The sequence below is a fragment of the Colletes gigas genome, unplaced genomic scaffold (assembly GCF_013123115.1).
Source record: "Colletes gigas isolate AHSC1104 unplaced genomic scaffold, ASM1312311v1 Colletes_gigas_Sc00002, whole genome shotgun sequence".
Classification (NCBI taxonomy): domain Eukaryota; kingdom Metazoa; phylum Arthropoda; class Insecta; order Hymenoptera; family Colletidae; genus Colletes; species Colletes gigas.
The window spans coordinates 11,381,705-11,525,883 of NW_025106631.1; the positions used below are offsets into that span (position 1 = coordinate 11,381,705).

At 35.5% G+C, this 144,179-nt stretch overlaps 2 protein-coding genes across 2 annotated transcripts; both read right to left on the reverse strand.

Moving 5' to 3' along the window:
- Positions 1–7,117: 7,117 nt before the first annotated feature.
- LOC122400864 (kinesin-like protein KIF20B) lies at positions 7,118–87,554 on the reverse strand. Its single transcript, XM_043402592.1, has 4 exons — positions 83,628–87,554; positions 79,481–79,627; positions 78,152–78,302; positions 7,118–7,449 (listed from the first exon to the last, which is right to left on the reverse strand). The coding sequence occupies exons 1-4, from the start codon at positions 87,552–87,554 to the stop codon at positions 7,118–7,120; spliced, it is 4,557 nt and encodes a 1,518-aa protein (XP_043258527.1).
- Positions 87,555–128,770: 41,216 nt separating this feature from the next.
- LOC122400879 (gastrula zinc finger protein xFG20-1-like) lies at positions 128,771–130,985 on the reverse strand. Its single transcript, XM_043402617.1, has 3 exons — positions 130,965–130,985; positions 129,621–129,749; positions 128,771–129,549 (listed from the first exon to the last, which is right to left on the reverse strand). Exons 1-3 carry the CDS (start codon positions 130,983–130,985, stop codon positions 128,797–128,799), a joined length of 903 nt encoding a protein of 300 aa, XP_043258552.1. The 3' UTR covers positions 128,771–128,796.
- Positions 130,986–144,179: the final 13,194 nt, after the last annotated feature.

Here is a 144,179-nt window from a genome sequence, read left to right on the forward strand (position 1 = left end):
TGAATGAACATAATTCATGTCAATGAAAATACAGTCGGGGACAAAAGTGAGTGAACAGATAGTGGAAATAGTTGTCAATGAAGATTAATTAAAATAGTCCTATTATTACATAAGTAAACTTTATTTATTGCTAGATGGTCACATTTACGTGCATTTGTTTCGAAGAAATCAATCAATGTCTATTAAGCATTTACGAGAGCAAGAGTGTAGTCAAACAATATTAAAATGGTGAAAACGAAGAAAATTTAAACTTAATAAATAGTATGCCACGGTGCAAAAGGTGGTAACACAAAATATTAATTTTTCTATATTACATGTTTTAGAAGATATCCACTTGCTTTTGTTCTTTCGCAATTGTTTGCATTAGTCATTAAACGCAATTTACTTGTATAGAAATGAAAATATTTCTTTCAATTCTTTAACAAATAATCTACCAGACAGATACGTAGTAATTAAAGTTTACTTATATAACAATAGTACTATTTTGAGTAATCTTCATTGATAACTATTTCTACTGCCTGACCACTTACTTTTGTTCCTGACTATACATAAAATCAGCTTTATTTGATTCTGGTTGAAACTATCCATAAGTGCTTGGACCTTCGTTTACTGAACAGTTGGGCTATCCTAATTGTGCTGCGTTCCCTTCCATCGATTTGGACAAACGAGCTTCCACTGTAAATATATTATAAAATCAGTATTGCTGAATTATTTTTTATATTTCTTGTTATACAGGATGTTTACGCTAATTACTAGTCAGCGATTTTTTCGAAAGCTAGACAAAAATGGTACAAGAAAAAGTTATATAGTTTTTTATGATCAGTGTATATCAATTTTGCATATTTACATTATTTTACGAAAAATGAAGGCGACCTTCAATTTTTCAAATGGAATGCTATATATTATTTTATAACATTATATTTATTAGAATTCTGTATTAGTAAGATTACAAAAAATGTTCAATTCTACGGATTACATTTTCAATTGCTGCCGCTATTCAAACTTCTTTTATTCCCAATCTTCTATAGTACATGAATGAACTCGTCATAACATATATTTTCATATGACATAAAAAAATATATGGCATTCCATTTAAAAAAATTGAATGCTACCTTCATTTCTTGCAAAATAATGTAAATATGCAAAATTGATATACACTATCCTATTGATCATAAAAAGCTGTAAAACTTTGTCCTCTTACACTTTTTTCTAATCACAACAGTTTTCGAAAAAATCGCCATCTAGTAATAGAGTGAACATCCTATACGTATCACATTATATTAAATGTTTTCGTTGAATGCACATATTTCGTTGGTTGATCGTTAATCGATGCAACGATTAAATGGCACATAAAAGAACGTGCCAAGAATCCTCTGGACAACTGTTGTCGCGTGTACGAGAGGCAATTCGGTAAGTACCAAGACCCTCGCTAAACGATAGCTTCTGACGGGTGCGTAGACAGCATTATCAAAGGCTCATCATTCTTAGAGTAAGCATAATTATAGTTCCTCCGGCAGACGGTCTGGTTACAATTCGTCCCTCGTTTCTTTCTCGATGCACTGCACGCACGGACTCCCGTTTAAAACGGCAAGTACTTTCGGATGTGAGGGGGTGTCCGGGGGAACGGTTTGCTACGGGGGAGAGAGCTAGGAATTTAGCAACGAAGTTGTTGTTCAGGCGCGCACTCCGCGAAGACTATGTGCACAGATGAATGGATGAATGGATGGTTGGATGCAGGCACGAGGAAATCAACCCTCAGAACGAGCATATAGAACTGTACAATTGACGACTCTTTAAAAGAATGTCCATGCGAGCCTGGATTCGCACCCCCTCCGACACCATTTCCATCTCTCTGTCAACGAGAAGACAAAAAACACTGAATCTTCATTCTACCGTATTCCGACACGCTAGCCTGCACCCTCTCCTCCGCGTTCTCTCACCCTTTCGCTTGCACTTCCTCCTCTCCTTTACCCGTACACTCTTTTCTTCCATCTGTCTTCTTCAGTAGCTGGCAAACTCTGTTCCTTTGCTTTCCCTAAAGCAGCTCGCAATTCGCGATCGCAATTTTCAATTTCTGCCGACTTTTCAATTAGACTAAGAGGTGCCGCTTCTCGTCGCGCCTATGCCGGCTTCTTCACGGCGAGTGTAACCCATCATCACCACCCCCTTAAAAAAAAATGCCTGTGCCCCTTCTCGTCTACCAACACAACGCATCGTGAGTATTGCACAGCCAAGAATCCTCTTCCCGCTTGCTAAGCGGACCAGAACTGCATCGATGTAGCTGCCGCAACCTGACTGAGACGACAGTCTCTCTCATCGTTAGTGGAATTGGTTCGTTGGAAGAAACTTTTGCGCTGGGATTGAAAATTTTTATAATATTGGTTTTGGTTCTTAAAACAGTTACGAACTGTTGAGGTTTTTATGACATACATTTCTTGAACATTTTATGGTTGAACGTAGGTATTGACACAGAATAGAGAAAACAATATATCATCGTCTTTTTTAACAATTGCTGATCGTCATTTGGAAATAGGGAAGGAGTTACAAGCAAAGAATTAATAAAAAGTAACGGCTAGAAAAGCGAAAGAAACTAAAAAAAGAAAAGTGATATTAAATTTACTCAAGATGAACAAATCTTGTATTGAAATTGAAAAAATCATACAAAGAAGTCGTTTTACTCTCCACTCTGTCTTAAAACGGTTTAAAAATGATGCAAATATTAAAAATCATACTAGTAGTGGTCGTCTATCTAACGAAAATTCAGGAGAAAAGAAAAATTAAGCATATAGTGAAAAATGATATAAAAATCAATTCGTCTGAAATTGCATATGATAAAAGATAAATGTCACAAAGAAATAAGTGCTAAAATTGTAGGTAAAACTTTGAATGATATTGGTCATTCTGCATGTATTGCGTAAAGTAATTTATTTCAACAAAAAAAAAGGAAGGATATTCGTAAAAGAATTTATTCCGAAAGATTTAGTATTATCAACAATATTATGGATCAGTATATGTATGTATGTAAATATCTTTTAAAAACTCCTGAAAATTAAATAATTAATAATAGATAAACAAATACTTATTCTTTATTATTCAAGTAGATAAGTAACAACTTTTTATAAAGATAAATTAAATTTGTCGATTTACAAAAAAATTTGTAATTAATGTATAGAATTATAATTCTCCATGAATTGTTTATAAATTTGTATAAAGGAATTATAAACTTCGTAAACATTAGAAAACAGTTGTATAGGTAGAAGATAATTTATTTATAAAAAGTTGTTAATAATTATTTACAAGTTATTTACCTTATAAAGAGTTTCAAAACTATTTTATCCGAATAACTATTTAGTTGAAGAGTTATTGGAGACTATTGAATAACATGTAAAGATGACTTTTATATTAGTAGTAAAATGGTTATGTTGATGTGAATCCGAAAAAAGTACTTTATTTAAAACATTGTTGAATAAAGTACAACCTGATTAAAAAATAACAATTGTAATGAATAACTTTCCAAGTACAAGAAGTTTCCAACACCATGAATGTCCCCAAGACTTGGATTTACAATAAAAATAAATAAATGAAAAATTGTATTTTGAATACTTACTTCTTATATTTATATTTTAAAAGTAACATTATTTCACGTATATTAATTCAAATGAATCTTATATCTAGATTTGTTACTTTTAATAAAATAGTACATAATTTATACTTAAAAAACAAAATTTTTTCTCCATATTGACGTCGTTTGGGACTAGCATGACAGTGTTAAAGTAACAAATAACTAAGCGTTTGTTTTCAAGAAATTTAACCCCCAGCCCCGACACAAGAGCGACAGACAATGTGATAGACAGAAAGAGCATATCTTCCCGGTCTCTTCGGAAGGGTCAAACACGAGGGTCTCAAGCTTTCAAGATCCTCGACCGTTCGTCACAGATTTTCGGTTCTTTCGGTCAGGGTCACGGTTAAAATGTCTCAGATTTTCTTTCAACTCACCATTTCTTTCATCTTACACTACAGTCACAGATTCCTGACTGAAATGTATCGGTCAGGAATTTCTTTGAAGAGTTACTTCCCAGATCTTCGCTCAGTTTCGATCAGAGGTTATTGAGAGACATATAAATTGAAATCAATATTACATAAAAGCTACTTTCCCAATAACAGTTATAACATTAATTTTGTCTTTAAAATTGTTTCAATAAGAACCATTACATAACAGTTTGAAACAATTATTTTCCGAACCTTTCAAACTTTACTTTTGCGACTTCGCTCCTCGTGTGAACAAAAAAACGCTGAAGACCATTTTGAAAATAGGATTTATATTTTGTCGTAAACTCGAATCTGATCATCTAAAATTGGAATGGGAAACCTACAGACTCTTGAGGCGGTCGTTATGACTTTTCTGTATACTGTGTTTATTGTAGTCGAGAACAATTCTTGTGGACGAGTGCTAGAACAATTTTATTAAAATCCACGTGGTTATACGTTTCACAATTCAAAATAATACCTTCTAATTTTTTATTTCGTCCAGACGTAAGAGAACTGTCCACTTCGTGTTTTCTATTTTACTTTATTTGTTTGTTATTCTTTCGTCAAACGCACTCTCAATAAAACGGAAAACTCCAATACTAATGTAACTCCAGTGTCGGCTGATATATTTGTTGATGTAACCCTTTTGTCTAACGGATATATCCACTGGTAGTATCAAAACGATTACGAGAATGTTAACAAATTTTGTTAATTATTCCGAACACCAGACCTTTCCTTTTCTTGAAAAAAAAACTATGAAGAACAATTCAAGAATACTTGTCTTCGATTGGAAAACACGTTTCGAGAGCCCAAAACCATTGTTCAATCGCGACACATCGATTCTTCTGGTCACGAATAAGCGATGCGTTTCTTTTGGGAGAATCGGAGGCGTGTAAAAAGCGATCTTTCGGGGAGATCTTCAAGAGACCGAAAATACCAACAGACGGCTTGTCGAGTTCGTGATTCCTCGTCGGGAGATAGGACAGGGAAGTAATAGATAGGTTTGTAATCCATCGAGAGCTCGAGGCGTTTGGGAATGAGATATTTTGGAAGGGGCTGGCGATATCGGCAGTCAGCGAATGAAATGGCGCGTCTCTCGATCCTCGACGTGCCCCGGGGGGGGCCTGCTGCCGAATCGAGCCGCAATCCACCTTCTGCCACCCCTCTCGTTGGCTCGCCATCCCCGTGGCTGAAGTTGTCTTCGCGAAGACGACTCTCCTCTGTCACACCGAATATCTGCCGTTTCAATGCGAGATCTACTATATTCCAAAATTCTCTTCCTTTCGTTTTTCTCTCTTAAATAATAACGAGTGCCTCCTTCGCCCCCTTATAATTTATCAAAAAACTCTGTATCGAGCCTGAATTACGAAAATTACACTCCTGGGAATGGTAATACAACGAATATCTAGTTGAAGAGTCAAATTTTCGTTCTGGATGTAAAAGTTATTGAATAGCAATACGTGTAAGTAACACTTACACTAATCGTGATGAAAACCTAAAGACAGTTTCGTTTGAAAATTATTTAAATGCATGACTTCAACTGTTGTTTGCTTAACAAACCACACAGATTCAAGATTTTAAATTTATAAGACTGGCTTAGGTTATAAATCAGCCTTATCCGTTGAACTTAAATAAAGTAATAAATATAGATGGTATTTTATTGATATTAAATAAAGTGCTTTCCATTAACACGTTGATTGCCGTGTGACCTACCGGCAAGTCATGCCTTTTTTAAAGAGAATTACGTGTTACTGTATCCATATATCAATCAAATAGACACAAATTGAGAAATTTAAATATATGCAGTGAGGTATCCTATAACGAATGAATGCTTCAGCGAAGAGTTTTTCTCATTAAATCAAAACGCTATAACAAACGTGGAGAAATACAATCGTAAGTGTATTTATTCAAGCAGTGTTTCGAGACTATTACTTCTTTCAATGATGATAGTCAAGGATTTTTGGAAAAAATCATTACAATATAACAGATACTATTTCATTAATTGTTGCTGCTTGGAAGGATGTGTCTGTTTGGTGTTTGAAATCGACTTAGAAGTCATTGTGTCCTGAAGCTGTAGCTTCAAACAATTTTGAAGGTTTCTAAGAGTTAGATGAACAGCATGTTATATAGGAAATTATATGTTTGGACAATTCTATAGGCTTGGAAATCAATGACGACCATGTGGAAGAATTGATAGAACATCACAGAGTGGAACTGGCAATTGAAGAACTAGATGAGCTGTGTAGTGAAGAGGTAGATTCACTAAAGAGACAAGAAGTTTTTTACAAGGTCGAAGTCGAGAACCAGCAGAAAGGTCACAACATTCCAAATAAGCATCTTAAAGAGTTATTTTCTTGCTGGGGTAGACTGTCCGATTTTATGCAAAAATATCATTCAGATATTGCCGTAGTTGAAATGGGTCTCAACCATTTTAATGATATCCTGATGGCCTATTTCTGGAAATTTTAAAAGTCCAAGCTGAAACAGACATCTTCGAACGTAGTTTTCACACGGCTTTCAGCAGACGCATCTACCACAGGACAATTCTCTAAGAGGAGTAGAATGAATGACTCCTCTTTCTCCTCTTACTTATAACTTTTTTATAAATCTGTACATGTGTTTATAGTATGTATATTTGCATGTTCTCATATATTTTTATTTCATATTAAATTTATTCCATTTTGTGTGAAATCATTATATTTGATAATAATTGTGCTGTATATTTGAAAATATATATCAATATCAATCAATGTATTCTATAACGAATGGACGCTATGACGAACAAGGTTCTGGAACGAATTAACTCGTTATAGAATACCCCACTGTGTACATACTTATTAAAAACACTTATTAAAAAATATTCTAAATCAAATGAGAAATGTTAAGATTATCAACAATTTTCCAAGTTACATTTCATCAAAATGTTCCGGCACTCAACGTGTTAAAATGCGCAGAATTGATATTACAATTTGCAAGATATACTAAGTCCGCCAAATTGTTTCAACGGTAAACATTTCAGGGGATGCAACAAAACCGAACTTTCATTACTAGTCGGAATTTACCGGTGGAACGCAGCCGACCTCCGATTTTAATGTCCGTAAAAATGACAACAATGACAGTCGTTCAGCTCCGCGTTCCGTCGTCGTTGCGCCCTCGGCAAGAATTCGACTGAATGGAATCCTCCATTCTCTTCATCGTGATAACCGTGCATTCTGCAATCTCGATAACTGTCCATGTTCATGGAAGTTGAAGATTCACCTTTTTCCATTCGATCGTAAATCGAGTCTATTAGTCGTGACAGACTTTTATCGACATTTATTGTTCTATCAATGATTGTCATTGTGGGTTGAATGATTCTTCGTGTTTTCGATATATCTTTCTCAAAAGCTGTTGGTGTATTTATTTGAGCCTTTCCACTTTCTATATTTATAGTATGTAAAAAGTTAATAAAATTATCACGGATAAAGTTCGTAGTATAAAACGCATTAACGTCTGATGTAGTCGCAACAAGTTATTTATTATTGTATGATATCGAGCCTCTTTGCGATTATCTTCGAAACAGATAAATCAAGATGATTTGCATCAATGACAAATAAAAGGTGTTTCGTGCAACTGGGCGGAGCAACACTTTTAAAACTATTAGAGATAAGAAAAAGTGTCACGGAAAAAAATTAAATGACATTATATGTTCTAGATTTCGTTCGTTTTTAATGGAAACATATAATTTTTTTTACATAAATCGATTCCTTGTGTCGTTCTGCGTATACAAGTGTTATGATAATACGATTGTAAATTAAACAATTATAAACAGTAATACGTACCATTAAGCGTTTTCTTATCTCTATGACCTTATTTATGTTAAATGTAATAACATATGTACTATTTAAAAAAATCGAGATATCCAGTAAACTGTATGATTTTCATGTTATACTTTAATGCCATTTACGTTGCTCTATAACAAAAACATCCTAAATTCAATGGTTACTTTTTAGTCGTAGATTTATTTTGGTATAGATTTATTTATTATGATATAATCGAGCCAGGAAACTAGGATTTCTGGGACGATGATCGGAGATCAATATCTCGGTTTCTTTGTGATCATCGTGGATCCCTCGTCAACATAAAACCGTCCGTCCACGTTCTCATCAGGTTGCAGCAGACTGAAACATTAGCAATTCCAATATGGCCGCGGGCACGCTTCCGGGAAACAATGTCGAAGATTACCGACCGTGCGGGAACGTCAGCCGAGTTGGAGCAGCCGGTGAGGGCGATCACATTGTTCGACACGATAATATTTGTCACCGAAAATAATGCCCAAAAACCAGGAAGGAATAGAGAGCCGGGCGAATCCATTGAAACGCAGACAATGCAAGAGATTCATCTGGCTGCCCGCTCGTTCCGTCCTCGAATCCTCTTCTGCCGGCCGTCCAACCTGTCACGTGACACGCGCCAAATTAAAAACTCGGTTTCGCTGCTCCTTTTGCTCGGCTGACATCGGATATCGAGGTGGTTTATCGAAGAAGTAGAGAAGCCACGACAAAGTATTCTATTTTTCCTTCGCGCATCGATTCCTTTTGTATTTCACCAAAGGAAGATTTTTACGAATTATTTTTTACAGAAATTGAAATATCCTTGCATTAAATGCGAGTTAATTAATACGCGAAATCACGAAATTAAATCTCATGATAAACAAAGAATAATACGCGATAAATGTGAAAATAAATTTTAAGTCAATTTTTCACTTTTGAAAGTTGCGCCAGTGTAAATTACACATTTACTAAAATTGTCAGGCACTTAGGAGCGAAAAAGCTCACACATTACTGTTTTTACTTTATTTGCGGTAGAGCGAAGTCCCGGAATATAATGCAACAATACGTTTTCCCAATAAACGTTGTTTTCGTTTAAATTGAAAAGGCAATACTTCAAGGTTGCTCGAGCGTGCTAGATTTTAAAGCCCATACCCGTAATCACGCAATCGCTGCAATCAGGCTTGAAAAAAACTGCCGAGAGTGGGATTTTTAAAAAAATGTGTTGAAAAGTCAGAGAAACGCGCGTTAAAATAACGCACGAATGCAGATAAATCGGGGAGGGAAATTCAGGGTATGGGTGGTTCACTTTATAAAACATTCGCGTCACGAGCCGCGAAGAAACGTATGCGTCGAGGCAGACGAATAAAAAAGAGCCACCGCGATACAGAGTACGCGTGTTTTTTTATATCTGACAATACATATTGCTTGCACATCCGTGAAGTTCAGCCGTCACGCAGTACTTAGCGAAATGATCAGCGGGAACAGAAGGCAATATCGGAATTATTGTGATTCGCGGAAGTCAAGCCGCGGGCAAGCAATCTATACCGAGATGCAGACATTACTCGTGCCTCGGATTTGAATATTGCGGCAGTAATATTGCTTCGGGCTCTAATAGTTACTATGAATGGCACGTGCATGTTCGTGTAACGTACAGTAATAGTCAAAAGAAACTTACAAATTCGTATCTACGCGTACATAAAATGTGCAAAGCACTTTTTACCAAATTAAAAGTGCATATATTACGGAGATGTACAAGTTTTCAAAAGGAATGTGTCCCCATTACTGGGCGCATAAGAATATTGATTGCTTAAAATTAATAACTTTTCACTAATATACAGGGTGTTCCACATTTTTCCGTACACACTTCAGCAGTGCGTTCTACAAGTAAAAATAAAACTAAAATGTAATATAACAAAAAATCCTTAGATGCTTTGTTAAGAATTTATAACAAAAATATGAAATGTAAAGGATATGATAACCGCGTTCCTCTCAGTTTAATACAGGACAAGACGAGATACGTATGTAGTGTCGATGTTAAGTAACATAAACATGTAAATTAGGATATGTTTACTGCTTTTGTAATGTTGAGTCTTTATGACGGTAAGTCGTACACTGTACTACGAACGCAATTTTAGTTTCGTTGCGTCTTGCGAACGAATTAAAGTGTTCAAAATGCCAAAAGTATTCTCAAATCGCGAGTATACAGATACTCATTCCGTATGCGGCTTATGTGCCGGAAATTCGTGAGCTGCCGTTAGAAAGTATCGTGAAATGTTTCCTAATAGAAGAGTACCACATCATACAGTGTTCATTAGACTTCAGCAGTAGTTATATGAAACGGGCTCGTTTCTTCCTGTGTCTAAGAGAAATGTGGAACGCCCTGTATAATGATATCTAAGTAAAGTGTGTAATCTTGTATTCATTGATGTCTTTTATAACTAAATTAATTCTGATATGACACCTTCCGTGCTCGCCAACAGAGGGGCACGCTCAATTTTTACTATTTCACAAGTACTCGACCTACCTCTGATTTCAATAAATAAACTTATTGATCGATCATTAATTATTCCAGTGCCTAAGACAGGGTCTGCTAGAGTCTCCTTGCCGATGGGTACCATTAGCAGGCCCAGGACAAAACGTTCCCCTTACCTTTCGTTTTCTTTTGTCCTGTTATCCCGTTTTCTTCATAACAGCTCGTCACAGTTCTGAAGTGTTATTTGACTATATATAGGAAAATTATAGTAAAAATTCTATTCGATTTCTCGTGTCTCTTTTATTGACATACTTGCACCATTTGTCGATAACCTCATTTATTGATCAACAATATTCCCCATTGTATATGAAGAATTTGTATTTAGTGATATAATAAGCACTTATTATTGTTCACATTATATTATGTAAAATTGTACATTTTTACGTTTTTAAGTTATGTATTTCATTATTAAGCTACTTCTTCTATCATATTGATTTTTATTTCTTCTTTTTTTTAATCTTCTCTTTTCGTCTTCATCATTATTACGTTCTACAAACAATATATTCAGTTCTTCTCAAAAAATTAACGATAACTAAATTAAATAATAAATATTAATATAGAGAAGAAAGTAGGATTATAAGATAGGGTAGAAATATAAGACATTAAAGTTTTGAGTCATATGCAGTACTGATATGCAATGAATGAAAACGAAGTATGAAGATCATAGTAACATCATATAGCAGCAGCCACCGTAATATACCACTATTCCATTGTTTAACAGAGTCTTATTGTTTTTGATGCAACAGAAAGTTTGTACGCGCCGATGTTCAAGTGCAGTTTTCTGTTATTTATTTTGTGATTTTAAAAAGAAACAAGAAGGTATGTTATTCCATAAAAATCGCGGTTTCATAATATCAATAAAGTTTTAAAGTTATTGTGCATTTAATTATAATATAATGAGAATAGTAGAATCGGAAGGTGGTAACAATGTGAGATATTTGATATTAGTGAACCTGTACAGCTTCAATGAGGATCAATTGGTGCAGTCTGCATACTTTGCAACACTAAGTTTTTTGAAGACACTATGCGTCCACTTGGCCATGTCTCGTTATAGCGGATCTCGCATAGTGTTTAGCGGTAAAGATAGTAAATTGATAGGTACAATAAGCAATTCCGTAACACTGGAAGTGTTTATTAACATGAACTTCAATCGAGACAATGATCTACAGCGAGATCCATTATAACAAAACATGATCAAATGCACGCGTATCCGGCGAAAATTCAAAGCTGATTCTCTTGAAAACAAAGCCTCATATAAAAAATTTTCATTCCATATTTTAGACTTATTTTTTCATGTATCATAAATGGTTCAATTTGTACAAGTTCTTGAAAATCTGAATCTAATCTTTTAAATCTTCCATTCCTAGCTCGTCCTATTCGATCGTTGTTTAAATACAAAAATTCAATTATGGAAGGTGTTTTGATTAGCAAATCAGAGCTGGTCTATCTCGTATGGGTCAGTTCTCTCTAAACTATAAATCCTATCCACTGTGGGTGCGTACGGGGGTAGTCAGCCACGACGTCAAGGGTGCAGATATCAGGACCCAAAATACCCCTTAAAAACTAATTAACGTGTGCGTCGTGTAAATGGCTTTAGCATACGTCAGTTTCCTATCGTCGAGTGAGGCAATAAGATGGTAAAAACTACAAATTTCTTAAATTTAAATAAATCCGGAAAATTCTGTGCTATTAAATAATTTGGAGTGTCTTAAACCCTCGTACGATTAATATTTGGAAGGAATAAAGGATGAGTCCTAAGCTGTTCGACAATAACAATGTTTGGAAGTCCAAATAGTAGCAATAATAGAATAATTGAATTTTCATTAACGAGAAGGGGCGCTCGTAACGTATTAGCACTGAGAATGGTTGTGCATCGAGCAGCAAATTCGCCGCTAAGCATACATACGTCTACAACCCCGCTGTAAATTTCATAGCAGCGGATCCATGAAAAAATCGCTGACACCACCTGGGAGTCGTTCCGTTATCGTCGCATATTTGGACTTCCCTGCGTCCCCTTCCACCTGCTGTTAATGCCGCAGGTATCCTTCGGTAAACAACGAAGCAGCAGGTTGTACAGATTTTATTTGTCGAGCTCGGCAGCGCCCTTCTCTATCTTTTCGCTTATCGTTCCCGAACGCATTGAGTGCCCGGCGCTTCCTTCCTCCCCTGACCCCACCAGAAATCCGTAGATGGCCAAATATTAAAGTTTCCCCTTCGTGCATACCGATAACGGGAGGTCCTGGTTTCGGCGGGCACGATACCATCTTTATTCCCCGCGATCATAAAATTTTACAATCGTCGGACAGGGATTTTTATCGACATGGCAGCTCGTCGTTCCTTCAGTTCGCGTGACGCAACGCCTATCGAAGGTTGCTAGGAGAAGAACCTTTTGTAGCCGACTCATTGAAATTTATCAGGGTTTCACTAAGACGTAGTTTCGAGTTGCGTCGCTTACGTGTTTCTCTACCTCCTACCGATACCACATTCAGAGAATTATTATATTTTAGTATTAATAAACGCACGATATCAGCAAGATAGAATAAGCCACGTAAAAGTAATCCATAACCGCCGCGCGAAAAAGATGAATCTATCTAATTGTGAAACACGCGGAACCCAATGGTTGAACATATACTAATTGAAAACAGGAAGTATGGGGAACAGAGGTTGTTATCGGACCGAAGCCAAACGCGAAGGAATTACTAATCGCATCGGGAAGTATTGAGAGGGTTATTGCATTCTTTAAAAATATTAAACTATTGAATAACGGAAGCAAAATCAATTTTTCGATGAAATTTTATGCAGTTACATAATATTTTTTATTACCTTTGAACATGTATCTTTGATATTTGTACCTTCTTGTTATATTTTCACTTTTGTGCTGGTAGCAATTTTCTTACAGATCTTAAAATATATATTGCTCCAAAGAAGTTAGAAGTTCACATTACTAGGTAACATTGATCAATGGCAAATGTGTATTTTTTGTTTAAACTTGTAGACCCTACTATGATGCTAATTACAAAAATGACTATTAAATAAAAATATTGGTTTTAATTTTTCTGATATTAGAAGTGAAAGTGGAAATTTTGAAAGACCTAAAGAGGGGCGTTTTTATTGACTTCTATACCTTATATTGACAAGCTCTTATCTGATTTTAGTAGACTATTATCTAAGCAATTTTAGTAGACTATTGCTGATACATTGCAAGAAATCCTCCAGAGATTCGCTACAAGTGACAAGCTAAATATATGTCAATATTCTTAGCTCCATTATTTTAGTAATAAATTTATAATTTTATAATCTATAGTGGGTTAATAGAGATGTCAAAATTAAAATAATTTTATTGGTTACAGTGTCATGAAAACTACACATAAGAAAGTTAAAAAAAAATTGTGTTTTGTTTTAACGTAGACATATATTAATTTACTGTACTCGAATTAAATAAAGTTTTTTGAAAATGGAGTTAAATAATTAATTCCTTCTTATTTCCTATTTTAGTATATACAAATAAATGGAGAACAATCTTAATCGCAAAGAATAAAAATTATTGTTTAAAATTTGTTGATCGGTATAATCAGACAAAGGAATTAAATATATTTTAACCCTTCATAAGTCAGCGTAACTCTGAAGTTATATACCCATTATTTACACTCTTGAATTTTGATTTAATCGTATTCTCAATATGTATTAATTGTAGTTTTAAATTAATGGTATAGCCTACAAATAATTAATATAAAACAATTGTTTTACAATGTCTGACGCTAGTGTCGGTACAGTGTAAAAAAGGAAATTTGTGTTTCTTGAAATTTACCTTTCAATTTGTATCTCATTACTAGTGCTTATCAATAGTCTTATTATGTATAATTTTTTCATGAATCAAACATAGTTTGACCTATAGACGGTTAATACTAAATTATTAAAAAATGAATGTTATGAGTAAATAATAATGCTCCTAATAAAATTTTGACAAGATCGCTGCTTGGCTTCGATATATAGTGCCATAATACGACAAATCGTATAACAAATTATATGGAAAATTTACACTCGTTACAATTTTCGTGAGATAGTCGTATTTCTCGAGTGAAATCTCCTAACATGCTCTATTATACTTGATCATACTACAGTGTGGTATATGGATGGAAAGTAGGTACATAAAATATATTGTATTTCTAGTACGAAAAATCATAACTCTGTTAGACTTAGAATCTGCAACATCCAAGGAAACATCACTTGAACAAACAAGGAAGTACTTAAGTTTAAAATATGAGGACAAAATGTCTTCGAACCCAGATAACCCGACGTAGAACAACATATTTACAAATAGATACATGCACTTAATAAGGAAAAAACCTAAATTAAAAATTGCTTTCTATTAGTAGCCTAGCTCTGATCACATCGTCACCAACTATTGTACGTAGTCACAAGAAAACAGCTCCAAGTAAGTCATACGGAACATAGACACAATTTCCAACTATTATGCAAGCAATACTACCAAAAAATCTGATGCATCCAAACTGGATCAGGGGGTTGGATTTGCCATCGTCTGCGACAACGCGACCAAACAACACCATCTTCCAAAAGCCGCATCAATCTTTACAGCAGAAGCTTACGCAGTTCTTAAAGCCATTCCTCATACACTAAACAATAACCACCAAAACTCCATCATTTTTACAGCACGAAATCATAACAAACATTCAACACCTATACACAGACCTTACCAACCACGGCAAGCGCAAAACGATTGCCTGGGTCCCATCCCATCAGGGAATTAAGGGCAACAAGGAAGCTGATATTGCAGCCAAAGAAGCAACACTGCTCCCATCAGATGAAACCCCAAAATAAATCCCATATCAAGACCTTTCTGTTGCAATAAATTACGCCACAAAACAAGAATGGAACACATTATGGATCTCGTCGAAAAAAACAAAAACGCACGAAATAACACAAGATTTTTATCAACCATTACCCACCAATAATGTGAAGAGAAAAGACCGAATAATCATGACAAGGGTACGAACAGGACACTGTAAACTCACATACGAATACCTAATGGAAGAATCCGAACCACCAACCTATAACTTAAGCAACAAAATCATAACGACCAACCATCTACTATATGAATGCCGAAGATACAATGTCCAAAGACAAAAATACAAGATAACATCACCTGTAGCCTTGATGTCACAGAAAATACCCTGAAATATCTAAAAGAAACCAACATCTACCACAAAATATAACCACACCAAAAGAAGAGATCCCGGCACCAAGTCATCGCTAGTGACTTGAAGGTCGATACGACGTAAAACATGAATTAAAGAAAAGAACAATCCGCAACCGATCGGAGCCTTTGAACCTAGGTGATCCTTTCTACAAATAAAACTCTGACACAAGGGACGTTAGTGTTTTTTTAGCGGCGTTTCCGCGTCCCAGCTCTCTCGTCCATTAGCCCGCGTCCCTGAAAATTATGTGTGACAGAAGGACAATAGGTGAGCGCGCAGCAAACAAGTTAGTAGTCGCCTGATTCCGCAGAGTGGCAGCCCCATAATTGTTACGACATAACCTCCAGATAATCGCATCTAAAGTTTCAGGACGTTTCGCGGAGTTAGTTGCCGGTTTGCTCGGAGCTGGGCATTTAGCCCGTATTGTCGTGCATACGCCGAGCGTGGATGTACACGCTCGGAGGCCTCTTTGCCTACAGGGTCGTTCAAACGGAACGTACGTATTCCTCGCTGTCGGCGGTAAGCCTTGTACTCCACTCGCGAATGTCCGTAATCCGTTCACGGACGAACTGCCGCCTCCGTTGGCGCACAATGCTCTGTTACTTGAACTTGCATGTCATTGTATGTTGCTAATACGACTGGAATCGCGTGATTCGCCGACCGTCCCGTTCCACAATCACTGTCGTTATGCTAACCATTCGCGGATTTATGGTATATCCACGGAGCGAGAATACATCTGTTGTACTTTATTTATAGACTCTTCAGCTGTCGATACGGTGACCTTCTTCGTGAACTGTAGGTCAAGTCACCGAAGGGGCTAAAGACTAAGATTAGCTCTTGTTCGTACGTATGCCAGAATCCTGGGCTGAATGCTCTTAATTTCCTTTCTTTGGTTAGATAACAACTTGGATCCAACACTGTACAAAATTCGACTTGGCTTTCAATTCACACCTGCCTACGACATTGAGACAGGCCTCGTGCCTTTATTGTACGTTGAATTAGATATCATCGAGTCCCACGCAATAAGCTGACCGAGGCTGAGTATTTAATTTCCATTTATCTTATCATCCCTTTAGCGATTAGTACAGTACTCGGATCTCCCAACTATGTTTCTATTTCATTATGACAGTGGCGTCACTCAGGATGTTCAATTTTTTCCAGAAACTTGCGTCCTCCTTCCTAGCTGTCTAATCGGTACGCTTGATTCTACGCAGTAAAATGGCAACTGGGACAAAGAGTGACGCGCAGAGGGCATGCAGGAAACCGCGATTAATGCGAAACCGAGCGACCGCACGCTTTACGCTTGTTTCCAAAAGCCCTAACGTGTCCGCGACAATTCTTGAGTACTGTCTGCTGCAGAGCCAGCTAAAGCGAACGGCAGAGCGAGGAGGGAGATCGAGCTAGAGAGAGATAGAGACACACACACATACACATAGAGAAAGAGCGGACGATCTCTTGCCCCTTCACCTCTTCCTACCTCCTTCCTACTAACCAACCCCTTTCTCTGACCCCGGGGATGCGGAGCAACCACGTTAAACGTTGGTAATGTTAACGTAAATAGATTATAACACTCTGTTAAGCAGGCAGGCAGGCTCGGGCCTCGACTCGTGCGAATTACTCACGGATCGCGTGACACGTTCCCCTGTCCTGCCAACCGCTGCTTTTGGCTATCATCCTACGTGCTGCACGCGTCGACGACGCTGTCCTTCCACCACTCCCACACCACCTTTACCCCCCACCTTTATACGAACACAATGTCGAGTTTTGGAAACGGCGGTAAACGAAATCGTGCCCGGGTAATGGAAATTGCTCGGAAGCTTGATCTCGATGTTTCTGTTCTGAAAATGATCGGCTCCTAGGCTCGTTTCGTCTATTCTACAAAGTGTTTGCTTCGACGTGGACTTCTAGAATATCTCTGGAAGATGCAAAAAATAGTCAAAGAAGATTGTTTGTTCTGAAACACATTGCCAACCAGTTGGGGATATATCCTTTTTTCTTCTTACACACTATGCTTATACTAATTGTTGACGATTCAAAATTAAAGATAACATTAAGAGGTCCTAGATAAGAATTAACTTACTTAATTTATACTATTTAATTTTATTTAAATTTGTTCATACAAAGAATGGTTACGAAGAAGAATAGATTTGTTTTACAAATACCTCGTGAATGTAAATATGTGTTAATGTTAATATATAAAACTTAAGGAAGAGTGAGTAGCCTAATGATTGTAAAATTTGACATCAAGAACTTGTAACGAGTCAAACTCGTCACTGTATGGCAAAGGGTTAAAATCACTTATGTTGCTAGTCTTACGTAGAGTTTAGTCCGTCCAAATTTCGATTAGATGCATTTCGTAAAGTGGTTATTTACATTTAAGAAAAATAGTAATGTTATGTATTATTTCATTAAAGAAAAATAACTTTTTGTAACAATACAAAATGTATTCACAAAATAGTCTTATTCGACAATTGCATATAACAATAATAAAATATTACCGAATATTTTTATATTCATCGAGAACTAATTATAATTTGACATTTCAAAAAACTTTGTTCAAGATTAGTTTTTTCAGAGACGAGTAGATACTACTTCAAATATTTTATGTTATTAATCCCCATATTCTAGGAGTTATAGAAGTTTAAGTGCAGTTGGTAAAGTATTGGGATGATATATTTTTATAAACACAACAATGTAGCTTATGCAATGGCAAATTGAACTGCATTTTGATATGTTAAATTACGTTTATACAGGAAATAAACTGTATCCAATTTAAGTGTTTCGAAGAAAGCTACTTTACCTCAGGAAGTCTCAAATGGTTATTCTTAACATACATGTCTTTTGGTGTTGTGGTATCATAATTAACTTGATTGTTTAATGGTCTTGATAAGAGAAAGACAATTGAAAATTAACACAGATGAATTTGAATACCTTTCGAGGTAAAATACGTATGCGTTTGCACCCAAATACATACATTTTATACAATTTCTCTTTTTCCATAAATATACGAGACAGAGGACAAAATTTATACAATTTTTGTGTTAATAGTACACAAAATATAATTACATCAAAAATGACTTTTCAGAAAATCTATGAAAATTATAGAATTTTTTCCATGAAATATAATTACTCATTCATTAGAGTTCAAAGTTAGTATTCCCCGTCATTAAAACTTTATTAACACGTTCACTGTCCACTGACCCACACGTGAGTCAGGGTGATTTTGTCTCAACAAATGTCGCCCATACGATTAAACCAAAAGCTTAATTAAAACTGAAAAACATAGATATATCGCCTGGATAATAATGAGCATTGTTTAGGAGAAACAGTGGAATATTTATTGCTTTAAAAATATTATCGACTTTTTGCATATTCAAGCATGAATATACAGTGTATCTCACAAACTGTACCCATTCAAATATCTCCAAAAGTGTTAATATCAAAAAATGTTTGAGGCAAAAATTGGTTTTTGTGAGGTGCGTAATCTGTTGCAATTTGTTCTTTCATAAATACATATAACGCGTGGAAAACTTATAAGGGTTATTAATGTTTTTTTTAAATACAATCATATATTTTTTAATATATGTATCATTCGATGTAACTAGTCATTTGTGGTGGAAAACTATTAAGTCACTTATGGTGAAATATAATTACTTTAGATGATATTGAAGCTTTCATATTATTAAGTTGAAATATTTTTTAAATTAATTACTTTTTGTCATAAATAATGGAGTACTTTCTTGTTGGAAATGAAGACTTGAATCGATTGATGAATTAAAAAATATTGAATATCATATAAAGGAGAACATTATTTTAAAATAATAATATTTTAGTGATATAGTAGAAATATTTATATTCAAATATCTTTTAACTAACTAATGGTTTTTCGTCATAAGTGACTAAATACTTTTTTACAAGAAATGACAAACTGCGTTGCATTTTGGAGTTGAAAATCTGTGATTCTATTAAAAAGAATATTACTGACCTGTACATGTCCTCTACGCGTTCGTCTATAAACAAATTAATTGCATCAAATCATGCTTCCCTCGAAGTCATTTAATTCTTATGTGAAACATTCGTTAGTATCGTCAACAGTTTTGAGATACACTGTATTTCAGAAGATTTATTTTGAAATTTGAAAAAATAATAGTGTTAGAATACATTCTCAAACGCGTGTCAAATAACAATAAATTGATCAGCAGAATGGGGTAAATTTTTATCTAGATAGCAAGTGCCTTCCTTTACTTTGACATCCCCACTTTGGTTTTGATGCGACTTTGCAAGTTTATAGAGCGACCATAAATAAGGGACACGTCCTTTTTTTAGCTGCAGTAACTTTAAATTAAAGGGTAAACCTCGTCTCCCCCAATGCTGTCTTCAAAACGAAGATGCAAAGAAGCTTTTTACACAAATTCTTTAATTTAATAAAGAATTAAACATATATTATGGTATATTTAAATACACAGTATGTCGGAAAAATAACAGAACTTTTTAAATTTAATGAAAATTGCTAATGCCATCTATTGAAACAATATGTAACCTGAAAGCTGTATATTTCCTCTACAAAACAAAAGCATCATTATTGGAAATCGACTAACGGATTGTCAAGTTATAACGGTTAAAGTGGCAGTACCTTTTGTCACTTCGTCGCAGAAACACAATGGAACAAAGAGGTAATATTAAATTTTGTTTCAAGCTCGGGAAAACTTTTACAGAAACATTTGAATTGATGAAAAAAGTTTATGGTGATGATTGTTTATCCCGTGCACGTGTGTTCGAATGGTATAAACGATTCCAGGACGGTCGTGATGCTTTGGAAGATGACCCAAAGCCAGGCCGGCCAAAAAAGAAAAATCGCGATGAGTTGGTGGAAAAAGTGCGTGAAATGATTACCTACGATGCGACTTCAGACATGATCCACGAAATTTTGACAAAGGACTTAAACAAACGGAAAGTCTCTGCTCGATTTGTTCCTCACGCATTAAATGAGGACCAACAGATTGCTCGCGTTGAACATTGCAAGGATCTTATTAAAACAGCTAGACGGAACTGCACATTCCTGGAATCGATTGTGACTGGAGACGAGAATTGATGCTTCTAATACGATCCATAAACAAAGCGCCAAAGTGGAACGTGGAAGTTCCCAGACTCTCCGAAATCGAAAAAATTGCGATTCCAGAAGTCACGAAAGAAGACAATGTTGATCTGTTTTTATTATTTTAAAGGTATTATACTTTGGGAATTCGTCCCACAGGGTCGAAATGTCAATGGTGAATATTATTTGGGTGTTATAGAGCGTTTCTAGAAAAAAATCGTTCGAGTGAGGCCCGAATATCGAGCGCCAGGAAGTTGGTTTTTGTTGCACGATAATGCACCATCGCACAGGACTGTCGCTGTTCGTGAATTTTTGGTGAAAAAAACAGGTCTGTGTGGTCCAACATCCTCTGTATTCGCCGGACTTATCTCCATGTGATTATTTCCTATTCCCAAAACTAAAACTGGCCATGAAAGGAACGTTTTATGACAGTGTTACACAAGTCCAAGGCGCGGTGACAAGAGTCATTGATGCGATTCCGCAAAATGATATAAAAAAATCTATGCTGGTACTAGTCGAACGTGCCCAGCGGTGTATTGATGCAGAAGGGATGTATTTTGAATAAAAAAAAATAATTTTGACAAAATAACTAATTTTCTTCTTTTAATTTAAAAAGTTCCGTTATTTTTCCGACATACTGTGTACGTATTATTTTCCGATATAATCCGTGCACAATTTATTTAAAAAACTTTACTGTACATGCTATAGTTTTGAAGGTTCGTTTTTTAAACTAGAGTTTCCACGACTAAAAAAATACTTATTCCTTATTTTTGGCTGCTCTACAAACCTGTAAACTTTTATCAATATCGTGTGGAGGTACTTGGCGCATGTTTCCTGTCAGTCCAGGTATACAAGATGTGCGGCTGGCTAAGAATCTCAGTCTACAGCACAACCGGCAATAAAATAATTTGTGAAATGTGAGGGTCTTCGTGGTCCATGAATATCTTTTTCACACAACGCTAATGATATCCAGGTATATCGAAATTGCGCAACATAGATAAAATTGTTCAGGAAATTGATTATACCTGCAAGATAAAACTTTTTTGAAAACTTCCTATTAGATGCATTCTTTGTCTAATTATCACTTTGCGTAGTAATACTTTTATTGCATGTCATAACACTTTCGTCCACTGAAATGTACGATTTCTTCTTTGTCAGTTGCTCTCTCCAATCCCCATCCCACCTCGTCCCGTTCTGTGCTCGACCTGTCTTAGGTTCTTAGTAGTCCGACGCGTAGCTAGAATATTTGCGTAATAACGCGGTCGTAATGTTTTTATGACATAACATTGTCTCTTTCATAACTGTTTTGGTGTATCCTGCATCGCATTTTGACATTGTATGCGTGTTACTCTTACGCATTACCCATTTATACCCTCAGCGATGAATTAACGGCAACGAAAGGAGTATGATGGAAGATGGGATGCGGATACATGAAACGACCTCTTGTTTCAATCGCTACATTTTATGTTCGGTACACAAAATGAACATCATAACTTGATAAATTATATTCGGAATTGAATGGACCAATTCAAGTTATTTTTTATATTTTCATCATCTTGAATTTTTCAAACCCTCGTGAAAAATAAACATATAAAAATTTTGTTTTGTGAAACATTTCATACAAGAAAACAGGATTATTAAAAACTAGCTGTTTGTCCTAATCTTATATAAACTTTTGGGTCTTCTGTTGTTAGTAAACAGAAGATACGAATGTTATTTATATGGGTAATAGAAGAATGTGTTCCATATCTATGTTAAATAAATATGCGAGAAATGGTGAACAAGACTACTACCCGAGTTCGTGTATTTATGTTTCTTCTCTCTAAGCTTTGCGTGTTTATGCGAAGCTTCCATTAACTATTGTGTTTTACCAGTTCGTATAGCTTCAGTTCGTCGCATCATAACCCTATAGGATATGCTACTACCATCAGAAAACATTTTTTTCCCAGGTCAAAAGCAAACCTACTTTTACTACCACCTTGTTTTAAGAAATATATTTACTAGGTTCACGGGTCAAATTGTTAGCCACAAAAAGTGAAACTCCCTACTTTATAGTTCCTTAAAAGGTGGAGCATTTGCAAATGCGTGTCTTTCTCGATGTCTCAATTTTCACGCATTGCGCGCACACCTAAACGCGGTTTAATGCATACAGGGGTTGAAATCATTTATAAGCTATAAATGGGGATTATTGGGCTGCCAACCCTCTTACGTGCCAATAAAAGTACACTTTGTCCCAACTAGACACGGCCAGTCACTCCAGATACTTTCCTATCTGGGCTTCTTTTATCTCTTATTTACAACTCTTTTATTCGCCGATTCCATCTCAATCAGACCCGGTTTCATTTTCCGGCTCCATCAATCTCGTCGCCCTAAATAAAAGGTAGTTGGGATTAAGGTCATCTCTAACATTCCCTTCTCATTAGATGTACCTACATCGACAATGTTGCGGTTATCTTGTGGAATTTCGTATTTCCATTCGAGATTCACCAAGATTTGTGCATGTTGAATATTTATTTGCTAAATAAATACGACAGCGTTTCGATCTCAGTATGTATTTAATTAATATAGTTTTATAATGTTGTATGTATGTACAAATATAAGATACCTACCTACAGGTGTCGATAACGAAGAATATACTTATAACGCGACATCTGTAACTGCTAATTAGCACTAGGTACATACTTCTAGAATATTCGCTAAGAATGTACATAAAACCACATGTCCCAAATTCTTGTAATACAGAGAGCCGTGACCTGTTAAGAGCAAAACATATATCGGGCTGAGACAATTTATTCTCCTAAAAACTCAACATACAAAACGAAAATGCTGTTCTTAGCTTGACGGTTTTCTGCTAACTGAGCTTGAGGTTCGGAAAAAAGAAACGAGACGCTCGGGGGGTGCAATAAACGAGTGTACTTCTCAGGTAGTTCTAACCTTTGCAAGGGAGGGGATTGCACCAATGGATACAAATTTTCATTAAAAATACACGTATGCAATGCTTATTCTCAACAGTGCAACATCATTCTTTGGAAGAAACTTTGTATTCGTTATCCATAAAATTTTCTACGAACAGTGTACTCCCTGGGTGTGATGTCGACTTTGTTATCAACAGTACGTATCAGCACGCATCCATTGGGTTTATGAATAATCTAATGTGTTCGTGTTATCATTTACACATTCACATTTTTATTTCTTCTTTCATTTTTAATATTTTAATACAGTAGAAACTCGATTATGCGAGGTAATGTGGATCGAAACTACCTCGAATAATTGAATATAGAAGGATCGATGGGTGTTCATAAATCGTGGATTTATTTTAGTGTTGAAAACATCGAATGAAGTTTATTTCAGCTTACAAGTGTGAAATATGCATTACATATTACATAAGTACTTATGAAATATGTATGTGAATGTACATTTTTCATCAGCGCTCAACAATTATGTCTTGCTAAATATATAAATTGCATTGTCTCAGGAAAGAGAAAAGGTGTGAACATGCGTGGATGTTTGGTTTCACGATTATCCCCTTAACACTGAGCGGTAATTGTAACCTTATTTTCTACATAATTTTTATTTATTCCACTCTTTGAAAATCGTAAAATTACATTGTCAAACTATATGATTTATGTGTTCTTCCTTCTCTGTACATTTACAGTTTGCGTTACTAACAATTTTTTTACGCAAGCAAATGAGACGTTTAAGTGATAATGATCGGCTCTGATACGATTTATTGTTACAGTGTACTCTCTGTCCAATTTTTTATCTGAACACTATGATTTATGAAATTGATCCTTATAATTATAATACATTTTGAAATATTTTTTCCTCGTTACTGACCCTTTGTTCATTGGCCATATTATTCGTATTTTGTTTACCCTATGTTTAAATGTTTTGTACAAGTCTGTAAATGGAATTTTGGTTATATCGACGACCTTGGAATTTTTTGCTATTTTAGTTAGAGTGTGGGCAGTCTCTTTGTCCGATAATCTTATATTGAATGGGATACAGAAAAAATTGTTTTGTCCATGGTAATTGTCTTTTCAAATACTTTTCCACGTCTACAATGATTTTTGGTACACCTATCATTGGATCTTCTTTTGTTTGGCATAAAACATACTGTTCATCATATTCACTTAAGATTTCGTTATTACTCCTTTTTATTTCGTTTGTAATACGGTTCTTATTTCATTTTTGCTGTTTCTCTTGGAGGGATCCCTTGATTATATTGAAATATTACAAGTTTTCGTTCTTCTAACGTTGTTTGCCTTCTTCTATTTTGCATTTCTGCTAAAAATGCTTAAAACGTGCATTGAGACTTAACCTGACACTTAATGAGGAAGATGATAATAAAAAACAATTGACAATACATTGTTCAGTTTAGAGATTCCCCGAATGCTACAGGTGGACGACATTCAGTATGATTCCCTTTTCGTAGAGGTCATTGAAGACATTCATTTTTATTCGTTTTTATAGGAAACTATACATTATTTTTTATATAGAATTATTAAATAAAGAATGTAGCATATTTCTGTACAGGTTATAACAATTATATGCTTATATGTATAAAACATTCTATAAACAAAATTAGAAAAAAGTCAGCGCTAGACGATTTCCAATCCGTGTCATTTTACGTTTCAAAAACTACAATATCTTGAAGTAATTTCAAAATATCAGAGGTCAAAGGTTATACAGGGTGTTACATTTAAGTGCGAATGGTGGAATATCTCATGAGGTATTGAAGGTATCAAAAAAGTGTTCATACAAAAGTTATTTTATTTAAAGGGGCAAATTATGTGGTATAAATAATTTTTGTATAGGTGGAATGGTGGGCGAGATTTCAAGGTCAAACTAATTTTTTTAAATGGAACTATATATTTTTTTATTAATAATATTATTCGTTTAATAATTATATAAATAAATTATATTATTAGTTTAATAATATTCAACGACTTTACATGACATCATTCCTTGCTATAAAGCCATAATTATTGAGACGTAAAGCAGTCAGATCAACGCGAATTGTGAGTTGTTGGTTAAAATGAATCCTGCGTGACTATACTATTTGCTTGACCCGGACCGATCCAGTTTTTAATAAGTTTTACCTGAAATTCTAGGGCTGTCAATCCTACAATTAATACGAGAAATTATGAATTATTCCAGATGTCATAAATGATTGTATTTAATTTTTACTTACCACTAGTTTGTAATAACAGGAATTAATTAATAACGTTGTATGTACCTTATCCTTTAACATATCCACCATTGTTGTGTATGCTAAGTATAACTAAAAACACTAATAAAACAAGCTAATATAAAAATGCTAATATTAAAAATTAAAACGTTCTTTCTTTCGACTTCTTAATTCTCTAAAGGAACTTTTTAAAGTGACTATTCGAAGCCGAATGTATAAACGTAGAGACCTAAGTGGAAATAAAGAGGTCGATTTGTTTATACGTTAGAATTGAATCGGAAAGATCGGTGCGTCAATCGCTGCAGTACGTAGGATTCGGCTAGTGACTTCCGTTGATCTGACTCGTAATGATATCATTATAGTAGGTTGTTGAATTTCTCTCAACAAATGCTATCATATTATTAAGAAAAAAATATTATCCATTTTCTGTTCCATTTAAAAAAATTAGCTTGACCTTGAAATCTCCCCACTATTACACCTATACAAAAATTATTTATACCACATAATTTGCCCCTTTAAATAAAATAACTTTTGTATGAACACTTTTTTAATACCTTTAACATCTCATGAAATATTCCACCATTCGCACTTAAACGTAACACTCTGTAGACACACCGCGGTGCGTCCATCGTGTACGTGGCCATTTCTGCGTCCGCTTTTCGAGAATCAAATAAAAAGTATGATAAAGGACTTGATCAATTTGGGAGTCACTGTGCGCGATGAGAAACTCTGTGGGATATATTGTATCTTATTAGGATTAAATTTGTCCAGTTTTTCATTGTTTTACAAGATTTCGGCACGCGGTAAGACACTGGTGGACAATCCTTCCTTCGTCCAGCATTTCCTTAGACAGAAAAACGCGATGTAGCTAGATGAAATCGGATGTGACCGCGTCCTCTTCGTATATTACAGAAAACTCACCCTTTCCGGTCCTTCTCTTTGCAGCACGTGTGCGATGCGGTACTCGTACGTGGTGGCTCGTGGTAATGCGTACGCGGAGAAAGAGGGCTGTATCGCAGCACGGCTGAGAATTACTCGACGAACCTGGTCACCCCGCGAATTATACGATTCACCTGGTTCCTATTTTACGACGTTTATATTACACCAAGCACCGTCGGATCTCGACTGCCGCTTCACGCCACTCGCGGTCAGACTTTTCTTCGCTTCTCGACTTTTCTTTTATCGCGGCTGAAACGGAGACTCCGAAATTTTCGTGAACCTACATCTGTGCAACTTTTCGCCCGGCGATTGTTTTCGTTTCTTAAGGTCGTTGAATCACGAGCAAAAGTTCATTCCGTAGCTAGTAACAGACCTGAGCAAAGTTTACTTTAAATGAAAGTAAGATATTAAACGCATAAGTCTTCGAGGGTTATTGTGGTACACAAAAAACCGCTTCTTTCACATTTTTCCAGATTTCTAGACCATTGATACGTTTTTTTAAGTGTGTGTTTATTATATTGAAATTGTTGGTTGGTTAAATAATAATTGACGAAATTACAATTGTATATTCACAAGTCTTTATACAATGATACAAGACTGTACAGAGAGGTCGACAGCGTGCACAACACTTTTATAAAGCCTAGATGGCACCAATACAATGTCTATTGTATGATAACTGATGTCGCGATTAGCCCCATACTCGAATTTCCATATTCCAACAGAAGTATTTTGTATATTCAAAAAATAGGAACATTCTTTACAAAATTTGTACACAAGACATATGACTGATAATTAAGGTCTTGAATAACGCCATTGTGCGAGTAATAGAGATTTAAACAAATTTTAACCTGCATTCGATAACCTCGAATGCTTAATCTAAATGTGCAAACTTTCTGTTTCTTGTGTAGCTTCGTTGCGTAATAGTGTCAGTTATCACGAGTTCGATTTCTGAGCTGCGTTCCAACAATCACTGATAGAATGTTTAACGTTAGAATATCACACTCTCTGTACGATTTTAATTGGTCAGCATCAAATTTCTGGTTGTCCCACAAGTTGAAGGAGATATTAAGAAACCACCTTTTTTCATCGAATATCAATGTTCAGGTTGCTGTGTTCAATTAAATCAAGAGTAAACTAGAATGTTTCTGTTGTTTTAGAATGAAACACAGTGGGAATAACTATGATTACGTATATTAATATTACAGTAACTGTACAGAACAAATTTATCAAGACGAACACCGGAAGGATCACCACGTGCACAGCAATACATTAATCTATAGATGGCGGATAATACAATTCGGTTTATCATCTTCCGACAGGTGTCGCAATTACCTTAAATCTTACATTTCAACAGTTTCTCCATGATTATTTCTTGATGACTGTGTAGAAAAATAAATGTGTCCATTTAAAGTACAATAAATTTACTTTACTTTAAAATAAGTTTCAATTATTCTTCTTATTTCAAACATATTATATAGGGTTGGAGGCCTTTATTATAAATCGACCCTCGTGGTTATTCGAATAGATAATATTGTCAGATTTGTAGTTTAAGAAAAATTGAAACAAAATATGAATATCAAACGACTACTGTTTCGTCGGGAACACAAAATACTGAATCGTTATTATATAAACATTCTCCTACTGTTTCTTCGAAGCAAAATAATCATTTCAAGGATGGCAGTTTCGAGGTCCTCTAGAAAATAATTTATGTTCCGAAAACCCTTGAAGCAGACGGTAGTCGAGTGCCCATTAGGAGCCGAAGACCCTTCGGCGTGTGTTTATGTACACAGACGGACGTCACGACCTATGACACTGTTTAGTCTAGTTCAGGGTCGCCGGCAAACAGAACTACGATCTATTTCGGTACATAGACCTGTTGAGACAGATGTTAGGCATATCAAGCTAGCAACGACTCATAATCCACTACCGTTTACACTGTTTATACCAGAAGGAGACTGTTCAGTATTTGAGAGTTTCTGGAAACACTTACGAGTCGTTAGAGAAGAAGTAGTAGCTCGAGCGTTCGGATCCCGCTGCATTTTGAAACGCATCGTAAAAGCTGTTCTTCGTGAAGTCAATGGGAACGAAGAGTGCTCGTTCGAGGACAAGGCAATTCGAAACCCAGCAGACCGTGTAACGCGTTCAAGTTACGTGGCGTTGCGTGGTAGTCAGTTTGATTAAACCGAACGAAACAAGGGTCATCGTAAGAACATAAGAAATAGTCCTGGCTCGATCTGAAGCACCATAATTAAGTACCAAAACGAAACAGCAAATTCATCGCGATATAAAGATAAGATAACGTTCTATTCTATGATCGTTGTTCAATGCTAATCTTGGACAAACTAAAAAGAAAGAGAAGATTTGTCGAGCCTACCAGTCGGAAAACTTAAAAATTCAATAATATTTCCTAATTACTATTTATAGTCGTTAACATATTTATAATCGATATTTAATGAAAGAAAAAAAAGTGTGAGTTAAAAATGGCTTCTCACAATATTTTATGTATTAATTATTTTTGTACAATATTTTTTTATCGTTCATAAATAATTCACTTTCTCCATTTCTCTTTCGTTTACACTCTTCGTTCTGTTTATATTTTATTTTTGCCATGTTATTTTATTTGCGTATATGATTGTTCCCCTACTAGTGTAAATATTATGCACATAAAGACAAAATTACAATCTCCATGTACGAAAGTTCCAAAGAATTCACCCCTATTGTTGGTATCGAAGGGTAAACTTATACACAATTAAGAGGAACGATTCTTTCGCGGCAAATAATAAATTCAGCCGTGGTGGTACGTGTGTACTCGGCTACTAATGCGTGAGACCGTTCAGATTGTTGTTAATGGGAGTTATAAGGACGCATTAGCCTGATAAATAGTAATGGGGTTTATTGGCGGAAAATCAGAAAATATGAGAATTCCAGGTCGCGTCTCCCTCTTTTCTTGCCCCACTCGGGTACACAGCGGGCGTGCTTTTCTTGGGGTCTGCTTCACCGAGACCATAAGCGCGGATATATGGACCCTGGCTTTATTATATTTGCTGACCATAAGGAGGCTTCATCGGCTATTTTCGTGAAATACTGCTTTTCGAGGGTTTCCGCAATCATTCTCTCGCTTCGTTGTTCTCACAATTGACTTCATTTCTTCGATACAATCGACTCTAGACCTTTCTTCCAATGTCGTTAAACGATCGAGTAAATGTTTCTACTGAAACTAAGATGCCTAAGAGTTTTTAATTATATGTACATATGCAGTGACACACAGAAATATTCGTATTTTTGCAACTATCAAATTTAGATAAATAATATTTTTTAACATGTACATTCTGAATAATATATAAATAGGAATATACAGGGTGTTCGGCCACCCCTGGGAAAAATTTTAATGGGAGATTCTAGAGGCCAAAATAAGACGAAAATCAAAAATATCAATTTGTTGATTAGGGCTTCGTTAAAAAGTTATTAAAAAATTAAATTAAAAAATTTCAAATCGTTCTGGAAAAATTATTTTTAGTTGCGGGAGTCAATTATAATCATTTTTGGTGAATACACATACCCCCGAAATCCTACGTACTTTCGAGAAAAAAATTCTTTACTGAAAATATACTGTGTGGCCGGAAATGTTTCTATAATGTTTTAACGAAGCCTCAATCAACTAATTAGTATCCTTGATTTTCGTCTTATTTTGGCATCTAGAATCTCCCATTAAAATTTTTCCTAAGGATGGCTGAACATCCTGTATAATGTAATGACTACGCTTTCAAATGATATATATATTTATTAAAAAATCACAATTTATGTCATGACAGTATTCATATTTGTCTAACTTATGATAAGTATAATAAAATAATTATGAATATATATTGACAATTAATAATTGGTTTGCCCACCTTTGGACCTAATAATACATCATAACCTGTCTAGCGTGCTATGAACTAGCTTTTTCATATATTCTTATTCAATAGAATTCCAAATTTCGATAAGTTTTGCTCTCCAAATTAATCTCTTTGCAGACCATATTTATCCGTTCCCAGATAAAACAGATAAGTCTTTCTAATACAAATAAAATCAAAGGTAAAGATATTATACCCAAATAAATATTTTATTGCATGTATGCAAAGTTGGGCAAAGTTTATGTACGAACAACAAATTCAAATTTTATGTAGATTAATTTGTTATTTGTACATTTCTCTGTACATTTCATTCATTAGTTAATTAGAATCTATTGACGAAGTTTAATAAAATACTTATTTAACACTGAAAGTATTAATTGGTCTCCTTACGGGTACTAGCTTGCATGACCACATAAGTAATTCTGAATAAAATCATAAAAAACAATAAAACAAAATAATTAATAATTGTTATATACTCGTGTGTAGTTCTAATACATTTAAAAAATTGTACATTTGAAAGGTCTGTATGTGTCTATCCATTTATTTCCAAACTTATTGTTTAGATAATTTTTGCCAAGTCTGAAATGGACAGTGGAATGAACTCATCTTGACAAACGCTTTCAAATGACATGAAAAAATATATAGCATTCCATTTAAAAAATTAAAGGTCACCTTCGTTTTTCGAAAAATAATATAAATATGCAAAATTAATGTATGCTATTCTATTGGTCATAAGAAACTGTAAAACTTTTTTCTCTTTCATTTTTTTCCAATTGGAATAGTATTCGAAAAAATTGCTGACTAATAATAGCACGAACATCCTGTATACCGGTGCCAATAATTTTGGGATTCACTGAAAAAGTGCAGAAAACTCGTCGTCGAATCGTTCATAAGTTAATGTCTGCAAGTTAAATGTTTCGCTTCGCGCTACGGCGCTAGACGATCGGATCGATTGAACACATAATAAAGTTTATGCCGCGTAGGTAAGTCGAGCAGACCGACCAGGCATTTGCCGGAAATCCTCTGTGTTTTCACGTGGTCACATATTTGTGTGGTGTAACGAAGAGATGGGGGCAGAGGTGGGAGCTTGTTCGATGATTAAAACGTCGTTCCATATCGAAGTCACGGTGTTATTCAGTGCTATTCGACCCAAAAAAAAACGGGAGGTCCGCAGGGATGACGGCGATAACGGGGCGGGGACAAGGGACAATTAACGAGTAGTGAGTACACAATACCTTTCCCAAACGGCTCGACGTGAACTGCACACTTGTTGCTTATCTATGTTTCGGCGTAGACATGTCTGTAACACGTTAGGATAACATGTTTAACATTGCAGATAGCTACTTATCAGACGGTCTTGTTTGCCTTGCACCATAAAGCGCGTTGTAAAGTCCAGACGGAATGTCACGGTGCTCTATAAATTACCTGTCCGGAGCCGTTTGTTGAAAAACTCGCGCCCGTTGCGTTATCGAAACGACAAACTTCGTGGCGGCCGAACCTGATTTCATATTTGCACGATGGCTGGAGAGGAAGTCTTATGCGAGGATTCGTTCTACAGACTATAAGAAATTTGTTACTGCGACTTGCGATATCTAAGCATCGTCCCTGGGAAAATTGCGAGATAAAAGATTAATTCTATTACGAAAGGAAGTGAAGTTGTCATTACAATTAAATGTATGTACTTGGAGTCAACAGGATTTATTTATTGAATACTCTTTTGTGATTCTAAAAGATGAGAAAGCTAATCATTCTGATAATATCCTTATGGCGACGTCCAGGAAGATAGTTCGTGATTTTCGGGACATATTTCGTACGCTTGGCAATGTAAAATTCCAAACGATCGATCCCCGATCAGGTTTCTTACTCAACATGATTTTTATTATTTTTGAGTTATTTATTTTATAAAATAGGTTATTTTTCACCTTGTAAATCAATAATGTTGTGAAATTATTCATTGTGTTGTAAATACGACAGTACTACAAGAAACAAACTGGTTTGGAATTTAAGCAGTGCGGTCGACAAATACGTCAACACCGCATTGCACGCATTGCCAATTAGGACAGGACCGTAGAATATGCTTTGTTTGTTTCTTGTCGTATTGATCGGTTTGCCAGACAACGATTTTGTCGTCGTGCGACATCTAATTAGAACATGGCATAAGAACCTTTACATTTAATGCTTTGTCCACTAGAAGACTTACTTTTGCGAGCAATAGGTATACGAGCATAGCTTAGGATTATTGCTTCAATATCCTTACTGAAGAGCAAATTCCGCTAATGTTAGTTTTTCACAATCAAATGAAATATACCTGTATTGCATAGTGGTAAAGGATTTTTCAGAGCAAGTAATTTGAATTTATTTTGAAGCTTCAAACATATAACGATTTATTAAAATATAACATAATTAATAACCTCTAATATTTGTAAAGTTTTAACAAATATTACTGTCATTGGGAATATTATAGAATAACAAGTTTGCTATTGAAATATTGAATATTTGTATCTTTCACAGCTGTAACTGATATCTTTTTAATGGGAGATTTTAGAGGCCAAAATAAGACAAAAATCAAGAATACTAATTTGTTGATTAAAGCATCGTTAGAAAGTTATTGATATTTAAAGTTCTGCCTGTAGAACGGCAATCTGCGAACAGCAGTGTGCATGCAATAGTGGTTCTCACTCAGTATGAGAAACTCTACTTACTGACATATCAACAGCCTTACAGTTTTGTGAGTGAGAACCACTATCACGATTGCCGTTCTACAGGCGGAACTTTAAACGTTAATAACTTTTTAACGAAGTCTCAATTAACAAATTGCTTTTTTTAATTTTCGTCTTATTTTGGACTCTAAAATTTCCCATTAAAATTTTTCCCAGGTGTGGCCTGGCCTAACCTTGTACATTTTATTACTCAATTTTTACATATATTAGGTAGGTATATTAAATTCTTATTTAAGATCCTACATTGCTGACGGGTGGTACGATGTAATTACGTATAACCACACGATAATTAACGTTGACTGCGGTGCAATCGTGTAATAACTGACCAATTAATGTGTAATTACAGTGTGATTACATGCAACAGATTACACTTTCTCCAACTCTGATTGTCGAAACTTATTTTCCATTTAAATATATTACGCCTATATTATTTATGATAAAACAATAACTTAAAAGAATAAGAGGTAAAGTTCAACCTTACCTGGATTAACTTCGAGAACGTCTTTATTAAGAATAACTGAAAATCGATAAAGTACTATGCGATCTACGTTAATATGTACGCAGGTAAACAGACGCGTGACATCTATTGTCTTGAGACAAATGGATCTACCATGTATGTTTGTATGTATGTATGTATGTAGGTATGCATGTATGTATGTATGTATATAAATATGGACCGCGCTGTGAGGAATGTACTAGAAGAAAAGTGTGAGCCATTATCGAAGTGATAAAGTAATTTGTAATATATAATCTGTTAGTCGTCTAAAATAAAAAAAACCCTAATATAAAATTAACAGTCTGAGCCATCAAATAACTTTGCAATATCGGAAGTTGAACTCGCGAGATGGCTTCCCAACGTTTCTGTTGTCCCACGCAAGGGTGGCAAGTCTATCGGTAGTCTTAATTCGGTCTTTCATTCGCATAAATAATATCCCTGACTCGAGGATTCCTCCCCGAGTACAGCAACCCTTTGTCTTTCGCATTAGAAGAGTCGACCCAACAACGAGTGGCCATTTTAACCCCTTTTCCTCGCAAGACATAAATAATGATCGTCGCTAATTTGGCCCCGGAGCAGCCCTTGGCCGGCGGTGAACGTAAACCGCGCAATTATAATGCCGCCACATTAGAATTTATACCGCCACCGGCAGCCAGTCTCCTTCGTAACCTTTTTCTAAAGCTTATGTCCTTAATCCAGTTGAAATATTTTTCCCGCAATCGTATTGGCTCCCGGATTTTCGTCAGGACTTAAGCCATTTAATTAAGTCAGGCCTGGCGGTTGGCAACGTCGCTCGCTGGCATGCTACAGTGAAAGAATACACCACGAGGAAGAGTATGTTCTTCTGCGCAAAACTTATGCTACATCACCAGAATGTGGTAGGCAGATAGAAAGGTTTGTCCTTATTACCCAAACTATGTTCTACTAAGATCACTTTGCGTGACTGTTAAAATCCTCTCTACGGACATTTTTAAAATTTTCGCTATTTTAATTTGTAGATCAGAAATTGGTCATCTGCTTTCGGACAAGGGTCAGTGGCCATGTTAATGAGCGGATGTAGGGCAATATAACTAATAAACGAAAGTAGTATGCAAGCATCAGCAACGTTCGATGAAAAAAAATTTTACAATTACAGACAAAGTTACAAGCATTGTTCTTCGCTTTACGAAAGTATCGTTTGTGTTGAGGTTTTCACTGCACAATGTATTATTTTAATTATATATGTTTCATTTATAACAAGTAATGAAAAAACAATTAGCTGTACGAAGCACATTACAGACTGATCTATAATCAATAAGTAATCCAACAGATCGCGATCGATTACCTGCTCTACTTCATCGACACAAGTGTGATTTACGATTATGTTTTGTCTTGTTACTCCTGACAGTTTGAACAAAATGGATTTTAAAAGAGCGTCGTTCAGGTATTTTTAATTGCAACGAATTTCACATTTTCTCTGTTACAAACGAGGGCAAAAGTGATCGGATGCCACGCGAGGAATTTGCGATATTTCTAGTGTGTAATGTGCAGCAATACGCGCGGCGTTAAATCAAATCCAATTTCAGCTCTTACGCGTCACACACTGCGGCATGGAGTAGCACCTGACAAACTCATTGGTCTGACAAATTGAATCATTCGCTGTTCAATCGCTCTGCGCGTACGTGTGTGCACGATCGTCGAACGTCTGTCGCGTTCGTTGTTCCCAACTGCCTGCAATTGCTGCAACAACGTCGATACATCGAACCTGACTAAGCCTTCCAGCTACTCAATTGTCTTCACCCTAATGTTCTTGCACTGACACTGCGCCCAAGTATAATTAAACAGAATTTGTCACGGGCAATCAAACGCCCAGACACGCTGAGCCGTAATAAAATGTTCATAGTATCATTAACGCGTTCGCTGCTAGCTAGGAGTTTACTTGTAGTTGATAGTCTGTCATAGAACGCTACCTAGAAGTAAATAATTAAGGAACAACGTTTAAAAAATTCTTTAATCGATGAGGATTTTCAGTCTTTATTTTAATCATTTCGTTTTTCATTGAAAGTCATCGGTCTTAAAACTGATATTGCTAGACTGGTTATTTCTGTTGATGTTTTTACTGCACAGTGTATTATTTTAATAGTATGTGTTTTATTTATAACAAGTAATGAGAAGAACAATTAGCGGTATGACACGTGTTACATTACATTACATATGTAATCAATAAATAATCCAGTAGGTGGCGATCGATTACCTGCTCTATTTTATCGACACAAGTGAGATTTACGTTCATGTTTTGTCTTGTTACTCCTGACAATTGCTTTCATTATTCCTTTTGTGCGTCTTACTGTATGGAAGAAGTTTCAGTAAGCGAGATAGCAGGAGAAAATAAAATAAAAGGTGAGCGACGTTTCCGTTCTGGGCTTGCGAGTGAATTTATCAATAAGGCGACCTTAGCAGACCCTGCCTTAGACGCCGTGGCATTCAATTATCGGTCGAGAAGTATATATAGAAATAGGTATTCCGTCGAGTACTTGTGAGAAAACGTAGCCCTCTGCTAGAGAATACGGGAGGTGCGCCACAGTTTTATTCGCCAATTTATTTTTTTCGATGCAGATACGGGATGGTATCTAAATGATATTAATAGTATTGTCTTGTCAAAGTGTTCAAGAGTACAATTCTTGAAATTTTAAATGAATACATTTGTTGATTAATTATATTTATGTTAATGGAAAATAAACTGTTTATAAACTGTTGAACGACTCCTACCAAGGAAAATTTAAAAACGATGCTTTACAATATATGATAACAAAACACGTATTTACTTTTCAAAGACTTACATCGAACCCAAGCTAGATTATTTATTAAAAACGATTGGCAACTTATGGATACCCCTGCTAAATACGTTGTTAATCCATTTATGTCCGAGTTAATTGCAGATAATTTTTAATATACTGTTTAATTTTGTTTAAATTTGTTCATACGTGAAACACGCATAAAAAAGAATTTGTTTAACTTATACCTCGCGAATGTTATAATATATGAATATACTTCCGTAAAGGACATACCTCCGATTTCTTTTATACTCTGGATTATATCTCGCAAATTTTATTTTCACAGCGGAATCCATGGAAAAACCATAAAAATCATATATACAGATATACCAATAATAAATTCAAAATGCTCTAGAATAAACGGTTTTAATATCCATGATTTATTAAGAAAGTATTATCTTTATGACAAAAATCAATACAACATAAAATGTGTATATTGATGAGATCTATAACTTTTATCTGAAGTATTTTTCAAAATTCCCATTATTTACGGGAGTAAATAAAAAACTATGATTTTTATGGTATTTTCACGATTTATCATACTCGTAATCAGCACGTCAAAATACGTAAGAATCCAGAGTATAAAAAAAATCGGAAGTACGTCCTTTTTGGAAGTTTACCCAAATATATTGATTTTAATACATTAAACTTCACGACGAGGGTATCCACATTATTGTGAAACTTTGCATAAAGAACTTATAATGACTCAGTACTCGTTACTGTACGTCAAGGTAATTGTTAATGTGTTACAATTTATGATTTATAACATATACATATTAACAATTAGCTGGTACGAAATTGACCTAGTCCTCGTGCGAAATCCGAATCGGTTCAATCTATACGAAGCATGCAAAGCGCATCGAGCGCAGGATACCGAAGCGTCGGCCGTATGACGCGATCACACGGTGTGTGACGTGTGAAATGGAGCACACAGTCCCTCCATAATTATATGTATCCTATCCCCCGTCTCCGATGCCGGCACGATCGACGTGAAACCGGCACGAGCGCGAAACGTGGAGAGTGCATTGATGCAGCGGCGCCTCCGGTGCACCGCGTGCATGTGCATCGCCCACCCATCGGACGCGTTGATCGTTCCCCTTCGTCCTCGTCGCTCTCGTCACGCACGGATGGCTGGTCCATCGTTTCGACCGACAGAGTAATCGAGATCATTGCATTGCATTCCCGTAGATACATATGAGTTGCTGGAATCAGTGGGAAAGTCAGGATAATTGTTGTAACGTTTAAAGAACAATTAATTTAATTACATTTATTCTTCGATATTCTATATAATTATTCAGAGTAAGTGTTGCATTTCTTAACCCCTTGACGTACGATTTAATTCCAAATAACTTTTCAAACGTATACTATAAAATTTTATTTAAATTTATTCGTACAAGGAATGGCCACGAGACAGTATAGATTTGTTTTACGAATACCTCGTGAATGTAAAAATGTGTTGATTTTAATACATAAGACTTGATGACCAGTGAGTAGCCTCATGCTTGTGTAAACTTGACGTCAAGAACTTTTAACGAGTCAGACTTCTCTGTATTATGCCAAAGACTTTCCTGTTATTATTTTCTACATATGCTACAATAGCAGCCAGAAATTAAGCAGACTAAAATGTTATAGGAGGCACTAAATAAATTTATACAAAACTATTTTGAATTAAACTATTTTGAATACCAAAAGAATTATTATTGGATAATGGAGTAGAATTCTCAGGATAATTTTATGAGAAATAACATAACAAATATTATAACAAATTTCTTTTTACGGCAATATATCATCTGCAATCAAATGGAAAAAATGAAGTTTGACATTTCATACACGTCATCGCTAAACGTAAACAAATTTGCCTGAAACTTAATGCTGAGCATCAACGTGTACAAATTGTACAAAATTGTTAGGAACACTCAAATTCTGTTAGAGTTTGTTTTAATGTATTACGCTAAATTTTTTACATTTTTACATTTGTAACATATGAAAATATTCCTAATGTCGTAATATCGCATGCAAGAAAATCCTGTTAGACTATTTGGATAAAATAATCATAGGCAGCGATTTTAATTATATATTTTACAGACTGCATTGAGAAACATGTGCTTATTATTCGATGGTTGCTTATTGTCTAAAAGTCATGTTTACGTAGTTACAAGACAGATGCCACAAGGATTATATATCATGCTCATATACATGTATGTATACAATGAAATTCCTAACTTATCGATTTATATTTACAGTAACTTTTACAGTAACTTTAAACAAATTATAAACAATTGACTCTTTCGTACAGCACACTTTGACATATTTTGCATCAGGATTTGAATGTGCACCCGTAGAAAATTCAATTGATACATGAACCGAAGTCTAAAGACAATTCTGTGCGTGGTGAATTCGCTGTTTGTACTTTAGACAAGCAGCCAGATAATGCCAGTTTTGGGAGAAAAAACAATTTTTACGACGAGGTTCATTTTTGGGGATACGAAAATCCTCGCGTGGTTCATCCAGAAGCGATGCATCCAATTACAGTTTAATGCGGATTTTGGGCTGATCAGATTTAACCGCATTTTTTTAAAGAACTGTGAAGGGCGAGGATTATCACAGTATGATAATCAACTTCTTTGGTCCAAATTGGATAATACGAGTTTGGACGATAAGTCGTTCTAAGAAAACGAAGTCACGTGCTACGCAGCAAAAGAAATATGTAATCCCACTATTACAGAAAAAATTCATCGGACGCCTAATTTCTGAGGGAAGAACTGGTCACAAAGATCATGCGATCTGACTCCATTAGACATTTTCCTATGCAGTTTTTTACAAAGTAAAGTTTATGTTAATTAATTTGCAAACGATTGATAAACTAAAAAAACAATAATTATAGTCGTCATTAATGAAGGCGAGCTCCCAGTAATGTAATAATGTAATAGAAGATAGGTAAAACGAGTCGATTTCGTAAAAAAAAGTTAAAGAGATATTCGAACGATATTGTATTCCACAGTTCATGTAATGAAATGGACCTAACATTAAAACAATGAAACTCGAAATATTCCAAACAGTTTGCATTTTATGCAGTGACGGTACGTGAAAGTTTATAAAAATAGAGCTTGAGCAATAAAGACATATGTAGTTCAGGTGTAAGACATCCCGGAACTTTTATTTCAACTTTTTCCTGTAACTGCAGGCTTGAAAATTGTATATTCTGCAAATTATTCACTGAATTCTTCTTATCATTTATTTCTAAACTAAACAAAAAAAAGAACCGTAAAATATTACCAGACGATAATGACATTAGCAACTACAAACGTACTTTAATACTTTTATAAATTCATATAGGCTATTAAGCGCATTACTAGCTCTGGTCGGTATCAGAATTATATTTTTATGTCGAGTATATCATAGCTTTTTTATTAAAAAATTACCAAAAAAGATACGAAATCCTCGAATTTTCACTTTCAATATTCGCCATTTTACCAATTTTCAATATAAATTATTTATTTTGGCACGGACTTTCCAATTTGTTGGCTTTAGACCTGAGAGCTCCAGTCATCTACGCCAACGAGACGTGATTTTTAAATATGTACTTACTGCGAGCGAAATAACAGTAAAAAACAATTATTTGAAACTGTATGAAAAATGTAAATGTATGACTAAAACGTAGTTAAATAAAGTACAAAAAAGAATCGCTAGACGTAGTATTAGATTTTAAAAAATTCATAAAAATTGTTAAATTTCGCAACTTTCACGGAAGAGTGACCCCATAACCGATTTAATTAACGTTGCACGATATTGTAACCAATTGAAAAATCAGTGGCAACGGCTGCCATCGTGTCAACGTAAGGGAGATAATGTCTAGATAGATTTCGAGCAAGCGCTGCACGTAATGATGAGTGCAAATGCACGTAACATGGACGCGCGCGATACAACTCGGCCCGGATATCGCAGTGGGCGCACATGTGCATTGGTGATGTTTCGAGGCGGAACGATTTCGGAGCGTCGAATTGCGCGGCACCGGCTGCACGTGCAATAGGCGCCTATTGCACAAATCACACGCATTATTGACTACCATTGTATCTCTCCAGCCGACGAGTCGACGAGCCATGGCATTGTCCGCGCGTTGCACGCGTGGTGCGCACTTCCTCCGATGAGTGTACGAAATAAACCCGCGAAATTCCGTCGCACCGAGCATCGTGTTCGAGAAATTCTTACGACGCACAGTGCTCGGAACGTCTGATCTAGCTGGACAAAAAGGCGTTTCCTTCATTATACAGTTGTTTAATATCATACTATTTAAGCATGATACATAGATGAGCGTGTTCCAAATGTCATTTTACATTATATACCTGAAACTTGTGTTAATATTTATTATATATTTTGAGATATTTATAGTGTTACAATCATCATCGATCTACCCTACTCTGTGATTTATTCAGTGGATTTTTCTAAAGTGATACATGGTCAGAAAATGGTATCAGTCAATTTGAATTCTTTTAGTACGCTATTCGAAATGGTTCAGGTAGATGTTGAATTTATTGTTGTAATATAAATGGAATTGGCACATTTGTAACTTAACTGAACTGTATTATAAATTTTCTATCGTACGATATGTAAGTACGTCTATACTGTACGGCTGCCAGAGCAAGAAGAACAAACTAACGTACATAAATCACATACGTGTCATGGATTACCTTGCGAATTGTTATTGATGAATTACAACAGATGACGCCATTAGTATTGATAGACAGTATCGCAGCTTCAACATTTACAAAAGACTATTCCCTCAAAAGCGAATAAACGTTCTCGAAGTTCGCAAAATGCGTTATAAAATACAATTTATAAAATTGATCGTTAAACGCAATTCCAGAACTACATAAAACCTATAAATATCTGTATAACTAATAAGTTTACGTTCGAGTATGACGCTTATGAATATGACGAAGACAGTATCTGTTGAACGCAACCTGGATTAGGTTCCACCCAACAGTTTGCTACAATCAAGTTAAAATATCTTCTAAAGTAATTAATTTTCGATTTAAGTACCATCAAAATTTTTTGCACGGGATAAAGAGAGGCGTTCGATAGTGCATACAAACTGTACAGTTCCATAGAAAAAATAAAGTTGACCTTGAGATCATCCAAACACCGGAATAGACAAATACGTCAAAGTACACATCATCCAATGCCGTTAAAATTTACCTAATGAAATTTTTTGTTATCTCTGGCCAATGGTCAAATGTTGTAAGTTATATTCAACACAAACTGAAAACCATATGAACCAACCCAATATAACCCCTGAATAAAATATTCATGTGTAATAATATTAATACAAATCTAACGTTTTCATTTTAGTTTTAAGTCCTCTTCGCGGCTAAGTAAAATTTAAAGGAAAGATAAATATTATTTGTTGAGGTTTTTACTGCGTAATGTATTATTTCAATTATATATGTTTTATTTATAAGTAATAAGAAAACAATTTGCTGTACGAAGTGTGTTACATTACATTACAGACTGTTCTATGTATAATCAATAAGTGATCCTGCAGGTGGCGATCGATTGTCTGCTCTACTGTATCGACATAAGTGAGATTTACAATTATTTTTGTCTTGTTACTCCTGATATTATTTGATATAACACATTCTATATAGCTACAATAAAATACTTTTAGTTTGATAATCCGAAACATCAAACGGAATAATTAAATTTTGTATTTAAAATATGTATTTTAAATATTTCTTGGCAATGAAAATAAGTTAATTTCTATATTATTGAGTAGTACGCTTAGAAAACAATACATCTTAATACGGTATACGATAATTATAATATGATAGCAATTGAGATACATATGTTTGCTTTGTCGCGAACTCTCCCTGTTTGCGAACCAAAAAGTGAGACGAATTCTGGACAAGGTGAAGAGCGGCAATGTTTATTGACACAAAGATAGATGGGTGGTAATCCTATGTTCTGTCTCGTATTTGCCCAGAATTCCTTTCCTAATTACATCGATACCGTCAACAATAAAGCGTGTCGATTCGAAAAGCCGCACAAACTGTTATTCTTATTCAATTAATATTTGTTGGAATATGGAAGTTCGAGTATGGGGCTGATCGCGACATCTGTTATCATACAATAGACATTGTATTAATTGCAGGCGATTATAGACTTTATACAAATGCTGTGAACACGTGCGAACACGTCTTACTTTTTATATAAATTCTTGTGAATATACAATTGTGACTTTGTCAATTATTAGTTCACCAATCAACAATATTGAACATGCGAACGAAAATGTTCACCATTTATCAAAATTTCTAACAGTGAATTGATTCGTGCTGGGCAATTACGTTTGTTAGAGTATAGTATAGTTATTTTTAGACGGTTATACGATACATTGGAAACAATCCTCAACTTCTGGAAATTACAAGATGCAACACCGGAGCTTCCGTTCACTCTGTCAAAACATGTTAAACCATTAACCGATCCGGTTAGCATGAAGCATGTCGCGGACGATCGTAAAGACGGCAGGAGGTTCGATACGAGTAAATAAACTTCTCTCCCTTGGGGCTCTTCTTCGAAAGAAAACACGACCGGGTGCCTGGCTGTGACTTGCAAGTCGGAAGATAGGTTCCAGTCGATAGATCGAGTACCCTTCGAGTGTTCGTCTCGTACACTCGAGTGTCGAACGGAAGCCGGTTTGCGGGTCAAGCACTTCTCAACGGATTTAAGCTGGATCCGCATCGGGAATGGGTAAAATTTGATTTGAATAACCGATAACCAACAACACCAACGAACAACAATTTATTCGTGACGTTCTAATGGTACTGATTCCATTTTATTTATATTTAATAAGTTACGAATAACTACTTGCTTATCCTTTATTCGTAATTATTATTTGTTATTCTTACGTCTGATTCACACTATTCGTAAGGCAAATATCAGTCGAAACATTCTTGAATATAATATGACATATAACGTATTGATATAAGCAATAAAAACATTTTTTTAAATTAACATTTCTTGTTGAGGTTTTGGTGCACAGTTATTTTAATTATATATGTTTTATTTATAACAAGTAATGAGAAAACTAATTAGCTGTACGAGGCGTGTTACATTACATTACTGACTGATCTATAATCAATAAGTGACCCAGCAGGTGGCGATCGATTACCTGTTCTACTTTATCAAGACAAGTGAGATTTACGATTATGTTTGGTCTTGTTACTCCTGATATTTCAACTTCTTTAAGGCCTTTACAAATTATAAAGAAATTATTTAAATCTATAAAAGTATATACATTATTATATAGAGCCTACATTTTAATAAAACGTATCCAATGTAACAATGTATGAGGATTTGTTCATTTAAATGGATTTTTTATAGTTTGTAAAGGTTCCATAGATAGGACTAAATTTTTCATTGTTTATATCGACCAGAGATGTATATCCTATTATATTAATAACAAGCATGGATCGAACGTTGAATTCTTGAATAGATTTTATATCATAAGCGGATTCACAGCATTCGTAAAGATGATTTGTCAAAATGATCACCACACGGAAATGTACCTTTCGTGTAAAACCCATCGCAGAATGTTTCGATGGCCGGTTGCCCGAAGGATAGTGTGAATTCCCCTTTAGGCAGGAAAAGTCGACCAAATCTGTGTGTACTCCATGTTACAAACAGACGCAGACAGCTCTGGCGCCTGTCTTGAGAATCAAAGGATCTGTAGTTGTGACTCGAGGATAGTGGGAACCTAAGCTACTTTCACTGCCATGAAATGATCACCCCGAATCTTGTACAACACGTATCTATTAATTTCCTTCGATACATCTTCCATAAGTTTTTAAAGAGTTTTTAAAATCGTCTGGATTTGCTATTTCGAGTTATTAATTTTTATTAAGTTTTAAAAATATTATGTTCTCGATGTAATTAAGTTATACAAAATGTACGTTTACTTACTTTATATCGTGTGTACAATTTTTTATCGCTCTACGTGCTGTGTAAATTGAATATAAACACTAATTAATAATTAAGAATTAGTTGTTTAAGCACAATTGATTTTGCTTTGCATGTAAATTAATTTTCCCCTCCGCCAGGCACTCAGCATGAAGTAGCTTCGGGAGCAACGTTATCAGCTTTGGAATCCAAAGAAATACACGGAGATAACAAGCTGGGATAAATCGGAGTCAAGAGTTGCCCTAACCTGTCCCGAACGAGACAGGGGGCTTCCAAGTCGACTTAAGAAAACTACCAGCCCTTCGTGGACGTTTCGAGTGGCTCGACTCGATCTGGCATGTTTACACGAGATCGTGTATACTCGATACAACCCCTCGCTAAACTAGATGACGTTTGTTTAAAGTCCCCCGGCCCTTCTGGCAGAATAGACGTCGATTCATCTCATTCGAGCTGCTCCAAAAGCCTAAATAAATGAAATTACTTCTTGCATTTGGGAAAAGAGCAGGCCTTTTAGGTTTGACAATGACACGATTGGGTAATTCGTTATGCGTTTCAACGCGTGCGTTGTGCAATCAATGTCGTTTCACATCTCTCCAACTTTCTTCAAACACCAAAGATTTTAATTTGACAGAGTTAAGTTTTTCTTTGAACGTTATTATTGGACTTTATTATTTCAGGTAGCCGGTATTGAATATGGATAAACAATTTTAACTACCTGTATTCTGGTATATTATTTTAATATATAACACTTTTGTTTGAACTACTTCTTATTACAGCGACTAGATTATAACTGACTCCCGTTAGACAACATATTACTGAAAACGGTAAGTCACGCATACACATAATCTTACATGACACGCATACTTTACATACTATACACAAGATCTCGCAATTAGTATATATCGCTAAGTCGATAGCGATTTATCAGACAGTTATTGATTATAAATAGAATACATTGACTAACTCAATTACTTTCATAATTAGTGAACGAATCAAAATTGTTTTTTGTTGTTGTATAGGTAATTGAAGCGTGATATACGATTGTATAGTATAATTGTATTTAGACACTTGCACAGGATATACAGGGTGTTCGGCCACCGCTGGAAAAATTTTTAATGGGAGATTCTAAATGCCAAAATAAGACGAAAATCAAGGATGCTAATTAGTTGATTGAGGCTTCGTTAAAAAATTATAGAAACATTTCCGGCCACACAGTATATTTTCGGTAAAGAATTTTTTTCTCGAAAGTATGTAGGATTTCAGGGTTATATGTATTCACCAAAAATGATTGTAATTGACCCCCGCAACCAAAAATAATTTTACCAGAACAATTTGTAATTTTTTTTTTTCACCGAAAAATTTCAGCACCCTGTCGATTTTTCTTAAAAATTCGTTTTTCATTTTTAATAAATTTGTTTGACGTTTTACGGAAATTTGATTTAGTACTGTTTTGTGGGTATCCATGAGCTCTACTTCCATACTAAATTTCATTTAGATACGTTTACTATTGTACAAGTTATGGACCTTTGAAGATTGGGCCACTTTTATGAAGTTTTTCTCACTTCACGGTGTTAAAGAATAACTTTTCAAACATTCTTGGAATTTCTACATATTCTTCACTAAAATACGCGTCGTTAGCCTCTGGAACATTAAAATCCTCCAATCCGTTCAGAAGATATGATATCTTAAACATTTGAAATTATATTTTCGTTAAAGAATTTTTTTCTTGAAAGTGTGTAGGATTTCCAGAGTATGTTTGCCATTAGATTTAGGACTAATAAAGGTCAATACTTTTTTACTCAGAATTCGATATTCTTCCATATTTTTATACAAAAAATATAGTATTCTATTTAAAAAAACAAAGTTGACCTTCAAATTTCAGAAATGCCTCCACCTATAAAAAAGTAAATGCACTACGTAATGTACTCCTTTAAACCGTGCAACTTTTGTATACGAAATTGTTTCGTGCAACGCATATTTTGGAAGTTACAAAGCTGCACATGTTGCGTGGACTACCATGTATAAACGCGTGTAATCGGTATGACTGCCGGCACAGAAGTAAGCAAGGAACTAAGTAAGACAATAAACCTTAAACGATATGGGTGTGAATAGGACAATACGTATTAATATTCGAACATTAAAGATGTCGTAATTAGTAATTAAATTTCTGCGTTCTAACAATTTTATTATGAAGTGCATAGAAGTTTTTGAACACCTACTGCAAATATAAATAAGTTCAAAGCTCAAGGTTATGGATGCCCTATATTAACAAATTTGCAAAAAGTTACTCTCATCAGAAAGTTTTTATTGCCGCATCATTCTATTAGATTTAAAAAAAATACTTGATTCTGAAGTCGTTGAATTCATTTCGATACCTATTATGTGATTGGCGGGCAAACAAAATTATAGTTTTATGCATAAAAAATTGCTGGGATTGTGTTTGATTCATTCTAAACAATTCTAAACAACTCATTATTATTTCAACACATTTATTTCTATTTTAACAATCAACAGTACATACATAGGTATTTCTACACGTGTTCCCTCACAACGCCATTACACACTATCGGCCACTCTACCATGGGATTCCCCCTCATATTCCCCGTTCCAACGCTACCAATTACAATCAGTAAAAGCAACTGCACAAAAGTAATAGCTGACCTTGAGAGTTTACTTAAAAAAGGTCAGAAAAAATCGAATGTTGACACCCTGAAGGTACTTCGAAATCGTATCATTCATGATAAAAAAGAATTTGATTCGCTCACTAGTTACGAAAATAATTGAGTTGATCACCCTGAATATGCGTGTAAAAGTGTTTTAACTAAAATTAAAATCAGGAATACGATACATCCACGTTGGTATTCTACTGTTACATGGTAAACGCTTGGTTTTGAAATCATTGAAATACTTTCGTGAGCCATTATATATTTGGTATAACTTCATTCACGAGCCAATACATACAAATTCAACTTTTTATCCATTCTTTTGAAACAGCTCGCGAATTAATAACCTAGACGGCCTCGGTAATGATTATCTGTCGCGCGTTTTCATCTTACATAATTGGAATCACGTTTCCTTTAATTGTATTAAAGCACGTCGTTACGAACTGAAAAGATTGCTCACGATCACGTGACCTATGAAGCGTAATAACAAGAGTCCGTTTTTGTATTCGAAACGCAGCTGTTTCGTATAATGTAACTGAATCGAGCTTTTACTTCTGCGCGCGAAAAGAAACGGGAAAAGAAATCGCGCCGATTGAAGTAACCGCCGGATCATTACAATTGACGTGAACTTTCAACTGAAAAAGGGGGCTGATTTCAAACAGCGCGACATAACGCGATTACAATGTCGGCCGTTCCTTCAGCCATCGCGCGTTAATTCAAAGAACTCCTTTAATATTAAAATGCGTTTGTATATGCTTTTGAGAAATTCCAGCCCCGCGGTTGTTTTCTTGCGCGTGTTCGCCATTGATGTTTTGTCGTTCGCGAGCTTTAGACACTTTTAATAAATTTAAACGGCTTAAAGTCGGCAAGTTTCTTCATTCTTCGACGCGACATTGCGCGATTTCTTTCTAATTTCGTTCCAGCGAGGCAAAGCTTCAGGCACGCGAGATCTTTTGTCGAGAAAAGGCAACAGTGGCTGTTGTCAATGAATTGAAAGCGGGAAAAGAAAGGTTGCAGATTATGTTATTGACGTTGACGTTCATTGCTGCATGCAAATAGCGGCGTAACACGATGCCCGCGAACCGCATCGGGAATAACCCACTGGGAAATTATTGATAATCTCATCAATATTCGCGTTATTGTCAGGCACAGGGCACCAATAATTAACGGGCAATTGTACGTGAGTATCGATACAACGGGAACGATCTGCAACACATGTTGCTCTATTAATAACACCGTGCCCGGTGCTATCGATACCTCGCTAATTCATCGAATAGCAGATTTGCAGGTCCGTTGCATTTGTATCGAGAAATGCGAAGGAACGTGTTTAACTGCTGGCAATAAATTATAAGTTCATTAACAGGGGAGAGTTGCCAAATGTACACCCCTCAAAATACTTTACCTTACATTTCCTATTTGTCACTAAAAATAAGTCTTACTGAAATCAAGTCGTTCATTTTCCATTAATATTTTATGTTTCAGCATGTAACTGTACAAAATAATTACATATGAATGGTAAATAAATTGTCTAAACTAATTGTGATTTTACTGAAATGAAAAGAAATTAATAAATGTCGGATCAATCGTTATCGACTGATCGGTATACAATACTAATTGCAACATCTTGTGCCGTCAGTATGTAAAGTATGCGTGCCTACGTAGGTTTGTGCATTTGCGATACCTACCGTTTTTTCTGATGTATTGTCTATTGTCCGGCAGTTATGATCCAGCCTCTGTAATAAGAAGTGCAAAATAAAGTATTATACGAGAATACTGGCAGTTAAAATTGCTTAACCACAACCAAGCTCTGTAAACCAAGGAAACCAGAATCCAACAAAGACCTACTTATTTTGTTTATGGTGTAAATATTCTGATGGAATTTAATTTTTGTTTTGCTTAAGGTTTAGTAATTGAGGTCAATTTTTTATGCAGTAAATGTTTAGTAAAGCAGATGCTAGTAATTAGTCAAGGTATACCTGAATTTTCCATCGAGAAATCTAGTCTTTTTACGATATTTATTTGAACGTTAGAATTGGAGGGAAAGTTTGTTTTAAAAATAGAAGTGAATGCTTCAGTTAAAATGTTAAATATCAAATGATTGCACTTTCAAATTTTATGTTTAATTTCAATATGTTCTGCCAGAAATATTTTATTCACCAGAAAAAATATTTTTTCTTAAAGTTATCGTGTATTCTGTAACGGGACTGACGTCTACAAGTATTTAGTAATACATTTAATAAAATTTCCATAGTTCCAGGCAATATTTTCTCCTAAAATCGAATGGTATGTAAAAACTGGACACATCGTAATTATAAACCTATATTGATTATAAAGGCAATTGAATAATGGTAAAGTGTACATTCGTCTTTATCTGAGTAATTATTCAAAAACACACTCTTTTTATAATAAATTAAACGAAATTTTTATAATTCTATTCAGTATACTATTTTATTTACATTATAAAAACAAAGTGTTTTACAGGTTAATGGTTTAAAAAGGTTAAAAGTTTATGCAGAACGCATAATTAATGAATTTTGGTTACGCGACAATTACTTATTACCTACCTTCAAGTAATTTTTAGCGTACATGTCCTTTAATTTATTAGTGTTATTTATAACATGATACAATCTCGTTATTTTTCGCGCAATTTCTCTACTAAAGTGTCCTGTACCATCCTAAGGAATCATTTTTGCATTTTCTTCCTCAGTTAACCATTTACCTCTCGGTATATTGAAAATTAATCAACTCAACCAAAAAATATTCTTCATTTTATTAAAATATAATCAATTTTATACATATGCATACCATACACAGCATCTAGAAAACTAAAAATAGAAGAAAACAAATCTGAAACTATGGTAATTTTGCTCAAAGCAATAAAATGTAAAACATCTTTGTAATTATTGGAATGAAATTCAATAATTGCAAATATTGCCGTAGAAAACAATAAAAATAATAGGAACTACTTGGCATGTAACACTGTTGATCATTAAAAATAAAAGATTCGGTCGATAACTATTACAAATATCTTTATGATAGCCAGAAGCTTGCTTTAATTGATAGGTTTCACATTTATACATATAAAGATCACTTTTATCCTAACATAGATCATTTTCATTATTCTTAACACAAAGAAGATATCCAGTGTCACAACTTCGATGCGTATAAATCGTGACTTGTGTGTATTCAGATTGTTTCGCATTTTAAACTCCGACATTGAAAATTAAGCTCACAATGACATATAAACTAATTCTTTTTCCTTCACATTTCGTGATAAATGTGTACTTTAGATCACGCTATAATCGGCTGTTCAAATGCATTTTTCATAACTTTCCCATCGTTTCCGAACAAAATTGATATGAAACTTCTTGTTCCTAAGGATGTGTAGAAACATACTATGAAAGAATTCTTCGTTTTCGGCCAATGTTAATTTTATATTTGAGTTTTATTTTAGATGATTAACTGATTATTACAAATTACTTCATCACTTGGACAACGGTTCACACTTTTCTTCTGGAACATTCCTCACAGCACGATCCATATTTATATACATACATACATACATGCATACATATTGGGTTGGTCGGAAAGTAATTTCGTTTTTCTTCTTCGTGAAAAGGAAAAAATTTCTTATAATATATAAATATTTTATTGAATTATGCACTGGCCATTTTGGTCCAATACCTCTTGCCATCTTCCTGGTAGTAGCATGCTCATAAAATTTCTGACCTTTATTTATAAAAAACTGATGCAAGTGATTTTTGACATCGTCGCTTTAAGTAAATGTTTTATCGTTTAAGAAATTTTATAAAGACTGGAACAAGTAATAATCCGATGGTGCCGGATCTGGCGAATATGGTGAGTGTGTTAGCACATTCCATCCAAACTGCAATAGCTTCTGACGAGTTACTAAACTTGTGTGAGGTCTGGCATTATCATGGTGGAACCCAAATTTTTAAGTTCCGAAACGAAACAAAGTCGTTTCATATGATCACAAACAGTCGAATTCGACAAATTTAACCTCTTAACGATTTCTCGTGTTGTTATTTCGTCGGCTTTAACTGGCCTTTCAGAACGTGAGGCAACTTCAATATCAAAATTGCAGGAAGGAAATTGAGCGAACGAGTTTTGGCATTGCCATTCTGTTAAAATATCTTCTCCATACACGTCACATAATTTTATTCTTGCTCGAACAGCATTCTTATTTTGTTGGTAATAAAAAAGCAAAATATGCCGAAAATGCAGCTTCTGATTTTCCATATTTGACGGGACACCAAAGAAATACAATTACACAGAAACAAACAAAATTTTTTACAAACAAGCTTTGAAGTGTTAGCTGTGAAAATATATAATGAGAATACGGTTTAGAATAAAGTTGGCTGGTTAAAAATACAATTAACGTGTCTGTTGGTAAGAAAACAAAACTATTTTCCGAACAACCCAATACATATATACATGCATAGCAGGTACATTTGTCTCAAGACAATAGACGTCACGCGTCTGTTTACCTGCGCACATATTAACGTAGATCGCGTACTATCTTATCGGCGTGATTTTCAGTTATTCTTAAGAGCCAAGACCAAGGAACGACGATTTTTAACATTATCCTTTCGCTGAGTGTACAAAGATACTTGTACAGTGTAAGACAACAAATCAAAGTCTAGCGAAGGTGTTGACCCAGGAACAAAGGATCATTACCTTGCGATTAAGTCAGTCCCTTTTCACAGGCTATCTACCATCCTGCGTCATATTTTAATAGTAGTCATGCACGCAATCGGCCGGCATTTAAGGAAAGATAGCGCCGAGAAGAAATCATCATCCATGGGATGAGAAGGCAGTCCATGAGAGTGTTCACGATATGGCGTTAAAACATTGCTTTATTACGGCCCCGTTGAATGTGTCAACGCTGCTGGCTTATAAGGTAAATTTTAATGAACTGGCATACACGCACGCTCGTCATGTCTCTGCTCTGACTCCGGCCACAGCTCGAAGCGCTAAATACGTCATTAGTCAGCACGAGCCCGACCTCTTTATTTGTGTTTATTAATTCAACCACGGAATTGAACGTATCATTTATGCCAGTCGCTGAATTGCTAATGCAAACGGTTACGGAATACTCGGTTCGAAGGTACGGCTTTTCGCAACGGGGCCCTCGCCTTCAACACCGAGATACACGCACCCCCGGGTAGCGGACTTAACGTTTCGGCTATACCCATTCAACCCATTAAACGCAGGCTTGGGAGCATGTTGCTTTATAAAGGTCTGTCTAATTGGAAACAGATTAATTTGTCGCAATCGCAGCTTCTTTCTTTTGATCGGGCATCGTAGCCTCTGTGCTGGTTCAACAACGACGCTACACTGATGGACAAAATGCTGAGGCACCTCGCTATACAACAAATTGATCCACTAACTTTTCGACATAATTAATCAGAAAATAAAATAAATCGTTTGGTCCATCTGTTATTTATGTAGAAAGTATATATTTGTCGGAGAAACAACTTCATCAACCATTGCTCTTGGGCTATTTAATAAAAAGAGTTCTTATCAACATATATAATAAAATTATTCATGAGCTGCTAATTATTATATTTTGTAAACTATAGTTTACTAAAACTAAATTATAGTTCACTAAAGAAATAACTGAATATCTTACTTATGCACGCGCGACTAAATTATAATATAATCTTGTGGTCTTTTGTTCTATACCCACTAAGTCCTTTGTGTCATGTGCAGGTGGCTGCATTACTATTTTGCAATTATTTAATAAAAAATCTTGTACTATTCGGGCCCTGTGGTTAGAATCATTATATCAAAACTGTGTTAAACGTCCATTTTGATAGCACATGATATTAAATTATCCTTTAATATGATTAATATTTGTTTTTGACCATGATGTCGCCAATAAAAACTAATTTGCCTGTGCCACTACTTTCACCATGTTTGAAAGTTCCTTTTAAAGTTACTTTTAATTCAGTATTCGCTTTTTCTCCAGACCATTACTTGCCCAACTGATTGAGATACATTAAATTTACTTTCGTCTGCAAAAATAATGTAATTCCAGCATTCTTACACCTTGCAGACAAATTCCTTAGTGAATCAGACTGTTTTCTTTTAATAATTGTTGGATAGCTTGAGGATGCAGATTTTTTTGCATTTCCTGAGACACCTCAGCAGCTAATTTTGGAGAACTCCGAAAAGGATCTGCTTCAATTGTCTATATAGTTCGTATTCTCTCTCTATTGTCGAGAACTTTTGGCTGACCAAACTGTGGGATTGACTCAATACGACTTTAATTAATGAATCCCTGCCAGCGACTGGACTCTTATTTGAATTCAATATTTGACCGATCTCATGATCTGACTTGCTTGTTTTGCGGTGAAAAATCACAAGTTGCCGAATATTAAATGAGATATTGGCTTGGTGACCCATTTTCACAAGAATACAAGTTGAAACTGAGATATTATGAATGATATTATTCCGATGCTATCATATACCTGCAATCTTTGTAAACATTACTTATTTTTAAAATTCACGAATACTTAGAATGAATAATTTTCAGTTCAGCAGATGCATTTGAGGCTTCCTCTCGATCGACATAATTATGGTTTTCTGGGCTTTTGCATCCAAAAGATCCCACTCTTGCTTCTGGGTTTCCGTCCAGTTATTTTCAGGCACACTCTTTCCAGACACTATATCGAATACGTTCGGCGATTTAAAGAAGATTGTTACTTGAAATTTCCATACTTGGAAATTGGTTTCGTCTTTTAGTTTTCCGATTATATCCATTTCACTGGTATGACCATTACACGTAGCTACCTTTTTGTCCTCGAACGCGTGTTCTCGAATTTTCAAAACTCGCTCACTTTTACTTTTACTGCTTTTTGGACTTTTACTTTTAGTTTCTTTCTTACTGCTTTGCTTTTACTTTTAATTTTAATTTTACTGAGCACCTAGGCCCATAACCTGCTGGGATTTTAGAAGAATAAATTGACTCAGATTAATATACAATCAGTCACGAAGGTAGTAAATTTAATAAATCTAGTAAATTGTTGAAACATTATACCTGGGCTCCCCGATAATGTTTTGTTTACATTGTCATGATGTCGTGATTAGATTGAAAGATGTCTAACACTCATTTAGCTACAATGAGTGTGTCTAGGAGAGAAACAAGCGTTGAATTGTGGGAATTAATTGTTAAATTTTATAAGGAAAAGAAATCTCTACATGTAATTGCTAACATTGTAGGCAGAAAACATTCTACTATTCAGTACATAATAAAAAAATTCAAACTAACTGATAAATATGAAAATAAAACACCTAGTGGTCGTCCTAAAATCCTAAGTAATAAAGATTTTCGATCTGTACTGCAAATTATTCGTCAAGATCCAAAAGTAAGTGCTCCAAAAATAGCCGCAGAAATAGAAAATGATTTTGGAAAAATGGTACACCCTGAAAATATTTGAAGAATTTTAAGAAAATCTGGATGTCATGGTCATGTGTCGCGGAGAAAACCCTTAGTAAGTGACATCAACTGTTCTAAGAGAATTGAATTCGCAAAAAAACATGAAAACGAGAATATACAATTTTGGGAAAGAATATTATTCACTAAAGCAAGTAAGTATAATATTTTTGGAGCGGATGGAAGAAGCAAAATATGGAGGAAAAGCGGCATAGCATTTGTAATTAAACGATCATTTTAGGGGGTGTATAAAGACTTTCGTGACTGACAGTATGGGTTTTATTTTTAACGGTTTACGGCTCACTGTGTTACAGGATTTGGGGCATGTGGTTTTATATACATTCTTAGCGAATATTCTAGAAATATGTACCTAGTACTAATTAGCAGTCACAGATGTCGCGTAACAAGTATATAGACTTAATGCTTCATTATCGACATCTTTAGGTAGGTATCTTATATTTATACATACATAGAACATTCGTTCACAAAATAATGTTTTCGTGTCATTGGATGCAGACAGTGCTTCCCAAAACGTATGCAAAACGTGCAGAAATCCTAAGGATCTCAATGAGTACGAGGCCAGGCTACGTGTAACCGCAGTCCAGCCACGTGTGGATAAATCAAAAGTATGAAATGTTGCCGGCAGAATTTCGGCATATTTATGGCAGTGGCAATTCAATGATACACATTCCCGGTCGCGCGTAATAGTCAATATTTCCATCAGAAGCATACCTACAACTCACGCCCACTGCCGACGAATTGGCGCAGTCAACGGTGCTTTATGAGAGTTCAGGACGCATTTGACAGCGCGATGGGCCCGGCTAGTTGTTGCTATTTATTCGTGCATTACATTACTCTGTTACCGAGTCGAGTGTCACCACCTAATTTGCATTATAAGTGCCGCTGATGTTATCATCGCTTCGCTTATACGTTATGGCGTCGCTGACGGATCATCAGCGCGCGTTGCCCCAACGTGTTCGTGCGACGATTGCCTGTGTGCGAAAAGTGTAACCCTGTGAAGGAGCGTGTCACCCATGCTTTAACCCCTCGCCGCTCGACGGTTATTCATTAATTGCTCAATAATGGGTCGCAACCAGCCTCGTTTCACTTTATCAATTTGAAGTCTTTCCGTGGTTATTCCGAGTCAGTGAAAAAATCATCCGGATGCATTTTTATAACGATAAATTTTGCCATATCGAACGTGCACCAATTATCGAAAAACATAGAGAGTTTTGTATCGATAAGCTTTCTTATTAATTCTGAAGTTTCAATTGGGTTGAGTTAATTTTAATAATGGCAAAAAAATTTTTATGGGCTGCTGTAAATTTTGTCCCAAACATACACCTATCCTACATTATAAATGCTGAAATTATAGCAATATATGTATATTCTGTTTATATTTTTAGATTCCTGAAACAGTCAAGTACAATTTAGACGAACTTTAAAAAGCTTTGACAAATTATGGGTGAATTTCTTCCCAATTTAAGTTTTGCACTCTAAATTAACCCTTCTACAGAGCAAATTTACCTTTTCGCAAATTGAATTCACTCTTCCGTAGATCAAATTCAGTCTTTTAAAAAATTAATTTTTTCTAGAAATTTGTTTTCTTAGACCATTGTAATAAAAATAAAATCCAATGTAAAGTTCTTATTCCGAAATGAAAATTATATTGCATGTATGCAATAATATTTAATAGTAAATCGCCATTTTGAATGTTAACTCGCTAATTACGAATAAAATCACAGAAAACGAAAACATGATATTTTGTTACTTCATTCTTGACTTGCCCACAAGGTGAATTTGATTTGCAAAAGGGTGAGTTTCATCTGTAAAAGGGTTCCTTTCAGTGTAAAGCTTGTGAAAGCTTGAACATGTAATGGATCAGGTGTATAAAAAATCAAGTTATAATTTTCAATATTAATTTGCACACAACCTAATACCAAATAGAAATTGTAAGATAAAATATATTAAGTGATACGGCTTGGCATTCTCCGATAATAGTTCAACTATTTTTTCGCGAATTTTAATGAATTCTAAGATATGAATAAGGCGCAGCTATAATTTAGAAATATTTGAATGATTTTAAGATTAAATAGAGAAGTCGTTGGACCTCTCCAATGATAATTACCACTAAATAATTTTCGTGTAGAAGGGCCATCCAACAGTCCAGCGGCAGATGTAAATTCTCTCGTCACCGTCGCCCGGCCCTATGAATTCCGCACGAGTGTCCGACCTTTCCCGGGATGTGTGTTGAGCAGCTGAAGTGGAGATTGAAGTGAAATATGAAAATCCGGGCAGCGCAAAGCCGGTCGCTGGCTGACGCAGGCGTTTTCGTATTGAGCACGTCGCGTTTAACGAGCCGCATAAGACAGAAAAATATAGGTAATGAACGTGAATACAGGACGGGACTTTCTTTTAGCCCGCGTTCGCAGCATTCACGAAAATCGCTCCTCGTTCCCGTGGAAAATCAGGAACGAAACGGACCCGGAATGCTGCTCGTATATTTCTTTCCTTTTCAATGTTATTCCGACAAAAATTCTCGCTCGCCTATATTTTTAATTAAAGTCATTTTGCGGGGTTACACGAGTATGTGGAATTTATTAACGGAGAGCATATGTTCGTCCTCTCGCACCGAACCGGTTCGTTGAAAATCAGGAAGATCCCCGGCGTTCGCGTTTCGCTTCCGCTTTTCAAATTCTCGTATATCCCTGGAACCCACTCGCGAAAGCATCGAATAATATGTCCCAGAGGAAATGATCGCGTTTCGTCGCAATGAATGTACTTTTTAAATATTCATTATAGTCCAAGACAAGTTTAATCCCATCAAAAAAGGCTGATATCGTTGCTAGTAAGAATATAATTTGCATATGCGCCTAATATAAACATTTGGACGAATGACTCGTGAAACAGAGGAATATACACCTCCAAATTCTTTAAAATCAAATGAAATAACATACTTCGTTCGCTATTAATTAGAGACAGGTTTTGCTCTTCCTATTAATTTTCGTGCAGATCATATTTACCTTTTTGCAAATCAAAGTCACTTTTTTACAGGTTAAATTTATTCCTTTATCGTCAAGTTTCTTTAAACAGTTTTCTTGAGTTATTGCAATATAAGTAAAATACGATGTGAAGTTTTTATTCTGAAATTAAAATTTTATTCCATGCATGTAATAATACTTAAACAAAAAATAACATAATATATTTATTTAACACTAAAAAAGTATCAATTGGTTGCTTTTTGAATACTATCTCGCTAATTACGAATAAAATCATAGAAAGTCACCCACAAGTTGCATTTTATTTGGAATAAGGTGATTATGATCTGCAAAAGGGATAACTTAGAGTGAAAACCCTGTAAAAATTTATAAAAATTGAACACACTCCTTCCAAATAATAATGACCATAAATAAAGAACAAAATCAAGCCCACTCGATCATTACCCAAATGTATACACCATTATGAGTGAAAGAGCAAATGAAAAAACCGAATTTGGTATTCATCTCCAAGCGAAGATAGGTTGAAACGTTAACTGAGTTCAAACTATAATTGTAGTCTATCGCGAAGGTCAATACCGAACTGTAAAAATCTAACCCACAATGGTAGCTGATGGCTCTTAAGTTGAAGACACACCAAATAAATAAATAATACATGGTATAACTTGAATTAGCGTCTCTGATGCGAAACAAAGAACCACTTACTGTTAGTCCGGGAAATTAGCATCAGCGCTTGAAAATGTAATAACCTCAACCCCACTTCGCGCAAATGACACGAACTACCCCCCGACATACGGACGCGGCACAATTATTATGTACACTGGCCGCGCGTTCAATGTGTATATATTTCAGAGTGGCAATTCGCGCGATACATTATCCAGCCAGCGCGATTGTCGACCATACGATTCGCAGTTTCGTTTTCAGTCCGCGTAATAACGCTGGCATTTCAACCCCTCGTTTCGCCGTTACTGTAAGAGGGGGTGGTGTCACCGACAATATTTTCCTTCGACAAGAGACCGTACCGATATTTCGTCTCCCTCCTTTTCCCCGTTCGTCGCCGCTGACGAAATAACTCATTTCGAGAACGCGCGGCAGCGTGAGGCTGTCGATAGCAGCCACGTCCGGGTCGCACGACAACGTGTAAACAACGACCGCGTCAACTTTATATTATATGTCGAGAGAGAGAGGAATCCGTATCGGTGTACAACTCTGGTGGCTCAATTTTCGTCGATCCGAGGCTCTGTCTCACTTTGATCTCTGTTCCTCTTCAGGGTCCTACCGCATTCGCCAGACCAGCGCACCACCCCCACCGATTTGCGTGAATTCTTTTTCAGTATGCAGCCACGCGTGTACGTGAAGCTGCCGATGATACGACAGGGGAACCTCTCGACTCCCGGCCCATACACCTGGCAAGTGACACGAAACAAATCTACCGATACGGCTGCCCGTAGCCCGCCAAAAAACCGAATGTCAACGATATCGCTGCGAATTGTTTAGTTTCATTTCCAAATTTATTCCTATACACGGAAACAGTTGCTACGCTTTCGTTAAGTTACAGTCACCTCGGAAACTAAGTTCACATGCCATACGAGGATACAGTTTTCGCGAAAGAAACCATGTCATCTATTGCGTCGCGAAGAAGTTTAGTGTTAAGCTTCCACTTTTGTGCATTGGTGCGTTAGAAAAATGCAACTGCACTTTTTTAAAAAATGGAAACCTACATTTTTGGCTGGAACAGTCGATGTAGTTTCTTATGCTCTACACAGAAGTACTAACATACTTATGCCCTAAACTTATTCGTTAGAACGTTATCGAAGATAAAAGTTCTCTGAATTATTTCGGTCTCTCAGCAAGCGTTCCAGAGTACTTACGTTACAACAAGTGTTCGAACGGTCCCCATTGCAGTCCAAGTATCTTTCCATCCGTTTCTTGACGTTGTGCAATGCGTTCCTGATGTCTCTTTCCGTAATTTTGGATATTTCTTGCTGAATGCGTTGTTGGAGCCCCTCAAGATTAGTAATGTATAATTACATGATTAGTAATGTAAACAATAAAAAAAAGTCGAGGGGTGTGAGATCTGGTGATCGCATTGGCCATAAGATCGGCCCTTGTGTACCGATCCATTTCGCTTCATAAGTTTTGTTTAAATGTCTGGCAACTATCTATGAATTGTGTGCTAGAGCACCTTCGTTGTCCAAAAGGCTACGTATATGTTCAAATGTCGGGAGTCACCAATTGGGGGGTCCTGTGGATTTCATGGAAAAGAAAGCATAGGGGAAAGGCGTTTCGTCCCGAGTCTGCTAGCGGACTGATCAAGCATCCTAGCAGACCCTACCTCAGACGCCGGAATATTGGGAATTGATCGAGGATCGTATATATGCAGATGAAAAGTTGGTTGAGTGCTTGCGAATTTATACAGAAAATTAGCAAAACAAGTGAATGCTGAAAATGAAAATTCTAGAATTTCGTATCTTTTTTCAGCAATTTTTTAATAAGAAAGTTTGATGTATTCAACATAAAAATCTGATACAGACGAGAACTAGTAATGCGTAGAATATCTATACTTTTATAGCAATCAGCCATGTAGTTTTCGAAATTTTATCTAAACCAGGTGAAAAAATTGTTGAAAATTAAGTATTAAATTTTTGAAAACATTACATGAACAGTGCTTGAATCTTTTCTTTAAAAATTTAACAATGCATTCTTAAGTATCTTACGAACTGTGTCAACTTATAGGGTTGCAAGGAACACAATAGCTCAAAAGCTACAACGCAATGCACATTTCCCAGTTTGCCGAAAAGCTGGCCAAAATGCAATTTTTGAAGTACAAATCAGCTCTTTACCTGTATGATATACATATTTATATACAAAAACTAACAATAATTTTTTTGTTAATATTTATATTATTCACTTTATTTTGATCATCTATAATTTAACACCTATAATATAAACTATACTTCATTAATTAAGCCGGTTATTATGAAAGTGGTTTAAGTCGCGGAATCAAAAATATTGAAATTTTCATCTTATCAACTACATATTATTAGTATGAAAGAATTTTTGTCAAATCGTCGTGCAAGCAATTCAATGAAGTTGTTATTTCCATTATTATCTGTTGCATCATTATATTTACTTCGATAGTAGTGTAAGTCACTTCTTTCCCTATATGTGGCGATAAACAGAATAACATTGTCATAAAAAAATAAATATCTCTATGTACCCGAATCAATTAATGAAAAAATGCTATAATAGATCTAGCTTTACTATAGATCATGTGACACAATACAATATTTTTTCAACCAAGTAACTAGAAAAAGAAATGACACAAAGAACCAAAAATACTGCTGCAAAATCAATTAACTTATTAAAAATACAGTAGATAAGATTCATAACGAAAGTTCTACGTATAATGGTTTATAAAATTTCAATGGACTTTGGAGAGAATCTTGAAATATAAGATTTAAGGTAATCGCGACATCTGTCGGAAGACAATAAATCAAATTGTATTATCCACCATTTATAGATTTATGTATCGCTGTGTACGTGGCGATCCTTCGATCACTTGACTTCCGCCGCCCGTCCTGATAAGTTTGTATGGTACAGTTACTGTAACGTTAATATACGTAATCATAGTTATTCCCATCGTGTTTTGCCAAGAAAGCGAGACCAATATTATTTTATAGCTTACACTTATCTTCATTATTCTCTACTTCAAAGCAACTGGTAAAAGAAAAATATAAAAATTTAATAGATCTATTATCTTACATTTCACGAATATCACGAATATTTTAAAGCTCTTAGTGTGCAATATAAAAAATCTTAGTATGGAATATGAAAAGATATGAAAAATCTTGTAGTTGGATAATAAAGTGAATAAATGTTCATTGAAATAATACTTATACAGTTGCACTCATAAAATATTACTATATAAATATAGTTATTTATTTTTAAGCTGTGTTCATAATGAAATTTATAATTTTTGTGTTAACGTAGGCTATCAACCAGAATATACTATTATTATAGTTTTGAAAGTGGGATAAGTTACACGATGGGTCTATTAAGTATTAGGACTGATATTTTCTTAAGAATACTATGTGGACCACCTAAAGGCTGCTGTTACGATTAAGTAATAACATGTTTTCATGATTCATGACAAATTTTATGAGTGTAATTATAAATAATCACAATAACCTTGTTATGTAGTCATGGATTCGAAAATCGAACAAAGATTGACCATGAAACGAGGTAAGAATGGTTAAAAATTCAACAGAAATGATTGAAATGTTGCGTCGAACACTTGGATGTTAAAAAATAATGAAAAAAAAACGAAGGAAGTGGCCGTCCTTTGGTATCTCGAAATGATGACAGCATTGAAAACGGTCGGTTAATTTTACAGCCAAATCGTTATTTTTCTTATGAAGAGTACAACAGGAAGCAAATAGTTAAGTTTCAATATTATATAGAAGTTATGGAGAGTTAGCAACTAGTTTTTGTTGAAAATGATTTCTTTCGTAATGCAACAGTCATTAAGGAATTTCTTGTAAAGGAAACCATTAACCCTCCCGTGTTCACCAGATTTAACACACACCAATTATTTTTTGCTTCTCAATTTGAAATCCTGCTCGAAAAGTCATCATTTTGACTGGATAGAAAAAATCTACAACAATATAACATGTGAGCCGAATAGGACTATAAAAATTGATTTCGAAGCTGTATAGTCATTAGGGTGGTTCTTAGCTACAGGGGTCAACATTTTTGTGTAGTGTTTTTGCAAAATTTAGCAATTTTTATGAATTTTTTAAAAACTTATGCTATGTCTAACGTTATGAGTCGTTTTTGAAGTTTATTTAACCACATTTTAGTCATACATTTACATTTTTTATACAGTTTTAAATAATTGTTTTTTACTGTGATCTCGCGCATAATAAATACATATTTATAAATCATGTTTCGTAAACGTAGATGATTGAGGAGCTCTCTCAAAATAAATAATTTACATTGAAATTTGTAATTTTTTAATAAAAAGAAACTATAATATAGTAATGGGTGGAATAACCTATACAAATTTCAAAGCAATCAGCTATGTAGTTTCTGAGATTGTATCTACGCCGCGTGAAAAAATTTCGTTTAGTACAGTTTTTAACTAAAATACGGTACTAAATTTTTGAAAACATTACTTGACCAATACTTGAAATTTTTCTTTACTAATTTAACAGCGCACTCTTAAATATATGTACTTCCGGGAAATGAAAAAAAATCGATTGTTTAAAGGTATCACAGTGGAATGACCCCTTGACATTCTCCCAACAACGTCTGATTAATTTGTACCTATTGCAATCCCTGATGCGTGCACAATAGTGTGGTCCTTAGCTTGTTGCATAGATTCAGAAACAGTGTATGTCGAAGGCTAAAAAGGTATAAAGTTATTTTGTTGACAGCTTAATTTTTTACGAACTCATTGTCACTTCGAAAAGTTCGTAGACCCACCGTGTAGTTCCTTGGATAAAAGGTTAAAGAAGCCGCGCAGAAAGTGGGACAAGCCGGATCACATTATCGATGCACGTTCGCACAAGTGTGGCAAAGAGTCCTACGAATCTGCGTGACTAATTATCACGTTCCCCTTTCATCCGTCTTTACCAATCACGCCGATCCTGAGCTCCCCTTGGCCGGGAAACGGCGCATCCGTCTCGGTCCCGCGAGCCACTCGCATCAATTTAAGTTTTTCTCGCGGCTGCTCGAAAAAACGGTGCATGATCTTACGATTGTGCGCGCTCACAAAAGCGCCGACACGCCGTTGAAAACGTTCGGATTCTCTACCCCGCGCTTTTCTCCATCACTCTGTAACTCCTCTCCTACTTCTTTTTGTCCCCTCCGTGCTCTGTCTTCTTTTCCTGGTCAATTTGACCCTTTGCGTTTCTTTCTTTCACCACGCGTTTGATGCTTCGCGTTCGCGCCGGTCATTCGATGCAAGAAGCGCATTATGAACCGTAAATGTTGAGACCAGATGCTGAATCCTTCAGCCCTGATCTTTGAAAACACCAATGTACATAGATTTCTGGATCTTTCCCTACCGTTACCACTCGCTTCTTGTGTTTTGCTTCGGGAACAACTGCGCGTAATTCAATAACGTATGGAACTTTCATACTACTCGACGACTTTTTACATAGTAAGAACAATAGAAACAGTTCGATTCAGTTTTAAGGGGGTATTCTACTGTAAAACACGTATTTTTACAACTTTTCTTATATCATTTTTTGGCAAGCAACTATGCGACTTTTTCTACCGAAGTATCTCACACATATTTATTGATATTTATGAAATATGTATAAATTTGATCAAATTAAAATATTAATAATTGACCGTTCTTTATGGTTTAAAACGTAGTAAAATAAAAAAACGTTATCTCATGGTTTCTTTTTATCACTTTCGTGGACAAAAAAAGTATAAAAGAAACGAAATATTCAATTGATTTCAGTATGGGCTACAATGATGCGTGTGCTGAAGATGTACACCAAATCTTGTGTCAATCGGTTTTGAGGCAAATATACCTATACTTTTTTATTGTTTTCATGGACTAAAAAAATATAAAAGTTTGGACATTGAATTTTGCACATACACATTTCAAATTATATTTTTCAAGAAAATGTAACAGAAGATGGTTTTTTTTTAAGTTTGTAGTAGTATAAATAATATAATAGAATACCCGTTTCCAGTAAACCAAAAAACTAAGTCAAAGTAGCGAAGATATTGAATCGGTAGATGTTAGCGTTTCTAATTCTATACATTCTGTGAATTTAATGCCAATTCCTTCAATATTAACTTCTTAACGTACAATTTTATTATAAGTAATTCTTTAAATGTATGTTATTTAATGTTGTTTAAATTTGTTCATATTAAGACTACAAACTTATTGTCAGCTCTTGTATTAAATCATCTATAACATTGATTTAAATTGAACTTTTTCCCGCCGTATTGGTGTTATAAATTAGTCAAGGAATACAAATTTTATAACTACTGTATAATACCTAACTCTACAACCAATGAAACTTCAAAAACGCAGTAGTGAATCCAACAAGTAGTACGTCGGGACATGTACGCTTTTTGCATTTCATGGGAAAACGTTATATCTTATACCACATGTTAAAAGTATCTATTAAAGATTTGGCGAAAGAAATATCAATCTTTTGGACAAAGAACATTTTGGAACACCGAAAAAAGTCGAAGACGAGTTAAAATTAAATGAAACCTTGCGAAGACCGCCAATTTTTCATTGGATTGGACAGTTCTCCCTTGTGCTGCTTACCCCTGGGATCTTGTCCCTTCGTATTATTAATTGTTTTGGTCGCTACAAGCACCTGGTCGATTCACATTTTCGATCATCCGAAGAAATCGAAAAAGATAATATCGACTATGTTGACATAAACCCGCAATCTTTTTTTTTTTTACAAAGGAGATTAGACAGCTGATTGAAATTGTCAGAATTATGTAGATGCTAATGAAGATTATTTTGATATAATACTTAAAATCTAATTTGACTATTTATAAATATGCATTAATTAGAAACCGCGTACACGTACGGGAATTTTTACCTAGAAATTATTAAAAATCGTTTCATAAAACTTTGTGCATTTTAATGTAAATCATTTGAATTCGAAGAAAATATACACATACACGGTAAAAATATTAATTGTCCACTAAACAATCATTTTTCATCATTTGCTTCCTATCAGCTTAAAATTTAAGACCAAAATTGATTTATCAATACGCCTTCCTACAAATTAGAAAAGTAAAAATTAGTTAATTTTTACCTGCTTTACCTCCTTGAAGTTAAAAAATTGGCTTTTCCTCAATAAATATTGTTCTTCAGACCACCATGCGTCGTAAAGAAATTATCTGTTAGGTCATTTTTGCTACTGGAATCTGATAAAACTCCTCAAGCTATTGAACCTGAAGCGTTTTCTACGACAATGGAAATTGTTTTCTTAATTGGTCCAACATCGTTTTTGCTAATCATATTTGTTCCTGACAGCCAGAAGTTAAATTCTTTTGCACAATTCCGTTGTATCTTCTCGAATCAGCGATTAATAGAAGTCATAGAATCGAGGGCAATACGGAAGAGGAGGATCAAAAGCGAGACACGTTCGTAGGAGCAAATTAGAGGGTGTTTCGAATTGAAGCGGTGAGGGCTGTTCGACGCGGAAGAGGGGGCGGAGGAATGCGGAACGGGGAATGAACAAATGAAATGAAATGTCGCTGCTCTCGACGGGCGAACGAAAGCGGGACGGAGAAAGAGAGATTGTTTGTCGTTACACCCTTCCATCCTTCCCACACCACTGCTATTCCCAGTTAGACTGCTTATTTGCCTAATTGTGTGGCACACCCGATAAATTTCGACAAATCGTCGCTTTATTTTGTGGATTTTCTCTGTTTTTACACAATTTTTATTCCATATCAGCTGAACGTTTCATCAGGGTTTGTTCCCAACACCTTGCGGATTACCTCTGAAATTTATCCTGGTAGGAATTCGTCATCGTTCAGCGAATTGTCATAAGGGGTGAATATTAATCCTTTGCACTCCAAGCATTTTTATACTCGAAATATCGCAGCTACTAAGGTTTAATTATTTATTGTTAATTGGTACAATTTTCATACATTATAAATATAATATATAAAAAATTTATCTAGATAAGAATTTTAACTATGTCACTGTCGAGTAACATGTTTATCATAATAGATCACAGAATTATTCATACTCCTTGAACTGCTGATTTAAATTGATTAATATTTTTTTAAATATATGTTACCATTGTATATTTAGAAAATAACTACGCAGTGCAATAAAGATAAGAATACTAGTGAAAATGCGGAAGTACCTTTGGAAACATGTGGCAGCTGGATACGGGGGTGGGTCTTGATCGAGGAAAGATTCATCCGCAAAAAAGACGATTCGCGGATCCTCTCGTGGCGTTCCCATCCTATGGCTCGTTAGAGGGTCAGGATCAATGGGTTCGTCGCGGTGCTCGTAATTTTATGGGATTCCATAACAACGAGCGCATCGTTTGGTATCGAACAGGGGGACCGGTGAAGTGGAGAGAATGGTGGGGGAAGTCGTCTTGTTAAAAGTAGCCCGCCTCATTGCCTCCAATATCTGGTAGGTACTGCTCTTCTCTCAGGGTAGCTCGAGAATCGAGCAGCATCTCAATAGCCACTCGAACCTTCTACCATACCGTCTTGTTACACGTGCACGTGTACGAATTGCGAATATGGCCTTTCTGCTTGGACTTCTAACGTTTTGTAAGAATCTTCATTGCGTGTGTGGAAAGTTAAGTTTGATTCTTATGAAACGGGTTGACATATAGAGTGAGTCACGTCAAATAATTTGTAAAGTATTTGCAATAAAAAAAATGTTTCAAACAAAAGTTGCATGCTTCTTAGAGACACATACAGTAGAGTAATCAATGTTGTAATACTCTGTTTTTTTATTGAGATACGAAGATCATCTTCAATTTTTTAAATAGAATTCCCAATGTTTTTTTTCTTATTTCGATAAAGTATCAAATTCTATGTAAAAAGGAAATTATATCATGTATGATATAAAATTAATGGTTACTGAGATATTATTCAAATATGTTTTTTCTTGAAAAACATTCTCAGTCAACGTGATTGTCAATATGATTTGTAGATTAATTTCGTTTACAAAGGTAGGTTATGTTTGTAAAAACAGCTGTCGTTTAACGTTAGACATTATTAAACAAGTAATATCTATTAAGCTCAGTAAGAAGAAAAGACATATACGAAGAATAGTGCTAATTTTATGCGATGTTCAGTAAGGCTACATAAATACTTATTTTAATAATATCTCAGTAATTATTAATTTCAGATCATATATGGTACAATACATTATTATGTAGGTTTTGATGCTTTATTACAATTTTAAAAAATATTGAACATTTCATTTAAAAAATTAAAGGTAACTCGATAGAAAAGTAAAATAACAAAAAATTGACTTCGTTTCACTAACCAACGAAATTCTCAACTACCGGGAATTCACCCTCACCTACACTAGTGATTCAAAAAACGAGCTAGGAACAAGGTATGTGGTAATTCCCCCACTCCCCTTCCCGCACTACGCTAAAATTTAAACTATCGGAAGCAGTATCGACATATACATCAGAACTCATGGCGTTTAACCCCTTCTCATACAAAGTTCTTGATGTCAAGTTTCACAATCATGAGGCTACTCACTCATCATCAAGTTAAAACCAACACATTTTTACATTCATGTGGTATTCGTAAAACGAATCTATTCCTTTTCGTGACCATTCCTTCTATGAACAAATTTAAACAAAATTAAATAGTATACGTTTAAAAAATTATTTGAAATTAAATTGTATGTCAAGAGGTTAAACAAACACTAATTGTAGTTGAAGAAGAAGATTGCCAAAACGTAGCAGTCATCTCTGACTCTAAAGGCTCAATAATGTCCGTTAATAAGATACTTTCATCCTCTAAATCCTAGAGAGCCACGCAAAACTAGCCCAAAAGGAGAACAAGGTAACTTTAATCTGAATCTGCGCACACACTGGAATCCCAGAAAACAAACAGCAAACCAAGCAGCAAAAGGCGTCATCACCGATCCAGCCTTAGTCACAGCTTCAAACCTTCGCTACGAAGATCTTCTAAAGCATACGAAAAAGAAACTGACGTCACGGTGAGAGACAGAATGGAATAATATTGCTCCCTCTATATAAAAAACTTCACAAAAAACCAGAAACTTCTACAAACTACCGAGGATTCAACAAGCAGCAATATCTAGACACAGAATAGGCCATACAAAACTCATCCACTCGCACATGATGACTGAAACTCCGGGATCTAAATGCACGATATGTGACTCGACAGTCAGAGTAGAAGACTTATTATTGCATTGTTCTAAATATTATACAAGCTTCACCGCTAAAAGAAAACATCAACAAAGTCAAGATCAACAACCTCATTGCGTTCCTAAAGAAAACCAAGTTGTTGATCAAAATAAATATAATAAAACAACTGGCAGTCGTTAATAACCAAAGTAGTTGATGCGATTTAAAAACATTACAAAAAAATAATAGTGGGTTATGATGGGCATTTGAAATAAAAAACTCTCCTTCGAAACACAACACTCAAATGTTCAAACACATTCCTTAAATTCTTATCATTTCTCGATACTTGTAACAGAACGATTAGCCAAATATATGCATCAGAATTATTTAAGGTATATTCGCTGAAACCGTTTTCAGTTTTATTCTGCACATGGAATGATTCAATACTGCCTTTGAGGTGTTACTTAATTTGACAGTTTTTATATGTTGCATAAAATAATTCCAAAATAAGACGAAAATCAAGAATATCAATTTGTTGATGAAAGCTTCGATAAAAAGTTATTAATGTTTAAAGTTCTGCCTATATAACTGCAATCTACGAACAGCTGCTTGCGCGTGATAGTAGTTCTCACCACAGGTATAAGAGTAGACCTTACATCCAATGTATTTTTTCGGTCCATTTTTCTGGGGTTCTAGAGCATTGTATGAACTTTGAATCGTTAAAATCCCCCAATCCGTTCTGAAGTTATGATTTTTTAAACTTTCGGGGAAACATTTCTGGCCACACAGTATATTTTCGGTAAAAAATTTTTTTCTCGAAAGTACGTAGAATTTCGGGGGTATGTGTATTTACCAAAATTAATTGTAATTGACCCCCGCAACCGAAAATAATTTTTCCAGAACGATTTGAAAGGTTTTAATTTTGTCGAAAAATTTGTCCACCTACTCGAATTTTTTTCTCGAAAGTGCGTAGGATTTCGGGGATATCTTTATTCACCAAAAATTATTGTAATTGACTACTGTAACCGAAAATAATTTTTCCAGAACGATTTGAAATTTTGTTTTCGCTGAAAAATTTCAGCACCTATCCTGTCGATTTTTCTTAAAAATTCATTTTTAGTTTTTAGTAATTTTGCTTGACGCTTTACAGAAAAGTTGTCTATTAGATATCCATGTAGATATCCATGAACTCCACTTTCTCCCAAAATTTCAATGCAATAGGTTCACTATTGTAGGAGTTGCAAACGTTTGAAAATTGGGCCATTTTTATGGGATTTTTCTCACATTACAGGGTTAAGGAACAACTTTTCCAACATTCTTGGAATTTCTACATATTCTTCACTAAAATACGCGTTGTTTGCATTTTGAAACATTAAAATCCTCCAATTCGTTCAGGAATTATGATGTTTTAAATATACGCATACAGGACAACATTCCTGGTCTCACATTAGATTTTCGGTAATGAATTTTTTTCTCGAAAGCACGTAGGATTTCGGTGGTATCTGTATTCACCAAAAATGATTGTAATTGGCCCCCTCAACCAAAAATAATTTTGTTAGAAAGATTTTCAATTTTTTAATTTCGCTGAAAAATTTTCCGGTCGGTTTGGAACTTTAAGCGTTAAGAACTTTTTAACTAAGCTTCAATCAACAAATTGGTATTCTTGATTTTCGTCTTATTTTTGCCTCTAGAATCTCCCATTCAAATTTTTCCCAGAAGTGGCCGAACACTCTTTATAAAGATAAAACGTGTTAACAGAAAATGTTTAGTGTGGATATATAAAGGGTTCAATTCTGTATAAGTTCTTGAAAATCTTGCATTCTTTCATTCTGAGCTCGTTCTGTTCTGTCGTTGTTTAAATATAAAAATTCAATTACGGGAGGTGTCTTGAGTGGCAAATCGGAGCTGGCCCATTCCGTATGGGTCAGTCCTTCTGAAACTTTAAGTTCTACCCACTGTGGGTACGTACAGGATGCTTATTATTGTGTGCGTCGTGTAAATGTCTTTAGTGTATGTCAGTTTCCTGTTGTTGAGCAAGGCAGTAAGGTGGTAAATTTGCAATTCCTTAAGTCTAAATGAATCCGGTAAATTCTGTGCTATTAATATTTGAAAGGAATAAAGAATAAAGAATGTCCTAAGCTGTTCGGCAATAATACTGTTTGGAAGTCCAGACAATCCCCTTTCGATGATTTGATGGTGCATTTCCTGGATTTGGAGGAGAATATCATTGCCTGATGGAATACTTGTATCTTTGAGATTGTGATTGTAAACCCTGTGGAGCAACTTTCCCAGTAGAAACAATCAGATCGAAGAGACCACAGAGGGAAAGGCCCATCTTCGTCGACGAGGTTCGGGATTACGGTATCGAGTTAACGGAGCTACTGGCTTCTAATAGCCCGGGGCTGCTTATTTCGCATATCAGGCGCTAGCCAGGGCGCGTAACGTTTCTATACGGAGGGAGCACCAGGCTAGCCAACACCTCAAGGCAAAAACGGACGCATATAAAAACGTGAAATATCACGAGCATTTTCTTATCGCAAACCCAACCATATGTAAAAAACGAATAAAACTGTGGTAAGTTGTGCCGAGGGAACATGTCGAGATCGCTTCGGGCCAATAAGGCCGAATCTGATTCGTCCGTTTTGGTGAATAAATTTCGAAATAAATCGTACCCATGCAAAGACGTATTACTGTAACAGACTTCCGCTCTGACTTCCTATTTCTTTTTTTTATTGTGCATCATACATGTATGACGAAAGTATTGAAAATCGTCTTCTCGTATTGGATACAGACAATTCTACATATATGTAGAATTGGAATTGTATCAAGAGACCAATACTAATATTGTTTTTCTTCATATAAGCACATATTTTTTTATTATATCATGTAGCTGACATTAAAATACATTCAGATATGTCGGTACCTTAAAATGACCTATGACTTCGAAGATTATAGTGAAGGGACATTCACAATGTCTTCTATGGAGATCTATGGATGCTTGTTTTGCTAATACCAATGTCACGTTTCAATTGTCGCAGATTAATTTAACAACTTTTTTAACTTTGAACTGTCAAGATTACTTATCAAGATTACCACAACTAGAAAGTGTTAAGACCATTTTTGCATATGTACTACGCGATGGACAATTACATTCAGGAAATTTTTCTTGGTACAAGTGAATCACTTCTTCTTAAATATTGATCGCTTGAACCGTAAATCCAAATCATATCAATTTTCTCTTAATTTGAATAACTCATCGCAAAAGATACATCGATAAACTGACAAATTGTTTGAAAGTGATCAGGCCTGTGGTATCGAAAGTCATTCATAATGCTATAGTAATCATATTTATTTTCATTCACAGGTTCCTGTTTGCTGTCTTCGCCTCATATGCAAAAAAATAACAATGAACTTGGGGAAAAATGATCGTAAAAAATTATTTTTACATCGTATTGATTTCTTGAAATTATTCCAACTTCGTGTATAAAATTGTTTACATCATCACAATTGATGGAGATATTTAAGTATGGTTTAGGTGGACCGACTTATATGTATACAAATATAGAGTGAATCACTAGTAACCGTTTGATAATACTTTACATTATAACTATTATAAGTAGTTATTCCCTACTATTTTGAATGCTGGACTTATCACAGCCAATGAAGATTTTTAACACAGCACTAATGCAAATTCCGTTTATTTATTGATTCGTAGGTTTTGTCATCGTTAAGAAAGTTATTCTTCGAATAAAGTTATCGTCGTGTCGCAAACTCCATTCATAGAATCGAATTGAATTATGTAAATCATTTCCATGCAGTTCTTGGTGCAACGATACATGATCCGGGTGAAGCTGGTGAGGATGATGGATGCATAGTGCTCCAGCTTGATCAACACGCAATCCATTTGTAATCTGACAAGAACTAACCAGTAGATTAACAGCTAAAACAACCATTTACGTCGATTCGATTCTTGCAGTTTTTGTTTGGGAAAATTTATTATTATTTTAGGTAACACAGATCGTAAAGGTCTGGCATGGCTAGGAAAAATTATCAGCATATTTCTTCTCTGATGGTTCGACGACATTTAACATACGGTTATTCAAATTGCTGACAAAGAAAATACACACTTCGAGCTCAAATGAGATACGAATGCACAGGATGTCTAGAAATAATTCCAGTTCTTTTCCACAAAATTTTGCCAACATATTCTACAATATAAGAAACATCGAGAAAAAAAATATTATATGGGCTCTCAAATACCTTATTAGGAAATTATAAAAAAAGTATAGCGTGCGAATAAGTGTTGACATTTATTTGTGTTTACGTAAACTTTAATGTTCATGTGCTGAAATAGTTGATTTTGCCGTTAAGCGCGGGGAATTGTAACAACAAAATATTTGGATCTCAACTTTACAAATTAACAGCACAGTCCTTTTTGGATTTCTTAGAAAATGAATTTTAGCCAGAAGTGGTAGGAAATATTACATTGTTACGTTGTTAAAATTTATGGATCCAATTAGACAGTTGTTTAGTACATTATGCACTACTAATACTGCAATGGTTAAATAACCATTACCTACAGCGATGGATAGGTCGAGGAGAACCAACCTTATAATCTCTAAAATCATCAGATATGACGCCAATGGATTTCTACTTGCGAAGAACTGCAAAAGTAAAAGTTTATAAAGACCATTAAACCTGCATGAAGAGTTAGGGCAAAGGATTAATGACACATTTGCTGAAATTAAGAAAAAGAAGATGATATCAACAATATGATCTAATCTATTTTTTGTTTAGATGTCAATCCTGCGTTTGTAATAATGGACATAATTTTGGAACTTGGAAGCAATCTATTGTTATTTTATATTTTATTTGTAATTTTACTTGTAGAATACGCTTACGTCAACATAAATAGATTTCGTTTAATTTAGTTTTGTTAGATTATGCAAATATAAACTATAATAATTTTTTTTTTCACTTTGTTTATAGAATGTATTGACAAACTTTTATGGGGACAAATTTGGGCACCTTGTAGAACATTCGCTTATATTATATCTTAATAAAGAATGAGTTCCAGTCTATTATTTTTCTATCCAAATTATTGATAATCTGCTCCTCATTATGTGCTCGTTCCTATATCTTGTTTGTCGCTTACCTTGGTAGGTTTAGTTCGCAGCAAGAAGACGCGCAGAAACTGAATTCATACGAAGGTGAAAGGCGAAGTAGATGAAATCGTTTGTTCTAATATTACAGGCTGACCCCTGAACCACGAAAATGGAACTTTGTAGGGTAGAAATTGTCCGGGTGACGTTGCAAATGGATCCGGATTCTAAACGAGTCCTTCCGTATATTTGCACTTGTACGCGCGTGTTTTCGACGTCTTTGGTGTCAACCATCGGTTGTAGCATTGCAACAAAATGTTTTTTTTAGTTACTTCCTTCGAGTCAAATACAATATAGATTACTAAACAGAAATCCATTGCATCTATTACAAAGTAGTCCTACAGCTGATCAATGTTAAGATTAATGATACCATTTTCATGTGGGCCAGATTTATCAACAAACTAACGTTCTGTTGCACCCAGTAAATTCTTTTATAACTATTTTAAATAACTGTGTTTCAAAAAATAGTTTTTAAGTATACATACGTTGTTGGAGGTTTATTTCTTCCAGAATATTTTTTTTATAGCCAAACGACGACGACTGCCGCCACTTGTATTTTATTCTTGTCGAATTACACTTCGTTTGTCGAATTCGACGATTTATTCTTGTTTGGTGAAAGCAACAGCGACGACAGCTTTTCCGGGCTCCAGTTTTCAGCGGTTTCATCGGTACGAATGCAGTGAATCGACCGGATTAAATACAGCGGGACTCATCAGTAAGGACTATGGCACGTGGTGGATAAATCGTGATTGCGTAATATCGCGCGAGTAGAATTGCGTAAAAGCAAATATGCAATAGACTACCTGAACGTCCTGTATTGTACGATTGTCTCCTTTCTCCGCGCCGCGTTTCGCAGGAAATGCCTGCCTTGCATTTCCCGACATTGTAACCACCCCGTCGAGTTCGGAGTATTGCCAGCCTCAACGTTTGAATTGCATTACCTATTATTGCTTATTGTTCGCCGCTCGGTTCGTATGCTACGCTTCCCATTTCTGTTAGACTAGTTCCACCCTTTTTGGTCAACCCTTTCTTCATCCCTTCTCGCGTTTCTTCCTTTTCGACTCCGCGAAAAGTTAGGTACAATATTTGAGAGGTGCCGACACTCTAACCGATTAACTGTCATAGTCTTCATTTAAGAATCATACACATTTAAGGGGGTGGTCTACTGTGTCACGCAGTTTTTTTTACTGTTCTTTGGAATTTTTTCGCAAAAAAAATAAATAATTTTTTACAAAAAATATTTAAGAGCATATCTGTACATGTTTTGGTAATAATTATAATTTTGTTCATCTAAAGAAAATCAAAATTGTCGATGTTACATACTCTCGTTTGTAGTCGTTTTAAAACAACATCGTGATTTCGGTTTTCCTGTTTAACTGACATAATAAAATTAAAATTATTCCTCGCTAAATTGAGTGCATCGATAACCCCAAGTAAAATAAATAAAAAATATTGATGATTAAATCAATAACAGCTATCTGAAGTTTAATTACCGATTTACACATGTTTTTCAAACTACGAGGCTAAAAAAAAAAAAAGAAAAAGAATGCAAATTTAGAAATAATTCTAGTACGAACTATAGCCCAATTCTTACCGAATATTAATGTAAACTTTGATATTAATTGGTCAAGTAGATTTTCAAATATCATTGACACTAACCTAAAAAACATAGTTTCGAGAGAAGCGTTATTAAACTTTTATATCCATATAAGAGTGACCCAATTATCGCGATCTTCAGACAACTACAATTTCATTATTTTTAAGAATTCGAACATTAACTTTTGCAATATATTTTCAATCGTATATTCTTTAAAGAAATTAAAAAAAGGAAAATCGATTTTTTCAATAGTTCACAGTAAAATACTCCCGTTAAGGGTAGTGTGATTAATTGCACCTGCTTTTTCTGTGTTGTAATTTATCATATTTTCTAATTGCCTAGTCTGTTATGCCTTTACACATAGTATGTATTATTGTTATTTGAAAAACAGATTTTAATTAAATTCATTGAAGAAAACTACAGTCAGTCATATGACGAGTTGATTCTTCTAACCAAGTAACATACAACCCTGATAATTACAAAATATTATATTTATCTACTGCAGTCATATTTCTTACCCCTGTACGTTTCTATTTTGTAATTTCGAGACAAAAAGAAATTATTTAATTCTAGTAGTAAAGCGAATAAATAAAAAATGTCATCATGTATGGTTAACACTTAGTATGTGGTGTGAAATATAAGTGAAGTATCTCAGCGTAAGGCGAAAATGTTGCTCAGAAAACTAAGATAGGGTCTCGGGTGAAACAGTTTCTCTTTTGACGAGAGAAAATCTCCAAGGTGGAACTTCAAACGAGATGTCATTGATCTAATTCACGGGGTAAATGACTCGAGAAATATAATCCATGGCGGTGCCGCGCTTCGAACTTTGGAAATTTCTTACTCTTACAACTTGTAGTCGTTAGGGATCGTCACATGTTAGTTCGTCTTTCTCTTAGCTTCGTCTCCTTCGGCTGTGTCAATCCCAGAGAAAGCGGTGACATTGTCGTGTTGAAATTGTGCGTAACTATGACAATAGTTCGGCAGGATTGGCGAAATTAATGAAAATTCGCGCGGGACTCGGGAAGAAGGGGTGAAGAAAGGGATGAAATCCTCCGCTGGGATCAGATATTTCGGATGAAGAAGGAAGAGAAGAGGAAGGATCGGTTAATCGTGACAAATACTGATCCGGGATTGCCGAATTATAAACTAATGTCTTGAGGAAACTTTGCCCCAAATGGCTTTCTCTACCCTTCTTCCCAATTACAACCCCGATTGCCTGGCCAATGTTCCAACACAGACTGCGCTTTGCGAGTTTTGAAAACTTATTGAAAACCAGTATGCAGCAAAATGGTATTATATCTTACTATAGAGGGTGTTCCAGTAATCGCATTTTTCATGCAAAAACAAGTTGAAAATATAAAATAAAATTTATTTGTGTCACCTTCCTTTATCGAAAAGAGCAACTTTGAACATTTGTAGGTTGTGGCGCACACAACTAATTGTGAATCCCAGGTTCAGTTCTATATTTTGTAAAATGACAATTTAGCAAAATTATTCTTAGAAAGTGTCTCTTGATTTAAGAAATCATTTTAATCAATTATAACCTATACAGAAATTTTTTATAGCGAAACTAACGTTATAGTTCTGACAATCTATAGGATATATAAACAAAGACCTTGGTTCAGAGCATGCATCAATGTTCAAGGTCACCATTTTGAACACTTGTATTAGTCGTGTATTATTCTTATATAAATAAATCAACGGTGCTTGATCATTTCCTCAAAGTAAATTATTTTCCATCACAATTGACTTAACACAGACCAAGAATGATCTTTCCATAGGTCATTGTATTCGTCTTGAAATACTCTATCAGAATGCAAGTAAAAAAACATACCGTTCCATTTAAAAAAACAGAGATTACACCTTCATATCACCCTTGATGACTCCACCTATCAAAAAACTAGTAACATCGGATGATCTGCCCTTCGTTACCAAATAATTTTGGCCTCGTGCATTTTTTCCTATCACCAATAGCAGCCAAGTTATTCAAGTGGCCGGTTTTAAGTGCCTCACCCTGTATGAGTATTTTTATATTCATTTATTTATTTATACTCTGATAAGAGACCGTCTTATTACTGACAATTATTAAACCTGTACGAAAAAGGATTAGCAATGTATTTGTGATTAAATTTGAACCCGGAACAAAAAATTCATAAAAAGCACACTAATCACTACATCAGAACAACCGCTGAACGATCTCATTGTTCAATCATACTTACCTGATTCTAGGGTTTTTCCAAATCTGTATACTTATTTTTCTCAAAATTGGCCAATCATCTGTGGTTTAAATTTTTGTTATGTTTATTCTAGATATAGATCCACCATCCTGTTAAATTTCATTAAAATCTGCGAACGTCATTTCGGAGGTTTCCTTTATCAGGCATAAATACCGTTTTTGCTATTTGGACGTTTACAATGGGATACCAAATTTAATTTTTTGGCAAGACAGCGCTTTCAACTTTCAGTGGATATCTAGTCATGTAAACTGCACTGTAGAAGTTATTAAGAGGTGTAATTTTGCGCGATGGTGCCAACTCCAGTCGATTGAGGTTTAATATTCTAATTTATTTAATATTATAATATGTACAACTTGATAAATGCGTGCCTTATCGAATAGTCGATTTTTTCTTAAGGGGGGGCCTCTATGTGGATGAGGTAAAAAAAGTCATTTTTTTTTATTGTTTCAAAAGTTAGTTTGAATCTTGTAGAATGCGAAACGCACTGGTATTTGGAGTGGAGCACAAAGCTATTGCTTTGAGAGCCTGCACTCGTGACCCACCTTCGCCCCAAACGCGATCCGAGTCGCGCGCGTTAGTACAATGACCGGAGAGCTGTTTCTTTACTATCCTTGGTTTAAGTGCTTCTATGTATATCTGTAATAGGGAATAATTTAATAAAAAAATTATTTTTTAATAACTTTTTAATGAAGCCGCAGTCGAGACATTGATATTCTCGATTTTCGTCTTATTTTGGCCTCAAGAATCTCCCAATAAAATTTTTCCCAGGAGTGGTCGAACACCCTGTATAATTGTTAAGGTAGGAAAAACACTTATTAAGATAAAACTTATGTTTCAAAAGTATGCGTTAACGAAATAAAATTGATAAAAACGGCACCCATTAATTGCACTCGTATTCAGGCTCTCCCGACACGATCGGGTAGCTATAGAAATTGGTCTCCTAATTTCCCCCGCGGCGGGACGTTGAAATAACGCATTCGCTCGTTTCGTTTCATTTATCTCGTCTTTCCCATTACGAGATATTTCGGTAATAGCATCAGAATCTGAGCGATCGCGAGAGAAGGACGTACGGTTCCATTTCGATGTCCCTCGTCATAATTTCATATATCAGAATCCACAAAAGGTCGGGGCGGGCGACGTTTGTCGCGAAAAGATCACATGTAGGGACGCAGCCGGGTATAATGAGAACCAGAAAGCGTCAGCGGCATCTAATGTCGGAAATTATAGCATATTGCCAATAAAATCCTAACCAGGGTCCGCCCTTGTACGAGCCAACTAAACAGGTTTCTCCTGCTCTTCGGGGGTGGCGGGCTTATTGTAACGAACGTCGGAACCACGTTTTGCCATTACACAAGATCTCGTCTCGGGGGAACGCCCGATACGCCGATAATACTACGAGCCGATAATTCGGTTACACTACGATCTTCCTTTCTTCTTGCCTTTCGGGCAAATACGCGACCGAAATAAGAAAGTGCACATGGTACGTATAGTTTTTTTTATTTAACCTGCCAAACGTGAAATATAGAACTGTTCTGAATGCATAAATAACAGCCACTACTCTATAGCGTCGTACGTGAGAAAAGTAGAAAACAATATAATCAATGAAACATGCAAGCAACGAAGGTCGTAGATTACTGTGTAACTTAAATAATAACAATTCATAATTATTTACAAGCTCCCAAGTTGCTCGAAGTGTTAATTATCTTCCAAATATAACATTACGTAATATCCGTTTCAGAATCATTGGCGTCAACACAGGCATACTTCCTGTTACGTTGATACGAAATCTCTGTTTGCGCCACCATTCTTCTCACTTTCATCCAGCCCGACATTCTTCCTTGCCTTTGAGCATCTTTGAAGCCAATGCAGCATCTACAGCACGCTTCCGAACAGTCGGAAGCATCGCTCTGAATCTGGCATACTTCTGCGTTACAGTTGTTTAACCTCGAACTGCCTTCTGTCTGAAGCATTTAAAACTATAGAGTATAAGACACCAAGACAATATTAATACCCTCGTTAAAAGTCTAAAGAGTTTCTTTAGTTTCTAAGAGAAAATCCCAACGTCGCACAGTAATCGGAATTCCCGATCTAGATGGACAAAAATAAAAAACCGACTAACTGCAATTGTAAAAAGACTGTTACTAGTCGTTTAGGGAGACACTGTATGACTCAGAAGCGATAAATTGTTTTCTTAATTTTTCCAGGTACTATAGTTTATTAGTCCGCTACACATCGTTGTCGAGTAAACATTTTTCTCAAGCCTAAATATCGTGAATTTCATTTGATAGTGCCATGGATACATCAATTGAACTTTTTCCCATTTCTGTGTCAACTTAGAAAAAAGTAAAATTACATAATGGGGGTAAGAAGGTCCGGTCATTTATTGTAATTTTTTACTCGATATTTTCCCCATCTCTGCCCACCATGGATCTTGTGGGAATAGTTAGGGAGAATTAGCTACTTGGGAATTGAAAACTTATATCCGTAATTTTCCATACAACTTTTTAATTTGATTTTTAATATCATTGGACCATACTAATAGGAAAATACTATTTGATGTCTGACATCAGGAGAACAAATAAAACAACAAGTCTGTTTTGATGGAGTATATCACTCAAAATTTGAGTACGCAAAGCTTATAACATATTATTTATGACGGATGATAAAGAAAGTGTTGAGTATTTACAAGTTATTTGAAAAAAATGAAACCCTTATGCCCATAATGCTATGAACTTGAAACACAAGTATGCAAAATGGCTGGCTGAAAGTTTTAATTTTCGCGATATTGTTGGTAGAATTGAATTTACTACATCGATCAGCGGGAAACGAGATCGATCGAAAAAGCTATTTCCAGAATGTAAGGAAAAACAAACGAAAAGAAGATAGAACCGTTTATAAAATTCAACAACAAAGAACTTTTATATACAACAGAGAAAGTCTTTGGATTTCGTAAGTAAGATGGTATAAAAATATCGTGGAAAATAATTGAAAGTACGAATGAAGTTTCTATTTCAAAAAACGAATTGAAAAACTTGGAAGAAGCAGCTCCGGTCAAAATGACAGCCGATGAAGAATTGGCTTAATATATTGATTGAAAGTTGACAAAGAAGTAATATAAAACTATAAGAAAAATACTAAACAACATAATCCAGATATACATATATGTATCCATAATATTTTTTTATTTATAGTTATTCAGAAAATAATCGAAAGTTGTACTACCTATAGACACAAGCCCTGACAGTGATAGCGAGAATGATAGTGATTGGTAAATACTGTAAGTAGAGTTTGTACATAGGATTTTGCATCTTAGTTTATATTGACTTTATATTATGACGTTATATCTTTATATAGTTTATATCTTAGTTATACACTTTATTTATTAATAGTACTGGAATTACGTTTAACGATATATTTTATAAATTGTATTTGATTACATATTTTGTTAACTTCAAGAACATTTATTTCATTTTAGAGTAATATTTATAAACTCAACAACTACCAGAACCTTTTAGAATAGTGTACTGAAAAAATTCCAATACTTGACCGATACCTTTTTTCGACCACGCATTGATTCGATAAAATTCACTCAATAAATCACAGGGTACACCAAAATGGAGAAAACAGATGCTTGGAATTTGAAAAGGCACTTCCATGTATCATTATAGGTTTTATAACTTATTTGTATAATGAAGAATTTTTGTCTACCTAGATCGGGCGTTACGACCACTGCGCGTCGCGTGTCCTCTGAATTTAAAAATAATTGTCATAAACCTGGATAAACAAACATATCAATGGAAATCGTGAGCTTACTTGCCGCTGACCTAATTTTCAGATGTCATAAGAAACAAAAACTAGTCGACGTTATTTGAAACAAATGTTAAATACTGTAATTTATCACCTATGGTAATTTTATGTATCGTTTTCTTTCCTTTATTGCACATTCTCTAATGATTATTCAAATTGTGCAAATGGAAGATTAGATCTACCAATGACTTGTTTAGTTATTTCTTTTAATCATTTTTAGTACAACTTATTTTTATACATTTTTCGTGACTTTTATTGAAATATCCAAATGATTAATTCTGTAATGTGGTTCTCTTTTTTCTTATTCTTTTTTTATTTTGATTTCTCGCGAAGTGTAGATAAATTTTTGACATATTTGCGTCGGTTTCGAAAGTGTAGAGGAAATTCATGGAAAATAGTTAGGTGTATTATAAACCGTAAGTTGTCATTACAGTTGATGAACAAATATAGTAAGGTTTACCCAGTATATGCCAAGCAAACTGGATAAGTCTGGCATAAAATTGACATCGAATGCCAAAAGTAATTATATTGTTAATGGATTACTCCATTTGGAGAAAAATAAAATCAGATCATGCATGCTTTTAGATGAATTTGTTGTCTTCAAACTTGGGAAATCATACTACATACTGGAAGCAGAAAAATAGTAGTAAGACATCATTTTCTCTTAAGTTTGTTACTAGCAAGAAAATTAATAACTAAATGAACGATTTTAGTTGGTACTATTAGACAAAATAAGGGAGAATAACTTAAACTGACGAAAAACAGTATGCCTTGCTTCTTGATAATTGTTTGCAAATCAGAAAACTTACTACATATAAAAGTAAACGAAATATGAAAGTATAGTTATGGAGTATAAAAGATGATAAACGTTTGTCCGAAACTGTAGCATTTCATAATAATAACAAATTTGGCATAAATATCGTAAACCAAATGATTGGGAAATATATCGCAAAAGCTGGATCTCGATGGTGGCTTCTCAAATATTCTTGTCGAAATAAATATTTGTATATTATAAAACGGACCAATGGAGGAAAATATGTCAAGAAAAGATTTCTTATTTTAATTAATTGACGAACATGCAAGTGATTATAAAAATCTAACAACATTATCCTCAATACAAACAGAACAAGTATTGTTGTATACACCATCGAAAAACCAGACAAATATGTCATCGACACGAAAACGACATCAATTAGGTTATTGTACAAATAATAAAACAAACAGTATTTAGGGAACATGCAATAAACACTTCTATGGTAAATGTGTTGCTACAATGATTTTAATTTGTAAAATATGTATCTAAAATTTATATTTAAGTATATTTTTATAATTATTATTAAAATTATTCTTAATTTTCATTAAATAAAACTGATAAGTAAAAAAATTTATATTTTTTATTGACTATTTTCTTCACAAACAAGTCATTTTGACCTATTCGGTAGAATTAAATATACGTAAAACGTTGATAGGTCTAATTTTAAATACTATATAGGGTGGGTGGAAAGACGTACTACAACCAGCCAAGAGGTAATTTTAAAAAAATAAAGAAAAAATGTGGTATACAATTTTTTCATTCAAGGCTTCATTTTTCAGAAAATCGAATTTGAAGTTTCCTCGACTACGCAATGCAATTTATTTATCATGTTTTCTATTGTCAGTTGTTTCTGTCCGTGCTCGTATTTAAAAACATTGACAATGACAGGATACTATAGGAAATACTCAGACAATCTGATGTCTGATAGAAGTCATAGTTTATCAAATTGCGTAACAGTCCATTTCGTTTCATTTGTTGCAAATTATCAAGTTATGTCAAGGTATCCTAATCGAGAGTATTTTAGTATGTTACTCGCTTTGGGAGCTTGTGGAGGTAAAACTAAAAAATGATAATACGTTACAATCCATTCAGTTATCTTTAATTCGTCGTGCACAGTTATGTGTGCAGCAACGAGTAGGACATTTCTAACAGTACTTGTAAAGTAATAAATTTTAAATTCGTTTTCTCCAAAACAAAATTTCAAATGAAAAAATTGAATACCAAATTTTTTCCTTATTTTTTAACGTACAATTACCATCTGGCCGGTTGTACTACGATTTTTCACCCACCTTGTATAGGTGAAGAAACATGTTAGTATAAGTGTGAACTTACGGACGTACCGAATATGATCTTTCAGTGTTGCTCAGGCTACCAGTGTCAAACGTTTCGTTCTTATCTGAAGAGTATGAGCACAAAGACTGTGCGTGACGTTGCTGGCCAGTAGAACACCTGGAGATAATCGAAACGGATTCCTTGTCTTCGATTCTTCTACTTGCTCTGGTCAACCAGGCGGACGCACTACGTCGCATCGGTTCTCGTAAGCAAGAAACTTTTAATTTCCTGTGCTTCTTACCGACAAATTTCGAATGCCTTCTCGAAATGCTCAGCAAGAACAATTTCTTAAATTTTATGGACTGTTGTATCCTTTTATCAATTTCAATCCGCAACTTACCCACTAAACACTCGTATTTACTCGTCATCGTATTCCTGTCTCTTTTGAATAATTCGATCTCTCTTTCTTTCTCGAGCAATTGCAACTTCAATCCGTCGACTGATTCGTTCTCCTCGCAGACCCGATTTAAAAACGCCGTATTCGCTGCAAAAGTGCTCAGACGTATCTGCATATTAGAAATTCCTTCTTCGAACATCTTCTCCAGCCGCTCTCGTACTTGTTCGAAACGTACTAATTTTGATGTAATATAGAGCATGGTTTCATTCGTTTCGTTAATTTGTTTGTATATGTTTTTCGCTTTCTCGCTGTTCGCGGTGTTTGTCAACGTCGCGTCGTTGAGCTCCGTTCTCAGAGAAATCAGTTCGCGATCTCTGCTTTGAATTTCCGCCAACAGACACTTCAATTTAATTTCCAACATTGACTGCGTCTCTAAGTGTTCTTGCGATAGCTTGCGATAATTGTTCCTCTCCTCCAGGCACTTTTCGAGAACAGTTTCGAGTTCGTTAACCTTTTCGTGCAGCCGGTGCACCCTGGACAGATCGCTTTGCGCTTCCGTCATTCTGCCATTTATCTCGTTCAGTTCCAAAGTTTTCGCGACCACTTCTTTTTCCAATTCCTCGATCTTAGAAACGTGCTCTGCTCTACATTTCACGGACAACGTTTCCATCTGTTCGCGAAGCACGGATAATTCGCTTAACGAGCTGTTAAGACGTATTGAATCATAATTTTCATTTTTCATCGAATTTGTCTTGACCAGATCTTCGGTATTAACTCGGAACATCGTTAAGCTGCTTCTAAACTCCCTAATTTCGGTTTTTCCGAATTCTGAGACTTCCTTCAAAGCACGTATAACATCTTTCATATCATCGACTTGCTGAAGCAATTCCGTAACGTGTTCTTTTTCTTCCATATATTGCTTTCTCAAATTTGCGTTATCGATTTTTAATTGTTCCATTTTTTCGTATACCGTAATATTGTTCGGCGTCAAACTGTCGCAAACACTGGTTGATCTACGGCTCCTGCAACTAGAATCGATACCAGAGTCTTCTTTCATGCTGTCGTCGTGACATTTGCCAGTGTCTGCATCGGAATCGTTCAAAGATACTTTCTTCGAGGACTTTTTGTTATTAAAAGTAAAATAGTGTTCCATTTTGGTGTCCACGTGGGCTTGCGTTATCGGTTCAGTGTCACCAATGTCGTCGTTGCAGAAAAAGTCGTTACTGTAAACCGAGGAGCATTTCCGCGTCGAATCGTCGATGCATTTTTCAATGGATTTTGACTTATCGTAATTGGCCTGACATTTGCGCAACTCGACCAGCTCCTTCTTCAACGACTGTAATTCTTTTTGCAAATCGTGTGTGAAATTTATCTTCCCGTACAATTCGTTTTCAAGATCTTTTGTTTCGATCAAAGTTTCTTGAAACGCAATCCGTGTATCTTGCAATTCTTTCTCTAGCCTCGTCAAGGTAGAAGTCATACTAGCGCAGTTATCTTTTGCTTCGCTCAAATCCTTCTCCAACATTTCGATATTTTTTATCTTTTCGACGAAGGCACGCACCAATCCATCGACAAGTAGAACGGAGTCACTCTTGTCTTCGACGTTTAAAACGAACTCGGGGAAATGCGTTCGAATCGTATCGTAAACATCCATCAGTTTCTGTTTGACCAACGCAAGCTCTAAGCTGTATTTATTTTTATCCGTACGAAGCGACTCGTTTTCAGATTTTAAACTGCACACAGTTTCCCTCAAAACGACCACTTTCGAAGTGATCTGCGCGTTTTCGATTTCGAGATCTTCGTAAATCGACTGAGATTCGTCCGAGCTCTCGTCGTTGTCGCAGCTCGATCTCTTCTTACTACTCGTCAGATTGTCGATGCGTTCTTTGTAAAACGCTTTAACGTGATTCACCGACCACTTCAGTAAATCCTGTTCCTGGTTTTCGATATTTTGTACTCGCTTTGCCCAAGAGGCTTCCAGCTTTTTGATAATGTTCAAATGCTGATTCGACAATTCGTGTCGTATTTCCAGTTCGTGCTTCATGCGTTCGGATTCCAAAGTTTCGAGCTTCTCTATCAACCGTTCGTTCTCGTCTCGCAACTCTTTGCAAACGAGACACAAATTATCTTCCGACTCGGTCTGTCCCTCGTACTTCGACGTCGCTGTCCCGAGATTTTCGCGCTCTTTAAAGCTTCCTGTTTTCTCAGAAGTGTGTACGACAGACGGTAGGAAAGACATCTTCGGATTCCGTGGCGTCGTTTCGGAAACGTACCCTCGTTTAAATTCCTTGGATCCAAATCCCAACCTCCTCGCGATCGAGGAAATATTTAAAGCACCCATCGTTTCGAGAGATAAAATGTCTGCAATGTCGACGGTAACGACGAAACAAATATTTTCCCGACCGGTTAAAGCATTTTGAAGAATTCTCGTCAACTTCGATTCACGGAACGGTCCAATGACTTGATTGCCGCTGGTATGACTGTCGCAAACGCTTTTCAAACATCTTCTAAGTACGAGCAAACTGTTTTCTATGCTTCGCAGCTTCGTTAGACTGGTGGTCTCTATGCTGCTGTTGAAACGTCCGGAGGCAGCCACGTCGCAGAACGTCAACGTACTAACTTGCACTTCGTTCGTTGCATTCTTCTTCTTGTACATCAGTAGTCTGATCATAGCAAAGGTATGAGATTGGGAGCTATCGTCGTTTAATGCTGTCGACGCTACTTTCATCCTCGACTGCGCAAAGACCAACAGTTGACAAGCCTCCAAGCCAGTAATAACGTGAACGGACTTCAACCCTTTTACGTAAGTGGAACCGTCTTTGCGTACCGTCAACTTCAAAGGATATCTTTCTTGATCGTCAACGACCAGTAGATCGTAGACTTTGTCGTTGTAGATCTGTGCAAAGGAGAGCCAAACGGAAGACATCGCGTCCTCTCCACGGATTTCACGATCTTCCAATTCAGGAATCAGTAGACAGGAATTATCGAGGGACGATCGAGCGTTCATGCTTTCGTCCTTTCCTATCACGCTCGGCTTTATTATGCTGTGCTTTAGTTGCGCCTCTTGTTGCTGCTCGTAATCGTCCAAAACAACAATTTGATTGTCGTCGGTGACTTTATACCACGGTACCAGAGTGGAGTTTACTGCAGAGAAGAGGAACTTGATGCTGTGGGGAATAACACCGGGTGATTCTGTCGTTCCATACAGGGTGTAGGTCTTCCCGGAATTAGAAGCTCCATAGGCCACGATCGTTGAACTTTCCCCAAAAAGAAAGGCAACGACACGCTGTCGCACGCTGTGATCAAATAAATCAGCTTGCAACGTTTCCGACTCGAAGATCTTTGTGAAACTGAATTTTTTGTCAGAGTGTTCGCTTTTCTTTACGATAAGAGTCGTCGAGTTTAACACCGTACAACTTTCTTCGTTTACTTCTGTGAATTTTGGTTTTATTCTGAGGTAAACGTTACTCGCGGTTGAGAAATTCGGCAGCGTGTATCTGGATCTAGCGCTTTCTTGAGCATTCATTGACTTACTAGTAGAAGAACAAGGATTGCAACTTCCCGTAGATTTCGGTGAATCGGCTCTCAAGGAAAACATATTTTGAAGAACAAATCTAAAGTTAGTTAGATAATAGGAAAAACGAATTAAAAATTACAATATTTTAAACAGACAAATTAGGAGAGAACTACCATGAATGGGACATTATAATTATCTCAAAAAGTGTGAATCTATAATGAAATTATATTTAGAATGAATTATAATGTAATTATACTTATAATGAATTATAATGAATTATAATGAAATTATATTTATTTTGTAACTATGCTGCGCCTAATTAATCACACGCAATGCGAAGCCGCTGTCAGTTCGTATTAATTATGTTTGACAATTAATTTCTTTCATGCTTGAAAGTAATACTTTTTCTTTATTACTTTTGATTCAGCTTTCATTTATTGCATTCAATCAAGTATTTTTTCAAGAATATTGACACATAGCATTTGATATCTTTTTTAGTAGTAATTAAACAAATTAAATTTATAATCTTGTTGCCAAAATGAATGGAACACACAGAATATTCAGATTTGTTAAGTATTACAGAATTTGGGTCAGATGAGAAAATTATAATACTATTATTAAAAATAAATGTAATAGAGGAAGAGGTGGAAAAGACGATGATGAATGCCAAATTTATAAAGAAAAAATGTTTTCAAAGCGTTGAAGATTGATATCGGTCCAAAGTCTGAGATAAATGGATACACGAAACATGTAAAATAACTCATCTTTCGAATACTTAAAACTAGCATTAGACAGGTCGATTAGTTTTTCTGTTATCTTGACTTAAATAAAAATGTCCCATTCATGGCAGCGCTCCCGTACGTATGTACATATGTATTATATTACCTTTTCGGCTTCAAGAATCGTAATACAATTGAATTAAAGTTGATTCACGATAGCTTTTAGATACACGTAAGAGCAAAATCATTTGTCCTGTTACTGCCCATTTTTTAAATTTCTCCCTACTCTGTAGGTTACAAGATATGTCGACGTTAAACAACGAATATATACGAATGTTGCTTCGATATTATTTGACATTCAGAACTGTCACTTGTTTACCAAATACCGATTTCTTTCCATATAACCATAGAATACAAATTTCTTTTTTATTTGAGATATGTCAATGTCTCTTGAAATTATCTTGCTTTATACATATATACTATCATCATTATCGTCATTATTTTGCACATTTGTTGTAGCAGAAAATACGCCAATACGTAAATTAGTAAGATATTACAAATAACCCTGCTTAATTTTGAATGACCATCATTTATAGGCCATTATATTCGTCTTGAAAAGATCTATCAGAACATACATAAATACCTATATCACACCATTTAAAAGAACAAGTTTAACCTTTGTATCTCCTCTACGCCTCTACTTACAAAAAAATGATTAGCATCGGTTTATGTTTCGAAATCAAACAACTTTTGTCTGACACTCTTTTTCCTATAATTACAGACAAGTGAGTTAGCCATTTGCTCGGCGACGACAATAAAAAATAGTCATACTTATCCAAATCACTGAAACTAATTTTCGAAATATTAATTGGATTAATCAATTTTAATGATTAGGTTAGGTTTGGTTATTTTTTACTTTATCGTTATAATATACTTTAAAAGTAATTAAAATGCAGCTTTACCATTAAACATAGAAGGCAATTACAAGAGAATATTACGATTTAGCGATGTAACAGACATGAATTTTTTGAACTGGATTATGAATCCGTTAGAAATAGACAAAAAATGTTGATACGGTGCTTTAGAAAAATCTTATTGAATTACAGAGTGATACAAGTGCTCAAATAAGATTTAAAAAAGAACGAAAATTTCTAGCTAAATACATATCCAGCTAACAATACATAATACTCCCACTTCTGGGAAAAAGCAAAATTATTTTTTATTCTTTCTTCTATCTTTTATCAATCTTCTTCCATGAGAAACAAAATCACGTAATCGTTTGGATATAGTCAATACAGGCGATTTTCGACTAGCACTGATACTTCTACAACCGAATGTTGTAAACCTTGCATCCTGTCATCAAGCACAGGTATCCCATTCAATGTTTACTAATTGCAAGTACACGAAATATCTGACTTCAATTTAATGCACTGACAATTTGATTTACAGGTATCCCTCGAGTCACGCGGTTTTGGAGCAATTTTACTTAAAAAGAAAATATATATGTAATTATAGATGAATGTTTCTAAATAAAAAAGAGTATAATAAGTATTTCACAATATGTATTTCACAATAGCTTGTATATATTTCAGAACATTTTGAAATACATTTTTAACACATATGCAGATAATATCGACGCACACCATTATTAGAAACTCATTCGCCTACAGTAGTAGACTTGCGATAAAAGCCATTTAGTCTCTCAAAACTTTCGATCTATGCTCATAAATTTGATTCACAATTATTAATTTGCATTGGTTATAAATTTTAAGTTGTTCGGTTTGTACATACATACTGGAGATCCTGATTTTTTGGAACTTTTTAAAATTTCAGAATTAATTACAAAGATTAATTTTTGATATTTTCCAGGTAAGATTTTTTATTCAATTGAATAATATTGTAATTTGCACTAATTTTGAGTCTCGACTTACGCGGAACCAATTAACCGCGTAACACGAGGGATACCTGTATGTGAATAACTAAGAGTACAATACAAGTATATATGAGTATTTTTTCTAAATTCAAATTTATGAGTAAAAAAGGAGGGGGCCATAGAGGATGCCATGGCCAGAAGGGAGTCGTAGGTCAGAAAAGGTTTAGAAACCCTGACCTAGAGAATTAGAAGATAATAATCGATACCTACACAATATGTATTTGGTTTCTCTGTTTTCCAACGACCGTGAGTCGGTGAAAGACTAGCAGAAATTCGTCTGTGGGTGTCTCGAAATATCTTCAAAGTCGCCAGGCAAGCAGCAATTTATATGCGTGTCGTTCTGCCCATTAAATACAGCCAATCAAAGAGGAAGCTAATAGTCGTGTCCGGCATCGTTCGGGATGGGTCACGCGACCACGAAACCAGGCGTAATCTCGGCAACGGAATCGTATCGCAAGCACAAGTCGACCACTGTGCACTAGTAGGCATCTCGAGGGGGCCGAGTTGTGGAATCGTCGGTGCCTTTCAACTCACAATCGACTCCTTGTATCGACGTTCCTACCTCCCCGCCCCTCTACACGTGCTCGACGCGGAGATTTCGCTTTACGTTTTCGCCGCAGCCTCGTCATATATCGCCTCATCGCACACGGTCTTCCCTTTTCGTATTTTGCATCTTTTTGAGGCCGCGGTGCCGGTTTTTGGCTAAAGACCGTCGCCATTGGTGGCCTCCTTGCACCATTACAACTTTCTACCGAACGGATAATCGTTCCCATTCTCTAATTAAATATTTACAGTCGCGTTACTGTTCTTTTACTGACAGTCAGACTTCCGAGAAATACATACATGTGTCGAACAATAAGTAAGTTATTCACACGCGGTAACTTCCGTTTCAACCGATACAAATTGTCATCAAATTATTTAGCTTTTAAAAATCTTAGATCGGCATGTAAAAAATTGTAACGGATATGTTGGATTAACCACGTAAGTCGTGTTGGGTCTAGTATTCCAGATAATATGAAATTGTTGTAGACTTTAATAAATTTCATGTCTAAACTTAAGATTCTCTTATAACAAGTTTAAAAACATTCATTTCTTTTTTTCGTTAATGAAATGTATAGCATTTCAATAATAAGTTTCCAAAAATTTCAAGATACTTTGTAAGTAGCTGTATTTTAAAACTTTATTAAAACCTTTAACCCTTAAGTGGAGTTTCAATCTCAACTGAATTATTTTACTTAATGTTGATTTTTACCGAATTAGTAAATGGAAATCAACTTTCCTTTAAAGCATTTAAAAAATAGTAACTAATGATGGATTAAATAAATTTCCAAATAATTACATTGACATATATTAAACAATTAGTAGTTTTAACTTCGGAGGGCCACAGCGGCCCCAATAATCCACTTTAGGATTAAATACGTTTCTTTCAAAATCACGTTCTCCAAATCGATGTCTAAAATAACAGAAAAAGTAATTGATTGATCAATCTGAAACATAGCTCATTTTATTTGTTATATATTTCTCCAAAGACTGAACTTAAAATTTCAATGTTAGCTATTATTTGTTGTATCTTTTTCCATCTTCCATTTAAATTTAACTTAGTTAAGGGAAAATGGTAATTTTTATTTCAAAGAATACAATTTTCAATTTTTTCATTTGTCTAATAAACGGGGTCTAATAAATGTCTTGCTTACAAATTAACAACAGATATTTTAAAAAATTCATAAATATGAAATACTTCTAGAGTTGTTACACGAAAATCCCCCCTTAAATCGTGATAGACTCACATGATTTATAATGATTTAATTTTTAACAATGATGTTTCTATTATTCAAATTGCTGAGTTTTTTAATGAAAGAAATTTATTTTTGTATGTAATATCTCTATATAATATATCTGAAATTCCTCTGTATAGTCTGGTCGTACATGGGCCAACTTCTAGAAAACATAATATTCTCATTCGTCAAGAGGCTCATAATGTCTGAACAATTGGATTTCTTTTCGGCATATTCCACGTTTTTAAAGCAAATTAATTCAAATGTATTCAAAGTAAAACCAAGTTGTAAAATAAAGAATCATTATTATTATTAACTTTCGTTTTAAAAGTGATACAACGAATGTAAGAAGTATTTGTACAGAGGGGAATTACAACGAACATTTTATATACCTCGATTTATTAATAAACGTGTTAATAAACGTTTGAAATGAAGTTCAAAAATTGCAACTGTACGCAATATGCTTCATAGATGCAACACTGATGTCGATTAAATTGCATCAATATTGATAGTATATTAAATATAGGGCGTCATATAATAAATGCTTTTAAATTTGAGATACGTGGTGTTATAAAACTCTTGAGAGCAACAAATTATTCTCAGCGTGCAATTTATAAAAAATTGGTTTCTTGTATATCGCAAAAATGCTTGGAGACGTCAGTCTGTCAGTAAAAAACAAACAAACAAGGAACTGAGGTTAAAGATCCTCCTCTGCGACAATGTTTATCCACATTCTGTAGTTACAATATAGGAGTAGTTGCGTAAATTTCTGTGGAAACAATGAGAAAGATATGACTGGGAATTTATTTAATGCGGATGACGAAGCGAAGGATGGAACGCTAAAATGATGTCAAGAAATCGAACGCAAATTGCAGAGACAATGTAAGAGTATCACGTTACAGAAAATACTTTTTCTATTCATCCGTGTTCTTTTTAGGGGAAGAGGAGTAACTTACTGGATGACCTAGGAAAACGGCTATAGAGCAACAAGTTGAACACGAATGTAGCAAACTATTTGGGGTGCCCGATTTATTCATAAGGAGAACAATTCCTGCGAGAAAAGAATAGGGTAAACGTACCAGTAATTGACGCGTTTAAGGGGTACATATTCTTTTCGTTCGGATCAAGAATAAGAGGCCATATAGGGTCAAGAATTTGTCATTTGTTTTAAGAAAGTAGAAAGTATTTTAACCTTGAAATACTACGGTTATACATAATGTCAGTATACTGAGAAACCGTATATTTCAATTATGAAAAGAATATACCGCCAGCATAAAACTTTTTTGATTTCCCATTAGAATGTCATTCAGTATTGTTTTAAGTAAATTGATATTTTTAAATTTGTTATCCACTGAAGAATATTATAATATATAAAATAAGTGATAATAATGATAAGACATTCTGTATAATCTGTAGGATAAAGTAAGTATGGCAAAATTTTCCAACTAAATTCACATAATTTTTTTATCATTTCTTGTCACATGTCTAATATTTTGGTGTTATGATGAAATCTCACTTTGTTTCTAATCAATAATCCTGGAAATTTTAGATATATCATTGTTTTATAAAATTGGTAATTTTTCTAATTAGACGAAGTTTATATTGGGCATAATAGTTTTTATTGAGGAGTTTCGTATAAAATGCATTTCTCATCCCCAATTACTAAATACCTTAGGAAACGTCATACGATTAAGTAGGTTCTACTTCATAAACTAGTGTGAAACCCGTACTGTGAGCTTCGATTTCACCCCCACTTTCCTCCAAATCTCTATAATTATTGATGTGGGTATTTTAAAAGTAATAGACATTCTTTGAACCGATGAACTTTATTTTTCTGCTACTAGTTACGAATTTTATCTTATTAGTCTAATTGTACGAAGAACAAACGACACGATCTTATGGGATGGCCTCATACTTAACAGTAAACTGACAATTAAAGCATAAACAGCCACACTTTATGTGTACTGTAAATATATCGGTAGTAAAAATGAATAGGAATTAAACTTATTTAAGAAATTATATTTGGTGTTCACTGTTTCAAATTAAGTATATTTAAAAGCAAATTATGCCAGTGGTATTTCAGTATTATAAAAAAAATCGATTGTATTGGCTAGGTGGATTCGTCGTATATTGAATGGATCTTTAAGCATTTCCGTCATAATAGACACATCAAATTTGATCTACGGCGTAACTTGCGATACCGTTCCAAGCCCTTGCTCGTAAAAACCTCAAAGAAGACGAAGAGAGAATGGGTGAAAAAAGACATCCTCTTCCTCCCATGGCACAGAACAGCAGACGCTCGTATATAAGATGCTGCCGGTGTATGAAAAATAACAGCCGTTACCTCGCTCCCTTATATCGGGCGTTAATGCTTCTACGGATTGATGTTCCACCTTATGGGTTATTTATTTAATACTGACAAATTTCGCTCGGCATTCTCACCATCGGGAGTCGTTCATTGCCGCCAGGCCACTTCTTTTATAGCACCTTTAATGGCGCTGGAGAACGAAACAGCAGCGGGTGTCCATGATTCGGAGACCTGCCGCTGTAGGCTACTGTTCAAATCTCGTTTGCACATTGTGCACAATGTTCGAAGTCCTAATGCGTCCGCATGAATTTGCTTTTTCTTGCTAGTAAGATTCAGGCTTCTGGTCAGTATTATTCAAGATCAAAATAACATCATGGTGTACCCTTTACAGGGTTTGGCAACTGTTATAATTAGACTGCGGATGTTTATGTTAATAAAACATGTCAAAATATATAAGTGACATATGTCAAATATGTATCAATAATAGTTTTATTACTTAAACATAATAATAATCAATTACAATTTAAATTACAGTATGTTACGAGTATTTTTTCAATACTGTCAAGAGTTAGTTGATGACGTTTATTCCTTAGAGACAAGTTTTGATCAAACACTCAACATTACAAGATGTGATTGGAACATATTTGAATTTGCTAAAATAGCGTGCTTTAATTGTTTTAGGTCCTTTAGCAACCTAAAAAGTAACAGTTATAGAACCTATACGAGAATTGATGCAAAAACCTCAACTTACAATTAAACTGATATAGATCGATTTTTTAACTCTTTATAAGTTATTCAGAATAGAAGTCCTGCATAAGAATTTCAATCACAACTTTCATATAACGGTTTGGAACAATTATTTTCGAAATCTTCTCAAATTAACATTATCCACTTACAATTAGAGTAAATTAGATTGAGCAGCCACAAGAGCTGGAATAGTGTTGCATTCTTCTGTTTCAGTAATTATGCAACATATGGTAAGATAATACAAGTGTAGTTGATTTTTTGTTAGTGGTAAAAAAATATACGTTACAGGAATTAATAATTGTAATCATTCGTTTGTAAGGTTAGACAACTTTCTTCAGAAATTAACAAAATAATATGTATACAAAGATTATAATTAAACATCTTGGCGTGATGTAATACTATAAACAAAGTCTTGAAGATACATTTACGAAGACAGTAAATGGGAAATTATAACTTACACAATGAAAATTTAAAATATTGCTTCCAAATTTTTTCGTTAGTCTTTAATTCTCATTAACGATGCAATTCGTCTAAAACCTTTATTTAAATAACAAACTTAGTTTTTACTATAACGTTCACCGTTAAAGAATTGTTTAGCATTTACTGAAATATTCATCATTTAAGATTTACACTATCGTTCAAACAACGTAATTTTTTGCACATGCCATAGGTGTTTCTTAACGACCGATCAAGTCTTCATTCAACGATAAATGTTAATTTGCGGCATAATAATAAGCACATTGACGCGTTGTTCCTTCCGTGTTATTAAGTGCCTACTGCGTGTTTTAATTGCTTCATATGTTACTTTTAATCACGCCCGTCGCGTGCACGTATTCTCCCACAATTGATCTTGAAAGGTCGAGTTCTGCATAATGCTACCTAACCTAGATCCATCGCCCAAATCGATTCAGAACGAAACGCTAATAGTCCGTTGTTTATCATTTAACCTTCGAATGGCGGATATGGGTTCGTTTCTGGTCCATACTAATCAAGGTTTTATAACACCATTTTCAATTGTTCCTCACCATTTATTTTAAATACATTTCATTTATATTTTAAATGATTGTTTAAAAATTGTGTTATAAAACCCAACCTCAACTAATACAAGTCAGAAGTGACACATGTTTATGGTTTAAAAGTTAACGTGCAATTCTCGGTTTGGTCATTGTATGATTGTAATATTGCCAAAGTCAGAGAAACGTATTATTTTTTTATTCAAAATTTATGATATTATATCTATTATATTTTTTTTTTTTAATTCATGTTTTACGTCGCATCGACCTTCGGGTCATTAACGACGACTTGGTGCTGGATTCTCTTCCTTTGGTGTGGTTATATTTTGTGGTAGGTGTTGGTTTCTTTTAGATATTTCAGGGTATTTTCTATATGTTTCTGCGACATCAAGGCTGTAGGTGATGTTATCTTGTATTTTTGTCTTTGGATATAGTATTTCCTACATCCGTATAGTAGATGGTTGATAGTTATGATTTTATTGCATAGGTTACAGGTTGGTGGTTTGGTTTTTTCGATTAGCTGTGTTTCATTTATATTTAAGAGGAGTCACTTTCTATTTCCGATGACCAATTTGTGTTTTGTTTTCTTTGTGGGTCTTGAGTTTAACTTACTTTGCAGCCGGCTTATCCTGTTTTTTAATTTTCGCTCTTTGAGTAGAGGGCGAATTTTTTGTAGCATTTGTGCCAAGGCTAGAGTATTGGTCGTATATTCTTTTGATATTTCTATTGGGTTTGGTGCTCCGATTGCATTTTCTAGAAAACTTTTAATTTGGAGGTAGTTTAGTATATGGTTGTATTCTTGGTCTTCTATATACTTTTTGGCTGGTTTGAGTATATCATCAATTTTGATAACGAAGAAAGCGAGGGACGGGGGCCGTTTTGATGTCTTGATGGTTTGTTCAGAGGGTTTAAGGAGTTTTTTCATTGGTTTTAAATCTGGAGTTTTAACATTTAAATCGCTTAATTTGACTGGTTTCGTGCTGTCTTCTTCCGATGTTATGGATAACGGTTTTTTGTTTCCTGTTTTGTTTACGTTCGAATCTACTGTTTCTATTTCTCTCTGTTCGGTTATGTTAGAGACCTCTCGTGTTTCTGGTATTGGGCATTGTATTATAATTAAGTTATTTATTTCTGTTTCTTTGGTGTGGTCGTTGATATACGGTGGAGCTTGAATTGGCCTGTATACTAGTTTCGTTTAGATGGCAATGTGTCCCTCTTGATTACAGTTAAAACATGTTTGTTTTTTTGTAATAGCAAATATTCTGTATGATCTTTTATCTATTGTGATTTGAAAAGAGGTAGGTATATTTTTTGCATGTTATATTGGTTCTTTGGGCATTATTGTTATTTTCCATTGGAATATATTGCAATTTATTCCATTGGTTTGTGTCGGTTTGGACGAGGTTCCTAAATTTAAATGTTTTGTCACTGTGTTGGTTCTCGTCCTACGACATGGCGATACGTACTTATGTATACACTGGTCGAGGTTTAAAGTAGTGGAATTATGGTACCACCACTGTTGCCAACGGTACGAGCTAGAAATACACACGTCGTATCACGTCGGCTGTCAAAACGACACTGATCTATTACATTTCTTATATATAAATTTATTATATTCTAATTCAAAAACGTATTATTTTTTCATCAAAATTTCATCGAGTATTTTCTAATGAATATTCGTTATATTAAATGTTGCAAGTGTTATACCATAACAGCTTAGGAAGAAATTTTTGTTACTCGTGCTAATATAAACAATTTTTGGTTGTCGAACCAATTTTCTTGGAGAATATATTTCTTTTTATGATATAATCATACTCAAATGTATATTTGTTTAAATTTTATTTTTTAACAAAATATATCATAAAAAGAAATATATACACCAAGAATAAAGAACTCACTTTCTATAGAAAATACAATTCGAGCCATCTATTTGCCAAGGTCTTACACCATTTTAAATCTCCTCCTACGATTGAAGTGAACAATTTCCTGAAATTGACGTCAAATTAGCATATTTTGTCTGAAAGAATAAATGGAGAGAATCGAAAGATCGGCATAAGAGGACAAAATTCAAAGGAACAAATTACGATATGATTGAAGGGAATAGGCTATGATTCGCATCATACGTTGAGGGGCCGCAGCAACGGAAATGATGCGTTAGTAACACTAGCAACCGATGATTACAGAGATAATTTGGCAAGATAAGAACAGCTATGAAACTCTTTTAAAAATGAATATGGGCTTTTACCTGTGTGCACAACGTCGCCCTAATTACGACATCTGTCGCTGTTGCAACGAACATCCCATCGATCAAGATATTCGGTGATGCGTATTAATTGGGCAATAATTGGATCGTTATTAACACCAACATCGGCTTTTATAACGGTATCATAGTTACAAGGAACGATAACGCAAAATGATTCTAATCGTGGTCGTTATATATTACGTTCCATGCTGTTTTACTGTACAAAAAGCACTGATGCGTTATCTTCTATGCATAATATGAAATATAATATGCATTCGTAGAGTGTCACAATATTGAAGTTGTATAAAAAAACGTTACGACGTTATTACTATATTAGTTTTGCATAAATTGATATACATTTAACTTCACGGTTTAGATTTTCCAGACAAATACATTTCTATGTACTATAATTACAAATTTTTACAAACAGTTGTCATTTCCATTATCAGCTTTTATAACCCCGTAATGTATCTTCTTTCTTTTAGTTTGAAAGTGGAAGCGAATTCGCTTCTTTTCGATCGTCATCTATAACGTACATGCCTTTTGTATCTATTTAGATTAAATCTCTTCTCTTCTCTTAAGGACTTCTGTATCCTAAACGTCGCGTAATATCTGTAATGAAAAAACAACTGAATCTACCTCTTACAAAGAGCCGCAAAATCGTAAATTTAAATTTCACTCGAAATCATATGACATGGGATGAGGAATGAAAAAATGTCATCTTTTCGGACGAAAAGAAATTTAACCTGGATGGACCTGATGGTCTTAAATATTATATCCACCATCTACGCACAGAAAAATCAGTAGCCATGAGCAGAAATTTCAGGAGAGGAAGTTTGATGATGTGAGCTGCATTTAGTTACTTTGCAAAAACACCAATATACAAAATTTGTACCAGAATAAACGCAGATAAATATATCGATTTGTTAGAAGATAATTTAAATCCATTTATTGAAGAAAATCATAATGAAAATGTCATTTTTCAACAAGATAACGCTGCTGTATACAATACATGGAAAATAAAAGAGTGTTGCAGGCAAAAAAATTTGCCACTTATAACACGATGGACATGTTTGCCTGATTTAAACCCCATAAAGAATCTTCTAATCTATGGGGAATCTTGTCAAAAACAGTATACAACAATAACAGACACTACATCAATGCTAAAGAGCTGGAAAAAGTGAGCAAAATTGATACTGTAGTATTACAAAAATTGGTTTGCAGTATGAAGAAGAGAATATTTGATATAAATAGCTGGAAGGGGATTCGGAAAATTATTTTAGCGTTCACTATTAGTAACAGATATATAGCGTGTCTCGCGGACTCTGTCCATTTACAAATCTTGACTATTTTAAACAATGCGAGAAAATGTTATTTACAAAAGTTGTAGGATTTAGTCGAGTCAGAGATGCTTTCAGATGCATGAACATTGTTGTATGGAAATAATAAGCTGAATTTTTCATGTGTTGCGTTTATGTTTGCGACAGTAGCTTGCATGTGTGCCTTTGTCGATGTGTCGTATAAGCTGCGTTTGATATCTTGCTCGAACAGCGTCTATAGTTATCTAGCGTAAAATTTCATTGACTATTCATTTGTTGGCACAAGATGTTCCAAGATTATCAATCTTAAAGAAAGCTTGCTGACTTCCCTGTAGCGCGTTAGAGAAGGCTGGGATCCATCGGCCTTCTCAAGGAGCTTCGGCGTTCCGCTTCTGAGATATTAGATTTATCCATTTGTTTGCCGAAAGTCTCATAAATATAAGCTCCCTTTGACAGCGTCCCACGGGTCTTATCCGGCACCATGATCTTGCGTGGGTGGCAGAGAAGATGAGACCAGACGTGGAGATAGACGAAAGAAGAAGACGGCATCGGAATCGATCCGAATATCGTTCCCGTTCTCGGTGCCATCAGTATTCCCAATTAACAGGCTCCTTTCGCCGGCTTTACGGAGAAGGTTCCAGGGCCAGAGTTTCATTTATAAATATGATGATCGTAAAGGGAGACATTTCCATTCCGCGAGTCGAATACGTCTTTTCAGAGATTCCCGCCCGAAACACCGGGAAGCACCTTCCCGAGCGGGAAAAGGGACGAAATTAATGGTGTTAGGGTGTATCGGGATGAAAATTTTACGGATCGCACAACGCGTAATCTAAAGGGAATAATTAATGCGCGTCTCATTGGCGTAAGTTTATCGAACGTCGCGTCGTGGCGTCCTGTGAACTTTTGCGTCGCGTTGTTTCTTTCATAGATTCGATGGTTATGTTTACGACTAGCTGAATGACAAAGCTAGCAAAAGTCACGCAGATATAAATATTTAGCTACACTGTGTCGAAAATGTCACCAAAAAATGCTTTCGAATTTCAATTACCCCAGAAAATCATATGGAACAATTTATATAATTTTTTTTACAGGACAATCCAGAAAACATTCTTCCCTTGTTTTTCAATCAAAATGTCTCATACCTCCTTTTATTTTTGATAACGTGTATGCCGTAATGTATTCATGTAAATATTAGGTTGGGGAAAAAGAAAGCCATTATTTTTCACTTAGATGACTGTAGTGATATTCAGGGTGTTCGGCAATCCCTGGGAAAAATTTAAATGGGACATTCTGAAGGTCAAAATAAGATGAAAATCAAGAATGTCAATTTGTTGATTGAGGCTTTGTTACAAAGTTATTAACGTTTATAGTTCTGCCTGTAGAACGGCAATCTGCGTACAGCTGCGTGCATGCGATAATGGTTCTCGCTTAGCATGACAAACTCTACTTACTGACTCATCGACAGTCTTACAGTTTTTTGAGTGAGAACCACTATCGCGTGTACGTTAATAACGTTAATAACTTTTTAACGAAGTCTCAATCGACAAATTGTCATTCTTGATTTTCGTCTTATTTTGGCCTTCAGAATCTCCCATTAAAATTTTTCCCAGGTGTGGCCAAACACCCTGTATATCTCGTAAAGTATTGACGAAACAAACTAAGACTTATGGTTGTTGGAAAAGTGGAAAAAAAATTCTTTTACTGTTTTTTGGTTGGTCGATTCAGTTGTGAATTACATGGTGTAAAAGATGAAAGTTTACAAAGGGAAAATTCAGCCTATTTTACAATTTTGTTTTGATGAAAAGGCGAAAATGCAAGCAAGAAGGTTGAAATTGTGAATGGTGTTTATGCTTCCGATACTGTCACAGTCGAAAATGTCAATGAAATACTGGAAATGATTGAAGTAGATTGACGTGTTGGCAATTGTAGCACCGGCTAGCAGCTAAAAATCGTCCACAAAACAATTTTAAGCCATTTGCATAAAGCTGGATTCAAAAAGAAGCCTTAGCCAAATGGAATGAAATCGAATGGCAACAAATTATGAAACAAAACGATACATATTTGACTCAAGTCGGACAATCCGAACCATGTTGGATAAAGTCTTGAAGTAAACGTGAAAATAATGGATTTCTTTTTCGCCAACCTAATATTATTTCGTGTGTTGACAAGTATTGTGACGTATTCTTCCGAAGTATTTTCAATAAACAGAAGTTTAAGGTTTGTTGAATTCTCGTGTAAAGTATTTTGCATAAAGACTTCGGTCACAGAAGACAACAGAAGCCAGTCGGTAATGGGGTGATGCGTACGATGATTGCTTGACGCGGATCACGATCCGACCACAAATCATCGACGAGCGTCCGCTGAACTGTAATCAGTGTTCATTAGTTGTACGAAAGCGCGATTCCACGGGGTTTCTCCCGTGGGGAAATCTTTTCAATAACTCTTGGTCGCCTGTAATTGGTGGTTGGCGATATCTCTCATGGCTCCACTCTTCGTCCGTTCCTTGCCCCCAGGCCCTCCACAATGTCGTATATAACAATATACCAGACTGTCTCGTCCTGACCACTATAGATAGAGAAACATTAAGTGTCCCAGACACAAGCACGAATCCCACATATAGTCACCGCGAAAGAGCAACGGATAGAAAGCTACCTATCGTCGTCGACAACTACCAGGGATGTCGAAGGAACGAGACAGAAGCGGTTTCTATTGTAGCCACATTGGCTACCGATGCTCACCCTTCTTTCGTTTTCTGTCTTATGGACGTTGTCCATGCAGCAGCTCTCATTTTCATGCTGACGTTCATGAATATATATTTAACAAAACACTGAATATTTGCGAGAAAGAAACAGTGAAAAAGAAAAAAAATTAATTTTGAAATATTAAGAAGTTATATATTCATAAGTAACGAGAGATCGCGATAGGGTAGAATTCATGAAATTGGATTATGCTGTTGCTATTAATTAATTAAAAGTAACGAGTAATTGCGCTTGTTTCTACATAGAAAAGGAAATAATGTGTCATTGAAAAGGGCAAGCAAGAGAATAAATTTAGTTACATTTATTACAAGTCTTCCATCTCAAATTTAACTTTTTGCTAATCAAATTTTTCCAAAAAAATGTTTCCTTGAGCTTTTGTAATAACAATAAGATTAAATATAAATTTATTGTTAAAATATACCAAATTTTAATGTATGTAATACAAAGATGTACATATCTAATAGCAATTACCAATTCATAATTATGTAAGAGTATAATTTGTAAACTGAGCAGCTGATGATAATTTCATATATTTATTCATAAAATAATTGTGATGTTTGTGACGCAACAATTGCAGAAATGTCATTAATTACATTTATCAAATATTTATGATTCGAAGAATCAGCTAGCATATGTTTTACGTATCATTTGATTCTTGGAAAAACTTCTTCAATGGAAAATCATCAAAATCACGCACTTCAAAAGACGGGATGAATGTTATTTACAAAAATTGAATTTGGAGTACAAAACCTGTAAAGGCAAAAATTAAATGATAAATTGAAGAGAAATTCCATAACTATTTTCTGTATTTTGTTAGTTATTGAAGACCCTTAGAAATTGCTAGTGCAGAGTATCAGGGCGTCATAGAAGCATGAGAACCACTGTTAGAAAAGCAGTGGATTGAACAGGGTGTGTAGCGTGGCCAGGGGTTCGAATGGACGCACACTGGGTCATAAACGTTTATATTGCGCTCAGTGCGCCAGTAATGCCGGTATTGGCAAGTTATTGGTCTTTTCTTCCAATATACCGGATTCACATATTACTCGCAAGGTAGTCGCGAGCCAAAACCTTATTTGGACTACACTGGAAAAGTATCACTTATGGAAGGGCATGGAAAATTTAATTGAAAGCATCAGAAAAGGCCAAAATGCCAATGGGTCGAGCTAGAAACAAGTGACCTAAACCGATGCATTAACCCTTGGATGCCTTCTGGCTAGTCATATTACTATTGACGAATGTTTTGTACTTATTGTTAGTACAGGATGCGATTGGCAGGCTAATCAATGGCTTAACATGATTTACCGGATAGATTCTTGACCTACCCTCTCATAAAATGTTGTTTATATTTCCGTAGTTGGGCAGGAAAACCCCCGGAAAATCTTGAATGAATAAAAGTTATAACACAGATTTCAATTAGCGTGCCTCTAATTTCTTACTTTTGTAGAGAGGCAAAGATAGGCGAGACACTATATTTTGAGTAACGAAACAGTTTACACATATTTATGGCATTAGATTACATGATATGTGTAACGATTTATTAGCAACTCCTTGTTGTTCCGAGTATCTATTAAGTATTGTCAAGTTCATCCTCCTCGTGTCAACCGTTTGATCAAAACATGTTATCTGCGAGCGGAACAGTGCGAAGCAGTATCAATTACAATATTAGTATCGCTTATAATACGTATAATCGATACAAGCTGTTACACTTTTAAACTTTCGAGCAAGAATTTTCTGAGATTCGTAGAGCGTTTGCTCCGTAGAACGAAGCCCAGCGATTATGAAACCACCGTGGAAAACGAATCTCCTTTTCGGCGATACTTTTCCAGACCCAATCAACTGATATCGCGAGCTTAAGCCCCCCAAGAGCCGCAACTCCTGATACGACGGTAGTTCGGTCGTGGTTGGGCGGTCTGATCACGAGTTAGTGGTTCGAGATGGCGAGGAAAGACCGTGGAAGTAAGAGAAGCCCAAGCCGACTTTATGTCGGGACGTAAGCCGGTTATAGGCGCTGCCGATGTTATTTGATGGCCAAATGCACTCCAGCAGCGTGAAGCAACCTAAACTTCCCCACCCTCTATCCGATCTCTATCGTCCGGCCAACATTTTCTGGAACACCTTCATCGTCGGCCATCAGCGCGAAGGAAGTCGCGGTATATCAAGTTTTTTAACAAAGTTCAAATATTGAATACTTCGTACCATAATCTTCCTGCTTGTACACTAGGGTGGTCCTTAGCTACAAGGGTCAACATTTTTTTTAGTTCTTTTTTTATGCGCCCCAATGGATTGTGACACTTGATGAAGAAATCATTTATCGTGATTGTATCGTCTTATTCGAAATTTATTAACCGATATTTTTTGGTGAAATTATAATTCCTTTAGTGTAAAATAATAACATTACGTGTGATCTCCAAAACTATCGTTCAATTTATTATTAAACATAGCATATAACATAGGGAGTGAGTCATAATTCGTAGCTTTTCCTTATGTATAGAAACTAAAACCAAATGTAGATGTGCTACGTTTTGTCATACGATTATTTTCAACTGAAAGGACAAGGAAACATATACGAACATGTGTCAAAAATTTACATCGTGCTAGGAATAGGATCTTTTCCTTTTTCCATGAGAATTAATAAAAGCCACTTGATTGATGGCTTAGTAGAAGAGGGGATCCCAGAAACCATTTTTCAAGTATACAGTCATAGTTTTTTGTTCTTCTTGTACGCCAAGTTTCATGCAATGCCAATAGATTTTGAGCATTGATCACGATCGCGGCACTTGCCTTGAAATCCAATTTTATTTTCCGTGCGCTGCAAAATAACACACACAATACTTGTCCACTACTGCGAAGCTTTGTTCCAATAATTTGACTTTCGTCATGCCCCAACAAATATATTTCATCGGAATTTTTGATCTCCATTTATGTACACATTCAGTTTCTCTATGAATAATATTTTGCGAACTGCACACATCGAACTCTTAATGATGACTAAATAAGAGACGCATTCCTATGGCTTCATCGTTGAAATATATTGAATACAAATATTATTAATACACAGGGTGCTTGGCCACCCTTGGGAAAAATTGTAATGGAACATTCTAGAGGCCAAAATATGATGAAAATCAAGAATACCAATTTGTTGAAGGAGGCTTCGTTAAAAAGTTATTAAAAATGATTGTAATTGACAGATTGATTTTTAATAACTTTTTAACGAAGCCTCAGTCAAGAAATTGATATTCTTGATTTTTGTCTTATTTTGGCTTCTAGAATCTCCCATTCAAATTTTTCCCAGGGGTGGCCGAACACCCTGTATATATCTGAGAAATTATACTTCTATTTACATCGCGTCAATTTAGTACAATCAGACGTTATTGGAAGAATGTTAAGGGGCTATTCTTTTGTGATACCTTCAAAAAGTCGACTTTTTTTCATTTTCCAAAAGTACATATACTTATGAGTGCATTGTGAAATTAAAAGAAAAAATGTCATGTATTGGTCAAGTAATGTTTTCAAAAATTTAGTACTTTATTTCAGTCAAAAACTGTACTAAACGTAATTTTTTCACCCGGCGTAGATAAAATCTCAGAAATGATATGACTGATTGCACGTAAAGGTTACACAACGCATTACTATTTTTCGTCAGTACCAGAATTATATTGTTATGTTGAGTATATCATAGTTATTTTTTATTTAAAAAATTACAAATTTCTATATAAATTATTTATTTTGAGAGAGCTCCTCAATCATCTACGTCAACGAGGTATGATTTGTAAATATGTATTTATTGTGAGCGAGATAACAGTAAAAAACAATTACTTAAAACTGTATGAAAAATGTGAATGTACGACTAAAATATAGTTAAATGAACTTCAAAAACAACCCACAACGTTAGACATAGATTCGCCTTAAAAAAATTCATGAAAATTGCTTTTTGCAACTTTCGGAATCAATTTAATAAATATTGAACATTCATCCTCCCTTAGATTAAATTAACAACTGAAACATAAATCCGACGCCATGTTTATCTAGCGCGCGCGTGTTTTTTAACCGCCCAGAAACCCCAAACGCTCGACTTCCAAGGATAGTGCTCTAAATGCCGAAGTCAAGAAGTGCGCACCTATTGCAGTCATAAATTATCGACTTCACCCTCGACTTCGTGTCATCAGAGTTTCTCACGGTCCACCGGTCACGCACCGAATTGCATGTCAACAATCTTTAGACGACAATTGGAGCTACATTCGACATTAAAAATATCGCTAGACATCAGAGATTCTTCTCGTCGTCCGATAAATGTTCCACGGGAAGAGCTGCCGCAGAAATGAGACGATACGCGCGAAAATTCGCGGCTCGTATCGACGCACGGTACACTTAAATAAAGTGACGGACCCGCGAGTATCAAAGAGCCATCAATAGACATTCGCGCAATAGCACGACAAAGGAAAAAGCAGCAGACAAAGGGAAGCAGAGAAAAGAGATCCACCTGCCTCTCTACTGGCTGGCTGGCTCGTGCTCAGGCGAGCATAAAATGCCCCCTCCCACCTCCCACCCCTCCACCCCCCCGCCCCTTCGTATTTTCCACCTTCGCATATTAATACCTAACCGCGGCCGCAAAACTTAATGAATTCTTTAGCGAGATCAAAAAGAACTCCGGTCGACCGATACGCCAAGCAGTGGGGGCGTTTCCTTCTCTCTTTTTTTGAAGAGCGAGGAACGAAATTGAACGGCGATATTCCTGGTACGGTTTAACGACGACGCACACCCCCTCTGCCTCAGGCCACCCTTACGCCCTGTGTCCTGTGTTTCCCTTAACGAGGCACGTTCCACCGAACCCTCTTTCCCCCCTCTTCGTACCGGCCGCCCACAGATACGAGGTGCTGCCGCATTATGCTCGGTTTCATCGCGAGCAACGTCTCACGCATTAATGGATTCCTATAGCAGCCGGCCCGTAATGAACATCCAGTCTACCGTGGCTGTCTTTTCATTGGGATCCGCTGCGCGTTTGGCGACTTACGTTTCATTGCCGGTGATACTTCCCGATAATGAGGTCGATATTTCGTGGCGCGTGGTTAAACGTCGGTGTCGGGCGCCCAAAGAATTTCACGCTCAGGGAAGAGAGAAATGAAACATCACGCGAAATGGAAATTCACCCTTAAAATAGACGGCGGTCGTTACCGCGTCTAGTTCTACGCTATATTGCTTTACGTACACCGCTGGACAAAATGATAAGACACCTAGTATGATTCTTTAATATCTTTCTACAAATATTAAGTTGTTATCTTCATGTACTATATTCTACGAACAAATTTATATTTCACAAATTGTTGGTTGGTGGGATAATTGACAAGATCACAATTGTATATTCACAATACTTTATGTACAAAGAAAGACGTGTCCATTTTAAATGTCAACACAAGACTGTACAGAGAAGTCGACAACATGTACAGCATTTTTATAAAGCCTAGATGGCACCAATACAATGTCTATTGTATGATAACAGATGTCGTGATTAGACTAAATATGTAAAGACACGAGAATACGTTTGACAAAACATAAAATTCAAGTTACGTAGTAATATTATAAAATTAAAAAATGAGAAAAATATTTAAGAGAGAAGATCATGTTTGTTAGTTACCCTATACTTTGAATTCGATAAACGAACCTTTATTCCGACGAAAATTTATTAAGTCACAAAATAATTGTCTTACGTGTGATATAACCCTCGCTTAGCTTTAGTTTATGAACATCTCGAAAGAACAACCGTTTGATTTTGCACCAGAAAGCGACAAATGATAAATATTTAGACTAGATTCAAGAACCGTTTCAAAATCTACCTAAAACCTAAAAGATAACATTTATAAAACCTATGAATATGAAAGCTGAAGCAGGAACAGTTAGACTTTTAGGTTTTTCGTAACAGTTATTAAAAATAAAAGTTTCAACAGTTTCAATGAGAACTTTCATATAAGAATTGGAAACAATTATTTTCGAAGTCTCTTCAAGCCTTGTCCGACACGGAACGCGTTAATGAATGTTAATCTAATTTGTACCTATTCTTCGATTAAACGATTGAAACATTTCTAAACATCATCGTTTAAGTACCATGCAACGCACAATTTCTGAAATGCTTGAAAATTGTCCGAAACAGTTTCTGCTCTCCAGTTACTTCCCCAATGTTCAACGAAGAACGGTCAGTCGGAGTCTGCGTGAATTGCTCGCGACTGCATGTCTTAAGGTGATTGGGAGTTATGACTCCTAAACCGTGCTTCTGGGCGTCGGAAGGACTTCACACAGGTCAGATACCGCCTCGTAAAATGTTATGAGAATTAATGTCACCCTCCGCTGTCCGTCGGTGCGGTGTCTTCGTCACTGGTGTCCACCCTCGTCGTTCGAACGTTTCCTGTGACGCTAGCGACATCACCTTGGCGCAAACATCCCTTTTGGTATAGCCAATTTCGTCGTTGCGGTGACCACAACTTTTGTGGCTAATGGAAAAGTCGATACCCGATTGCTCGACACCGTGGCATTAAGCCATCTCTGCCCTATCGCAGCCCGGGATCCTTTTAGGCGCCCTTCAGCCGCCTGTTTCGGATTTTACGATTGTTCATCTTCTGCTGCGAGCGAGACAGTTTCTTTCTATTTGCTTCCTATCTAGTATAACTCACGACAACAGACACTGCCTTACTCAAGACGTTATTGTGCTCCAGAGGGTCAAACGATCAATTTTTGGATTTCATTGTCTTAGTGTTTAGGATCTTGTAAATATAGTCGAGGCTTTTGAAATTACTGTCACGAAAATATTAATTATTGTTTTCGTACAAAATTTGTACAAATTGACGTACATATTTTTCAAATATTAGGTTTGTAGAAACGTTACACTTGTGTTTGTCCGTGGAAAGAACAAATAAAAAGCATTATTCTTGTACAAATATAAAATTTCATTATCCCGAGAACGAGGTTTTCTTCTGTTTTCTCCCGCGATGATTGAATCTAATATAATATGCACTACAATTCCCATTTTAAAAAATGCTGGTTTCTGTTCAAGAAAATTAACCCAGACCAAATATCCGAATTAACTGTACCAGGGACGTTCTACGATAATTTCAGGCTGATTCTTTACAGAGTTAAGTAAACTATTCAAATCCGAAGTCTACATATTTCAATCCCACAGGCGGCGTATTGCATGGAAAACTAACAAGAAATACATATCGAGTTTCCATTAAAATACCGTATTCCTATTGGAAATCGATGCACTACATTAAGAGTTAAACATAAAGCGAAGTAATTCCAATGATTGTCATACAATCTCTATTATAATGGAATGATAAATCTGATTTCCTGTCTCCAGTTTTGCAACTTCTACCACCTATCAGTTTAAGAGTTTTACGTTCGTTTTGATATTGAACTGCAGAGTGCTAATGACAGGAAATCCGATACGGATTATTTATATCCGACCTGTCATACCGTCCGCCTGGCGTGACGTTGCAGTCGTGCGTAGCAAACCTCTCGATTTCCCACCATCGCGTTTCCTTTCGATGCCAAATGACAACTAGAATTACTTGAAACAGGGCGTTGACAATCACATTTTTTAATTATGAAAGTATTTGTACATATATTTACCGAAAGTCTACACAGAGGCTTTATACCGCCATTGTTTATCAATGGAAGCTTATAAATCGTGTACTGTCAGTAACAACGAGATAATTTAATTTAAAAATTTGTCGGATACGCGTGCGATTGAATACGATTTATCTAGCGCGTCTGTTTATTAATCACTACTTCTACTTCCGCTGAAGATTAAATCGTACTCTATCGAGTAGAGTCTATTGCACGCAAATATGATGAATTTTCAAATTCGATTTTCTCCAAAACAAGACTTCAAACGAGAAAATGTTACTCTTCTTTTTCTACTTATTTGGTATGTTAAATCAACCCTTTGCTCGGTTTCACCACGTGTCTGAATACACTCTGTATACAAGGTGTCTAGTAACATGTGAAATCCACTTTAGAGATGAATTCTTCACAAGAAAACGGCGAAAAAGATGCCCTTGTGGTTTACTACTACTGGTTGCTCCTTTAACATTCACATTTTGATCAAATTAGTTTACTTGTAGGTGAACGTGCACACGATATGTGAAGGTCATGAACATTATTTTCGAATGGAATTATATATTTTTTATTGCGTCAGTTGATGCATCTTGATGTTCTTTACAAAAAAAATATTAACCTATTTGTGTTAGAAAATCATTAGTTTAGGAGATATTTGAATTTTAATGTTATTAGAAAAACGTGACTCCTTTGTAATGTTGTAAATTTACAGATAAGATTCGATGTAACGACCATTTACATTACATTTTCTGAATCGATAGATTGATTCGACAGATGATTCACTCACATTGTGCAATGTATTCGGCATTATTTTATTACACTTACAATTAGTATTAAAATTTTAGTACTATTTTTCAAGTACCACTAACTACTACTCTTCATTTTTTTTCTCTATACTGTGAAGTGTCCATCAGAGCCAAAAATATTAAATTTGCTTCCATCTATGAAGATGACCCTTTTCAAAAACTCCATCGGTGTTTTTACGTAACTTTGTGCAAATTCCAATCTCTTCTTCCTATTCCTTTCATTCACGTAATATTTTCTTGGAACTGTTATAATAACCTTGACTTTACAAGAAATGACGTACAGTATTAGAAGATACAGTGATGTTTAAATTATTTTTTAAACTCTTCAGCGATCTTTGTTGCACTCATTTTCAGATTGTTTTTAATGAATCGAATAATAGTACGACCACTACGTTCAGAAATTTTTCGCAACCGTCCACTTCTCACACGATTTTACAATGTTTTTCGTAATCCGTATCTATCAATGATTCCTTGTATCGTAAATTTTGGTCTTTTTACGATACGCGAAATTTCGGATAAACTTTTGCATTGGTTATGCAAATTAATAATTATCTTTCGCTCTTCTACAGTAGTCTTTTTACTTTTTCGACCCATGTTGCTACAGTAATGATAAATACTGTTCTGTATGTTTGTGTTACAATTCCAGATAACGTTTCTAAGCCGACTAGAATAAGTAAGCGATAGTTGAAACTAATTACGTTATGTTTACACAACAAAATTTGAATCATAGATGTAATAAATTGTATCAGTCATTCTCTTCATCTTTCTTGATATTTATATAAACAATATAAATATTTCTTTTATCTATTTGATATTGTTGTTCTACAGACTTTGGAGAATACATGGTTATTTAGAAAGTATTGTTTAATAAACATTATTATTCAGCATTTTAGTCGTAATTAGTCACTGTGCGAATACTTTTACACTCACTCTACATATGAGAGGTGAAATACGCGTCCAATAGGTAGCGAAAACCTAGCGAGTGATATAGGTAATTAGGACCAGGGAACTGCGAATGCGAACGCGTGCTCGTATCGTTCTTCTGCCGTAAGTCTCCCGAGCGATCACATACATATGTTGTGAAATCTTCTTACCCACATCTCGGACATAACACGGCTAATTACAGACCGTCTTTTGATGTCGCGAGAGCTCATAGTTGCATTTAATCTAATTGCGTCTAATATTGCAATTTCTAAAACGATTACGAAGGTACAACTCAAGTGTAGTTCCGGTATTTACCACTTTGGTACAAGTCCCTGATTAAGAGGAGAAAAATTCAGTACCGGACACCTGGATAGTGCCCGTTTTAAGGTCCGACGCGTAGGAATACAGATTCCAATATTAATTTTTATTGAAAGTAAATGCCGAGAGAGCATCGATAGGGGAGCACGCTCGACAGCCTTCTGTATTGATTAAAATGTGGACCGAGGGCGAAGAACACTTTGTTTCGCCGGAAAAAAATCATTTGCCACGCTAATTTGAAAATATTGAAGCCGCGCTCAAGCGTGATAGAGAGAACGGAAGGGCGGCGGGCAGGAGGGGGGGGTGTAGGGTGGTCGATTTATATACTCTGCCAGTACGTAGGAGCGTTCGATGGGAAAACGTCGCGTCGCCGATACCGATAGGCCCGTCTCCTTTGTTTTTCTACTAATTAAATTGCCCCGCGACCCTTTTACTCCTCCTCCCTTCAACCCTTCGGCGCAACCGACCATCGTTTGAACTTTTCTCCTCGCCGACGATTCGAAGGGTTTCGCCATCGGTTTCGCGAGATAGACTAATTAATTACCGTGGAAGTGGCCCGTTGATCCTGCAGCCCCGTCAAGGAGATTTAACTCCGCGGCTTGGCAGTTGATTTGCCGCTCCACGCGATGCTTGTTCCTATCCCCTTGATCGGCCCGTCGTTTTTTTTTGCGTGTATCGTTTCGGAAGTCAAAGAGAGAATTTGACGGTTATTCGCGAGGTATTCGATTCTCTAACAGACGGAGTATTATACAACACATAGTCTTCTTTGATTTCGAAAAAATTACGTAGCAGATGTTCGTACGCAAAAGAACTTTCGATGGAATCCCGATTATTCCACGTACCTCACATGCCTGATTGAATTTTTGCGAGTTATCCAAAAATTAAATAAACTTTAATGTAACACGGCAATTCACACTTACTTAAATTAATACACAGGGTGTTCGACCATTCCTGGGAAAAATTTTAATGGGAGATTCTACAGGCCAAAATAAGACGAAAATCAAGGATACTAATTTGTTGATTGAGGCTTCGTTAAAGAGTTATAGAAACATTTCCGGCTACACAGTATATTTTCGGTAAAGAATTTTTTTCTCGAAAGTGCTTAGGATTTCGGGGGTGTGTTTATTAACCAAAAATGATTGTAATTGACCTCCGCAATCAAAAATAATTTTTCCAGAACGATTTGAAATTTTTGAATTTTGTCGACAAAGTCCACCTACTCGAATTTTTTTCCCGAAAGTGCGTATGATTTCGAAGATATATGTATTGACCAAATATGATTGTAAATGACCCCTACAACCGAAAATAATTTTTCCGTGAATGATTTGAAATTTTATAATTTAATTTTTTAATAACTTTTTAACGAAGCCTCAATCAAGAAATTGATATTTTTGATTTTCGTCTTATTTTGGCTTCTAGAATCTCCCATTAAAATTTTTCCCAGGAATGGTCGAACACCCTATACATACGAAGAAAAACTACTGTGTCGTAATACATTAGAAAGTTTTTTATTTATTTATTTATTTATAGTCGCATCAACTCTTAAGTCATTAGCGACTACTACATAATTTACAAGTTGGACCCGAAAATTGCCATACATATGTTACATAGATACTAATTATATGGTGCTAGTTCCCGAACGGTGTCGCAGTAGTTAATTCCACTTATAATATACAGTAGTTATATCCACTTATAATATATCCTATTATGTTCCGATTTCTTTCAAAAATCTTAACGTTTGTTCTATTTTTCGAAATTCATGGTACTTTACGTTGAATGAATAAAATTATGTTGGTCCTAATCGATACCTAAATTTAATCGATGCGAAGAATATCATCGACAACGCAAACGTGCGTCTGGTTGGCGTTGACATTTGGATGTGACTTTTGAAGGTAGTCGAGTTGGTTTTCTGGATACCGGAACGTTTAAAAAAAGAAATATACGAAAAGAAAAGTGGTGAACAAAAAGGGTTTCCGGACGGAAAGGACGTGCGTAAAAAAAGTTGAAAGAATCTCTGCAAAGGCCTCATTCGTTTCCATTGAGTATTTTTGCTTGTTAATAAAGTGTGTGTTCCAATTATTAGTTGATTGCTTATTTAGTTAAGATTCAAACAAAATGAAAAAAGTGACAATACAAAGGCTTGGTCGCCTGAGAGGACCTGATAGAAGTAGCCCAAGAGCAATGGTTGATGAAGTTGCTTATCCAATTATATGCAATACTGAGGCGGTGTTTGAATGAATGTTTAAACGAGTCTATTCTAATCTGTCTTGATGTTAGACTGATTCTAACGAACTTTTGCTTGTTATTTTTCGTCATCTCAGGTCAATCCTCCCTCCATTTTGGTTCTGTGGCGGACGTGCGGAGATGTCAGGTTTCTGTAGAAAAGATATTGTTTTTCCGATTTGCAACACGAATCTTCCAAATGGTAGCCCGGTACGGTCACGAAGAATCGCTGGTGCCGCTTTCGTCGCCCCAAGTTTATGACCCTTTGTGTACCATGGAAAACTCGTGACAACGCAACAAACGTACACGTTTAATGTTCTGAAAATGGCTCGAGTGAAAATTTCAGCGAACCTGGGTCACAAATCTGGACAATCCAGTAAAGCCAAAAATCCTGTATTAATTCACGACTCGACAGTAAATGCTAAATAGTCTCATAATTATAATCTGTCTTCTGAATTCGACAACTAATAGCAAATATCATCATAATTTAAATGTTACATTCAAAATATCGGTAAAATCGAATATTAGCTCGTTGCTTATTCTCAGTTACAAGCTCAGTTATTTTTGTTGCTGGTGTTTATCGATTGAAATTTTTAAATGCTTTACAATGAAACGAGAAAATAGCTATGACCTCTGTGTAACCTTCGAAACGGTTCAATATTATTTCAGCCATTATAGAAGCACACGCGGCATCGTGGAAGAAGATACGGACGAAAATTGAGTCGATCGTCGTAATCGCACATGGTCCATAAATAGTGACACCTATGATGGAAGGCCTTAAACGAGATGATATGGCCTCTGATCGACCCAATCAATGCATCCACTAAATCATCGTCTAAACTGACAGCCGCGACACAGCTAGTTAATGTAAACTGCGGTGGAACTGTGATGGGTGACCGGAAGGGGCCACTCATCCAACGATTGCCGATGCATAGCATCTTCATTGCGTGCTACTTTTTGTGCTCATATATTTCGTCAGGAATAATTATTTAATCAATTTTCTTGAGGGAAAGTCGATTATTCCAATTAAAAGGAAAGCAAATTCGTTTAAATAATTGATTCGTTACAATTATCTAAGAAAACAAGATATAAAATAAATTTGAAAGATTGGTGTTTATAATGTAAAAGAACGCGTGTCTAAAAAGTAAATAAATTATTTGTAAATGTAGCTAAGTTTTGTATTTTTTTTAAACGACTATTTTAACGCAAGCTATGTACATATTTCTTTTTGAGTTTTAGTTCATTTTAACGCAATATTCAACTTAGTTTTGTATAAGAACACTTTATTCTGTCAACATCTTTTTCTACTTTGTGTGATCTAATTTAGCATTTCTTGCTAATGATAGTTTTACTAAGATTGATATTATTTAAATTTTAATAGTTTTGATTCATCATTTTAACTTTGATAATCGTTGGTTTCCCAACATTATCCACGTTCAATTTTATTTTTAATATTACTTTTAGTACATCTATTTCTCGAACAATAGTCAATTTGATAAGAGAATTGAAAGAATTTGATTTTATCGAACAAACATATCGTCTTCCTCGGGTGTAATATAACCTTAAAAAGTAATTGTGATTATAGAATAAGGATAACTGTATCGTTATAAATTCTAGAATTCAATCCTGTTTATGATGCTTGAATATTTTTTATATTCTAAACAAGAAGACAATGCTTGGTCAACGATTAAGTAATTCTTTTCTTTGGCAGTTGAGCGCAGCTTCAGTTTTTTAGGAGATAACAGCGGTCCAAGAGACCGTAACATTCTCTCGAGGGTTGAAAGATCGTTTTACAACGAAGGACTCGATATTCCAACCTCGTCGGTTCGTTTTCCCCGAGCGGAATTATTGAGGGGTGGCGCGGCGAGAATTAAGGTTTCTTGCGGCATAAAAAATCTGTGTAATCAATTATCGAACCTTTTACCCCATATTTCACGGCCAATGAGTCGCCACCCCCTCTCCTTTAAGCCCTCCGCGTCGGCTGCGCGAGACTCTCGACCCTCCCTTGACACTTTTTAGCGGCGGTGGTTGCTTCTCTTTCCAAGTTCTGAGCTTCTCAGTCCCTTTCCTCTTTCCCGCCCGTCGATGAGGAAGACGCTGAAGGTGAACCTTTGTTTTGGATATCAAATATTTATTTTCTTAAATAACGCAGAAGCCCGACAGAAGGTCGGATCGCGAGCATTTCCCCCTTAATAAATTATCAGCGATTATTGGCCGCGTTTGCCCTGCTGCCCCCAGATCAAGTCGTCCTTTTTATTTTCCACCCTTGAGAAACGTAAAACCGACCGAGTCGAACAGAATCGGTACGATTTTCTTGATTTTCTTCGGAATAACAAAGCATCAATAGGTCTATTTCGTGCGTTTTCTATCGACTGATATCGACAGAAATCATTCATCTTTTTGGAGATCAAGTTTTAAGATCATCTAATGGTGACTCAAAAGTGAAGTAATACAATGCCATTTTATAGTTTTTAGTGATTTTATTCGTAATTAACGAGCTAGAACCCAAAACACAATCGATTGATACTTTTAATATTAAACAAGTATTTTCTATTAATTTTATATTATGTTTTATTTAAGCATTATTACATAGATGCAATCAAATTTTCATTTTGGAATAATAACTCTACATTAGACTTTACTTTTATTCATAGGAAAACAAACTTTTAGACAACTTGATTTTCAAAGTGTCTGTTTGGAGAACAAAACCTGTATTGCTCTTTGAAGCAACGGTATAAAATTATTCTAAACAGAGGAGTCGCCTCTGAGCACAATGAAAATCAGGAAATGGAGTTATAGGTATATGATACAATTATAAACTATACAAATAAATTATAAACAATTTTAGATAAAACAACTGTAAGTCGGCGAATAGCCAGGCAACAAATGTGCGCTGGAATATCTATATCGGTGATTTGTGTGACTTGTCATTGCCACGTCCAGAAGAGCACTCTTCTCCTTGTTCTTCTTCTTCTTCTTCTTCTGGTTTTCCTTTACGTCGCATCAACATCTGGATCATTAGCGACGATTAACGGTGCTGCTTCTCACATTTCTATTGTCAAATTTTGTGCCATAGATTTGAGTCGTTCACGAATTTCAAGGTGTCCCTTATATGGTCCTTGGATACTAGGGCTGTGTATTTGACCTGATGCCATAAACCTGTCTTTGCTGGTAGAATTCTCTGCATTCGTATAGAATGTGGTTTGTTGTGTTTGTACAGGAGCTGCAGTTTGGTGGGTCCCTTTTGTCAAGGATGTAGTCGTGCGTTATTTTTGTATGGCCACTTCTTAATCTGGACATTATAGCTTTTTCTTTATTGGTAATGAGACTGATGTTTGCTGCCATGAAGAAGTCTTGTGTGATGTTGTGTATGTTGGTTGTTTTTGTTGTTTTCCATTTTGTATTCCATTCTTCTTTTATCGAATGCTTTATGTGGTTTATAAGGTCTTGGATAGGAACTGGAGTATGTGGTTCGGTTTGTGGAAGTATAGAGTTTGCAGTCTCCCTAGCTGCCGCGTCTGCTAGTTCGTTATCGGCTATGCCCTGGTGGGGCGGGATCCAAGCGATGGTGATTTTTGTGTCTCTGTTACAGTTTGTGAGTTCGATGTAGGTTTCTTGAACTTTCTCGATGATTTCATGTTTGTTCATTTTGTCTGTATTTGTGAGGATTTGGTCACACTCATGGAGCCAGAGAAGATGACCAGATACTGAGTGTTAAGCATGTGGATTAATCTCAGGTCATCCAGAACTGCGTACGTTTTGGCTGAAAAAATTGACGTTGGTTTCAAGAGATGTTTCTTTATTGTTTGCATTTCTGTGACAATAGCAAAACCTGTTCCTTTATCTGTTTTTGATGCATTGGTATAGATTTTTGTATACATTGTGAGTTTATCATTCAATTCTTGGAACTTATTCTGGTGTTCTAGTTTGCTGATTTCGTATTTTGATGTATTAGCAAGGTCTGTATTTATTTGACGGGTCTTTATCATCCAGGGAGCTATTTATCCATGGTTTCGTTCTATGATTGGGAAGGTTTTTGTCTCTTGCAACCACTTTTTTATTTTCACCTAAAGTGGGATAGGTAGTTTCGGCTTCCTTTTGTGTAGGATATTGTATCTATCATATATGTATCTATCAAATAGATAGTGGTAAGTGGGATTGTCCGATGTGGAGGCAACTTTTATAGCATATTTTATGGTTAGGTATTTCCTTCGTAGTTCTAGCAGCATTTCTTTTGTCTCGAAGAGGATACTGTTTATAGGGCATGTGCAGTGTGCGCCTACGCATATTCTTAAAGCTGCATTATTGAGTTTTAAGGGGTCAAATAAACGGACAGTGTACAACAGTGCTTTTTACACTCAAATATGGTCAAACGTTGCAGTCTAGAATAAGGCGTACTATTATTGACTGTTGATCCCTCGTATCTCGGAAACTGTTCAATTTACAAGCTTGGGACCATTAAAACTTAAGACATAATGAACTACATCATATCAAAAGTTCAGCTAATTTAACCGGGGGTCATTTTCCATAAGATCTGTCCTGGGTCCTTTGCATCAGTTACACTGCGTGTGCAGGGCGCCTCAAATTCAGCACACCACGCGAGAATGGGTCCAGCGTCGTCATTTATCACTATTTTTTAATAGATATTTTGTTTAAACACTTAACGACATAATTAATAACATTCTTGAATATTATTATCCTCTTACTTTTCCATCCATCCAAAAAAAAAAATCGCAAAACAAACGCTTTATTTCAGGTTTTTACAATGGTCTTAGCCCTTAACATAAAAACGTCTTAGTGGTTTGTAAAACGAATTTTTACAATTATCTCTCTATAATTACAAGAAAATATATTTGCTTGCAAAGACGTCTTCTCTTAGATCTTTCTTCCCAAATGGCGACCCAGCCAATAAAGCGACAGTTGTAGCAAAGATTGTACAGGATTATCAATTCAGAGCAGGAAAAAAGAAATTTTCGATAAACTGCATTGCGATTCTTCGGTTAATTCGGCTGGGAAGTGGTTTATCGTGTTCTGAAGTCAACCGATCTGCGCAGATTAACTTCCGTTGAAGTAAATCCGAAAAGTTTTCAACGCCATCCGTGGTCCACACGTTCCGCGCGTCAATTATTCACAAGGTACTCGTTACTCGAGCGAGCTTCGAACGTGCGAAAGGGTCTACATTATAGGGAGAATGGAAACAAAGGTGGGAAAAGGTGTTCTCTTTGACACTGCATTGATATAATATTAATCTAAGCGAGCAAAACTCAAAGGGTAACCGCTCGTGTTGTATCGTGTCCTTGTTCTCGGCTGAACGAATTCACGGCAACGCAGAAAGCCGCGCATCATAAAAGGGAATATGCGCCCGTCAAAACAGAACGAATGCACTTTTTTGTGTACGGTCATCGGTATCAAATAAAGGACAATGTTAAGTCATAGAGGGGTTTACTGACCCAAGAGCGTACAGCATATGCTATACACCGTTGGAAAGGTCTTGCCAAGGCGAATCGACTGATACCATTTTTAACTTCGATATCAGATGGGATAATGTCGAAAAATGGCCTCAAAGTTCGAGATTTTGCGGTTTTGAACAAAAGAAACCGGTAGTAAAAGCCCATCCGGCCCGAGGGACCTCGGGTAGGCACCTGAGGAAAAACCGAGGGGTGTAAGCGATCCTCTAGCAGATTGGGACGGCAAATGTGCCCCACCACCTTCATTTCAGTGCCGTGTTGGGCCTGCGTTTGCCGCATGGGCCCCGTTCCAAATGCCCAGGGCGAAATCGCCAATGGATCAGTTGTTTTTCATGAACATAATATATTCATGGTAGACAATTCGCAGGTATAAGTTGGGAATGTGCAGATTAGTATTCAGACTAATGCGTCACTTACAATAGTGAATGGAGTGACATTTTATTGATTGAACGAAACATAATGATGTGAATACTGAATACTAACCTGCACATTCCCAACTCATACCTGCGAATCGTCTATCATGAATATATTATGTTCATGAAAAACAACTGATCCATTGGCGATTTCGCCCTGGGCATTTGGAACGGGGCCCATGCGACAAACGCAGGCCCAACACGGCACTGAAATGAAGGTGGTGGGGCACATTTGCCGTCCCAATCTGCTAGAGTATCGCTTACACCCCTCGGTTTTTCCTCAGGTGCCTACCCGAGGTCCCTCGGGCCGGATGGGCTTTTACTACCGGTTTCTTTTGTTCAAAACCGCAAAATCTCGAACTTTGAGGCCATTTTTCGACATTATCCCATCTGATATCGAAGTTAAAAATGGTATCAGTCGATTCGCCTTGGCAAGACCTTTCCAACGGTGTATAGCATATGCTGTACGCTCTTGGGTCAGTAAACCCCTCTATGACTTAACATTGTCCTTTGAGCGTAGTGACCGAATACCGTCAAAACGTCAACATAAGTTCAATTTTCGACTCCGTTGAAAGTCAATGAGATTAACTATCATTTTTAAATCTAACTAACTAACAATCTTGGATCTATAGAATAAATTATGATGAAAAGAAAGGTGGTCTACGATTTCATAAAATATTTTAAGAAAACTTCGAGTCCAGGCAAAATACTTCTTTCAGAACGACTGCATTGTTTTTGGAAATTATTGTGTTTTGCCTAATTACATTTTTGTATGGATTGGAATACCCTTAAATGTAATTAGACAGTGTTACAGAGCATTCTTTTAGCAACAAATGTATGCTAAATTTATGACGTTGTTCATAGTTTAAGTAAATGATAAGTACCTTTAAGGATACTCTATTTTTTCTTGTTTGTGTGGTGCTGCTTTGCTGAGGATAGAAACTCGTGAGAATCTCGTAGGAGGCGTGAAAAGAAAAGGAGGGGGCGCGTTTCGTCTGGGCCTGCTAGTGGGCTCATCAGTAAGGCTTTTTAGCAGGCCCTGCCTTAGACGACTGGGATATTGGGAAGTCGTTCGAGGAATGTATATAGGAATGTGTATAGCAACTGAGGTGTCGGCAGAGCGCTTGTGAGAGCGCGACCCCTCTGGCGGCGAGCATGGGAGGCAACGCCACATTTGTTTTGTTTTTATCGCGTTTACAAGACAGAAGTCACGAGAAGGCACGATGAATTTTGTACGAGAGTATTACTAGACGTTTGCTATTATTTGCTATTTTAATAATTACAACGATAAATTCACATGAAATTTCGATGAATTTGACACGCGTCACAATCGATTCACGGCCCCACGTCCTAAGTGGCGATATGACCATGAATAAAAACGTGGAAAGTCCCGAGAAATAAAAAAACTCGTTTACGAAGAGTGGGAGAAAAACAGTCGAAAAAGATTTGAAAAGAAAACGGGTCTCGCAGTTGACATTCTAAAATCAGGATCTGGAACAAATAATGGTAATAGTGGAAAAAAATTGATTGCAACGTAATCAGCAAAAGTAACTGACACAGATTAGAGCCTTATTAGAAAATTTGATGTTATTTTACGAGCAATTAATAGCTGAAATCAAATCAATATAGAAGAATTTGAAATGTACTGGTTTACTAACTATAGAAAGATACGCGTAGTATACGTATATTTATAACTCATACTATATGTTTGTTTCTGTTCAGAAAGTATTAATACAAAATATTGCAAAAGCTCTTCTACCGATTAGACAACTTTCAGAAGAAGCTGAAGAACCTAATAACAAATTGATTTCGTATCAGAGTGAGCACCATACAAGAAAAGTGCCTAAAAAACAGAGAAACGAAAATTTATTTCATCAGTTTATTTGAAATCCGATTCTATATTTACGTTTTATATACAGGGTATTCGGCCACTCCTGGGAAGAATTTTAATGGGAGATTCTAAAGGCCAAAATAAGATGAAAACCAAGAATATCAATTTGTTGATTGAGGCTTCGTTAAAAAGTTATTAACGTTTAAGTTTTGGACTGTAGAACGGCAATCTGCGAACAGCTGCATGCATGCGATAGTGGTTCTCACTCAGCATGAGGAACTCTACTTATTGACGTATCGACAGCCTTATAGTTTTATGAATGAGAACTACTATCACGCGAACGCAGCTGTTTGCTGATTGCCGTTTTACAGGCGGAACTTTAAACGTTAATAACTTTTTAACGAAGCTTAAATCGACAAATTGATATTCTTAATTTTCGTATTATTTTAACCTCTAGAATCTCCAATTGCAATTTTTCCCAAGGGTGGCCGAACACTCTATATAGAGAAAGCGCAAAAGAAAAGAAATAGACAAGAAACTGTTAAAGTTAATCGTTTTACTAACAGAGGATATATTAGGTAGTACAAGAAAATCCGAAATTGATAAAACGTGAGATGCGAATTTATAAAGGTAAAATATAATATTTAAATCGTTATCTTTAATGAATATAGTATTTTATATTACTTTATTTATTGTTTAGAGAATTATATTTTATACTTGATCCCTTATTAATATTAATGTGCTCATAAACCGAACCAGTCATTTTCATAATCTAAATCAGATTTCCTATATAAAAATGGTTATCAAAATCAAATTGTGCGACTCGAAAAACCTTTAAAATTATTCCTTTCCAATTATGTATTAAGAATGATTTCAACGAATAAAACTACAAAAAATAATAATATAATGATAAAAGAATTGATTCTTTCAATTCAATTGAACACGAAACTATGTAGCTAATACATGATACGCAGAGTCTGTTATTGAATTTGCGTAATAAATGTGTAAATTCTATGTAAATCCTTTCGTAATTTATCATTTCAATACGCCATATTGTTCATTTAATCCTTTGCACACCAAGAATTTTACGAGCAACTGACAATTTTGGAGCAATTTTACGATGCTGTTTCTGAAAATTGGAAGCATTCTTGCTTTCTATAAAAAACTTAAAAATGCTTATAGATTTTTCACTCCAAAAATAAAATAACACAAAGTTATTTTCTCATTTTTTTGTGATTTCTATCGTAATTAGCGAGCAATCACTATAATTTCCTGAAAAATTTAATTTACAAAAGGGCGAATCTGATCTGCAAAAGAGTTAGTGCAGAGTGCAAAAATAGTATAATTTTAATTTCGTTCATTTATTTTGTACACAAATTTAACTGCTTTATTTAGAAACGTGACCATATAGGTATGCAAGGTTTCAGTACTATTGATCCATAATTATAAAAAATACTTTATTCCAAATATTGACGGCTTAAAATGGAAATAATCCCTTAAGGGGATCTAGAGGTTAATTTTTTAGGTGCTATTTGGGATTTTTTTTTGAAGCTGTAGACATTATTGTATCAAGATTTGTGGCATAGTTATGACCTATATTTAGAGAGTATAGACTATTTTTTTATGAAAAAAAATTTTTAACTGTCGAAGATACAGTTTAGTAGTACTCCTTCAACGATTTCGACCGTCCTACTTATCTGGAATGAACAAACAAACATTCATTATGTTTAGAATGAATGTGACTATCGTTGGTACTAAAAGTACACAAAAATATTAAAGAGAAAATTTTTGACAGTGCTTCAAAGTTAGGTTATCGATCTTTTGTGCTTTTTTTCAACTTTAGCGTACCAAAAAATAATTAAAAATTTTGACACGGGCGATAGAAGCACATGCGACGAAGATGCCCTCCAAATTTGGTCGTAATCAGTTAAGTTAGAACTAAAAATATCGTAGTAACTATTTGGAAAAATGTGGTTTTGGGAAAATCGCGTTCAAAGTTCTACATTACTGTGCAAAGGTGTGCTGCATATTACTTATAAATGCGTATGACTTAATTTTTTCGTACCAGGTAGTATTCGTTGCCAAAATATTTTCGTGGATATACTATATTGGTTTGCGGATTTTTTTAATAAAATAGAAGACAATTTTTTCATAGAATGAAATAACTTTATTTAGAAATTTATTGTCCATTTCTAATAATGACGTTTTGCCGTCTTTCAGGCAATATCATAATTCAACGTTCATAAAAGTTTTGGTTTTTATCAGCAAAAAACTGAAGAAAGTATGATTTGATATCGTCATCGTTATTGAAATGTTTACCATTCAAGAAGTTTTGCAAAGAACGAAACAAATGATAATCTGAAAATCATCTATCAGGGAAATCTGCAATTACATAGTTGCCAAACTATGTAATTCAAATGAAATTAAGAAACAATCGATTTTTTCAAGTTCTAGAATAGAATACTGCCCTAATTGTGAAGAGTATGGTATAATTGATATTTCTAAAATAACGAGTGTTTTATGAAATATACGCGACAGATACGAGGCTGAGTGGTGTCGGTTGCAATAAAGTGATTTTTAAACCGCGAGGGCCGCGTGGACCCTCGCCTATCTACTTTGTACCGCAACACCCTCTATCATTATTCTAGATTGCGTAGTCATTACGGATAACCGCTTTCCTTCAACCGCTGCCCTTCGATGTAGACTTCAATTCCGCGGTGAACGAAGTATTATGCACGTCTTTCGTTTCCGTCGTCATTTTGTGCTTCGACCTTTCTGATCGCGCGCGAATCTGCATGCTTTCACTAGTCTAGTTTGAAGTCTTAACATTTGTTTTCATACCGACCGTGTCCCGTTGGAAAAGTACCGGAAAGTGACTGTCGGGACAGCAGCGTCCAAAATCATATTGTCGTTGTGACGCGTTACTTGAATTTAATGACAGCTTTACTCGCCAAATTTCAAGGGACATTTACGCTTACAACGGTTAAGAACAGGCCAATGTTTGCGTTTGTTGTTCAATTAAACAGTTGCATTTAGAAAATCAGAATTTTTGCCAGTTGTAAATAAATCGTAAAGAGCGACGCGATGACTTATACACGAAAAAATGTTTATAAATGTCCAAAATTTTGAGATTGATCTTTTGATTTAAAAATTAAACTGTTTAATTGATTGGAAGCAACTAGTTAGAAACAAAGTAAACGATCGACCCATCTATTAATTTCCTTCTATCTCTTTCAAGGTATTTATTTTTGTACTAAACGCTACGGGAACTTTTCATTAATGCCTGAATGAATAAATGCCACCGAGCTCCTTCTTTCTTAAATTCTTAATGCAGCAAGCCCGTGGAAAGTACTCTGGGGTCTTCAAAATATCTTCACGAACTTTAAAGTCTTCCCTTGATAGTATGTAAATATTGTATGTAAAGCGCAACATCAAAGGGATTCTTCCGTAGTATAATGTTGTAAATTTCGCTAGCGAGGAGAGATTAGGGAACAACGGGTGGCAAAGATATAAGGGATGCGTGTAACGAGAAAAATGTCCTCTTTTAGACATCCAAACATTCGTTACAACTTAAATCTCATCTGAAATCACTCGATAGAGTGGGAGAAAATCACAGATTTTCTTTTATCTTCATGAAATAATTAAAGTGTTCTATATATTATCGCTATACACACGGAAAAATAAATATATTTCGTTGCTAAAATGTTGAGGAACTGGTTTGTCATCCGCAAATATTAATTAGCTATATTCCTGGCCACAAAAATTAATTTCTTCGCGAATTAAAGGATACTCTGCTTCGTTTTAATAAAATTTGACGAATTCAGAACACCAAATTCTGAAGAATTATTCAAATACAATTTCACAAATCACAGGATGACCAAAGAATATTCAAGGAACCTGCTCGAAATGTAATTGTCAAAAGAACGACTGTGGTCAAAAGCACAAAGGAAGTACGGAAGAAACTTTGCCACATTTTTGGTCAAGTCCGCGATACACGCTGGCCGAATAAGTGGATCAAAGGGACGCGCTTGAACATAGCAAGCGGCTAGAAAAGAGGCGCCAACGAAAGAAAACGAGCAGAAAACTTAAGTAGTTCCTGGCCTTTGCTCTGTTTTTCTCAAACGTATCTTTCTTTCTTTTCCCTGCGATACACAAGAAAGCTTTCGAAATTCTTCGCGTTACTAAAATGCGACAAATGGTACAATCGACGGGTAACAAGTAACAAAAAAGGTGTCCAGTACGAGACATTATAATATTGTAATCGATTTTATAATTTTATCGATTATAAAAAGTCTACTAACAAAAAGAATTTGTTATATTACTGTTCGATAAGAATAATGCAAATGTCAGATACCAATGCCCGTTTGACGATCGTATTAATAATTAAAAGAAATGGTTTTTAGTCCAGACAAGACAAAACAATATTAATTCTTAACAGACTGCACGGAAAAAAACTTCTTCTGGTTTTGTTCGGTTTCTTCAACCGTCGCGTCAGTGCTTCTATTATATTATAATAGTATAAAGTGTCAAGAAGATACTCATTTCAGTAAAGCAAGTACCTGTGAATGTTTCTGTAGAAAATTAAGTGTAACTTTATAACTATGCACAAAGCTTCGAACGAGTTTTTTTCAAAACGATGCTTTCCAAATAGCAAACACTGAAATCTCGAAAATTATTCCACAGATTAACTTGCATTTTTATAAACATACGAAGCAAGCGTTTCGTTACAGAATAAATCTGACGTGTCAGAATTTAGGGCTCAAGGAAATTTGAAATTTCATATTCGTCAACTACAAATGATTTCCTTCAGAATAATAATGTATGTCGTTCGGTTGTATTTGTTACTCGAAATGAAATTTACCTAACTTTACACCCTGTACACCTTGTATATTCACACTAGTTTTCATGTTCACAATCTCTCTCTAATGTATGATTGCAATGTTTGTTTCTTTTCTGAAAATGATTTAAGAACTTACAAGTCGAAGCATTAAATTCTAAATAGCTTATTTAATATCGTTCAGTTGTATTCGTTATTCGAAATGAAATTTACCTAACTTTACACCCTGTACACCTTGTATATTCACACTAGTTTTCATGTTCACAATCTCTCTCTAATGTATGATTGTAATGTTTGTTTCTTTTCTGGGAATGATTTAAAAACTTACAAGTCGAAGCATTAAATTCTAAATAGCTTATTTAAGACTGACAATTAGTCGTTCCTTATTTCATATGTCGACAAGTCACCTAAAAAACAACCGTCTAGACCAGAATACTGCTTTAAATATGGAAAACTGCGCGTCGCTAAAACGGGAAGCGCGAAAACGGCACCTGAATAAAAAGTATCGTTTCACGAAAAAATGTAACAAATTTACAATACGAAATTGTTCCGTTGAATGTGGTTAGTAGAGTATAAGCAAAGACTAACGCAATAAATGGACACAGTTGCTCGACGAGTGTAACTAAATAACATTCCATGACTGAAAATGTTTCGCACAAAGTGTATGGCTTGGCTTGAAGAGGATTAACGGTCAAAAGAAACGAACAGAATCCCTCGAGTCAAACAAATGAAAAACAGAGTTACGCTCGATAACAAGAAACGGTGTGGTGAGTTGAGAAATAATTAAAAAGCTTAGCGGGGAAGCTTTATCTTGTGACGTGTATGCCTGACGCGTGCGTGTACTTCTTACGGAAAAAAACGAATTGCACTCAAAAAGGGAGGAAAGAGCCGAAAAGCATGGTTGAAAGAGGCAGGAACGAGGAACCACCGCGAAATGCTCGCGCTAAACCACAGAGGAAACAAAAGATGCCGCCGGCGAATTAAGAACGATATTTTAACGCTCGACTTAATTGCATTAAACCGGGACCGAGAGAGAACACGAGCAACGGAAAAGGACGGAGGGAAAACGGCGGGGCGTGGACAGAGAGGGGATTGAAGAAGGCTGTCAAGAAAAAACAAGAAAACAGGGAGTAAAGGCGAAAATGGTGGGGAAAGGGACGCGGGTCAACCTTCATGGTTGTTCTATTCACCGATTGGATGTGCCATGGTAATACGTCGGATTTTCAAAGTGCTCCTCGTTGCGACGGCGCCGTACCCTTTGAGCCGAAACAAAGAGAGTGCTCGCTTTTTTCGCGAAGTGGTCGGGGCGAGAGGCAGAACGGAAGAAACGGATTATGTTTTAGACCTCGAATGGAAGACCGAGGGAGAAGAGAAATTACGAGGAGCACCGAACGAACTACGAACCGGAGGAATCGGGGAAGGAAAGACGAAGAAAGAATGTTGTCGAAACCACACGAGATATTTCGAGTAAAAGAGTTTTCTTGTACCTTTTCACTGCTTTTTTCACCAATGTGTCACGCGGTTGCGATACCCTCCAAGTTTTCTTTTTAAACACTGGCCCGATTAAATCTTCAGTCGATTTTTTAGGTGATGTTCAATAATATGAAGCTTCGTTCTTCGGAATTTGTATATTTTTATAAGATTCTATATAATTCCTATATGATTTTGTACCGCAAGAGCCCCTTCACACGACGATACCGTATATGAGATACATGTCGAAAACTTTTATCTCATTGTCGACGTTCATATCGAGTTTACATGTACCTATGATCGGTATTCAATCGTATTTGTATCGCATACAAGTATCGTCGTGTGTAAGACCTCTAACTTGGTTCCGAAAGAGGTTCAACACTTTCACTGTCCACATAGCAAAACAAACACCTACCAAAGACATCTAGAAAAAAATTAAACAAATAAACAACAGCTACACACACACACACACCAAAATCCACTTCCTCGAAACCGAAGAAAACAAAATCGCAACTCTTCCAGAAGATATTGCTAATACCTTGGCAGAGAAATTCAAATTAAATTCAAATAACGTTAAGTTTTGGCTCAGTGGACAGGAAACGTGTTAATTGCTCTAATTAAACTTTTCCTCGGAGGCTACGTATGTCTGCGATTCCGAATTCGACTCCGCGGTCGAATGAACAGTTCTCTTATGATGGTCCAGCGTAAACGGGCCTTCGAAATCTTTTTGGCATATTTTACAAAAAAATTGATCATCGACGTCGTGACTCTTCAGATGGTTGTTCAAGCAATCTTTCCGCGTGAAGGTCTTTTTGCACATCGTGCACCAGAATTTATTGGGATTCACGTGGACCGTGTTGTGCCTGGTTAAGTTGTCTATCCTGGTATATTTCTTTCTGCAGATGGTACAACTATATTTAGCCTTCTCGGAGTGACATTTCTGATGGTACTTCAGATACCGCTTATACGCAAACGTTTTGTTGCACGCGCAACAAACTATCTGATTTGACGCGTCTTTTTTCACGTCCATATGATCGGCCAGTTCGTCGCTATTAACGAATTCCTGTTTGCAAAACTGACACTCGTACCTTCTCAATTTTGTATCCTTGCGTATCATACCGAGAAACGTCGGGTCTGTCAGAAATTTATAAAGCAGCGAATCACTGCGTTTGTCGTCGCACTCTTCGTTAGTATTCGATATGTCATTTTCATGTTGCTCCTTTTTGCATAAATTAACAGCTTCGACCGGTGTATAACCATCGTGGTTACGAGCATTTGAATTATCTGTGCATGATTCTGTGGGATCCGTACTCGAAGGACCGACTAGAGCACAGCAATGTACTTCGTTTATATGTGACGAACAAATCTGAAATACATATACAAACGTTAAGTATTGAAACACGTAGAGGAAAATAATTAACTGCAATTAGGATTTACGTTATTGTTGTCGTTGCAGCAATCAGTTTCTTCCGAACCCTCGTCCGAAAGTGACTCGGAATACTGACAACACGATGATAGACCAGCTATCGAGCAGCAATTCCATGAATCTTTTTCAGACACAACGGTCTAAAACAAATTTTAATTATTCGGAAAACAGAATCAGGGAATTCAAAATTAAAATACATTTTATATAAATATTAAATGTTTACAGCTGTTCCATTAAAACAGTCATTCTACGACTATCCTAATTGAAACATTAACAGAAAATAAATTTAATCTTTCATTGAACCTTGTGCTATCATTCTATAATAATATACAATAGAATGTAAATAGATTTTTATTTATAAAACGTAAAAATCAAAACAATCGAATAAACTTTCATTAAACTTATCTATCAGTAAAAATTGTATACAATAGTAACACTGCAAACAATAATGACTTCCCAAGTTGTTTCTGCTTAGTAATATATAGAAACAATTGAATATATTTGAATCAACCGAGGTTTGTTTGCACTGTATATTATTTTATGAAAAAATAAAGACAAAAATAATAAATATACTATAATCAACAACAGCGTAATAGTTAGCTATTTATCATTATAAAAGCGGGAAAATTTTATGAGAAATTAGTCATGTTATATTATACAAGGCGATTTACACAACTGTAACAAGCTATATTTTTGTTTTGATTTGAGTTAATGAAACATGTTAGAGGAGAAAGATGAAAGGTCTTAAAGGGTCCTTAAAGCAGTGTAAATAGTTTTCTTGTAGGTGAACGCGCAACGATCATATTGAGATCATGGTCGTTTTTTTTTAACGAAAACCTACATTTTTGTTCACACATGCCGAATCTTCTCCTTATTTTGAGTAAAACAGTGTTAGGATAACATTAACGATAAAAAAAATAGTTCACAAGATTTATTGAAAAAATGTCTTTATTGAAGCAAATACAAAAAAACATCTTTTTTATGAGGGCAGATACAGAATAAAGTATAAACGCATCTTATTAATTCAGTAGAGAATCTAAAAGAAAATATAATCTATTGCAGAGCAGTAACCAAACATCTTAATTTGATAATGAAAACGATTGAAAAGCATTGTGCAAAATGCTTGAAACGTGGTGGAAAGGTGGTTGAACATTTGCTTCGATAAAGACATTTTGTCAAACAATCTTGTAAAATATTTATTTTTCGATAATGTTACCCGAACACTTTTTTACACAGAATAAAGAAAACATTCGGTATGTGTGAAAAAAATGTACGTATTTGTTAAAAACAACGTCCATGACCTTTATAAGACTGTTACGTAGCCACCTACGTGAATATTAATCACATTACCTTACGATCCCTTTAAGACCTTTCATCTTTCTCCTTTAACATTTTGTATTGACTCGAACCAAAGTAAAAATATAGCTTGTTACAATTGCGTAAATCACCCTGTATAATAAAACGATATACAGAAGAGGGTCACTTATGGAGTAGACTAAAGTATAGACAAAATAAGAACTGAGCAACAGATTCTTACAAAAATTGAGTATAATCACAACAAAAATAAAATGAGCTTTAGTTACCTTCTGACGTTGAAAAATATGTAAAGAAACAAGTAAGAGCGTCGATCGTTAAAAGATTATTAAGAAAACGTAATCATCGTGATAATATTTCTCCAAAGGAGCCGTACATAAAAAAATGTTACTTTTGGCAAACTGCAATTTTCACATACGAGTATTCTCTGTTGACTTTCTGTTCTAATGAACAATTAATCGAAGGACTGAGAATTAGTAATATAAATAAAAAAGTAAAAGATTGAGTTATATTATGATTTCGTGCACAAACGACAATTTTCTTTTAATATTCAAAAAATACTAAGTACAATTGAAAATCAATATATTATGGAACCTGAAGGAAATTAAATGTTTCGTATAAGATTATATTATAAACAAGGGAAACCCTAAACAATTTCTTGAACAAGGAAAAAGGATTTTGCAAAAATTTAGTGAAATCAGTTTTTTGACGACAGAAATGTATGAAAATTAATCGTAGTTTGCCTATAGAATATTAATACAATTTACATTCTTGTTACCAAAATATGCATATTTCATTGTATCTGTAAAATTTTTGTTGACAACCAAGTTCTACGCAGAGTTATAAAATTTGCTCCATTTATTTGTCACTAATAAAGTCATGGTTATATTGTTGTTACATGGTAAACACAGATACATATGTTGAACTATTGGAAGGATTTATAAATGGCAAAAATCGGTTGAACAGTAAACTGAACAATGAAGAACAACACACTGTATTAATGTCTACCTTGACACTCGACATAATAATAAATTCGTATGAATGACTTTCTATAGCATCTGTTTATATTTTAACCGTGGTTTTGAGAAACGCGTACTACCTTTTAACCGATCTATGAACGCGTATGTGAATGAATACGAATAAGTTACACAACACATAATGAACAGATACTGTCGCGTGTCCTACCTTTTCTTTAGTAGTGAGATCTAATGCTTCCACAAGATCTTTAGATGATTCTTTTGTTTCCTTATCCTTCACATCGAAATTTTCTGATTGCTTCGTTTCCGAATTGCCAGCAGTGCATTCGTCCGATCCATCGTTTTTCTTATGCACTGTCAGATGCCTTGGTACTGTTTTTACTCTCATTTTTATTTATTATGACGCACCAGGCACTAGCTAGAACTTACATCTATTATAAAATTATTAAAATTAGCTTAGCTGTCTAATATATATTATAATTTTATAAGACTACATGTGGGATGTTTCTTTGTAAAAGCATCACCCGAAAACGGCTGAACAAAAATTATGAAATTTTATAATTATCTTCAAAACATCTCCGAGCAAGTTTTAGTAAAAATTTGATTTTAAAATGTTAAATACTAAATAATTAAATTTTCTCAAACGACGAACGAAATTTTTAAAATTCTTTACTCAACCTTGTTTCATTATTCAATCAATTCACTATATTTCGAAAATGATTTACATTATCTAAGTGCGATCAATTTTTCCGTTATCCTTATAAATAAAAGTTGGTTGTATCTGTGTGTATGTTAAAGCATCACTGAAGAGCGTCTGATAGGATCACGATGAAACTTGGAACGTGTCCATAGAGTACTTCGACTTAAAATGTAAGCTACATAACATCGCAAAATTCGTGTCGGGAGGGGAGTTTTTAGTGCCACCCACAAAAGGGTCATATAGGATATCTTGTCTACTGGTGCTTTTATAGCACCAAGTAACGTAAGAAAAATCATTGTAAATGGAATTTATGAAACTTCTTGTTCTGAGCTTGAAAGTGACGTCAACTACATAATGTATGCTGTCTCGTTTACGAAAAAGCATACATAACAGAAAATATTGTAAATTAAATTTGAAAACATTTTGTTCTATACAAATTTTTGATAGAATCAATAACAATCAAAAAGTTGACTCAAACTCTTAACTCTGTTTACTTTTACTCCAAAATTTAAAATAAAAAATGATATATGATATCAAGAAACGTTAAAATACGTTGTGCATTCATACAATCTTTCTCTCCTCGGACAACGTTGGATAATTCATCTAATTTAAAATAAATTCGACAGGAAACTTCAAAGAATGAATGTCAATTTACATATATCGATAATTGAATTATTAATTATTTTTAACAGAAAATATAATGAATAGTATACCTTGCTGCAGATAGTGCCCACTTATTTTATCTTTTAACTAATACAAGTTCGCATAAATACACGCGAAACTGTACTTACCCGTACGTTGTATGTAATGCGTACGTGTATCGGAGTGTGAAGATGATTTTTCATAGAATGAATATTTAAACACTTCATCAGTAACACTATGAATTCGATTTCGATATTTAACGTTATTCGCGTAAACCTGAGGTACACTTTTCACAACATGTCGATCGTAACTGAGAAGGAACGATGCTTGGTCGACCTTACAGCTAAGTTTACCGGTCGGCCAAACGAAGGATGCTACACGGAGTCATTGAACATAAACCCAAGTTTGCAAACAGAGTCCGACCTCCAAGAAATCCGATCTACCATCGACAAATATCATGTCCCTATAAGAGCGATGTTTTTGTACGGCACGCTGAATTACCGACTGTTAACTGATATTTCTGTCACTATTTACCGAATCGCGTATCGTTAAATATTTTGTACTTACCTGTTGGCTACTCGACTCTCGGACAACGAACTAAAATATAAAATAAAATATATAGAAGAGGTCCGTGGTAATGGCAATGAAATTGTCAAAGGTAAAAAAGTAACATGAAAATATTTCAAAAATTAATTTAATAATTTTGTCATGTTGCTTACCTTTGATTTTGATTGTTATTTCCTTTCCGTGGCCTTAACTTCTGCAGCATCGAATTATTTAATATCATTTCTTTTCCATACCTTTTTTCTTTGAAATATTTTTTTCAAAAATTACTTTCCTTGCGAAAAGTCTTGTCAAGAAACTATTCCCAAATCAACCTTAGGAAGAAAATTAAAACAATATTTACAAAGTGCAAATAAAATATAGTATTCCTCTCAGTGCCGTCATAATATGAAGAAAACATTATATATGTAATATTTTATGTTATATTTGTATTCGTTTCGGATACATAAATAGTACCTAGTTCTCTTTCGATTTTCTGTTGTTATTCCTTTATGTTTTGTTTTTCATCCACCGCATATAAGATACCACAGAAAGTGATTTATGCAAAAATTTATTCTCAATTTTTCAAGAAATATTCCCTTTTTCTTTACTATCAACAATGTCAGCAGTAACAATATTAAAACATGTACTTCTCTATGAAAGAAAGCAGACAAAGTCATGGAATGAAAAATTTATTTTACAAGTGAAACTTTGTTTTTCGACTACTATGTGTACTAGAATGGACCGCAACTACATGTATGTACATATATGCTTGCGTACGTTATACAAATTAAGTTTGTTTCTTGATGTAGATAACTCGAACATTTCGTTGTATTAAAAATATAACAATTATACTGTTGGGGTATACCATTTTTGCTTATTTCGAGCGCAGAAAATATTCTTTTTTATTAGAGCGAAGGGGAATGCCTTCAAAAATGTTTAGAAATATTTATTAAAACTATTGGATGTAGGTGGTGAAATAAAAACAATTTGTTCGATATTACTTTTAATTAAGCTTTATTAGAAACACTTGGAAGACACGTCTGCACGGTTTGAAAGAAACATACAGAATGAGATAGGTTAGTGACGAAAAATTCGTCCCGTACCCTCAGACCCAATCGGTCCTATACTTTGTCTAAACAAGCCAAGGAAGGGACACAGCTTCACCCTCCTGACTTGTATCTCGAAACGCGAAACGCAACACACGCGTCGATGGTTTTTGTCGCGGAAAGAAAATTTTCTCTCTTAGAAGATAAAAACCAACAAAAAAATCAACAGCGAGAACAATGTTTTTTACGAGATTGAAATGAACCTGTCAACTCTTACGTTGAAAAATGTTTGCTCCGAGGAAATGGTGGAAGAGTGACGTGGCATAGCCGAACGAAGTAATCATCGTAATCGGAATAAAGAAACGAGCCGTTGAGCGAAAAATAAAAACAGAGTAGGGAGAACGGACAGACAGACAGTCGGAGGGATAGCGATGGGGTCAAACGTAAAATTGGTAAAAGAAGCCTCGATGTTTGGTAGGATGTTTCGGTGTCCCCTCCCTGCACGTCCCGGTCGTTAATACGGCATAAGGAGGAAGCAGGGTTAAGCGAGGGTGAAGCGAGGATTTTTAATTGTAGTTCAGCCCGTATAACCCCGCTCGACCCGCCGGTATTGTCATACCGGAGCAGCGCTTTTCTTTATTTCCCCAGTGGCTGGATGAGGTTATACATTTTTTTAACTACGGCAATGCCTCCGTCTTCTTATTAGCAAAGCTAATTGGAAATACAAATGGTTATTCACGGTAAGAAGGAAGCCTGAAGACCGACTGCGAGGCGAGTACCAACCGATGGGGGGCTTTATGGATGGGCGGTGAGGTACTGGATAGAAGGGGGGGAGGGTACGCTTCCATGTATTAAGCTTGTATTTGCCCTGGATAATTAGGACTTTTTCCCGACCAATTCGGATGAATAATTGATTTTGCTCCAGCCTGCCAGCACACCCCGTCGCTTCTGGACCTCTTCGAATGACAATCACCCGAAGAAAAATACAGATCTTCGGATGAAATATTCAATACGTACTCGATGGGGAAGGGTGAACGCGGAGGAGAAACCGTCTGGGAGTACCATCTGGTTTATTTTTCATCTAAAACATTCAGAATAATACGGTCAATGTTAGTGGCATCGTTGACGAATTTCTCGAACATGCTCCAACTTTCATACATTTTAAATTGTCGACTAAACGTTTTTCGAATTTTCATTATCGTAAAACGAAACCGTTTATGAATAATACAGTCGAAGCTTTATATGTACGTAAAAAATATTACATATTTACGTTTATATCTAAAACAAATCACAAGTTTAAGCTTAAAACTATGGACTCCGTTGTTTTAAAAGTACAATAACTGTACGAGTACAAACGCAATCATCTATCTTTTATAATTAAGAATTCGGAAGAGTTGTTTACTTTTTGAATCTAATTTCCTTTTCTTATTAATATATTCCTAAGAACAAGATTTTAAAAAAGCGATTCACAGTAAAGAAATCGATGAATTACCACGATAATAAGAGCAGAGAGAAATGGCAGGCGATAAGAAAAATTTGTTACTAAAATTTCGTTGCATTGTATCAAGCAGAACTGTCAAAGAAATAGTCGGTCAAACAGCAATCTCACAAAAGCCCTCTTTCTGCCCCCTTAAGAAGAAACGCCCGCGGGTCTCTGCAACTTTTTTTCATCAGCATTTTACGGTTATATCCGTGCATTAATAATGCACATGCTTAATATAAAAAGAAGCCCACGAGTCTCCGTCTAATAAACTGGAAGAATGCTTTATAACCGGCTGCGGTTTCGGGTCATGAGGAGAGGGTGGCGGAGAGTTTGCTAGAAGCAGGCTAAAGGGGTGGCTTTCTTCTTTATGCCTGCAGAACGACCAATCTCTTCAGCACGCGTCGAACGAAAGTGGCCGAACTTCTCGAGCAACGAAGAGACAAATCGCCACGCGGCGAAACCGCGACTCGTTAAAGGACTTCCCTCCTTTGTTTCCGGCTAAGAAGACAACCACCGGGGAATATATATTTTTGGGGGAGTGTTGACGACGAGAGGGAAGAAGTTGCTGTTCAAACTCACGGAATGTACTTTTTGGACGGGACTCTGCCGTTAAAAGCTTACTGCAGCCTACCCAATTGCAAACAATCAGATAGTCAAGCCATTAAAATAGTAAAGCCAAGGAACTAGCAACGCGCCAATCACAGACATCGATGAACCTGATTGGCCGTCTCCTATTAATCGCTTTTAGTATTTAAGCAAATCCAAAACAAGATTTGCTGATAAAACGATCGTGCAAGTCCCAACAATGTTTGCAATTCTTTTTTAACAAGTACATATACATCATAGTCTAATTATTAGTTAACATATCAATGACATGCACCTTTAAGATTACGTCGAAAGAGAATAATTTTATTTTATGTGTATCACCCACTAACCTTTTTTTGGCCCTTTTCAGTAATAGAAATGTAGTACTAGAGATTTGTAAGTATTCTGATTACTTTTACAAGGTGCCCCAGTATCGATGATACAACCGGGAAGAGGATAATTCTACATGAAGAAAACAAATCGAAAATAAAGAATAAAATTTGTTGCATCGTTTTTGAAAAAAACGACTATGAAAATTCATTGTATATGCATGTGATAGAACACGCCTTAAATTATATTCAATCGCATGCATATCGGAAAAATTATAAAATTCAATTATCTTAAAAACAAGACTGAAATAAAAACATTTTATTTTTTATTCATGCAACATCATCCCCGTTTCGGTTGTACCATTGATACTAGAGCGCCCTCTATAATGCTGCTGGATGGAAAATAATTTTATTACTAATGAAGAAATATTTAAAATATTTATAAATTTATAAACGAATAACATATTTACACACTAGATAAACTAAATTTGTCTTATTTTATATTTTTTGCACATTCTTCTTATTTATCATTACCATTTATAAGATGATATTTACATATTTTAAAATGTTTAAAATTATAGATTCTTATCCTAATTCAGAGACAGCTGTCGCTGAAAATAGATCTCCCAGATGAATAAGTTAGGCTAATTCTATCTCTATGATGGTTTGTTTAATATGAAAGAAATCATATAAACTTCTTGCTATTCTAGATTGAGACGAATTTTGAGAAAATGCATTCTCGTGAAATATGAGAAACGATAAGATAAGACACGTGAGATTTTTAAACTGTTACTTAGTACCGCAATCAAAATATAAACAACGAAGTCTATTTTCTCATGTATCACATACTGTTTATGTAAATATATTAGATTAGATGTATACACGATTCAATGGAGCGTATTAGCATGCAAATTTAGGACGGTCGTACTTCGTCTTTTGATAACGTATTTGAAAAATAATTTTTATAGCGAGGCAACGAAATATTTTTCTATCATTTTTGCGCGAAATAAATTATTCATGACAAGACAGTCATCTCCAGTTATATCGTGACGGTGACGTTCGAATGTAAATCACTTTCAGCCGAGCAATTTTCATATTCATCTTATTCTCGAGTGTCAAATGAATTTTTCGTTCTCCCCGGAGCTGATTTTCGAGTTGCGAGCGAGAGGAGGTGGCGGCAGATAGCGGAGGTGAGACTTTTTGAAAAATATGAGTTTAATAAAGAAGAAAGTATGATGTATGGGCCGCTGCCAAGGGAGAGAACCTACCGGGATCAACCGACTTCGATACCCAGATATTGCATGCGTAATATGTATTATATAAGCAGATGAAGGGAATTGCTGCGATATATGTACTGACAAGAAACACTCGCCAACTGCTCAACTCCGATTTTTATGAAACTTTGCAGGTTCGTAAATCAGTCAGAAATTAATAACCACGTTATTGTAACTGCTGAAATTCAACTACAAAACGATAGAAAACAAATATGTATTTATGAAAGTATGAATTAATTCAAAACCTAAACACTTCGAGTCGTCTTCAGCTTGACAAAACTTTATTTTTAATATAACAATAGCAATGATCTCATTCCCTTTTACTATTTTAAGGGCCATAAACCAAAGTTCCTGCTATTTTGTTTACGTCATTAATGATTCCTGTTTCTGATATGCAAAATTCAGCCGCCCCTATGTCTTAGAAATCACGAAACGAAAAAAACTATTCGAGCAGATAGAGATCTAAGGAAACAGTGCAAATGCTTATACAAACGGTACTATCTTGGAAACGTGTCGTAGCGCAGGCGATATTCAAATGGCATCAATTTCTACGGAATTGCCCCGTATATCCGCCCGCAACCTGGATGCAAGGCCTTTCACTCCCTTCTCGAAGAGGGAGCAAACCGTATTGGCAGATAGCTACAACATCGTTTTACAACCCCTTATCTGAATAAGTTACGGACATCTATTCGCAGTTTCTCTCCTTCGGAACTACGTGTTCGGCAGTGTCATCGATTTCCATGGAAATTCCTCGTACGCTTCGTTCTTCCTGCTAAAATAGCCTATTCAGAAAAAACGTCTGGAACGAACGATAAAAAACGGACTCGTATCCATTAGTTCATGCACAAATTCTCCTCTGCCTTCATGTTTTACTGCTATAACACTATTTCAAACATATATTTCCCTTATTTGTCTAGTAACTAGCAAGCAACCAATCCTTCAAGTTTATAATATTTTCGCGTGTTACTAATTTTACAGTAAAACGTCTGCCATTCATTTTCTGACAGGGTTCGTTTTCTCATACGGCTGGTGCAGATGAATTCAATCGTGTTTTGTTACGTTACTTTTAATGCTCCGAAAATTAATCGCGTGAAAAGGACATTTTCTGGGCTGTGTTATTGCTTACGAAAATGATTTAATAGTGTTTGAAGCGTGGTATACAAAGTGAATCTCATATCACACCGACATTCGAATAATTTGTAAAGTAATTGTTCTGTGAAAAACAAATTTATTTTATTTTAAACAAAAGTTGCATAGTTTTCACTCATCAATTACAATCATCTTTGGTCATTATACATACCCCCGAAATCCTACGCACTTTCAAGAAAAAAATTCCTTACCGAAAATCTAATTAGGTACCTAAATTTTTCGACGAAAAAAAAATTTCAAATCGTTTTGGAAAAATTATTTTCTGTTTGTGGGGTCAATTACAATCAGTTTTGGTGAAGAGACATACCCCCGAAATCTTGCGCATTTTCGAAAAAAAATTCAGTACGGGCAGAACTTTAAACGTTAATAACTATTTAACGAAGCCTCCATCAACAAATTGGTATTCTTGATTTTCGTCGTATTTTGACCTCTAGAATACTTCATTAAAATTTTTTCCAGGGGTGGCTGAACACCCTGTCTAAGCATGACCTACATATGTTTATACGCATTATTTGTTTTACAATAATATGTTTATATTATGTCCATTTACTTTTGTCCTCTTATAATTGGTTTATTTTTTATTTAAATTCAAGTTGAGTTTGCATAAAATGTAAATATTAATTTTCATTGTTAATTAAATAATCTGTATATTCTAAAGACAAACAATAAATAAAGTTCAAAGATATAATATAGATACTACATTAACTAAATTTCAATGATATCAATTTTCATCTACTGTCCACTTACTTCCACCCCTGACTGTATATCTAAAACTTAACTACTTAAAAATTTTGAAAGATCTAGAATTAGAATCATAATATATGTTTAAGAAATGAATTCTAGAAATTCTAGAAATGAATTCTAGCAAGCAAAGATGATTAAAAGCATCTCGACAGAGTATTGTATTCATAAAATTAAGGGTGAGAGAAATACGTAGGGGATTTTTGAAACATTAATTTTTTTGTGATTGGCGATCATTTGAACTAAAAAGTTCAATTTTGTACAAAAAATGGGGCAATCATTTGTCAATAAATAATGTTAAAATTAACTTATCGAAGATCCGTTGCGTATTTTTCTAACTATACTCATGTAGATTAAGAGAAAATTTTTTGTTTTTTACAGTGGTCTTACCCCTTAACCCAGACCAGGAATGACCTTTCCAATAGATCATTGTATTCGTCTTGAAATATTCTATCAGAATGTAAGTAAAACAATATATCGTTCCATTTTAAAAAACAGAGATGACCTTCATATGTCCTTGATGCCTCCGCCTCTCAAAAAAACTAGTAACATCGGATGATCAGCCCCTTGATACCAAATAATTTTGGCCTGATGCATTTTTTCCTATCACCAGTAGCAGCCAAGTTATTCTGGCGGCCGGTTTTAAGTGCCGCGCCCTGTACATTTCAACTGTATAATATAAAACATAAAATGCCCCACTATGCGTCGATACGTGACTGGGTCGGTTCGCGTAGGCGTTATCTAGAGTCGTGTTCGTCAAGTGCACTGCCGAAGTAAAAGTATGTACAGTGCTAGGTAGTCGTCAATGGCGTTTCTTAGCTTATGCATAAAGCTTTTTCGTTACCTTCTTTCGTGTTCCCGTCGGGTCTGCTCCGTTCCCTGTCCCCTTCACCGTTGGCTTCTCATCTCTCACGATTCCAACCTCCCCCGTTTCATCGAGGCTTCAACCCCTTCATCGACTGGTTGTAGCAGGCAGTGTGTCTCCCTCGCTCGCAAGTGTTTCCGCCAGGATGTATCGCAAAATCTATACCATCAGGGTGCAAGGAGGTGAGACGGGGTGGTGGCAGGGGCACCAGCCAGAGGATGAGACGGAAGAGTGGGCGATGTGGCGGAGGCCAGGGCGGTTTTCGAGAAGGGTGAGCCCCGTCACATTTCACTACAGACTAATAACTTCTGAATATTCATTTCGTGTTTCTCCTTGCCTGCTTGCGTACCCGTAAGCAAGGCTAATGCGACGCTCACAACGCACGCGATTTTCTCTTACCATAGACCCTTTTTCCCCAACATTTTCTTTTTCTTGGTCTCAGACTTCGGTATTAAAAAGTCTTTGGAAACAATAAACCGTTTCATGATATCAAGTCCCCAATAGAGAACGCAGGTTCTGATATTTCATATTTGATCCTTTAGAGTATTTAGTGCAATTGAAATAAATGGTAACGTACGAAATCACAAAAAATGTAGTTTTACAGGAAAATCGAATGATCTAAAGGTGAGTTTGATAGAAATTTTTGTACAATTACTACTTACCATTCGTTGATCTTTCGATTTTAATCGTATTCTCAATTGTAGCAAACAACACCATGCAACAATCGAAGAAACGTGTTCTAAATCATGGATATATCATTTTCATAAGTTTTATATTTGATATCAAATTAATTTAACTGACGTTTGTTCGTAGCTAGTTGAACGAATCGGTCGATCGAACATTCGAATTGGTAAATTTCGTGTGAGACGAGCTTAAGGAGTACGTAACTCTCCTTCGTCGAAGCGAGAAAAACAGAACAGCTTGAAGGCGAGGGAAAACCGAGAGGCGGTCGTCATGGTAACTATGAATTAAGTAATCAATGAATTATTATTGACATTGATGTTTCCTCCCGACTCCTTGCGATACTTCGAGACATATAAAACGTGTTGTCGATTAATACAGTCATGAATAAGTTTTACTGAATTAAAAGACGCACAGAGATTCGAGTAATTTCTTTCCGTTTAATAATCGATACAAACGAATACGTAACACGAATAAAATATTAGATCCGGAGCAACACAAGTTTTATACAGTGCGATTTCCAGCTGTTATTTGATTAATTATTTTTACATTAAAACGCTACTAATGGTCTAATATTAATTAATTACAAGATGCTTGTGCTAACTGTTAATTGTCCGTCCCTCTTCTTTCGTAACCGTCTCTTTTTCTTATCGACAAAGAGTCATAGCTAATTCGAAATGGAACTCGTAGCAAGTGCGATAGGATGCTTGTGTACATGAGGGTGCAGAAGAAAGTCAGGGGTGGCCGGAAGAAAAGCGTGCAGCGGAATGCTTTAGGCCAATAGAAGAGACACCGCGCCTGCTTCAATTCCGCGATCTCTGCGACAAATTAGCACAGACAAATTTCTCCCTTGTCTCGAACCCTCTGTCGTTTCTTCCTTCCTGCGTACTTTGCTGAAATTTCCTCGCGTCCCATCGCTTACCTTAACGAAACATCCGACTCTCTTTCTCGATTCTCTTGATTGAGAAACGTAATTTCCTCTACGACCAATGCCTCGAAGACAACGCCAACAATATATTTCTCAGACGAAACATCAGCGACTCGTTTCAATAAAATCTTACCTAGATTCCGAAACAGTTCCCTTTTGTGCAAAACCCTTCCGCTTACGATTTATTTTCGAGCAAACCTGCCCATTCGGAATTCTACACACATTTGTTACGAATAAAATTAACATATGTCGCCCGCCTTGAAGACTAAACAACCCGAGATAACAGATTTATACATGTGTAATAAAATTCAACGATGCAAATCCAACCTGCTTCGATTTAATTATTCAGAAAGAAATATTCTCAATAGACTCATTTTTTATACATACTAGTTTGTATAATTTTACACTGCTTGTAATCATGTTCAATAAAATGACAATCGTAAAACCAATATGTGATATATTATTTGTTTCATTTTCAACCGGACTGATGTGTATCGATCGAATAAGATTGCAGCGCTTTTGAATCTCATTTGAACGCTTGTTACTTTCTTTCGAATCGGGTCGTCGATGCTTTCTAGACGATAAGATTGGAAAATCTGTACGCTGATATAAAGAGACGCGAGAGAACGAATGAAAAATTTTACAACGATAACTGACAATTGTGAATTCGCCCCTTGCTGTCTTCTATAGAGCCGTGGACGACGATGTACCGACCCTCCATTGTCTCCAACGACCCCCCTCCGGTTAGGAAGCGCGCGATAATAAATATAGAGAAAATGAAAAATTATTAAAAACTTCCTTTTTAGCCTTGGTAATCCTCGTCGCCCCCAGAGATGCCGCATTAAAAACCTGCCACCCCTACCTCACCCCGACGACCTCTTTCTCCGCCTCTGCCGGCGCTTTCTCCACCCTTGTCCATCCTAACTCGAGATCCTCGGGGTTGGGCGTCCGGACACGCGAATTATTTATACGCAGAAGTCTCTCTGACGACATTACCGCAGTGTTAGCATTAAATCATAATGTACGACTCGCTGCGAACCACCGTGATTCGTCCTTACGCGCGTTCCTCTGGCAACGGAACCTTTTTGCCAGATTTATGACATCCTTTTCGAAACGTTTGTTAACTTTAACGAAGGCGATTAAGGTAATTAAGAGTTCGTAAAAAATCGAATCTAATCGATCGAAGCAAAAGGATGATAAATATTTTCGCTTACGTGATCGTGTTGGACCTAGGACAAGAGGAATAAAGTATGTAAGCGTTATCAAAGATCTTGCAAGCTTTTCAAAGCAACAGAACGTTACGCAACTAC

Excerpts from the sequence above, each read along its gene's own strand:
- LOC122400864 (XM_043402592.1), bottom strand. The coding sequence starts at position 87,554 with ATGTTTTCCTTGAGAGCCGATTCACCGAAATCTACGGGAAGTTGCAAT. Across the intron at positions 78,303-79,480 it reads GAATGTCGGGCTGGATGAAA|ATATACATAGAAGCACTTAA; the intron begins GTGAGAAGAATG and ends TCCCTATTACAG. Across the intron at positions 7,450-78,151 it reads GTGCTCCACTCCAAATACCA|AAAGTGGAAAGGCTCAAATA; the intron begins GTGCGTTTCGCA and ends CTATAAATATAG.
- LOC122400879 (XM_043402617.1), bottom strand. The coding sequence starts at position 130,985 with ATGAAAGGTCTTAAAGGGATC. Across the intron at positions 129,750-130,964 it reads TGAAAGGTCTTAAAGGGATC|ACCGTTGTGTCTGAAAAAGA; the intron begins GTAAGGTAATGT and ends AATTTGTTTTAG. Across the intron at positions 129,550-129,620 it reads GCTGCAACGACAACAATAAC|ATTTGTTCGTCACATATAAA; the intron begins GTAAATCCTAAT and ends TATGTATTTCAG.